General features: G+C 34.7%; 10 protein-coding genes and 1 long non-coding RNA gene across 16 annotated transcripts; 3 read left to right on the forward strand and 8 right to left on the reverse strand.

Moving 5' to 3' along the window:
- Positions 1-5,560: 5,560 nt before the first annotated feature.
- O-fut1 (O-fucosyltransferase 1) lies at positions 5,561-8,632 on the reverse strand. The gene is made up of 2 exons (XM_070649645.1): positions 8,468-8,632; positions 5,561-7,973 (listed from the first exon to the last, which is right to left on the reverse strand). The coding sequence occupies exons 1-2, from the start codon at positions 8,580-8,582 to the stop codon at positions 6,892-6,894; spliced, it is 1,197 nt and encodes a 398-aa protein (XP_070505746.1). The 5' UTR covers positions 8,583-8,632; the 3' UTR covers positions 5,561-6,891.
- Positions 8,633-8,846: 214 nt separating this feature from the next.
- LOC139098176 (collagenase-like) lies at positions 8,847-11,423 on the reverse strand. The gene is made up of 3 exons (XM_070650338.1): positions 11,188-11,423; positions 9,451-11,125; positions 8,847-9,014 (listed from the first exon to the last, which is right to left on the reverse strand). Exons 2-3 carry the CDS (start codon positions 10,161-10,163, stop codon positions 8,849-8,851), a joined length of 879 nt encoding a protein of 292 aa, XP_070506439.1. The 5' UTR covers positions 10,164-11,125; positions 11,188-11,423; the 3' UTR covers positions 8,847-8,848.
- Positions 11,424-14,519: 3,096 nt separating this feature from the next.
- LOC139097866 (solute carrier family 35 member B1 homolog) lies at positions 14,520-17,376 on the reverse strand. Its single transcript, XM_070649859.1, has 4 exons — positions 17,340-17,376; positions 15,921-16,181; positions 15,665-15,852; positions 14,520-15,228 (listed from the first exon to the last, which is right to left on the reverse strand). The coding sequence occupies exons 2-4, from the start codon at positions 16,144-16,146 to the stop codon at positions 14,539-14,541; spliced, it is 1,104 nt and encodes a 367-aa protein (XP_070505960.1). The 5' UTR covers positions 16,147-16,181; positions 17,340-17,376; the 3' UTR covers positions 14,520-14,538.
- Positions 17,377-22,839: 5,463 nt separating this feature from the next.
- Positions 22,840-28,440, reverse strand: LOC139097763 (solute carrier family 35 member B1 homolog). Its single transcript, XM_070649758.1, has 5 exons — positions 28,278-28,440; positions 27,548-27,683; positions 24,458-24,914; positions 23,909-24,096; positions 22,840-23,542 (listed from the first exon to the last, which is right to left on the reverse strand). The coding sequence occupies exons 3-5, from the start codon at positions 24,690-24,692 to the stop codon at positions 22,853-22,855; spliced, it is 1,113 nt and encodes a 370-aa protein (XP_070505859.1). The 5' UTR covers positions 24,693-24,914; positions 27,548-27,683; positions 28,278-28,440; the 3' UTR covers positions 22,840-22,852.
- A 9,240-nt stretch (positions 28,441-37,680) lies between these two features.
- kn (EBF transcription factor knot) lies at positions 37,681-50,276 on the forward strand. 4 transcript variants are annotated; one of them, XM_070647377.1, is made up of 11 exons: positions 37,681-38,152; positions 39,341-39,494; positions 40,579-40,642; positions 43,652-43,707; positions 43,859-44,001; positions 47,192-47,273; positions 47,611-47,794; positions 48,362-48,643; positions 48,999-49,238; positions 49,463-49,684; positions 49,995-50,276. In XM_070647377.1, the coding sequence occupies exons 1-11, from the start codon at positions 38,040-38,042 to the stop codon at positions 50,006-50,008; spliced, it is 1,554 nt and encodes a 517-aa protein (XP_070503478.1). In that variant the 5' UTR covers positions 37,681-38,039; the 3' UTR covers positions 50,009-50,276. The 4 variants fall into 4 exon arrangements, with proteins under 4 accessions (XP_070503478.1, XP_070503558.1, XP_070503641.1 ...); XM_070647457.1 differs by having other exon boundaries at positions 49,463-49,678; XM_070647540.1 differs by having other exon boundaries at positions 47,611-47,782.
- A 4,738-nt stretch (positions 50,277-55,014) lies between these two features.
- LOC139085880 (uncharacterized) lies at positions 55,015-87,704 on the reverse strand. Its single transcript, XM_070634100.1, has 15 exons — positions 87,001-87,704; positions 84,481-84,803; positions 84,076-84,426; positions 81,282-83,961; positions 80,716-80,859; positions 79,955-80,661; positions 79,411-79,885; positions 63,191-63,364; positions 61,948-62,498; positions 60,947-61,312; positions 59,509-60,832; positions 57,517-58,869; positions 56,949-57,140; positions 56,197-56,888; positions 55,015-56,130 (listed from the first exon to the last, which is right to left on the reverse strand). The coding sequence occupies exons 1-15, from the start codon at positions 87,068-87,070 to the stop codon at positions 55,654-55,656; spliced, it is 9,879 nt and encodes a 3,292-aa protein (XP_070490201.1). The 5' UTR covers positions 87,071-87,704; the 3' UTR covers positions 55,015-55,653.
- On the forward strand, positions 63,947-72,000 carry LOC139093552 (phospholipid-transporting ATPase ABCA3-like). Of its 2 annotated transcripts, none has more exons than XM_070644335.1 (7): positions 63,947-64,792; positions 65,696-66,003; positions 66,090-66,452; positions 66,546-69,228; positions 69,290-69,433; positions 69,495-70,156; positions 70,228-72,000. In XM_070644335.1, the coding sequence occupies exons 1-7, from the start codon at positions 64,714-64,716 to the stop codon at positions 71,122-71,124; spliced, it is 5,136 nt and encodes a 1,711-aa protein (XP_070500436.1). In that variant the 5' UTR covers positions 63,947-64,713; the 3' UTR covers positions 71,125-72,000. The 2 variants fall into 2 exon arrangements, with proteins under 2 accessions (XP_070500436.1, XP_070500510.1); XM_070644409.1 differs by lacking the exon at positions 63,947-64,792 and adding an exon at positions 64,910-64,937.
- On the forward strand, positions 72,804-79,084 carry LOC139093692 (phospholipid-transporting ATPase ABCA3-like). Its single transcript, XM_070644530.1, has 7 exons — positions 72,804-72,909; positions 73,264-73,565; positions 73,625-73,990; positions 74,063-76,697; positions 76,759-76,902; positions 76,964-77,625; positions 77,699-79,084. The coding sequence occupies exons 1-7, from the start codon at positions 72,822-72,824 to the stop codon at positions 78,599-78,601; spliced, it is 5,100 nt and encodes a 1,699-aa protein (XP_070500631.1). The 5' UTR covers positions 72,804-72,821; the 3' UTR covers positions 78,602-79,084.
- Positions 87,705-88,828: 1,124 nt separating the features above from the next.
- Positions 88,829-96,170, reverse strand: LOC139093402 (phospholipid-transporting ATPase ABCA3-like). 2 transcript variants are annotated; one of them, XM_070644223.1, is made up of 8 exons: positions 95,917-96,170; positions 95,207-95,502; positions 94,782-95,147; positions 92,011-94,645; positions 91,806-91,949; positions 91,083-91,744; positions 90,302-91,016; positions 88,829-90,241 (listed from the first exon to the last, which is right to left on the reverse strand). In XM_070644223.1, exons 1-8 carry the CDS (start codon positions 96,002-96,004, stop codon positions 89,967-89,969), a joined length of 5,181 nt encoding a protein of 1,726 aa, XP_070500324.1. In that variant the 5' UTR covers positions 96,005-96,170; the 3' UTR covers positions 88,829-89,966. The 2 variants fall into 2 exon arrangements, with proteins under 2 accessions (XP_070500324.1, XP_070500255.1); XM_070644154.1 differs by having other exon boundaries at positions 95,207-95,737.
- Positions 96,171-102,493: 6,323 nt separating this feature from the next.
- LOC139099038 (uncharacterized) lies at positions 102,494-108,270 on the reverse strand. Its single transcript, XR_011545267.1, has 2 exons — positions 103,745-108,270; positions 102,494-102,690 (listed from the first exon to the last, which is right to left on the reverse strand). It is a non-coding gene; the product is annotated as an uncharacterized lncRNA (long non-coding RNA).
- Positions 108,271-117,274: 9,004 nt separating this feature from the next.
- LOC139085953 (neprilysin-2-like) lies at positions 117,275-119,206 on the reverse strand. The gene is made up of 2 exons (XM_070634229.1): positions 118,765-119,206; positions 117,275-118,314 (listed from the first exon to the last, which is right to left on the reverse strand). The coding sequence occupies exons 1-2, from the start codon at positions 119,204-119,206 to the stop codon at positions 117,275-117,277; spliced, it is 1,482 nt and encodes a 493-aa protein (XP_070490330.1).
- Positions 119,207-120,329: the final 1,123 nt, after the last annotated feature.

Here is a 120,329-nt window from a genome sequence, read left to right on the forward strand (position 1 = left end):
AATCGTAATGAAACAGCTTCAAGTAATCCAACTTAAGAAGCACATGTGGTCATAAAATTGAGTTTTTTGCTGGAATTTTGAATTGTTTCGTGTTCTTAAAGGTGGATAGGATTGGATGTTGGGGTGTATGAGGTAGGGGGTGGGGTGGGGAAGGGGGTATTGGGTGGTTAACCCTTTATTCTCATTTTCCATCAAATTCTTCATTTTGCAAGAGTTTTTCGAGTCAAAATTGCAAATAAGTTGCTCCCCACCCCCTTATTTAGTCATGACAGCATAAATATTGAATGTATCCTACAAATTTGTAGATATTAAGTTCCAATACCCACAAATAAACTCATATTGACATTGCCATTTTGTTAATCAATTCAGCCCCATTTTCCTCCAACTTTTCCATCCATTTTCAGTCACAAAACTTAAATTCTCAATCTCCATCATGTCAGCACATCCACAATCAGTCATAACATCCATCAAGCCCCTCATCATAGCCACCCAACTCACAGCATTCACATTATTCACAATTAACACAAAAATCTGGAAAGCTGAAATCAAAAAGTTGAATTTTTTTATTGGACTTCTTTTAATTTGCTTAATTTCGACACTTCATGTCATTTTTTGGTCATCAACAATTCGATTCCCATCGCATGGAACTGAAATGACTAAGAATATTATGCCATTGCTGATTTACTGCAATATTGTGATTTATACAGTCATTAAAGTTTGGAATCTTATTAATCGACAGAAAATTGTGGACTTTTTGAGGCAAATTAATGAGATTGATGAGAAGTTTAAGGTAAGGCTGAGTGGATGTTGAGTAGCAAGTTGGGTAAATTGATCGAAAATCAGGTCACAGGCTAGTTTGGCTATAGATTGGTGTCTGATTCGGTTCATATGCATGACCAGGGTAGCTTGGCACTGAATTCGGCTCAAAAACGACACCAGGCAGACTTGATGTCCGATTTTGTTTAAATTTGATGCAAAAATTGCCGAAATTCATAGAATCATACTTCAAAGGTCTCCAGACTCAACGGAATCTTGTCAATTCTGTCCGACACCATGCCACAGTCACCCCAGCCTTCTCCCAGATTCCTGATCGATTAACCGACTTCTTCAATTTTCGGATATAATTCAAAAAAATTGACATAAATTTCCATCCAATTTCAGATTTTAGGCATTCACTTCAACTACAGAAATGACTCCAACACCATCACTAAAATCATAATCGGAATGTTTGGCTTAATAATTGTTGGATTTGTGGTCAGCCTGTGCATTAACATTGGATTCTTTAAATTTCGTGGATTTTCTATGACATGCTTTAACTTGTATGTGTTTTCGTGCAAATCGATGCTGATTTTTCAGCTTATTGCAGCAATGATTGGAATTAGACGCAGATATAATGCTGTAAATTGCTTTCTGATGATCAAACCTAACCTAGAAATTGCAGAAATTGAAATTTTATCAAAAATTCATTTAATGACAACGGAATCAATTGAAATGTTCAATTCAGTCTACGGACCAGCAATTATCCTGTTCATATCACTTGGATTTGGATGGTTCTGCATGTTCATCTTCACTATTGGGATGTTCCCAATAATTTTATGGCGTAAATTCATTTTTGTGTCACTTTACAATGTTATTGTCAACATCATATCCTTCCTAATACTTGCAAGTCTATTTTATTACGGTGAATGGACTAAGAAGGAAGCCAGGCAGACTATTAAGTTGCTGTATAAGATCATCGATTCCGCTGATTGTGAAAAAATTGAGAGAAAAATGATGAAAATGATTTCACAAATTTCAGACACAAAAGTTGAATTTTCATGTGGATTGGTGGACTTTAATTGGAAGTTCTTTTTTAAGGTGAGTTGTGGCATGAGGAAGGATAAGTTTTGGGGTTAGTGGAATCGATATGAGGGTCATAAGACATAGATTGAGTGTCTAGATTCTGAATGTTGAGGTTTTGAAGCTGATTGCCTTGGTTGAACTCAATTTTGGAGTGCTCTGGTAGATTTCAGGCTCTATTGAAGTCAGACAGCACTAAACTCAGCCTTTGGACCCCAATTGGAGCCCATTAAAGTCAAACTCCCTGAATCCTTCCAACTCAGACCCAAATTATGCCTAAAAAACTGACAAAAATGACTAAAATTTGCTGTTTTTTACTAATTTACTTCCAGTTTGTGACAGCAGCCATCATGTACTTTGTCATTTTGGTGCAATTTGAATCGTCAATTGGTCAAAAGGATGTCAATCGTAATGAAACAGCTTCAATCAATCCAACATAAGGAGCAGATGTGGCAAAATGTTGATGGGGTAGCTGGGGATGTGTGTTAGAGACACAATAGCTAAAATGATCAAAATTGATGTCAATGATATGTAATGACAATGCTGAGGAGTCGTTAAGCATTAAATTATGGATAAAGCATTCAAAATTATCAGAAAAAATGTTGTTAATTTTATTGAATTTTTTTACATTTTCATGGGTTCAACTAGGACAAAAAGATGCACCAGGATTCATGTCTGGATGTATTTTAATTTCCATTTCCGACCAGTTGGACAGCAGATGTTCAGATGGACAGCATTTTGAAGGATCTTAAACTTCAAGCCGGAGGATGTCCTTAAACTTTAATTCTTAGTTTTATCAAACGACGATTCAAATTGTATCAAAATTACAAAGTACATGACAGCTGCCGTTAGGAACTGAAAATTCAAAAATTTCAAAAATTGGCATCAAAAATTTGGTTCCAAAAAAATCCTCACCTGGAACAAGAACTTCCAATTAAAGTCAACTAATCCGCATGAAAATTCAACATTTGTGTCTATAATTTGTGATATTAAGCTATGAATCCTGTCCCTCATTAATCCACAATCAGTCATACTCAAGTTCCTGTACAGCACCTTAACAGTCGTCGTGCCTTCATGCTTAGCTGATTCACAATAATAAATAGCAATTACAGTCGTCGAAAACATAACAAAATGCATTAAAATATGAAAAATGCACAGCCATGCAAAGTTCATCCACATGACGGTCGACATCATGACAATTAGGAATGCTGTTATGCAATGCCATCCAAATACTAAAATCATGCACATGCCATTGACTGGTCCATAAATTTTGTTAAAAATCTCAAAAATGTCAACAATTAAAAATTGAATTTCCGTTAAAATTTGAAAATTTGAAATATTTTTGGTTAATTTTGAGGTTAGGAAATTATTGATAGCTGAACGTCGTCTCCTAATTCCGACCATAGCGATGATGATTTGATATGTGATGAGGAACTGACTTGTATTGCCAAAAAATATAAAAATTGACATGGATACGTCAATATTGACTGGATGCCTTAAATGTATGCCGAATGCTATTAACGATATTATCGGAATTAAGGCACAGACCAGCATCAAAGTTTGTAAAATTATCTTTTTGTCACTTTTGTAGTCAAAATGGATATCCAGTTCCTTAAATTTCTCGTCAATTTCATGAAATTTTTGTAAAAATTTAACGATTTTTTGTCGATTTAAAAAATTGAAAATTTTACCCAAAAAATAGACAAAAACGCAACTGTAAACGAGTTTTGGAAGTGCTGATCGGGCTATTTCCGTACCTTGGACATCAAAGTCAAAGAATGAGATCCAAAAGAGATAATGAAGGAACAAATTTGTTAAAATTGTGACAATTCCGGATAAAATGTTGAAAATTTTAATCTCTGCTGTCCATGTTGTTGGATTGACTGTGAATATTGCATATCCGGTGACTTGTAGGACGAGAATTAGTGGCTGAATAACTGATAGAATTGAATCTGGTGCTGCTGAATTTGCTGTTGCGTCTAATTTTGGAGTTGAACTTAGATTCATGCTGATTGCCTTGATTTTGTCATTTTTGTGGATATTTGATGGACTTGACATGGCTTAAATCGACTTTATGGACGAGATTCTGAATTAAGACTGACTTGTTGGTATAGAGGAACTGAAATAGAACTGGAATTGCATACTAAGCAAATAGATAAAGAAGCTGACATGTTAAGGGGGGGTATGCTTAGTATGTGACGTGATAAATTGACAGTCTGACACTTTCATGCCTCCTTTGGAATTTGATCATCTAGGAACTAAAGTCACAACACTGTCTAATCAACCTACACATCAGTTACTATTTGAACATATTTTATTTTATTGGATATTTGATACAGTCATTAAACTTAACTTGTGTTGCATTTTCCACATTTTTGGTCATTATACGACGACTCAAATTGAACGAGAATGATAAAGTACATCACGGCTGCTGTCAGGAACTGGAAAAAATTGTGAAAAAATATTGGAACAAATTTATTTAATTTTGTAGAATTTTTTGATGAAAAAACCCCTAAAAACCCCAATTTGAAGCTAAAATTCCCTCAATTTCTCCTTCATGTGTCTTCCTGGCACTTCCTGCTCTTCCTGGGTCCAAAATTCCCCAAAAAACTTCAACTCACCTGAAACAAAAACTTCCAATTAAAGTCCACCAATCCACATGAAAATTCAACATTTGTGTCTGAAATTTGATTAATCCAACTCTGTATCTTGTCCATCACTTTTTCACAATCAGTTCCATTAAGCTTCATATACAGCAACTTGATTGTCTTCCTACCTTCACTCATAGCCAGTTCCGCATAGTATATTACAGTCACAGCTGTCGATATCATCACCGAATGCATAAAAATGTGAAATAAGCTGACCATTGTGTATTTAGTCCACATGACTGATGACATCATGACTGTCATAAATGATATGATGCAATGCCATGCAAATACAATTGTCATGCACATCATTATGGCTGGTCCATAAATTGAATTAAACATTTCAATCAGTTCCATTGCCATAAAATGAATTTCGGTCAAAATTTTCAATTCCTGAATTTTAAAATCATTTTTTGAGGTTAGAAACTTGTTGACAGACTCAAATTTAAGCTTAATACCAATCATGGCAATGACAACTTGATAGCATATCAGGAATCCGCATGTATTTCCATAAATATTGAACAGTGACGCGGACATGTCGACACCGGACGTGAAACTCGTTTGGACGCAAAATCCAAGGACTGACATGACCAGCACTAAGGCACAGACTAGACTTAAAGTTTGACAAATTTTCGACTTTTCCAATTTATAGTCATAGTGGACATCCAACAGCACAAATTTTTCATCAATTTTATGAAATTTTTTTAAAAATTTTCCAATTTTTTGACGATTTAAAAAATTTAAGACTTTAATTGAGGAATAGACGATGATGCTGGAATAGACGAGCTTTGGAATTGCATTTTTGGCTATTTCCGTTCCTTGGACGGCAATGTCAAAGTACGAGAACCAAAAAATATAATGTAAAAATAAATTAAATAAAATTGCTAAAATTCCTGATAAAATGTGGCCAAAATTGACATTAATTTTGTAATTTTTTGGATTTATTGTGAATAGGGCGAATCCAGTGAACTGCAGAACCACAATTAGTGGACGAACTGATGTCAAAATTGACATTCTGAACTAATTTCATCAAAATTTTGAAATAAACTGAAATAAAATGAGAAAAAAATTGAAAATTTTATTCTAATTGACAACTTATTAATATTTATTTAGAGATACTTGATACTTCCGTGCATACATACATACACAATCATTATCACACGGTTAATTGCCCTTATTTTGCAAAGTCTATAACACTAACTACCCGTTATGTTGAGTGAGTTTACTGAGAAAAATTGTTGAGTTTTTATAGAAATTGAATTGGAATTTTGATGCCTTATGTAGAGGAAGTAGGTGTGAATTTTGGAAGATGACCACCTGCTCCTCTCAGCCATTCCCTCCCATTGTCCCTGATCCCACTCTTACTCCTCTCCTCCCTTCAACCCTTTCCCTGGAAAATTTACTTGTATTCTTAGTCTTAGTCTCGAAAAGGCGTCAAAATCTTGACTTTTGGAAGTATTATCCCGAGCCACCCTATCTGCTTGCCAACCTACCCTCTTGCCAGCCAACTTTCTTGCCAGCCTACCCCTTGACCCATGCTATTTTTCCCTATTAGCAACCTACCCCATGCCACCTTAACTTCTTGTCAGATTGGCCACCCTACACCCTGCTTCTTGCCTCCTGTCACTTAGCTAGCCTGCCCTAATGCTAGTCTGTCCCCTTGTCACCCTCTCCCCTTGTCATCCTCGCATCATGCCAGCCTGTCCTCTTGTCACTCTTTTCCCTTGCTAGCCTGATTCATCCTACTTTACCATCTTGTTAACCTACTCTATGCCACTCTACCTATTTCCAGAATGCCCCTTGTCAGCCTACTCCCATGCCAGCCTGTCCTATGGCATCCTACCACCTTGCCAGCCTGTCCCCTTACTTCTCTATCCCCTTGTCAGTCTGCTCTCTTGCCACCCTTGTCTCTTGTCACCTTGCCACCCTGTCTTTTTGCCAGCCCAATCCCTTGCCAGAATGCTTCCTTGTTTTCTCACCCTCATTCCAGTCTGTCCCTTTGGGACCCTATTGCCTTGCCACCCTGCCCAATGCTACTTTACCCCCCTTGCCAGCCTATCCCCTTGTCAGGTTACCCAACGTCAGCCTGTCCGCTTGCTTTCCTACCCTCTTGCTAGTCTCCACTTTTGTCAGCATGTCCTCTTGCCAGCCTGTCCTATTATCACCCTACCTTCTTGTTAGCCTTCCTCCTTGCCACCCTTCCCCAGTTACCTCCCTGACCCCCACACCTATTCGTTCTGAATTCACCTCACTACTCCACCTAAATACACCCCTTTGACCCCCAAATTTAAACCTAATTCATTTGATCAATTAACCAATTTGTTCTATTTTTGAGTCTCAGGATTCATGACACAGTAAATTGTACATCATATTCACCATGTCAGAATATTGCCCCTCACACTCACATCTACAATTCCTCATGTCTCGCACTACTCTTCTGCGCCTTCTCATTTGGATATCCAAAAAATTCCGATGGAAATCCCCTCGCATCCCTCTCACGCTTAACAAAAGCCGAAAATGATGACACACAATTTCCAATAAAATAATTAGCCCGTCCCAAAATGGCCAAATCAACATGTGGATTATTCTCAGGCAGCCTAAAAGCCTTAATCTTCATCCTCCTAAGATGCTCATTGAGATACTCAATCATATGATTGTTATCGGACGCGACATAAATTGACTTAATTTCATTATTTTTGTGAATTTCTTTAAATTTTTTAACGACTCTTTTGATCTTCCTGATAAGCTGTTCCTGCGATGGCAGACATATGTCCATCGATAACGCACCCTTTTCATTATTATAGCCAAGACATTGTGCCGATGCAAACAACTGCTTAACATCCTTAATATGATCACATGCTCGTATCCAGTCGATTCCATTTCGTAGATGAATTCCAATAAATGAGCCTTTTGGAAGGAAATTTTTGATGAACTTGTCAGCCTTGCTGTCGATTTCTGGTGACCATTTAAGGTATTTATGGAGATGGACATTTTCAGCTTGTACAGGAAATGCTGCCGGTGCACCGGTAAATGCCAGGACTGGATACTTATCTGGACTGTATTTCTCATTCCATATCACGTCCATACCACGATGTATGACGTCATAAGTCAGCAGTGGACCAAAAAATTCGGATTTATCAAAGTCGATGCCAAAACCATCCCAAAATGAGAAAAATGGATTTCCATCCTTTGCATTACAACTTCCACTGGACGTGCCGTCGAGTTTCCTCCGTTCACTGTAACAAAATGAGATTCTATGTCCAGTTGGCCATACTTTGTCACTCAGTTGATCCATAAAGTCCTCCATTGGAATTACTTTGGTGAATTCTTGAAGTGACTTGACTTTAAAGTATGTCTTGAATGGAACTTGAACGGATTTTGATTCACCTTTACGGTATTCAACCCATGGTGGGAGGATGAGGGTACGATTTAAGGCATGACTAAAGGATAATGCACCCAAAAAGTGATCGGCTTGGTTGCCAAAACGACCTGAAAAATTGAAATTGTTATTATTTGTCATTGCTAGGGTGGGTTAGGGGTGGGGTGAGATTTGTGGGGTGGGGTGAGGCATACAGGGTGGGTTGGCATGGGTATGCACTGCTGTATGGTAATTTTGATGGTTTTGTCGATATTTTTGGTGCTTATGAATTTTTATTGGGAATTTATTGATATTTTGAGGGTGTTGAGGGGGTTTTGAGGATGTTTTGGGGGTATTTGGGTAGATTTGGGTCCGAATTCCAAGAAATTCGTCAAAATTGGCACAAAATTCATCAAAATTGGCACAAAATTCATCGAAATTGGCACAAAATCCATCAAAATTGGCACAAAATCCTTCAAAATTGGCACAAAATCCTCAAAATTGGCTCAAAATCCCTCAAAATTGCCACAAAATCCTCCAAAATTTCCACCTCAACTTCCAAATTTTTCTGCCAATTTCCACTTCAAAATCCCCAAAATTCCATCAAATTCCTTCAAATACTCACCCATACACGGACAGTAAGCCACATATCCATTCACATCTATCTCATAATTCTCAGCATTTATGGCTATTAAGGTATTAAAAATGAGAAAATAAATAATATTGACGACACTTGACATCCTAGGCGGCTGATTTGTTATTGTTTACTTTATGAATCTGTGCCTGAAATGTTCGTTTTTGTTGTTGTTGTACGAATATTCGAAATTGTTTGAAAAGTTTTTACGTTTGAGTTTTTAAAAGACGTTAGGAAAAATTTTGAAATATTTTTTTTTATTTTTTTGAGAATTTTTTATTTAAGGATTTTTGGATGTTGTGAACAGATTTGGGAGTCTGGAGTACATTGGACCCCTGTCAACTCTATTATAGAACCTAACCTCATTTTTTTCTAATTTATTAATCCAGTTTTCCCCTTAATCCAATCAAGATGACTTGAAACTCTTGTAAAGACAGCTGGTATACCCAATTCACATCCATAGGCTGATCCAAAGCTCACAATTCCAACTAAGACTTGACGGGAACTAATGGTGACTGAGAGTGGTCCACCTGAATCACTGGAGGGAAAATGAAATTTCAAGTTTTAACGGTTTTTTAAGATTTTTTAAAAATTCAAAGTTGTAACGGTCTTTAAAAATTTAAATTTATCGGTTTTTAAAAATTCTAATTTTGATATTTTCAAAATTCCTAATTTTAAAGATTTTCAAAAATTCAAATTTTAAAGGTTTTCGACAATTCAAATTTTTCTTTTTTTAAAATTCCAAATTTTAACGGCTTTCAAAAATTCAAATTCTGTGTTTTTCAAAATTCCAAATTGTAACGATTGTCAAAAATTTAAATTTTCCTATTTTCAAAGTTTAAAATTTTAACGGTTTTTGAAAATTCAAATTTAGTTATTTTCGAAAATTCAAATTTCAACGGTTTTAAAAAATTCAAATTTAATCATTTTCAAAATTCAAATTTTAACGGTTCTCAAAAATTCAAATTTCTCACCCATTACAAGTCGACCGTCCAGTCCTAGTGTCCAAACAGACATGTGAATCCTTAACATTATCAGTTCCAAAATAGCCAACACACATAAAGTTATCGACAATCGGACCTTGTGCATATTGAAGATCCTGAGCAGCCAGTCCTATATAGCTCGTCACACCCCATCCACTTATGTCCCCAAGTCGTCTAATCAGTGACGTCACAGCATCCTTTACAGTCGGTATTGATATTTTCTGGACATAAGGACCAAAAGTGATGTTGACAGCACCAACAAGTCCAATGTCATTGAGTGTCGAGTCTGGACTGTAAAGTTCATGTGGAACTAGCTGCGATTTTGAGATTGATGCTGTCCATTCAGCAGGTCCTAAAATTCGATCAATGATTCCAGCATAGACAGTTGCATTTGACATTTTATAGATGCAATGTGCAGCTGTAAGGATCCAATTTGATGATATAATGGAACCGCCACAAAGGTACGTGTGGCTTGATGCTTCTTCCGTCGTGTACAGCAGAACTTGATGTGGAATTTGACCAAGTTTTGCTGTTTTACCGCGTGTTATTCTGGCATGTCTGTTGATTCCTGGAATTTTGGAGGTTATGTCCTTATAGATTGTGGATGTTAATGGTGATTGTGCTGATATCCAGTCATCGGGTATGAATGATTCACAAAATATTGTTGGAATTAGATAAATTAAGGCAATTGTGTAGATTTTCATGACTTGATTGATACTTTAGAGTCAGGCGCAGAACTGAGAGCTTCATTGACAGTTTTGATGCATTTATACTTAATGACTTATCAATGAATTTGTTGAATCAGACAATTTTATCAGCACAAGTTGCTTTGCACTTGACACTTGATCAACACTTGACTTTGATATTCAAGAGAAGCACTCGAAATTGACTGAAATCAGTGCAAATGTGTTGATATAGAAGGCTTTGGTTAATCGGTCTGTTGTTGTTGTGTCTTCGGTTTTCTTCGTGGTTTTCGGGTCTTCGTTGTCTTCGTGTCTTTGTTGTTCCGGTCTTCGTTGTCTTCGTGTTTTGGGAATCTTCGGAATCAGCTTCGGTCTTCGGTTTTTCGGGTCTTCGTGTCATCATGTCTTCGTTTATCTTCTGTCTTCGGTATTAGTTCATCTTCGATCTTCGATTTTCGATCTTTGGGTTTTCGGGTTTTGAGTTTTCGGGTCTTCGTGTTTTAAGCTCTTCGGTGTTCGGATTTGGCTAAGTCTGTATTCCGTTTTCAGGTCTTAAGCTCTTCGGTCTTCGGGTTCGGTTCGGTCTGTCTTCGGTATCTTCGGTCTTCGATCGTCTTCGGTATTCGGTTTTTGGTCTTCTTTGTTGTCTTCGGTATCTTCGACTCTTCAGTTCTGTAGTTCTTTGGTCATTCAAAATAAGTCTCAGTGATTTAAAACAACTCATAAAAATTCGTGTGTTCAAAAATATAAAAAAAATTAATTTTATTAAAAAATTTCGTCCTTAATTCTAAAGTTTCGCTTTATAAAAATTTAATAGAAAAAAAAATGTACAAAAAAAGAGCAGAAAAGGATATTTTATCATAAAATGCAGACGTGTCGCTTGTATTCCATTTGAATTTTGAGGAACTCTCCTTGGAAGGCTCGAACAGCTCAAGCTGGGTGTCAAGTCTCAACTCTAAAATATGAATCTGATGGATTTGGAACTGGAATTAAATTGAATAAAAAATGAAAAAATTGAAATAATTTGGATTTTTTGAAAATTTACATGAAATTCATGCTTGATGTCACTTGAGATGATTGATGGCTGTGGAAATTCCAGTTATTCAGCCATAATTTCATCAGACATCAATAAGGCATGTGAGCAAAATTGCTGTAAATTTCAGGTTCTTGAACTTGTTCTGAAGTTGTTTTTATGTTGACTTAATCCATCTTATGTGTATTGTGTTGGATGCTAGGGATGCTGCTTATGTCCTGTAAAATTATTTTGGAATTTAACAAGAATTAAAATTTTGATTTTTTTAGTAGTTTTTTTTAAATTGTTTTAATCAATTTTAGAATTTTTATTTTGGATTTATTCTAAACATAAATTTGAATTTTTTTTAATTATTTGAAATTATTAATTTCATTTTTTTAAATTTTATTTGAATTTTCAAATCTTAAAATTAAAAAAAAATTGAAAATATTTAATTTTTAAATTTTTTTAAAATTTAATTTTTAAATTTTTTAAAATTTAATTTTTAAATTTTTTTAAAATTTAATTTTTAAATTTTTTAAAATTTAATTTTTAAATTTAACTTTCAATCTCTTTCCACTTCCACTTACCATATCAGCGCTCATCCCAGAACTTAATCTTTTTTCATCCAATTTCCATGAAAAATTTTCTCATTTTTAACTAATTTTCCTTCACATTTTAACTTAATTATGTTGAGCAAACAATTTGAAATAATTTTTGTATCGAGTTGAGACTTTTGCTGATCGAGCCTTCCTGCCTGGATGTGTTGTTAGTCTGGTAAATTCAATAGAATGACTAAAAAACTCAACTTTTCTGCCTTTTTTATACAAAAATTTCATTTCCCGCCTTTTTTTCGTGTCTTTTATGTCCACACAATAAGACAAGCTTGTCTTTGTGTCCCAAAAATTGTTGCGCAATAAGTTTGCAGATGTTGCTTCTTTGTGACATGTTCGTGCATGTTTACCATAGCATTCTTTAGTTCCTTTACATTGTTCATGTCACCATTCAGGTATGTTCTGTATGTATTTCATACCTGTTCCTTTTTTATGGCTGAATATTAAGAACACCATTAATAGAAAGTCGTCAATTTTCTAAAAAGAAAAGTATATCCAAAATTACAGGTATTTGCAGGTTATCATCTGTTCCAGTGCTGTACAACCTTTATTTATGGTACAGCACACAATTTGGTGGTAAGCCACAACCAAAACCACACACAACGGTTTATGGTAATTCTGAGACAAATAGGTTGGTCACCACTGCTTCGACTACTCATACCCTTTCTACTTCATCCTGCTTTCTCTACCCTATCCATCCTCAACTCTACCCCACCCATCCCTCCACTCCTGACTACTTTGAAATTTATTATTTTTTTTTTTTATTATTTATTTATTTATTTTATTTTTGATAATTGAATTAACAGGACTTCGGGAGGCTCCACAGAGTAACTAAACCGCTCCCTTTTGGTTTCAGTACAGAAACACGTCAGTGTCAAAACATCTTGGTGATAAGGAGACATATTGGGTATATCAGGGATTCTAAACCTTTTATTTTGTTTCTCAATGCACACCTTGGTAGAAAGGCTGAACCGACACCACACGTGACCAAAGATTCATGGCATTTCAAAGAATTTTTGACAGAACACTAGCATACCACGCCACACAGGTTGTCCACAACTTGGTCTATATCATCTAAGTTAGGGGAGGAGTTGCGGGGGGTAGAGGGAAAAATGTGTTGGGTAGAGGGGAGAAGGGTAAGGAAGAAGAGGGATGGAGTAGAGGAGGGGATTGGGTAAGGTAGATTACGGGCCTTTTTTGAGGTAGAGTTATGCGATGGGTGGGATAGAGTGGAGCGTTAGGAAAAGTAGAGGAGTGAAGAGGTCAAGTAAAGGGAGGGTTGGTTAGAGAGGGCAGTTGGGGTTCAAATCAATACAATCTAATTCCTTATTATCACAATATTCTTTATTAATTCAATATATCTTAATTTTTTCTAGTACAAAATCTCCTTAATTACCTAAAAATCCTTAAAAATATCACCAAAACAAATTCATTCAAATCCCGTCTGCTTCCTCAACATTTTAATCTCCTCCACACCATCGACTCCTTTATCGGCAATAATTTTATTTTCCAAATTTTCAATAATTGCCTTCAGCCACTTCTCCTGCTGACTCATCAGTTCATTATCATCCTCATCATAGTCAACCGAATACTGTAAAATGTGTTGCTGGAACTTTTTCCTCTGCCTTGATCTCCGACTTGCTATATTATTCTTAGTACGTCCTTCAGCAATTGCTGGATTTCCATAATTTGTCCGGATCCGTGACTTGTTTGGATTATAATCATAATTAATTGGCATTTCCTTATGAATTTTTTTAATCACTTCCATTTTCATTGTGTGACTTGCCTTCAGCATCCTGTCGTACTCGACCATAACAACTTCTGGCATATTATGGTATATAGTCTCGCCACACCATTCAGTGATTTTCTCAGAATATAGCAACTTCCTGATACTTTCGGGATTATCATGGTCAATGGCCAAATAGTCCTCATTTGCATCCTCAATATCATGAATTATGTCCGGTGTCAAGTCAATGTTTTCAGGCACAACATAATTAAAGGTGACTTTTGGTTCCGGTATATCCTTGACTTTTGTTGCTGCTGGTCCTGGTGTTGAGGTTGTCATTAAGTTGGCCTTAAATGACTCAGCAGTCGGTGATGATGGAACGGCTGATTTTGCCGGTTCCGGTGGCGGTGTTAAGGCTGCATACTGATGACTGTTCCTCATTTGATGATCAAATATCATTTGTTGTAGATTAATTGGATCGACTGACTGCTTATTGATCTCGAACATGAGACGTAGCAGGTCCATTTCGCCAAATGTTGGCGGTTGAAGCTGTAGCTGACTCATTGTGCTAAGTTGATATGAAATCAAACCTTTAAATGTTGATGATTCTGTGGATTAAAATTTCTGTTGTTGTTTCCTCCTTGAATCTGGAATGTCCAATGTTGATTGATAACGGAATCGCTAATTTGTGACTTTTTATACCAAAAACAGGTCAATATTTTGATTGTAAAAAAAAAAGTTTGAGAATTTGGGAAACTTTTGGGGACCTGAACAATAAATTGAGTACAACGGGGACCATTCACTAATTACGTAACGTTCTTTAGGGGGATCAAGGGGGTGGTTGCAAGTGGATTATGTGGGTTTGACCCTTGAGGGTTGTGGATTTGTGGGGTTGATCCAGAAAACTGTCAATTTTGATCATTTTCTGCAGCAAATGATGTCTTATACCATCCATAAAATCACAAAGACTGCAAAATACCTAATTTTCAAATGACATCATTTATGAACAAACCCCAAAAACACAATTCAACATTTTTAAAATTTTTATTCTTTTTCATCATCTTTGTTATTTTCATTATTATTAGAATTAAGAGTCTGTAGCTCCGTTGCATTGGCTAGTTCCACCTCACCATCATCCTTATGATGCTCACAGAACTTTTGATCACCAAGTATCAAGTCCGACACCAATCCAACCATCAAAATTCCAAATCCAATCCATTTAACATTATTCATTTGATCATCAACAGTCAGGATTGATCCATCGATTATTTTCTCATTTATAGTCACAAAGACATCACGTGCTGCATATAAAATAACAGCAGTAAGGACACCGTACTCAACGACAATTAGGTATGATATAAAGGTCATGATAAAGCCATAAAGAGCCATGATTGCGATGTCGAAGTAAACATCAAGATTCTCGACAGACAGCACAAAAAAATCGAATGACTCGTCATAAATTATTATCGGAATGACGTAAATTGGACCTGCAAATAGATTAATCCACATGATGTAGTTTAATGTTGATGGACTTTTGGACATTCGGACACGTTCGGTGAGACCTTGGGTGGCACCAAATATGAGGACGGAGAGGATCATGTAGACGACACCGAGGACATTTCCTGATCCTGACTTGTAGTCGTTGAGGTGCCAAAATAGTCCAAAAATTATTGACATTACTATAAAGTATTTTTGGACTTCGTAGATCTTTTTGGATAGGATTAGGCAGCTGATCTGGAAGATTAAAAAAAAAGAATTTAACGGTTTTTTTAAATTCAAATTTTAACGGTTTTCAAAAATTCAAAAACATAAGATTCTAAATTTAACATTTAACAAATTCAAAAATTCAAAAATTCAAAAATTCAAAAATTCAAAAATTCAAAAATTCAAAAATTCAAAAATTCAAAAATTCAAAAATTCAAAAATTCAAAAATTCAAAAATTCAAAAATTCAAAAATTCAAAAATTCAAAAATTCAAAAATTCAAAAATTCAAAAATTCAAAAATTCAAAAATTCAAAAATTCAAAAATTCAAAAATTCAAAAATTCAAAAATTCAAAAATTCAAAAATTCAAAAATTCAAAAATTCAAAAATTCAAAATTTAACGGTTATCAAAAATTCAAAATTTAACGGCCCTGAAAAATTTAAAATAAAGTCAATTTTCTCTTACCAAAACAATCAATGGCAATGAAGATGTAAATGCTGTAAATATTGAGTAAGTCGTCTGCTCTTTACCCAATTGTGAGAATGTCAATGAGAGCACAATGCCGGTTCCAATAAACCAAAATAAAAGTTTTGGCGGTTTACTCTCAATTTTATTCTCAATATTAGGCATCTGGTCCATTATCATCATAATTGCTGAAGTATTAAAGGTTAAGTTGTTGCTGCTTATTATTTGAGGTCATTCACATTAAGTTACGACTCACCTTTAGCTACTGCTACATACGTGAATGCTAAGCACATGTGCATCACATTATCCTGCTTAAATTTATGTCCACGACATTCATTTCTTATAATTTCGCCATAACAATGTGTATGGATTAACTTATTGTAATGTCTTGAAAGATGTGCTATAGCTATGTAAATTAGGGCTAGAAGGACCAGGCGTGGTCGTGAAGATGGCGTCAGGTTGTCGGTTATAAAGTTCTTCATTGTGTGATTAATGGCCAAATTTGGGAGGGAATTGACTGAAAAAATTTTAAAAAAAAAATTAAAAAATATTTTAAAACAATTTGAAAAACTTAAAAAAAAATTGAGAGAAAATTTAAAAATTTAAAAACTTAAAACTTAAGAAATTTAAAAAAAAAATAAAATAGAATTAAAAAAAAACTCAAAAAATTTAAAAAAATATAAAAAAGTTTTAATAAATTTTAAAAATACAAATTAAAAAAAAAAATTTAAAAAAATTGAAAAAAAAATTATAAAAAAAATTCGCAAATTTTAAATTTAAAAAATTAAAATAATTTAATTAACTTAGAAAAAATTCGGAAATTTAAAAAAAAATTGAAAAAATTAAAAGTTTGAAAAATTTAAAAATTTTTTTAATAATATTAAATAAAAAATTTAAAAGTATAAAAAAAAATTAAAAATATAAAAAATTAAAAAAACACTTATAAAAATTTTAAGAAATAAATAAATTTTAACGAATGTAAAAACATTTAAAAAAATTAAAAAAAAATAAAAAAATTGCAAAAAAAAAGAAATTGCAAAATTAAAAAATTATAAAAGTTTTAAAAAATTAAAATTTTAATTCAAATTTGTGCAGTATTTTTTAGTTGTTAAATTTGAATTTTAAATTTGTTCAGTTTTATTTTAATTTTTAAATTGGAATTTTTCAATAGTTTTTATTTATTTTATCAATTTTAAAAACCACTTCCGTGCATCACCAAATATACCAAAATCTATCAACAAACTTGACCTTGAACTTATTTTATTTTGAAATATATTTTGTGTGACTTTTTTTTGTCATTCTTTCTTGAATCAACCGATTTAAAATTTGCATAGCGGAATTTCTACTTTGTTATTTTTGTTCCTATATTTATTTTATATAATATTCTCATAATTCGCAAAGAATTTTTGAGGTTTTTGCTGATTTTTAAACAGTTTAGATTATTTTTTAAGATTTTTATTTTTTTATAATTTTCCATTATTTTTATTATTAATTTAATTTTAAAATGATTTTGAATCTTAATTTTAAATAATTTTTCAAAAAAATTAATTTAAAATCCTTCAAAATACTAAAAATTCCAGAACATAACCTCAAAATTCACCACTTTTTTATCTCAATTAATTAATTAATTAATTATAAATTTTAAATTCAATTCCAATTCAATTTCCTACCTTACATTCGAATTTTTGTGCTTCGTGAGATGCTGCTGGCCAACTACTAATCAGAATAACAACAAAATCACCTGTTGATTATGAAAAACTTGTTCAAATTCTCTCCGATTTTTCATTCGCTCAGCAATATTTTTTGGATGTAAAAAAATCTCTCAAAAATGATCAAATAAAAAAGTGTGAAGATCAAAATTGACACTCAGTAGCATCTCCGTTAGATTCAATAATGTCGTAAGCATGTCTTAGTCCGTCTTCATTTGTTTCGGTTAGTCTCGGCTCATTCCGGCTCATCTCGGCTCAGTTCGGCTAGTTTCGGTTCATCTCGGCTCAGTTCGGCTCATCTCGGTTCCGTCTTGGTTTCGTCTCGGTTTCGTCTCGGTTCCGTCTTGGTTTCGCCTCAGTTCCGTCTCAGTTCCGTCTCAGTTCCGTCTCAGTTCCGTCTCAGTTCCGTCTCAGTTTCGTCTCAGTTCCGTCTCAGTTCCGTCTCAGTTCCGTCTCAGTTCCGTCTCAGTTCCGTCTCAGTTCCGTCTCAGTTCCGTCTCAGTTCCGTCTCGATTCCGTCTCAGTTCCGTCTCAGTTCCGTCTCAGTTCCGTCTCAGTTCCGTCTCAGTTCCGTCTCAGTTCCGTCTCAGTTCCGTCTCAGTTCCGTCTCAGTTCCGTCTCAGTTCCGTCTCAGTTCCGTCTCAGTTCCGTCTCAGTTCCGTCTCAGTTCCGTCTCAGTTCCGTCTCAGTTCCGTCTCAGTTCCGTCTCAGTTCCGTCTCAGTTCCGTCTCAGTTCCGTCTCAGTTCCGTCTCAGTTCCGTCTCAGTTCCGTCTCAGTTCCGTCTCAGTTCCGTCTCAGTTCCGTCTCAGTTCCGTCTCAGTTCCGTCTCAGTTCCGTCTCAGTTCCGTCTCAGTTCCGTCTCAGTTCCGTCTCAGTTCCGTCTCAGTTCCGTCTCAGTTCCGTCTGAGTTCCGTCTCAGTTCCGTCTGAGTTCCGTCTCAGTTCCGTCTCGGTTCCGTCTCGGTTCCGTCTCGGTTCTGTCTCGGTTCCGTCATAAAATGCGCTTCTGCAGGTCACGAGTGATCAAATCTTAACTAGTTTATCTCCTGAAATAATTAAGATTCTCAAAAACTACTCAATTTTAATTAAAACTTCTTTATTTTAATTTATTCCCATTTTTACATTCAAAAAATCATCAAAATTGTCATTTTTTCTCAAATAATTTCAAGCATTTGTGACCATTTCTATTTCATTTACCCTATTAAGTGGACGACTTTGTGGCCTATTGTCTCTTAACAGTCCACCCAACAAGTCACGATCAAAAGTGGCTACATAACATCCCAAAGCTGCAACAATAGTTCCAAATCCAATAAAATCACCAAACTCAAGTGTATCACCCATATTGAGTTCCCAGATTTTAATTGAAAATAAAAAACTCAAATTCAAAATAATTGCATACGTTAGAGCATCATAGTTGATTAGAATCCAATTTATGATATACAGCATAAGAATCTTAGCCACAATTGCCATATGACTTTCCATGTCAAAAAGTTCCAATTTTAAAAATTTAATTATATTGTCCGGTTTCGTTGTGATGAATGCAGTGACTAGTTCAGCAACTAAATTTGAGATAGAAATCAAAAATGTGAAGCTGAACAGCGATGGACTTGAAGTCAGTCGAATCTTTTCCAAAGATCCATAATTAAGACTTGTGAGAATTATGTAACAAATATTGAAAATGAAATTTATTTCCACATTTTTGTAAAAAGCTATAAGTTCCCCTAATATGATGAATCCAACGAATCCAAGCTTATGCATTTCTAGTTGCTTTTGGCGCAGAAAGTAGCAGAGCATCTAAAATAAAAATATCAATATTAATAATAGACTGAAGATAAAAGACAAGAAGAAACGAAGAGTCGAAGGCCCGAAGACAACGAAGAACCGAAGAACCGAAGAACCGAAGAACCGAAGAACCGAAGAACCGAAGAACCGAAGAACCGAAGAACCGAAGAACCGAAGAACCGAAGAACCGAAGAACCGAAGAACCGAAGAACCGAAGAACCGAAGAACCGAAGAACCGAAGACTGAACAACCGAAGACCGAAGAACCGAAGACAGAAGACACGAAGAACCAAAAACCGAAGACCGAAGAACCGAAGACCGAAGACACGAAGACCGAAGAACCGAAGAACCGATGAACCGATGAACCGATGAACCGATGAAAAGAACCGAAGAACCGAAGAACCGAAGAACCGAAGACCGAAGAACCGAAGAACCGAAGAACCGAAGAACCGAAGACACGAAGACCGAAGACCGAAAAACCGAAGACCGAAGAACCGAAGAACCGAAGAACCGAAGACCGAAGACCGAAGAACCGAAGACCGAAGAACCAAAGACCGAAGAACCGAAGAACCGAAGAACCGAAGAACCGAAGAACCGAAGAACCGAAGAACCGAAGAACCGAAGAACCGAAGAACCGAAGACCGAAGACCGAAGACCGAAGAACCGAAGAACCGAAGAACCGAAGAACCGAAGAACCGAAGAACCGAAGAACCGAAGACCGAAGAACCGAAGAACCGAAGAACCGAAGAACCGAAGAACCGAAGAACCGAAGACACGAAGACCGAAGACCGAAAAACCGAAGACCGAAGAACCGAAGAACCGAAGAACCGAAGAACCGAAGAACCGAAGAACCGAAGAACCGAAGAACCGAAGACCGAAGAACCGAAGAACCGAAGAACCGAAGAACCGAAGAACCGAAGACACGAAGACCGAAGACCGAAAAACCGAAGACCGAAGAACCGAAGAACCGAAGAACCGAAGAACCGAAGAACCGAAGAACCGAAGACCGAAGAACCGAAGATCGAAGAACCGAAGACCGAAGACCGAAGACCGAAGAACTGAAGACCGAAGAACTGAAGACCGAAGACACGAAGATCGAAGAACCGAAGACCGAAGACCGAAGAACCGAAGACCGAAGACACGAAGACCGAAGAACCGAAGAACCGATGAACCGATGAACCGATGAACCGATGAAAAGAACCGAAGAACCGAAGAACCGAAGAACCGAAGACCGAAGAACCGAAGAACCGAAGAACCGAAGAACCGAAGACACGAAGACCGAAGACCGAAAAACCGAAGACCGAAGAACCGAAGAACCGAAGAACCGAAGAACCGAAGAACCGAAGAACCGAAGACCGAAGAACCGAAGATCGAAGAACCGAAGACCGAAGACCGAATAACCGAAGACCGAAGACACGAAGAACCAAAAACCGAAGACCGAAGAACCGAAGAACCGAAGACCGAAGACCGAAGAACTGAAGACCGAAGAACTGAAGACCGAAGACACGAAGATCGAAGAACCGAAGACCGAAGACCGAATAACCGAAGACCGAAGACACGAAGAACCAAAAACCGAAGACCGAAGAACCGAAGAACCGAAGAACCGAAGACCGAAGACCGAAGAACTGAAGACCGAAGAACTGAAGACCGAAGACACGAAGATCGAAGAACCGAAGACCGAAGACCGAATAACCGAAGACCGAAGACACGAAGAACCAAAAACCGAAGACCGAAGAACCGAAGAACCGAAGAACCGAAGACCGAAGACCGAAGAACCGAAGAACCGAAGACCGAAGACCGAAGACCGAAGAACCGAAGAACCGAAGAACCGAAGACCGAAGACCAAAGAACTGAAGACCGAAGATCAAAGACCCGAAGTGAATGAAGACAAAAGACAAATAAAATAAAATAATACTTACAAAGGTAGCAAATAATGAGAAGGAGAATCCCAACATGATATCTTGCGGAAAATTTATCGAAATGTAGTAATTACCAATTAATTCTATTCCATAAAAAATAGTGTATCCGATGTACAGCAATACAGGAGGTTTTTTGTCACTTTTTTCGCCATATCCGATTCTGGCGACGAGCATCACAACTGAAAAAGTTCAAAATTAATTCCAGTGCAATTTAATTAATTTTAATGGCTTACCGCCGGATATTATAACGGAATAAATCGATTCAAATATGGCTTGACTTGTGTTAAGTTGTAAGATTTGTTCTCTGTCGCATCCATGATTACAATGATGGGAATTTGGCTTATAATGCTCAACACAAACTATGTAGCTAATTATACTAAGTCCTAGAAGAATTCTTTTGTCTATCATTTCTGAAAAAAATAAAATCAAATTTTGATCAGAAATATTTTTTGACCGTTACTTTTAATTTTCATCGTAACGTAAATTTTTATTTTAATAGAAGTTGAGTTCGAAATGTTAGAATTTTTCGACAGTCTAATATTTTGATTTGAGACGGCCACACTCTGGTTTAACCAATGATAGCACTTAGCAGACCTACAGCAGAGTTGGCAGAACATCAAAGGCAAATCCTTATAAATGCTTGATAATTTGTATTGTATTTTTTCTTACAAATCCGAACAATTTATCAAGCATTTGTACGGTTTTTGTCTGTCACATGTGCCTGTTTTGCAACTCTGTATGGAGCTGCAACTGGCAGAATCATGTAATCAAAACACTGTGAAGTCTTACGCGGACGTCAACTCGGAACTCATGAATCATAGACAAAATATGACTGAAGTGACTTTTAATTGCTTTTATTACTATAAAGGTTATCGAATTATAGTTGACATTTGTGTGATTATCAAAATACTGAACGAATATTAATGTATAAAATTTATGAACAATTGTAACATTAAGTCTTAATCATAAAAATTGTATTGTATGTAAATTGTAAACTATCTCAAAAATCACATGTCGGTTAATCAATCCGAAATCATGCTGCTCTCTATACCGTGGGGGAAAATGGGGTTCTAATCCTCGGATGGACACCGGTGTCCCTTTATCCTTTTTAATGTTTTGATAGTTTTCAAGTCTGGATAATAAACTCAGATTGTACATGACAATTAAGGCTTCTTGACAAAATCTCGACACTGAGACTACCCGAGAAGTCTCGATTTCGGTCTAACTGGCATTAGGGACACTTAGCTGTAGTGACCCTGGCATGTTGTTGGATTTAAAGCGAATCGATTCCCAATTCGGAGTCACGTCGGAATAATAAGGATTAATTGATTAACTTTTTTTTTAGATATTCGGTAATGAAGATTGTTAGGACTAAAGATTCCTGATTCCGATACTTTATTGGTAGGCTTGACCTCGAGAATTTATCAAAACAGAGAATTTGGTAAGCCTTAGATGTCATGAGCAATCTGAGTTTATTGCTTAGGCATGAAAACCATCAAAATATAGGGGATAAAGGAACATCACCCGGTCCTTCCGAAGATTAGAACCCCCTCCCCATGGACTACACCCTGACATATACAGCGTAGAGACTCCACTACCAGACATCCTTAAATTTTTTATTAATAAATAATTAATTTAAATTCACTTACCAAAGAATTATGTTCTTATCACACTGAAATATAAACTATTAATGACAAACTGATTATTAGTCTCTAATCTATAATCTCATCCATAAAGGCTTAATTGAGAATTACTCAAAAAATAAATTTTTTTGGTCACTCAAACTTGTTCTTTATTTTGATTTAATTTTTCAATTTCTTCCAATTTAACATTTGTAAATTCAAAATCATTTGTTGTTGACACAACCTGTACATCCTCACCTTTACGTCTAAATATCTTCTTATTACCAAACAGTGCGTCAGCCAGCAGTGCTGTAAATACAATTCCAGTTGCAATCCATTGACGCGGAATCAACGAATTTCCAAATAGAAAAACTGAAATTAAAACATTAAAGAACTTCCTTGTTGTTGTTGCAATTGAGCACGGAAGTGACCCAAAGCCGGCAATCATGAGAAATATGAAAATCTGCCCGAGTGACCCAATCAGCGATGCTGAAACAATTTTCATTAAAACTTCGGGAAATTCCATAACGAATTCATAAAATTTGAATATTTCCATTGTTGCGATGACGGACACGATGAGGATGATTGATGCCCAGAAGTTTAAGGCAAACATGATGCTTAATGCTGATGGATTTGTACGGTTTCGGATACGATCTTCGATGCCGCCGAGGACACCGTCAGCTAATAGGCTCATTCCAATCAATGCTAGACCAAGCCATGAGTTTTCTTCACCGGGTTTGGCTTTGCCTTCTTTGTAGACAAACAGGGAGACACCGACGACAATCTGGAGGACAAAAAAGTACTTTTGGATTGTGTAGCGCTTTTGGGCGAGGAAAACGCCGAGAATCTGGAAGAAATTTGGAGATTTTTAGGTTAGGTTTTTAATTGGAATTGCCCTTAAGATGCCCTCCAGAATACCCTTCAGATGCCCTCCAGAATACCCTTCAGATGCCCTCCAGAATACCCTTCAGATGCCCCCAGAATACCCTTCAGATACCCCCAGAATACCCTCCACAATACCCTTTAGATGCCCTTCAGAATACCCTTCAGATGCCCTCCAGAATACCCTTCAGATGCCCTCAAGGATGTCCTTCGGATGCCCTCCAGAATACCCTTCAGATGCCCTCCAGAATACCCTTTAGATACCCTCCATAATACCCTTCAGATGCCCTCCAGAGTACCCCTCCATACCCTTTCCTAACACAATCCTTACCATCACAGGAATCGGCTTCGATGACTTAGTGATGACTTGTGTTGGATAATTGATCCATCTTAAGGCCATTGTACTGCATACCATGGCTGAGAGGTAGCAAAAGGCAACGGCGATATACCAGCCGACAAAGGTCTTGTCTTCTCTTAGATTTTCTACGAATGGGATGCGATTGTTGGCGTACATGAGGACTAAAATGAGAGAAAATTTTGATTTTGAGGTTCGAATTTTTTTTTTGAGGTTAGGAACCAATATTTGAGGTTGGGAACCAAATTTAAGATTAGGAACCAATTTTGAGGTTAAGAACCAAGTTTGAGGTTAGGAACCAATTTTGAGGTTAGAAACTAATGTTGAGGTTAGGAAATAAGGTTTAGGGTTAGGAACCAATTTTAAGGTTAGGATTTTTTTGAGGTTAGGAACTAACTTTGAGGTTAGGAACCAAATTTAAGGTTAGGAATCAATTTTAAGGTTCGGAACTAGTTTTGAGGTTAGGACCCAATTTTGAGGTAAGGAATCAATTTTGAGGTTAGAAACCCCAAAATTCATACTCACTCTTCGAGAATATCGAATACCAAATGCAATAAATCAGCACCAACGTCAATTCAAATTCAAATTTCTTTCCGTTACAGACGCCGTCCACAAATTCACCGCCATAGCAGACACGCATGATCTTTTCTTGCAGCATTCCATACATGGAGAAGCAGACGATGATGCCAACAGCAAACGTCACCATTCGGAGGGTATCGTTGGCCCAACATCCTTTAACAGAGTCCATACACTTTCCCATTTTGGTGATTATTTTTTGAGGTTAGGTAAGTTGTGTGACTTAGGAATGTAACACGTATGTAGATGTAGATGGATATGAAGCTATATGCACGATGAGATGATTAGTCGAGATTTGTTGGGTATAAAAATATGAAAAGATGACTTTGATGCTATCTACGATTTTGTATAAAATTTCACAGCTTTGATTATGTTGATGATATTGATGACTTTGGTCCAGTTGTTACTGTAAAGCAGAGATTGAGAGAGAAAGTAAAGTTAGCGATTAAGGTCAAATTAGGGTTAATTAGCAGCTTAGAAGGGGGAGTTGGTAGGGCTTTGGGAGTCTGGAGTACATAAGTCGACAAAAAGTCGACTCTACTGGAGACCAGATTTTAATGGAGTCGACTTTACTTCGGATTCCTGCCAAATCTGACTTAAAGAGCGAATTAGCAGGGGCAATTTAAAATTACGTAGCGCATTGTGATGAGAGGGTTCGGAAATCTTGTAGCGCATGGGGATGGGAAGACGTTCAGGTCAAAAATTACAAAGCGGACGTGGGGAGCGATCCTCAAAAAGGGGGTGAGTTGGGATTCAAGAGTGACCTTGAATAAGACTATATTTCTAACAAATGCTCTAGTTCCGGAAGGCAGAAAACGTAGAAATTGCAAGAAAGTCAAGCACAAGGCTGAATTGAAGTCCGACTTAACAGGTGCGATTTTAGCTTTTTTATCCGAGATGCTTTTTGGGAATGTTAGCTATAGTAGCTTGAGTAGCCGGCCTACATTCCCTGGATTCTCTCCCTGTCGACCTCCTTTCTCCTCCATCCCTCTTCTTCTCCCATCTTACCCTTGCTTCCCCCTCCTCCTTTTTGTTTCCTCCTCCTTCCCCCCATACCACCCAGACACTACTGACATCCAATACACATTGAGAATGCCAACATCACATTTTAATTAATTCTCTACAATTTTCCACATCTGCAACTCTTTTTTTTTCATACTAATAATAAATTCCAGAGCATTGCGACCTTGAAACTGAATATGTAGCACCATACATATGCTTGAAGTATATGAATTATTACGCATTAACACATTAATTTTGAAAAAAAAGATTTTAGAAATTTAATCCGATTATTTATTTTCTCAAGTCAAAGGTCAAGTGGATAGAATTATCTCCAAAAATATTCAATGATTCAATGTCAATGCTTGGTACTTGAAATATTGTGGAAAATTGATTTAAATCTTGACATGGTCAATTTGAGTTTATGGATGGGTAAGTGACCTCATAAGATGAGTATATGAGTGATATGAGTGGATGATTATAGGATGATCCGAAAGTCTTGGGTTTAGATGAATTATTAAAAGCAAGACAGAGAGTCAGGCACCAAGACAGGGACCGAGGTTGATGTATCTCGAGACCAAGTCTGGGATGCCTTGATCTGGATATCGAGAACCCTAAATATGCGTTCTTAGATATAGTGATGGAGCGGTTAAAAAGGTAAAGGCACATCTGTAAAGTCTGACCTCAAGTAAGACACATATCAGCCTTGTTACTGACTTTTTGACATTTTTCAAAAGATGATTAAAGAAGCCATCCCGAAAGGCACACGACGAAGAAAAACCAAAAATGTTGCCTCATGTCAGCGTGAGTTGGGATTGTGACTGGATCAGACATCATGTTAGAGTCATACCTGCATCGAACCACATTTTTTGCCAGTTCTGCCTGCGTGTGTCTTTCATATAACCTTCCTGATCCATAATCCACCAATTTACCCCAATACCCCAACCCCATTATCAATTTAATTCCATTAAAAAACATCCTCAAATCCCAACTTTTTGCGCGTAAATAAATCAAATGAGAGTCAAAAAAGTTCTCTCAAAAAATTGAAGTAAAATTCTTGTTTATTTACTCGACAACAGAAGCGAGACGATCGAATTTTCTTCTTGATTCTGTTTTTTTTTTCATTTCATTTGATCATCCGCACAGCATGACTCATGCCACTTTGTAATTCATTCATTTAGACATTTAAAAATTTAGAAACGAAATTGATTCTTTTGTATTTAAATTATACAAAATGTAATTTGAATTTGGACATTTGTAGATCAGTTGATTAGTAGATCAGATTGATGATGAGTCAGTTGATGGTGGTTGGGTGAGGCATGGATGAGGTTTTGGCGTGTTTTTGAGATCAAGACTGAGATCGTAGACAGAGTAATGAAAGATTGAGAACCAATGCCGAAAATCAAAAACGAAGACCAAAAAGCGAGAACCGAAGATGACATAAGACAACCGAAGCCGACCGAAGACAACCGAAGATGAACCGAATACGAACGAAGATGACCGAAGAAGTCCGAAGACGACCGAAGATGACCGAAGATGAACCAAAGACGACCGAATATTACCGAAGCCGACCGAAGCCGACCGAAGACGACCGAAGATGATCGAAGACGACCGAAGATGAACCGAAGACGACCGAAGATGATCGAAGATGACCGAAGACGACCGAAGATGAACCGAAAACGACCGAAGATGATCGAAGATGACCGAAGACGTTCGAAAATGATCGAAGACAACCGAAGACGACCAAAAACAACCGAAGACCAAGAATCAGAAATTTCCAATAAGAAATCGAACTAAGTCCCAATATTGGACAATTTCAAAACACAGAGGGTGATTGATCCCTCTAATAAGAATCACATTTATCTAAAATCACCAATAACATCGAACGCAACATAAAGGTATAAATTTTGGGGGAAAAAGTATCGACAGATGCGCACCGTATCGCGTCTAATTGCAGTGTATGTGTTTGGAATGATCAAAAATTTAAGAGAATCTTTAAAAACTGTTAATGTTACGTAATTTATTCACCCATTGTCTTACCTTCATGCTAGCTACTTGATTGAATTTTAAATATCCACGAGTAAAATTCGGTAGTTCATAAATTATTTTTGTTTTTTATGCTTTTTTGTAGTTATTGGTTTTGTTTTGATTCCTTGGTTCGCTTTTTTGGTTGTTGCTGTTTTGAGAGATTTTTGAGGTAATTTTAATGAATTTTTTAATAATTTTTTTGAGATTGTTTGAATTTTTTTAAAGGGATTTTGAGACATTTTTGGATGTTTTAAATGGAATTTTGGTAAATTTTGGAATTTTTCGTAATTTTTGAAACAATTTTGAACATCAAAATTGGTTTTTTTGTAAAAATTTTCAAGAATTTCTGACTAAATTTGAGATATTTCAGCTATTTTTGGCTAAAAAGGTCAATTTTAGCAAAAAATGGCTAAACTCTAGCCTGAATTTGTTGAATTTATCTAGAATTTGCTGAATTTTTATCCAGAATTTGCTAAATTTCAGCCAGATTTTGCTGAATTTTAGCCAGATTTTGCTGAATTTCAGCCAATATTAGCTGAATTTCAAAACTTCCTGATATTTTCAGATATTTTTGTGATGTTTACACAAAATTTGCCAAATCTTAAACAAAACCACAAAAACACCACTTCAATATGCAATAAAATTTCAATATTTTCTCAATTTTTCAACAAAATTCTCCACTTTTTACCACCAAAATTCCACTTCAAACTCCAAATTTCCACCTAAATTCTCAAAATTTCACCTCAATTCACATTTCTGGACTTTCCAAAAACTCCAAATTTTAATTTTTCCACAATTTTTCTCAACTTTTCCACTCCCTTTTTCCACTTTCACAACAAAATACAGCAAAAAACTCTAAAAACTCTTTCCCAACTTTACTCAACCGAGTTGAAAGAAGAGAGAAACTGAACTGTATATCCAACACAGAAATAAAGTCGTAAAAAAGCAATGCCGGTAAAATTCTCTCAAATTTTTTTTTACTCTCCAAATTTGTATCGAGTCATTAAATTCTCACTGTTTTTTTGGATGTTGTTGAGCATCTGTTGATTCTTATAAGATATGCGGTCATGCAGGTGAGCTGGATATGCCACTGTGATTTCAATTAACGGATTTTTGATGAAAAATTCAAATAAAATTAGCAATAAGGCATGCATGTGTGGATTTATTGTCGGATGATGCAAATTTTTGGATATAATGAGACTTTTATGGACATGACGAGTTATGAGGAATGAGCAAGATTACTAAATATAAACAAATGAATGAGTCAAGCTGAAAATAAGACACGACAAATGAGAATTTGGTGACTTTTTTGTTTTGTGGTGCCTTATCTCATGCAATTTATGCCCGAGTAGCACAATTGTGAGGATGGCTGTCATTTGGAGTTGATGTGGAACTGTCCAAAATTGTCACGAAGCTACTTGAATCCAGAGTTGCAAAACAGGCACTTGTGACAGGCAAAAACCTTACAAATTCTTGATAATTTATATGGTTTTGTAAGTAAAACCTTACAAATTATCAAGAATTTGTAGGGTTTTTGACTGTCACAGATGCCTGTTTTGCACTTCTGCTTGAATCCAATTAACCTTCCTTACTGGACTCCTGGACGTACAAATCAATTGGGATTCATGGCATCCCTCAGATTCCATCTCAATCTGGCTCTATAGCTGGTTTCCGTCTACCAATTACCAATATTAAGCGCAATATTGTCTCTAATGACAGCTTCTGTCAGGCCGACTAGACTATGTACTGATTGAACCACAATTGATCTGCTCAGCCATCGAAGTAAGTAAAGTAATGTGCTGATCGGGCATGTATTACCGAAATTTGAAGTACACAACAATGTTATCTGGAATATGTCAGATTACGTCAGTAAACAAAACTGATAAATTTGCTTTGTTCTATTTTAGGATTTCCTGAACGTGACCTAATGTGAAATTTATTGTACTATAATTTGGGATTTTGAGTTTCGTGACTTCATTGGTATGATGGCTTTAAAACAGAACTCATTTAAATCTTTCTGTAGTTCATCATTGTCACATTTTATCCTAGTTACTTTTGTGCATTGGCTAAATGGTTGTGACCTGAACTAACAGCACCAAATTTGGTCGACCCATAGATGTCATTAGACTTATTTTATGAACTTACAACTTTGACTCATAGTTGGCAAGTTGGTTTCTAAAGAAATCCTCAGCACATTTTAGAAATACCGTAAAACTGACTTATAGATGGCGTTAGTCTTAATTTTTAAAAATCTTGTGATTTGTTAGGATGTAATTCAGTATGGAACACAAACAATCGGAAGGTGATTTTTTGATATTTTTGAAGAGTTTTATCTGACCTAAGATTTATCAAGAACGAGACCAAAATTGAGAGTCCCGATTTTCAATGTTCTGCCAACTCTGACTGAGGTCAAGACTTCTTAATCTCAAGAGATTCTGAAAAATTTTCCTTGTAGTCTCAGTCTCCATCTTGGTCTCGAAATTGATTTATATCCTACCCCTATATAGATGCACCGCTGTTGCTTGATCATCTTCAACCAAACCTTTAAAACTGAATACAGCAATTCTAATTTGCTTGACAAATGCCTTCTTTGACCTGCGACTCTTAAACAATCCTATCTGAGTCTGATTATTGTGCTATGAATATAGTCGAGATTCATATTCCACAATTGTAATGTTAATATTGAATCCTTAATAAAAATAAATTGAGTCTAGGCTAAAAAATGTCAAATTTTGTAGAATTTGAATTTTGATGATTGTTGTCAAGGATTTACACGGAAGCGAATAAATAAATTGTGCACATGCAATCATTCTAGCAGTTTTGGATATTTTCATAAATTGACAGTCAGATGTCTTCCAGGATAATGGTAAATTTGTATTCTATGACAATGCTACCTGACATTTTACGTTAATGTTAATGTTAATTATTCATGTCGTGGATAGGAATAGGAATATGATATCATTAAGGATGTAATTTTGTCAATTTTAGAGTTGATAGTTTGAGTCCCCTAGTCCGGCCAATTCTGTACTAAGTATCATCTATGATGAACCATACGGTTCCCAACTAATGAACTTCATAGAATAGCAATCTTGGCAATAAACAAAAATCTGTTTAGCCGCTTTAAGAACGCCTTAAGAGACTGAATCCAGTCTCAAAACAGAATTACGTCGGCCTATAGTCGTATTTTTGGAATTGTGTCGAATTGTGAGCTTACAGGCAATGACATAAGCAGAGCTCGGAGTCGATTCAATTTTGATATCCATTCGACTCGACTTCGAGCTCTGAATATAACTCCAAATCTAGTCTATTAAGTTCTGAGATTGAACTTTTGTTCCATAAATTCAAAAACCGAAGATAATATCTATCAAAATTCTTATGATTAATGATCAAAATGCTCAATGCCTTCAATAATTTACCATTAAAAATATCAATTCCATGCCCAAAAATCTTCAAAATTCTCAGAAAAATCCACAAAAGAAAGTCACAAAAAAATTCAAAAACTGCCAAAATATTTTTATGACAAATTATGAATGTTTAATGACTCAGCAACTTCAAAAATACCTTTAAAGTGTCAAAATCCTCATCATCGTTCAGAAGCAGCATCAAGGAACAAAAACAACAACAACAACAAAATTCGCATTAAAAAGTCAAAAAGGTAGCAACAGTGGGTGAGCAGAGCTGAGAAGGATTTCATGACCAATTATTTGTTTGTTTGTTGTTTTTTGTGTGTATTCTGTGCGTATCATTGACATTTATGACAATCGGGTATAGAGGAACAACAATAAGGGAATGAGAAGGTAGAAAGGGAAATAAGACAAACAATTGTTGGGCGATTATTAGCCTCAAAACAATATTTACTCACATACGGTGTATTAAAAATAATCATGAAAAGGAAGGCACAAGTTGGGATGATTTGTTGGGTATTGAGGTGGTTAGAGCGTATTTTTGTTTGGGAAGTGTGGTTGAATTTTGAAGGAATTATTTTGAATTGAAGCAATGATTCAGATTTTGAGCAATGTTTGAAAATATAGACTGAAGTAAAGCTTCATTTTAAAGTGTAGCTTTATGTTAAAATTTAGCGTCATAAGAAAATGTTGCTTCATATTAAAGTGCAGCCATAGATTAATATTGAAGCATTGATTCAAACTAAACCATTGATTAAATACTTTGATTTCTACTTTGGCATTGATTTCTTTTGAAGCATTGATTTAATTTCAAAGCATGGCTTTATATGGAAGCAATAATTTAATACCTAAGCCTTGATTTATATTGAGGGTTGATTTAACAGTAAAGCATTGAAATATTGATTTAACATTGAAGCATAGCTTTAATATTGTAGTATTGATTTGATATTGAGGCATTGATTTAGGATTTGAGCAATGCTTGAGAATATAAATTAAAGCGATTAGCAAATAGATTAAAGTGTAGCTTTATTTTGAATCTTAGCCTTTTAATAAAGGGAAGATTCAAATTGAGTTGCAATATCTGTTTATTGCAGCACTGCTTTATATTGAAACATTGATTCAATTTAAGACATTGATTTATTCAAACAATAATTTAATATTGAAGCATTGATTTAATATTAAAGCATTGAATCAGAATTGAAGCATTGATTTAATATTAAAGCATTGAATCAGAATTGAAGCATTGATATAAAATTGAAGCACTGATTTATATTAAATTATTGTGATATTAGATTGTTTATATTAGATTATTAATGACGTTTAGCTTTATTTTGAAGTGCAGGTTTATATTGAAGCATTGCTTTAATTTGAAGTGAAGCTTCACATTATAGCGTAGCTTTATATTGAAGCGTTGCTTTATATTGAAGCATATTTTTACATCAAAACCTTAATTTTAATCAAAAATTTCACATCATCATAGTAGAGCCTAACTTCAAGTCTAAAGAACAAGATCCACACCATTCCTTAACCAATCAAAGCACCGCTTCAGACTCTACTTCCAATTCAATACTAATGCATCTCAATATTTCAATAATCCAGCTAACCATGAATCTCTCCTTCCTATTCTTGTGATATCACAAAACTAGAAAAAAAATAAAAACAATAAAAGTGAGTAAGCAAACATTAAGCAATGCCAACAACAAAACAGCAAGTAAACAGATAAACAGTCAAAAAAGTTAAACAAAAGGAATATTTTCCAGCATGTAAATAAAGACAGTAAGGCATAATAATCAATAAAAGAGGTGAAATGATGACGGAACAGTAAACAGGCACAAATGTCACATGAAGTTCTTCTTCTTACTTCTTAGTTCCTTCATTCTTCTAAAGAAATTTTCATGTCTGTTGACATTTTTATGAGGAAAAAAAAAGAACGGCAATTGTCAATGCAATAAACCCTTCTGGGAATGACACAGTGTGAGTTGTGCATTGAAATTTTTGTGTATTTTTTTGGCTTTTTTTGATCGTTTAGGAACTGAACTGCCTTTAACCGCAATGTGATGGCAATAACTCTTTTATGGTGTTTAAGGGATAGGAAATTTTTGGATGTGATTTGGAAGATGATCGAGTGCAGGGGTGTAGCGGGGTAGGAAGAGAGAGAAGGCAGGGGATTTTGGGAGGGTATGGACCTCCTTTTGAGGTCTCACCTCTGGGACTGACTCCAGCAAAATTTACAGGCTTCACTCTAGGTTTATTTAAGAATTGTGAGAATTTAGTGTTAATTTGATGGATACTCAACTGATTATTGGCTGAATAACGTGATAATTGGCTTGTACCTTTTCTGCTGTGCATCTTGGCTTAGGTGTGCCTTAGTAAAGGCTCACTATTGCAGGAATGCACATTAACAAAGGTGAAATTAGCCTGAAGTGAATCTTATTTGGAGTTCACAATGGTTGGGGTGTTCCTTGGTTGTAGTGTACCTTGACTAGGATACACCATAGCTGTGGTGTACCTTAGCTAGGGTGCAATTTGGGTAGATTGCTTCTTTACCGAGATGAACCTTGATTATCGCCCATCTTGTCAAAAATGCATCTAAATTAAGGTGAACCTTGGTTGTAGTAAACCTTGGCTGGGGTGTAAATTGCAAGGGGTGAACAATGGAGTGCGTAACCATTATTTAGGGCGTACCTTAGTTGAAGTATACTTTGGCTGGAGGTGAAATAGCCTGGAATACACCTTAGATAGTTTGTAACTTGAGTAGTTTAGAGTTTGTCGTGGAATGAATCTTGACGGGATGTGCTTAGGTTTGAGTGCATTTTGACTGGAATATAGCTTGACTTTGGTGCACCTTGGTTAGGAATATACAATGGTTGGGGTGCAATTGGGTTAGAATACACCTTGACTGGCGTACGGCATGCCTGAAATGCATATTGTCTGATGTACAGGTTTGTTAAGGTGCACTTTGGGTTGTTAGAAGGATATTCATCTGATTCTTGGCTGTTAAGGGTTTTGCCAGGGATGTAGTTGAGTAGAATGCATCCTGGCAGAGGTTTAACTTATCAGAAGCCTGGAATACACCAATATAGAGCTGCAAATAGCCTAACATTCACCTTAACTGATTGCCATGAGTCAATAACGACTGAATTCAGCTATATCAATCAAAACCTAAGCCACAATCTTCATTTTTGACTCCAAATGCCTCAAAATCACCAATCAAGCCCCTCCAACGCATTTCCATCATTCAACCAAACTCCATCCATGCCACACAACTCAGTCCAACCTCCCATATCCCATAAATTCCCAATTTTAAAAACTCAACGCGTGTAAAAATGCATCAAAAGGAATAAAAATTCTTTACGAGCTGCTTATTGTCAATCCGTTTACATTCTCAAATTCCCATGTTAATAAGACCCAAAAAAATACACAACAAGACGTAGATAATCAAACGAGATGTCTGAGCAACTGCTAATGATTGTTAATGACTTAATGGATTGAAAAATGAAGAATAAAAAAAATTAAAAATGGAATTGAAATGAGGTTTCATTTTTGTGTGATTCAGTTTTTATGTGCGTGTGTGGGGTCTCGGAGCGAATCGAGACTGAAAGAAGATTTTTTTTTGTATTTTTTTTTTATTTATTCTGTTTTGTGGTGATGATTTCTTGAGAAAAAAATGGAGATTTTTTAAGCAAATGTGATGAATTGAGGGAATTACTTGGTTTGGTTCTGATGAGATTGGAGGATGGACTGTGTTGTGTCATAGTTACAGGGTTTGTTTGATTATCTAGGGCAGTGGAGGGCATTTTTTGATGGTAAACGGTCGATTGATTAACGGTTTGCTGTTCACTACTATGTTACGGCAAACAGGCTGTTAACTACTCACTGATGTAGAGCATTGACAAACAAACTTGGTGCCACGGTACATTAGTGTCCATTTAATCAATCTCAGGTGAAACGCGATAAATTTAGCACATCTTAAAATTTTTACTAAATCAGTTTAATAAATGCATCAATTTTTTAAATATGTCTAGCCGTATTTTTATTATTTTGAACTAATGCTAATGGATTTCATTCTGATTCAAATCAATACTGAGCATTTTTCCTTTTTTTATGTGCCGAAAACTATAGTTTGCAAAACTAAGGGAATCGTAGTCTTCTAGACTCTAAATGGACTCAATAATTAAATTTTTTTGACTTCGCCGTTAAATATTTTTGTTAGTAAATGTGGTGCCGTGGTCCCTAAAAACTCAAAATTTGTTAGAAAATGATTGAAAATTGAACAAAATGTTTTTAAAATAGGTGAAATATATGAAAATTATTGCTGTTTTTTTTCACAATATTCATCATAATAAAATAGTAAAGTTCGTTAAAAAAAATACAGAATTGTCTTCAAAGACACAGCGGCAATTTACAAATAAAACTTGAAATCTTCAATTTCTATATTTTTTAACAATGTCAAAAATTGTAGAAAATTGCCATCTTTTAGCATAAATATCGAAATGCTTACTTTTATGTTCTAATTTGAAAACGTTAAAAGTTCGGATATAAAAAATGAAGATGTAGTAATTCAAATTTAAATTGTTGTGGTAAAGACTGAAAAGAATGTTTCAAATGATTTTTAAGTAAAAATTGTTAATTTTTTAAGATTTTAGAATCTGAAAAAAATGTAAAAGTCATAAAAATCCACAATTTTTACGATTTTTTAGTTTTTTTTAAATATTTCTACTTTTCTTCAATTTAAAAAAATCTTGAATTAGTTTTATTTATTTTGACCATAAATTTCAATTTATTCTCGACTTTATGATTAAAATTCACAATTTATCCGTAGTTTTTTTCATCATTAAAAATGTCTTTGACCTCAAAAAATATCAATTTTTCATTTTTTAATCCCACTCGAAAATTCTTTCAACCTCTTTTTTTATCAAAATCTTTTAAAATTCACAATTCGACCCGATTTTTCAGGTCTTTGTTTATCCGTACTTCAGTTCTTCGTCGAATCCGAACTCCAAGCATTGCCACTCCAAATTGCCGCCCCACCAACTCCAATCTCTACTCTAATTCCACCTTAATTTCCAATCCCCATCAGCACCTCAATCCCCAACATTATACAATCCATAATATTCCCTTAAAAGCATTCACATGTCATGTTTTCCCTTTTACGAATCCCCAAACAGCCAAAAAAAGTCGAACATTGAACATTTTTTACAACTTTTATCCCAAATCAGCCGTTCCTCCACAGCACAACAGTCAACATGCATAGAAATTTTTGTTATCAATTGTCACACTCGTGTGCCTTAACTCCGCCCATAATATCAAGTCCATCCCATCATCTGCTATATCATCATCGTGTCTACATGAAATATACAGCTATGACTGTATGTGTGCATCTATCGTACATTCGTTATGGGACGTGTTAATCTCCGTGTAAAGGCACACGCAATGCGCATCGGAAGCAATAATCGATCGTATGGATAGGAGAGATGGCAAAAGTGCCTCACAGTTGAAATGTGAGTTGTTCAGTTGGGTATTCAACGTCACTCGGGAACGCCGCAGCTCTCTCATCTGCCTCAAAAAAAAAATATATATCTCTTGTGACTTCACACTGTCTGCCAAGAAATCATCATCACACATTTTATTTTTTTGTGTGCTGTATATTGTTCCTTATTTTCCCGATCTGGTGATTTTTTTTTATCGGGAATTGAACTTTTTGGGTACGGAAAAGTTAGTTAATGACACATTTGTGACGTGTGGTCTCGTGTGTGAATCTCATGCTGTTTTGGGCATTCTTGGAAGATTCGAAAGACTTGAGTGAATCTATGTGAAGTTTTGATGGATTTAGAGACCATAATAGTGAAATTAGATAAGATTCTGGTGACTAAGGAGGCTATGAATTAAAATTAGTCAAAATTGAATGAAATTCAATCAGAAAATGTGAAAAAGTGAAGAAAAAATTGAACACTAAGCTGCAAAATATTCAAAATTGAAAGAAATTGTAGAAAAAAATTCAAAAATTCAAAAAATCCTTAGAAAAAGTCGAAATTTTGCTGAAATAAATGAATTTAAATTCAAAATAGTTGAAAAAATCAAAAAATTGAAATTCTCAAAATATTCAAATATCTACAAGTCACATAATCATCACCAAAAAAGGAAGCATATCCCTCAAAAAATAAATACATAATTGATGAATACGAATCCAACATATCAAATAAATATCAATCATCGTTAGCCAAAAAAAATTGAAGAAAATTGAACATAAAAAAAAAAATTTTGAAGTGAAAGGAAAAAAAGTTGAAAATTGTGTAAAAGAAAATATCAAAATAATTAAAATTGACAGTTTGAAAATTGAGAAGAATTTAAAAGTGACAAAAAAGACTTTTAAAAGATTTGAAGAAAATTGAAAAAAATTGTAAAATTTAAAAAAGAATTCATTTTTAAAAAAAGGTTTTTAAATTTGAAAAAAGACTTTTAAATTCAAATTAAATCTTTAAAATCCACAAAATAATAGAAAAAAGTGAAATTGAAATTTGAAATTTATAAAAGAATTTTTGAAATCATTTAAAAGGTCGGAAAAATTGAAATTTTGAATTTTAAAAATCATATAAACGTTTAAAAATATCAAAAATTGTTGAAATTAATTTAAAAATACAAATAAAAAAAAATTAAACAAAATTTCAATAATTCTAAAAACTAAAAAAAGTTTAAAAAAGATTAAAAATTGAAAAATATTAAAAAATTGATAAAAAAAAACTAAAAGTTGAACAAATAAGTGACAATATTAAACCAAATCAAATGAATCAGTGCTCAATAATTGCCAACAATTCAATAAAAAAAACTAAAATTTAAGTGAAAAATTTTAAAAAAATTCATTAAAATTCACCAAACTTTTTAACTTCAAAAATATACAAAAATCAGTGAAAAAACCACAAAAAACCCCAAACACAAATTTTCTCCTCGCAACCCGTTCCCCGTAAGGCTCAAAAATCGTTTTCACACTGCGTTCAGACGAGCCAGTGCCGGGCTTCAGCTCGGCCTCACCATGGCCAACACTGGAGCTCGAGTGGGGTCGCAAATTGTACCCCACAAGCGGCACACGCGGTAGTAGTTTAATGTTTGGATTACCGCCAGGCGGTGACCTTAATCAGCCACGTGGACCTGTGACGAGCCTCAAAGAGGAGCCATTAGGTGCCAGGGCATGGATGCAGCAACCGGATCAGAGCAAGTGAGTTGACATATTTTTGGGGATTTTTAGGGATTCTGAGGGAGTTTTTAAGGATTTTGAAGGGAAATTCGAAGATATTGATTGAAAATTCTTGAAAATTTTGGAAATTTTAGTAAAAATTTAATAAAAATTGATCAAGCAAAATTTAAAGATTTAATTTGAATTTTTTTTATATTGTAACATTTTCAAACATTTTTACACAATTTTGTCAAAAAATGAACAAAAAATTACAAAAAAAAAAATTTACAAAATTTCAATTAAAATTGCAAAAAATCATTAAAAATTCGCTAAATTTTCACAATATTTTTTCTAAAATCCCACAAAATTTTCAAATTTTATCTCCGACCCTTCAACAAAAAAATCCTTTTTTTAAAGCAACATTCAACATAGTTGCAAGCATGGGAGAATCCCTCAATTACCTCGCGGCAATTTTTCTCCTTTTTTGCTGGTAAAATATGTGAAATTGATACGTTCGTGCATTCTGTTAACATTTTATTTCATATTTTACTTTTTTTTATTTTTTTTTTGTGTAAATATGTTTCACTTTTGTTGAATTTGTGGGCGATTAACTTGATTTTTTCAAGTGCGAATAATTTTTTAAATAATTGTTAAAGTTTTGAATTGTGAATTAAAAATTATAGAAATTTACCTTTTTTTGAAAAATAGTTTTTGAAAATTTATTATTTCGTGTAATTTAATTCTAATTTTGTGAATTATTTGATCAATAGATTTAATAAATTTCTTAAATCCATTAAAATTGAATTATAAACACAATTTTAAATTTGAACAAATTTTAAAAACTGAAAACATTTTCAAATGATTTTTTAAATTTTAAACCTTATTTTCAAAAATCAAAAACTTTATGAAAATTTGATAGAAACTTAAAAAATATCAAAATTTTTAAAAATTAAATAATAAAACTTAATTTCTAAACATTATTAAAAATAAATATTTGAATTTTTAGTGAAAATGTTTTAAAAATTTATAAAAAATTAAATTTCACTATTCAAATTTATTTAATATGTTCAATCTATAACAATCTTTACCAAAATTCAAATATTAAAAATTCTTAAAAATTCCATCAATTTAAAAAACAAAATTCTTTTAAATCAACAATTTTTAACTAATTTCTCTTACAATTTTTTTTCTATCTTTTCATATTCAACTCTTCAAAAATCATCATCTTAGTCTTGGAATAGGCCGAGCACATTTCGAGAAGCAGCCACCATCAAATTTAAGGAAATCAAATTTCTTTCACTTTGTTATTGCACTTTATGATCGAAACGGTCAACCAATTGAAATTGAACGAACAGCTTTTATTGGATTTATTGAAAAAGATCAGGTAAGAATTTAAAAATTTTAAATTTTAGTTAATTTCAATTTTATGAAATTTAAAATTTGAAAAGTTTTATGTTTATAAAATTTAATTTAAATTGATTTGAATTTTACTCAATTTTAAAAATTAAAAATTCCAATTTTTGCGTAAAATTAAGATTGTTTTAAATTTTTATTTTATAAAAAATTGAAAATTTAAAATTGAATAAATTTTGATTTTGAGAATTTATAAATTTCTTAACTAATATTAAAAATCAAAATTCAAATAAAGTTTAACATTTTAAATTTAAATTCAAATTTTTGAAAACTTTAAATTTAGTTAAAATTTTATTTTAAACGAATTTAAAAAATTTTAAATTCTAAAATAATCATAAAAATTTTATAAATTTAAACTATTAAAATTAAAAATTTCAATTTTTATCCTAAAATTCACTAATTTTTGAATAACAGTTTAATTTTTTTATATTTAAAACAATATTTTAAATTCAAATTTCACAAAAAAAAATCAAAGTTAAAAAAATAAATTAAAACTTCTTAAAAATTCCAATTTAAAAATTCAAAAACAAAAAATTCTTTTTAAAAAATTCAAAAAAGAAAAAATTAAAATTTGTTGAAAATTGAAAAATTTATATCTTAAAATTCAAAAAAATTTTAAAAATTGAAAAATATTAAAAAATGATAAAAAAAAAACAAATATTTAACAAATCTAATTTTAATCTTTTGGCGCCCTCAAAAAAGGCCATAAATTACCCAAAAAAACCATCGAAAATTTCACACTCAATTTACATCCTACAAGTCAGTTCTAATTCCAGTTCCTTCCTTCCTTACATCCTCAAAAATATCTCATAATTTACTTCCGACAACAATTTCAATAAATATCAATAATGTCCAATATTATGACCACAAATATCATGTCTTGTAAATCCACACATGAACATCCTCGACCATAAATATCAACATTTCCTTAAGGCACACAAGATTCTCGGAATTCCCAGCTGTGCTTCATCTATTCCTTCATGCTGTCCTTCTTAACTTGACCCCAAATGACCTTTTTTTAAAGATTCTTTTTTTGTGATTTTTTTTAACAACAGGAAATCGATGGACAGAAAACAAATAACGGAATTCATTATCGACTTCAGTTGCTCTACACAAATGGTGAGTTATAAAATATTATTTTGAGGGATTTTAAGGGATTTTAATTCTGTACTAAATGACTGATTTGATGACTGACTTATTGGATTATTGATTGGAAGTCAATCAAAGCAACTGACTTCTAGGTGACTTCCTAGCTGTCTTGATAGAAGGTTTAGTAGATAATGGACAGTCTTACTGCATATTTAATCCAAATTTAAGGGCATTATGTGTGATGATACGTGCAATTGCACAATATAATGAATCTAAGGCTATATGATCCAAATTGCTGCTTTAAAGTCGCATTTAGAGGCGTATTCTGCAGAAATAAGGATTTGGGACAGAATTGGCAAGACTCCATTTGACTTAAGAGTTGACTCGGAATTTAGAGCTGCTAACTCAAAGGCTTTGCACGTATCATCACTTACCTCGTCCTTATTTAACTATTAAATATGCAGGAAGACAGCTCATTACCCAGCAAACTTATCATCAAGATACCTAGAGAGTCAACCACAAGTTAGTAGTCATAATTGACTGTTGGAACCTCTGCTTTAGCAAGCACTCCTGATTGCATTTCATTATTTTTGACAAGTTTTTGTCATTTTTTTGATAATTTATAATCAGTTCTACATCTTTGGACAAAGCTGCTCTACCTTAAAGCTATATGATTATGAATCAGTATTGTTGTAATGTAACAACAACAAATCATAAGCAGCATATAGATTCGGTTCAAGATTGCAGAAAAATCCAATAATTTGAATAATTTCTCTTTAAAACTTCTAAAATTTCTTTCCACCTTAAAATGTTCCACAACATTTAACATCCACTCTTCTCCTTTACTTCTTTATTCTATTCGATAAGATTCAATCCTTTATTCCTACATATATTTCACATTATAGACTAGATTTCTGCATTATAAAACTCATCCAATTGAGCAAAAATTTTCATAGACAAAAAAAAGTGTAAAAAATTATGTTTGAAGGTAAAAATTCACATAAATCATTTTAAATTGGCAGAAATAGATTTTCATCCTTTCTTTTGGGATGAAATGATGGAAGTAGCCCAACTTTGGGGGTTAAAAAGTGCAATAAAATGTGAATCTGGATAGGATTTTATGGGATTTAAAATTGATAATTTATTAATTTTTGAGAAAAAAATCATTAAAAAATTGGTGAAATTTAAATTGAAAATTGAAAAAATTCAAATTTTATTTTTTAGTGTTTTTAAAATTTGCACATTTTTTTTTTGATTGTTTTTTGAAATTTTCAAAATTTTTACTAATTTTTCAAATATTTCTGAAATTTTTCAAAACTTTTAATTAATTTTTTTTTTAAATTTCTTTAAATTTTTAACAATTTTTAAAGATTTTTTTAAAATTTAAATTTTTTTTTCTAAAATTAAATTTCAAATTCTTTAATCTTCAATTTTTCTCTCAATTTCAACCAAAAATTGACCCAAAAATAGAACCTGTCGATACATTTTATAATCCAATTAAACCAAAACTTCACTTCCCATAGACAAAAAAAGCAGAAATTTTTAAGAAGATTTTCCCATCGTTCCTCCATTCCATCCCTCCTATTGTCTATCCACAACTCTCCCACCATCCACTTCTTATTCCTATTCTTCCTTACAACCATCAATTCCCCAAACTCAGTCGGCGAATGTTGAAAAGAAAAAAAGTAGAAAAAAATAGCAAAATTATTGACCAATTTTTCAATATGAACACACTTACCATCGATGATATTGAAGGAGATTCTTAATCCCACTGGGGGGAATTTTCATTTCCAATAGAGAATTCTATTCTGTGCTGTGTGTGCGGCGCGGTCACTAATTGGATTATTATCTCGCACAACAGAAATAGAAATAGAAATTGATCTTGTGGGTATTTAAAAAAGTTGAGATTTTATGGAGAGGAAGTAGAGTAAGGTTGGGAAATTTTAGGGACAGGGAGCGGGACAGAGGCTGAAAATCGAGGACGGAGATCGAGACTGGGGACTGAGTATACTCGAGAGTACTCGGGCATACCCGAAAATAACCGAAAATGCTCGAAATCATCCGAAGTTACCCGAAAAAGTCTTGGTCTCGGTCTCGACTTGGCCCAAAGTAAGCGGGACTCCAAAGTACCACTCCAACTTATTCCGACTCCAATAGAGTCCAGATTCCACTTTTCATTAAATTACTGCTCCAAAATCGAGTCCAGTCCCTCCAAAACCCCCCAACCATTAACCATTAAAATTTCATCACTCAACAATATTTTCCCTATATCAATATGCAGCATAAATCAAGCTATAACAACTTTCATGATTTATTACACAAGTCTCAGCTCAGTTCAACAACTTTACTCAATCACGTCATTAATTTTATTTCTAATTTTTTACTCGTTTTGACTTCTGTAAATGGAAAATTTAAAAGATTGGATTTATTAGAGGTATCGATGACGTCATAATCATCTTAATTAAATGAAAAATGATATAAAATGTGGAATGCAATGGAAAAAAATTTTAATTATGAATTGAGATAAGGGGAACAGTTTGGGAGGTTGTTTAAGACACCAGAGGGGGAAGATGGGTATAGGGGTATAGCACTGGGAGTTGTTGAATGCATCAAGGGGCAGGGAGAGCACGGGGGGATTGAGGGGCACGAGGGTCAATCGAACAAATGTAGGATACAACGGGACAATAAGAAAACGAACAAGGGGAGAAGGGGGCAAGCCTGGATGTGGCTGTAAACATCCCACTTTTACTGTTCTCTAACTTCCAAACAATCCCTAAAATTCAAGAAAAATTGAAGAAAATTGTACAAAATAATAATGATTTTAATACTGATTAATACTCAATGAAATGAGCGACTGCATGCTAAACAATTCACGACCAATTCAAACTTAAAAATTCTCCGACGTAAAAAAATTAATTTACGGAATTAAAAAATTGTTCTTGTTTAAAGAGGATTTTCTGGGGGATCTTAGTAGTCATTAAATTAATTAATGAAATTTTTATCTGAATTTTCATGGAATTTTTTGTGCTTATTTTGCAGGTGCTCGACAGGAGCAGGACATATTCGTGAGGCTTATCGACTCAGTTACCAAACAGGTGAGTTTTTTGGATGCAAAAATTGGAGAAATTTGACAAATTTTCCAACTTTTTTGTCGAATTTTTTCAAATTTTCTCAATTTTTTCCCCAATTTACCCCAAAAATACCCCAAATTTTGACTAATTTCCCTCCAAATTCCCCTAATTCCAGGCAATTATGTATGAAGGACAAGACAAGAATCCAGAAATGTGTCGAGTACTCCTTACACACGAGGTCATGTGCAGTCGGTGTTGTGACAAAAAAAGTTGCGGTAATCGTAACGAAACACCATCAGATCCTGTTATCATTGATAGGTGAGCGTTTGTATGTGAAATTCCGAAATTGCTTGATGTGTAGCAAAATTTACAAGCTTGTAATGGGAGGGAAGGTGGAGTGAGTGAGGGTTTTTGGAGGGGTTGAAGAGTGAATCTGAGGAGTTTTGGAGGTTAATTTATAAATATGTTTTTTTTGTGAATTTTCTTTACATAATATTGGGTACAGTTGGTTTAATGATATGTAATTCAGGGAGCCCAATCAGAAATTGCAATAAAAAACAAGTAAGAAAGTCATTTTTGGGTTAATGTATAAAGCGCATTTTTGCTCCAAATGTTCTGAATTCTAGAGATTCATGTTGGGAATGAGAATATCAATCAAATATTGACACTAAAAATCGTTTAGGATCATGAATACAGAAAAAATGAAGATAAAATGAGAAAAACTTAATTTTGCAGCCAATTTTTGGTTCCCTTTCGGACCCTGGCCTCCTAAAACCTCTAAATTCTGCTTTAAGAATCTCAAAATAGACAATTTTTTATGAAGAATCCAAAAATCAAAGTAAAAAATTCCAAAATTATAATCAGCACCTGCAAAACCGCCTAATTTAACATCAACACCCCTTTACACCTGGAAGTTCATCCCGAAAAATCATCCCATAAGTCCATAAGTCTCACAAATCATTCCAACAACAAAAACTGTCTTCAAAATCACAAAAGAATCTCACAATTTTTTCTGTGTCAACAAAAATTCATCAAAAATTTATGAAATTCATTTTAAAAAATTTAAAAAAATGCGTAACAAGAAATAAAACAAAAGACAAAAAAAAAGAGACATTTAATCACACACAACAAAAAAGAGCAAACAGAAAAAAAATTTGTAATTCCAATTCGACCTTCGCCTTTTCCGTAATTTTTCTTACAAAAGAGAATCGACTCGCGGAGGTCCAGCAGAAGCAGAAAGAGTTGAAAAAATTGATTTTTTTTTTATTTTTCTTTAGAATGAGAAAGAAAAAGTAAACAAAATGAACCGCATTTGGCGGTAGTTCCTTGAAATTAAATTTATATAAAATCGACAGCAGCAACAAGAGATGCAAGAAGAAGTTTGCAATTACGAGAAACAGAAAAAAATGATGACAAGTGAGAAAGTCACTTTTGGGTTCGTGGAAATAAGGCGCATATTTTGCTAAAATGTACTAGAATTGTAAGTTTTTATTTAAATTGTACTTACATAATTTAAATTTAGTCTTCAGGGCTTCAGGGCTTCAATAAATCAGTAAATTTAGTACATTAGTAAAAGAATTACAAAAATCTAGTACTTCAATATTGAATCTAGTATCAAATCTAGCAATTAATGTAATAAATTTCCAAAAATTTAGTCAAAAATACCAAAACTTTTAGTCAAAAATTACTAGAATCTCACAAAAAAAAAATCTAGTCCAAAAGCACTAAAATCTGAAAATAATCTAGTCCAGAAAGAACTGAAATCTTCTAAAAATCGTGTCCAAAATTACCAAAATCTAGTCCAAAAGCATTAGAATGTCAAAAAAATCTAGTCCAAAAAATTCTAGAATTTCAACAAAAATCTAGTCCAAAAAGTACTAGAATCTTAACAAAAATCTAGTCCAAAAGTATCACAATTCTAAAAAATCTAGTCCAAAAGTACTATAATCTTCAAGATAAAATCTAGTACATAATTACTTAAATTTTAAAAAATCTAGTCCATAAAGTACTAGATTTTCTGAAAATTCTAGTCCAGAATTTACTAGATCTTAACCCAAATGTACTAGAATTTTAAAAATCTAGTCTAAGAGTACTTGAATCTTCACAACATCTAGTCCAAAAGTACTAGAATCTCAACAAAAATCTAGTCCAAAAAGTACTAGAATCCCATCAAAAATCTAGTACAAAAAGTCCTAAAATATAAAAAAATCTAGTCCAAAATTACTTAAATCTGAAAATAATCTAGTCCAGAAAGTACTAGAATGTTTAAAATCGAGTCCAAAAGTAATAAAATCTTAATAAAAATCTAGTCCAAAAAGTACAAGAATTTTCTAAAAATCTAGTCCAATAATATTAAAATGTCAAAAGAATCTAGTCCAAAAGTACTAGTTTCTTCAAAAAAATTTAGTCCAAATTTATTTAAATTTTGAATATTCTAGTCCCGAAGGTACCAAATTTTAATCCAAAAGTACTAGAATTTTATGAATCTAGTCCAAAAATCTAGTACTTCATTCCTAGATTCGAACTACCTGGACATTCCGACACTACCTTACCACATCACATCCACACATTACCATTGCCATCGCCATCGATACAAAGAAGGACAAAAATTGACAAACAAGATGTCATAAAAGATTCATCAAGTAACCGTCAACGATGCTTACAAGTGATTGTGGTACGGATTTGGGATTTTTAGTGTACAGCTTTAGGATGGGATAATACATGATGAATTATATTCACGTGCCCGAGCCTCACTGACGCTGTCTCTCAACAACAAAACGACTTAAAATGGATTTTAATTGGATTTCATTGCGCGAAACTTTTTTTGTTGCTGTTGCTGTTGCTGCTTTTGCTACCGCATCGCCAATTTTTGATGTCTATAAATGGATTTTTACTGGTTTTTACCTTTTTGCCATCCAATCTACCCCACACACATGATGATGATGATGATGCACATACATTGATTCTGATTTGTGGGTATGAGAGAACTAAATCATGTGTTGGCCATAAATGGATGGAAATGAGCGCGAAATGGCTTGGTGGGAATAATTTGAGGTTAAAATTGGGTGGCTGGGACTGATTAAGGCATGATTATTTGGTTCCTAACCTCAAAATGATCTAGTTCCTAACCTCAAAATGATCCAGTTCCTAACCTCAAATTAACCAGTTTCTAACCTTAAAAATTCTCAATTTTCTAACCTCAAAACAGAAAATGCGCTTTATTCACCAACTCTAAAGTGACTTTCTTACTTGTCGTCTCTTGCCGCGAGGTAATTTTGAACTAGTTTTATTGTAGCTCTTGTTCATTTGCCGCTCATCAGCATAAACTTTTTTTTTGTGTTAGAATTTTTCCACAATTCCAGGTGTTGATGAAGTTTAAGCAATGAGAAAGTTTTTGGCGGGAAAAAATTATTAATTGAGAATATCTCTAATGAATAGTTGTGGATGGGGGTTTTTTGGGGATTTTAAGGCATAACTTTTTACTAATTTTTTCTCTTTTTTTTTGCAGATTTTTCTTGAAATTTTTCTTAAAGTGCAATCAAAATTGTTTGAAAAACGCTGGAAATCCGAGGGATATGAGAAGGTTTCAGGTATGTCGATTTTCGTTGCTTATGAAAATAACCTCAAAGTTCAAATTTTGAACCTATTTTAACCTCAAAGTTCAAATTTTGAACCTATTTTAACCTCAAAGTTCAAAATTTGAACCTAAAGTAACCTCAAAGTTCAAATTTTGAACCTAAATTACCTCAAAGTTCAAATTTTGAACCTGAAATAACCTCAAAGTTCAAATTTAGAACCTAAAGTGATCTCAAAGTTCAATTTTTGAACTTAACCTCAAAGTTCAATTTTTGAACCTAACCTCAAAAAAAAAATCAAAATTCACAAATTTAATCTGAACAATTTTGCTCCAAATCAATTCCACTGCAGGTCGTCATCTCAACCCAAGTGAGCGTCGAGGGTCCACTATTAGCCATCTCAGACAACATGTTTGTTCACAACAACAGCAAGCATGGACGACGTGCCAAACGACTCGATCCGGATGGAGGCGCCACCGCTGGTAATTCTCCGTTGTTATCAGCTCATGCATTGGCCCCGGACAGTACGTACGACGGTCCGTTTCCAAGTGAATCTCAATTTTTTTTTTTATTTTTTGAATTTTTTTTTTGGTTTGAAAATTTTTTTGTTGATTTTTTGCGTTTTTTTGAGAAAAAAAATGAAATTTAGGAAGTGAAAAATTGCTCGTCGTTCGTACAAATCCACCGCACAGATCCATAAATCAGACTTGATTTTTTCTTATTTTGTGTGAATTTTTTTGTTGTTGTTTTTTGTCATTCAAATTTCACAAAGCACGAAAAGTCTTGGAATCTTTGTGGAAAATTTATCAGAAAATTGAGAATTTAAGCTCAAAATTTGAGCAACTTAACCTCAAAATTGAGCAACTTAATATCAAAATTGAGCAACTTAACCTCAAAATTGAGCAACCTAACCTCAAATTCAGCAAAATAACCTTTAAAATTGGGCAACTTAACCTCAAAATTGCCAAACTTAACTTCAAAAATTCCCCAACCTAACCTCAAAAAAATCTGATGAAATTTCCACAAGGACATGCTTTAAACTGTTCATACCGCCCTTATATCCAAGACAATTTACTCATTTGTCAACATTCCTTCCATTACAGGCATTTATCCACCACTTCCAATGGCAACGCCATGCATCAAGGCAGTCTCACCATCCGAGGGATGGACAAAAGGCGGCGATTCAGTCATCATAATTGGCGATAATTTCTTTGATGGATTACAAGTCATTTTTGGCACAATGTTGGTGTGGAGTGAGTTGATTACCCAACATGCTATACGTGTCCATACACCGCCCCGACACATACCCGGTGTGGTTGAAGTCACATTAAGCTATAAGAGTAAGCAGTTCTGCAAGGGATCACCTGGACGATTTGTTTATATTTGTAAGTATTTTTTGGGGATTTTGTGGGGATTATTGGGGATTATTGGAGATTATTGGGAATTTTGTAGGGATTATTATGGCATTTGTAGAAAATTATTGGGCATTTATGGGTAATTATTGGACATTTATGGGTAATTATTGGGCATTTGTGGGTAATTATTGGGCATTTGTGGGAAATTATTGGGCATTAATGGGGATTTATTGGGCATTTGTGGGTAATTATTGGGCATTTGTGGGTAATTATTGGACATTTTGTGGGTAATTATTGGACTTTTATGGGGAATTATTGGGTATTTTGTGGGCATTCTCTGGGCATTTTCCTGATAATTTTTGACTAATTTCCCAAATCTTTACAGCACTTAGTGAGCCAACAATCGACTACGGATTCCAGCGACTTCAGAAGCTTATACCAAGACATCCAGGTGATCCGGACAAGTTACCAAAGGAAATCATCCTCAAACGAGCTGCAGACATTGCTGAAGCACTTTATTCAATGCCACGATCACCGTCGGGTGGTGGTGGGTCGGGATTTAATTCGTATACGGGACAGTTAGCCGTTAGTGTTCAACCAGATGGCAGTTCACAGTGGGCTGAAGGTAGGCATTGCTTTTGACATAACCTCAAATTTTTGGACATAACCTCAAACTTTTTGACAATTTTTGACATAACCTCAAATTTTTCTGACATAACCTCAAAATTTTTCTAACATAACCTAAAATTACATCAACATAACCTCAAAATCATACAATTTAACCTCAAATCGACACTTCCAAAAACTCAAAATTTTTTAACAAAAAAGAATTCTTTTCAATTCATGTAGCCGATGAGTACAGTCGGGCACAGAGTAGCAGCGTAAGTCCGCGTGGCGGCGGTGGATATTGTTCAAGTGCATCAACACCACACTCATCTACCGGCGGATCAGCATCTTATGGTACAACATTAACAAATGGCTATGGACCACCAGCACCAATACAAATGACTGGATTGTCAACATCGTCACCGGCATCGTCGGCAAATGTTTTTAATTCAACATCTAGTGAGTGTAAATAAATTTTTGGATACTTTTTATTGATGTTTGTAGACTTAGGATTGTAACCTCAAAATTTAGGAACATAACCTCAAAATTTGGGAACATAACCTCAAAATTTGGGAACATAACCTCAAAATTTGGGAACATAACCTCAAAATTTGGGAACATAACCTCAAAATTTGGGAACATAACCTCAAAATTTGCGGACATAACCTCAAAATTTGGGAACATAACCTCAAAATTTGGGAACATAACCTTAAAATTAATCAAAATAACCTCAAAATGTGGAACTAATTTCGAACTTTTCTTAATCTATTTCCAGTTTACTACCGTTAAGCATCACAACATCATCAAAATTTATCAAATAAATACTCAACAAATCAACACAATTTAACCTAGACTAGATCAAGTAAATCCCAAAGTTCACGCTTGTAAATGGATGAAAAAAAGTTAAAAAAATAATCAATTAAAAATCAAATTTTTGGCCATATCATAAGGAATAGAGGAAGAAGGCACAACATATCTGTGGAACTGCACATCATCATTATTAATTTCGAAAGTTATATTCGAATTTTGACAGTGGACATTCGAATTTCGAAGTTGTAAATTCGAATTTCGATAATGTAAATTCGAATTTCGATATTGTAAATTCGAATTTTGAAAGTTTACATTCGAATTTACACATTCGAAATTCGAAAGTGTAAATTCGAAAGTTTACAATCGAATTTCGAAAATGTAAATTCGAATTTCGAAAGTGTAAATTCGAACTTCGAAAGTGTAAATTCGAATTTCAAAAACTAAATTTCAATTTCGAAACTTAAATTTTAATTTCGAAAGTGAAAAATTCGAACTTCGAAAATATTTTAGGATCAAAATAATAAAATTCAAAAAAAAATTTAACGCATTCATAATCGTAAAAAATAGTAATAAAAATAATAAAAAATAAATAAAAATCCTCACTTTTTGTCTCAAAAAATTAAAAAATATTCACACATATGAGAAAAAAATAAAAATTATTCTGTGGTGCTTCTTTTAAGTATTTTTACGACCTTTTTAAAAATGCTCTAATTTTTGAATATTTTTTTCTTGTACAAATCTGATGAAAAAATGAGCAAAATGATGTCTTTTGTGAGAAATTTCAAAATTTGGCAGTTAAATTTTCACAATTTTGGGGTTATTATGGCTTTTTGAGAATTTAACCCCAAAATCAGAAATTTATAATCAAATTTTAAAATTCTAACCTCAAAAATTGGAATTTTAACCTGAAATTTGAAATTCTAACCTCAAAATTTAGAATTCTAACCTCAAAAATTTGTCAACATAACCTCAAAATTGTGAAAATTTTTGCCAAATTGAGTCTCACAAGTTAATTAAAATTGTATTTATTTAGTCATTATTAGACAAGGGTTGCTTCTCAAGTTAGGTCACCTCCCATATGGAGAACAGACCCCCAACAACCCAATATTTATGTACAAATTTATGTTTTTTTTGTTTGTTTTTATTCACAAAATTTGTAATTTAATTAAATTAATTCATATTTAACATAATCTGTAAGTGTTTTTTAAGGAGGCTTTAAAACAACTTAAAAATTAATTAAATTAAAATTATCAAAAAAATTCTTAACAATTTTCAAAAATATTTCTAATCGATAATCCCAGTGACATTGATGTAATTAATTATTTAAAACTTAGAATAATCTATAACAACAACAACAACAATTGTAAACTTTTACTGCCGGGAAAACTGGCGGGAAAAGATAATTTATGCAAATTTAAAACAAATTTAAAATATGAAAAATAAAAAAAATTATTAAAATTTAAAAAAATCTGTTTTTTGTTACATAACCTCAAAAATTTCAGCAACATAATCTCAAAAAATTCTTAAATTTTGGAACTTAACCTCAAACAAAACACAATTTCAGCTACTTAGCCTACATCAAATGACAAATTTAGCCACTTAACCTCAAAAAATTCAATTTACCCTCAAAAAATCAACAATTTTGGCCAAATAACCTCCAAAAATTCAACATAACCTCAAAAAATTCAACATAGCCTCAAAAAATTCAACATAACCTCAAAAAAATTCAACATAACCTCAAAAAATTCAACATAACCTCAAAAAGTTCAACATAACCTCAAAAAATCCACAATTTCAGCAACATAACCTCAAAAAATTCACAACTTTAACAACATAATCTCAAAAATCTACAATTTCAGCAACTTAACCTCAAAAAATCCACAATTTCAGCAACTTAACCTCATAAAATCCACAATTTCAGCAACATAGCCTCAAAAAATCCTTAATTTCAGCAACATAACCTCAAATTATCCACAAGTTCAGCAACATAACCTCAAAAAATTCACATTGTTCGCAACATAACCTCAAAAAATTCACATTGTTCGCAACATAACCTCAAAAAATTCACATTGTTCGCAACATAACCTCAAAAAATCCTAAATTTCAGCAACATAACCTCAAATTATCCACACGTTCAGCAACATAACCTCAAATTATCCACAAGTTCAGCAACATTACCTCAAAAAATCCATAATTTCAGCAACATAACCTCAAAAAAGTCAACATAACCTCAAAAAATTCAACATAACCTCAAAAAAATCCACACAGCACATTGACCTACATACCCAAAAATCTCACAACAATCAGCTGATGCCACAGATCTCAAATATCAAGCATAAAGTGCCTAAAACCATCAACATAAAAACGTAAACACTGTCTAGCCAGCATCATGCCAAGCTTGTATATTGATGCCATTTAAGACTCCGCTGAGAATAACAAAAAACCCCGGCAAATCGAACATCCCAAAGTCCCAACAGCATGAGTATCATCAGACCTTGGAGGGGAATTGCCGTCACTTCCTCATTTTCTGTTCTGTTCTGTGACTTTAAATGTCCAATTTTTGTGCGTGTTCAGCCTTTTTCGTCCGAATGTGGAGGTTGCCCATTTTTACGATTTATATCCATTGGATGTGGATATGTGATGGTTGGATAGGTCAAAAAACGCATATTCAGTGCCAGGGATGGACAACCTTTGGTCCGCGGTCCACAAAGAATCCTTAAAATTCCATCAACCGTATGCTGTGCACAGTTTTCATCCAAATTATCCCAAAGCATCCCAAAACCCAAAAAAGGTTGTGCACCCCTGCATTCGATATCTAATTTTACCCTTCTGATTACATCCTTTGTGTCTTTTTAGTGGGGATGTAGATGCTGGATAAATACATAAGAAATTTTTTAATCTCATCTGTTATGGACTTTATTTGTTTTGGAACTACTTTTGAATTGGATGTTTTGTTTGAGGTTGAATGTGGAATTGTGGATATGGAAGATAGGAGGAATAGAGGTAGGAAGGAAGGGTGACTTTGGAGTGTGTTTGGATAGATTTTGATGATACTTTATTGATCTAATCTGATTCTTAGATTCTATTATTGAAATTTAATACCCCTTTTTTAAAGTTGAATATCCCTTTTTTGAAAGTTGAGTACCCCTTTTTTGAAAGTTGAATACCCCTTTTTTGAAAGTTGAATACCCCTTTTTTGAAAATTGCACACCCTTCTTTTTGAAAGTTGAATGTCCTTTTTTTAAAATTGAGTACCCCTTTTTGTAGTTGGATACCCCTTAATAACGTTGGATAACCCTTTTTGTAGTTGGATACCCCTTAATAAAGATGCATACCCCTTTAATAATCTCAAAAATCATCAAGAATCCATCCGAAAATTATCAACCATCTTCAATCAATCTCCTCCATATCTCACATCCATTTTGCACAATAATTGTTTCCCATTTTTACTTTAAATTGCATACGCAAAAAAAATAAAAAAAAAAGTATAAAAATCAACATACGCATCCCGGTGACCATGACAACAGAAATGAATAAAAATTTTATCCTTCGGGTATTGCCAGTCGTCGCCGACGACAATGAAAATTTTTTGTGTATTCCTCTCGAGGGTATTTGATTCTTACACACATATATACAAATATAGAACTCAGAAATAGATGAAACTAAAGATGAAGCAAGTCACTTGGGAATATTGAAGGCACAAGTCGTGAAGGGTGAAAAAAACAACAACAAAAAGCATCAAGACATCCTTAAAGTGATGCGTAACATAAAAATAAAGTTATTGGGAAATTCTTTTCCTTTTTCCTCCTTATTTTTATTTGTTGACTTTAAGATGGCCTCGTATGTGTCAGATGGACATACATGCTTGATTGTATGACAACCGATTTAACAATGTTTTATTGAGTTTATGACTTTGAAAATAAATTTGAGTCTTTTATGAGGGAGGATTTTAATTGGACTTGATAGCTACTTTGCTGGAATTCTACTTGAGTGAACCACTTGATTGAGCCACTTGATTAAACCACTTGACTTGATTGAACCACTTGACTTTAATTCTACTTTATTTAACCACTTGACTAAAATTCTACTTGACTGGAACCACTTGAATAGAAATCTACTTGATTGAACCACTTGACAGGAATTTTACTTGATTAAACCACTTGACTTGAATTCTACTTGATTTTGGACCACTTGATTGGTATTCTACTTGATTTTGAATCACTTGACTGAAATTCTACTTGATTTTGAACCACTTGACTTGAAATTCTACTTGATTTTGAACCACTTGACTGAAATTCTACTTGATTTTGAACCACTTGACTTGAAATTCTACTATATTAGACCACTTGACTAAAATTTTAATTGATTCAAACACTTGACTGGAATTTTACTTAATCAAGCTCCTCACTTGACTAGAATTCTACTTGATCAAGCTCCTTACTTGACTAGATTTCTATTTGATCAAGCTCCTTACTTGACTAGATTTCTATTTGATCAAGTTACTTACTTGATTTGAATTTTACTTGCTCAAGTCACTTGACTAAATTTTTACTTGATGAATATATTAACTTGACTAAAATTCGCCTTTATTGAGCAACTTGACTTGAACTCAATTTGAATGCTTAAGTTACTTGATTTAACCAGAAAAAATGCGCTTTATCCCCTTTATTCCCCAAAAAAACTCTTCCTTACTTGATCATCACAATAAATAATTCCTTACCATTCTCCAACTATCCTCATCAAGAATAGTAAATAGCGTGATGACTTGATATTGTAACATATAATTAGACCAAATTAGTGCAAAATTATTGACATAAATAAATTCGATTACTGAGTTGAATGCATGACATTGACAGTTTTAATGCTTAATATTCATGTGTATGTGGGTGGATGGGAGGCTTAATTAAGATGTAAATAATGTCGTCAAATATTAAAGTCTACATGCTGAACATTTTTTTTGGGTAATTTTTTACTTTATTTTTTCAAAAAAATAATTTTAACAATTTTTGAAGCTATTTGTACTGTTTAAAGCTGTAGATTATTGAATATTGGTACGGATGAGATGCTTAGTGCATTATTGTATAACTCTTACTTATATGAAGACATAGATCAGCAACATTCGGCACATTATTGGAATTGACATAAATATTTAGACAGTCAACAAAGCTTAATATAATTTAGGTCTACATTCTATCCTATTTTTGGACTTTAAGTCCATATTCCAGTGCTGTTCAACCTTTTTTGTGTCATGGCACATTAGAGCAACATTTTCTGTCCCCTGGCACACCTTAATATTCAACCACGATCAAAAGTACATACCCGTTTACACCTGGAAGTTTGTCAAAATTCCCAAAAACCGTATGTTGTGTGCGGTTTTGGTCGAAGCTTGCCACCAAGGTGTGTTATGACACAATAATTCTCTATGGCACTTTGGCACCATAGACACCAAAGTACAAAAGTCCTTCCATTAAAGGCTCTAAAGCGCTTTTTCTGAGAACAATGGATAATGACTCAGCATTTTTTAAAGTGCTGTAGCTGCTAAACGGAAAGGACTTAAGAGATGGTATAAAGGTTGGACAGCACTGGCATAATAATTAGCTACTCTACAATGCCTACCTAGCCTACTAATGCTCACTAATATTCAAAAAGACTTGTTCCAATGACATTTGTGTCAATGCATAGTCCTTAATCCCCAGTTCCTCCTTAATGTCTGCCAACTTCCTGAATACCTTTGAATACTTCAAGTCCACGTTCTTTAAATGGAATGTCAGGATGTCCAAATAATTTTCTTTTAGTTCCGCATTTTTGAATTTTTTGAAAATTCTTGACTTGACTTTTTCTGTCAAATTTTCATCCGTAAATCCAGTTTTGACTGTCAAGACAAATCCTTTTGAGAATTTATTCTTTAAATGTTGAACAGGTCCAAGACATTGGAACTGACCGTTGACCATGATGCCAATTCTTGTACATAAAGCTTCACATTCGTCCATGGAATGTGATGTGATGACAATTGAGGATGAAAGTCGATGATTGTCGCGGATTCGCTTGATTGCATTCCAAATTTGACGACGAGCTTGTGGATCGACACCTGTTGTGCATTCCTGTTGGATATAAAAAAAAGCAGGATTTAGAATTAAGAATTTTGAGGTTAGGAAGTTTGAACTTACATCCAAAAAAATTAATTCTGGATTTCCAAGAAGTGCCAAAGCAGTCGACAACTTTCGTCTATTTCCACCACTGTAAGCTCTGACTTGTTTGTCCAAATGCTGCTTAAAGTCAAGTTCACTTGACATTTGATTGACCAACTCATTAATTTGATCCATTTTGATGCCACGAATTAATGCAAAGATCTTCAAAGTTTCACGTCCAGTCAATTCCGGTATGCAGTTGTCAAACTGTGGACAGTAACCGATGAACTTGTGAGCATCAAGTAGTTGAGTCTTTAGACACTTTCCTTTAATCCAAATGTCACCAGATGTAATCAATTCATCTCCAGTCATCATCTTGAATGTTGTTGTCTTTCCAGCTCCATTTATACCAAGTAGACCAAAGCATTCATGCTTATTGACATTTAGTGACAGTTGACGTACAGCTGAGAAATCTTTAAATTTTTTAGTTAAATTCTTAAGGACTAAATTGGAACCGAGGACATCCTTGTCGGACATTGAGTTGACACCTTGTGATTCCATCAGGACATCATCGTCCACAATTAGTGACGAGAGATTTGGGTCAATTGGATGTGATTTGAATATTTTATAGTAAAAGTAGGCAAAGATGTTGTAGTCAATGAGTAGAACAACTGTAAAGTACAGGCAGCCAGACACAAAACTCATCATTATAAAGTCGTTGAGTCTGTCCACTGAAAAGCATAAATCCATCAATTTTGGTACCGAATATCTATCCAAAGACTCTAACATACCATTTTGAGTCGAAAATGCTGTCAATTTCTTAGATTCAATCTCCGATGCCCTAAACGAAAGGTCAAACACACTTACTATGTACCAACTTAATGCTCCTGTCACAGAATACATCCCAAACATCATGCTAGTCCAGTAAACAAGCTTAGACTTCATTGTTTGCATTGGAAAGTATGTGGTGTACATTATAGGAACTAAAAAGAGATTTGAATTAATAGTTGTGTTCGGATTATCTATTATATTAGGATTATCGTTCGGATAAAGTTTAATCGGACAATCAATATTATTTCAATTAAAATTCGTATAATTAATGTTTGGATAATATATTTTGTTCGGATTACCGTTCGGATAATGTATGTTCGGATTATCTATAATGACCGAATCATTGTTCTAATAATGTTTAATCGGACTATCAATATTGTTCCAATTATAATTCAGTTAATTAATGTTCGGATAATGCATTTGTTCGGATTACCGTTCGGATTATATGTTCGGATTATCTGTTTCGTTTGAATTCTCGTTAATACACAACTTACAATAATCTACAATATCTAAACTTTAAATACTTACGTATAATACACAAAAACTGCATCATAACCTCTCCACTTAATGGCTTACTAAACAAATACGAATACAAATAGATGAAAGGTATGATTCCAAATCCATGCACAACAGCTATAGTCATCAAAGACTTAAACTCTTCAAACAGATAGTCATGACTATGAAGTCCATACACAAAAGTCCCAAACAGAACCAAAAGGATGGAAGTCAACAAAATGTAGTCAATAATGAAGTTTGTGAACCAAAAGACCATCCGGTTAGTTCCGCAAATGAATTGAAGGAACTTAAATCTCATCGCACGTTCCTTAATATGAATCCTTACAAATATCATTGGCCATAACATAATTATGAAAAAGACAGTAAGGAAGTCAAAAACTACTCGTTCCTCAACTCCCGTACGATCAAATCCTGTCGTCTTTAAGTACGGTGCATTAGTGACTGTTATGTCATAGTCATGTCCAGCTACAGACTTAAGTATCGCTCGATTAATGGTATTGACTGTCAATGGTGTCGTATGGTATGGCTGTGAATTGAACCAGGCAGTGACTTCATATGACTTAATGGTTGCAGCTATAAGATTCTTATGGTTGACGGTACCAAGTGACTTACTGTACTTCCTGAGGATCGTCGCTTCCAATGTCTCATTGTATGCCTTACTGACCTCAATGACTGTATCCTTACCACTAAATAGACTCATATAAGCCACAGACAAGTCCGTACTTTCATCAATTTCAATCAATGTCTCAGTGTCCTCATATGTATCAAAGGATATCCTCAATTCAGGCATACTTGATGCCATGTCTGTCATCAATTCTGGTAACACAAACATGACTAAGCCTGACATTATACCAAAATACATAAATGTCTTCCAAATACTACGGAATATCCACAACTTTTTGAGGATCATGGCATAAATTTGGTAGCAAGTCATGGAACTGTCTACATCCTTCTCGAAGACCTTCAATCCTTCAACTTCAACAGCCTGTGACTCATTGTCATCAAATGTCCCGTACCCGAGCTTCAAAAAGACATCCTCAAGTGATGTAAAATTACATCCAAAACTTGATATATTCAGCATGTCTGCATTATCCTCAAGACTTTTGAAGATTTCATCAAAAAATGGCAATCGATCATTGGAGATGACAATGACTGCTTCCGTCTTGCCTTCACTTTCGATAAAGGCTTCCGGTGCGTGTTCCTCGAGGACATCCAACACGGCATGTGCATCGAAGCCATTTTGTTTGACTAAAGTTAGTCGATATCCAGTTCCGAATCGCTTTTTGAGGAAGAATGAGGAACCGACTGTACGGAGTTGACCTTCAGACATGATGGCTATGCGGTCACCGAGGACATCGGCTTCGTCTGGAAAAGAGAGAGGAGAAAATGTGGTCAAAATCGTGTACAGGGTGCGACTATTGACAGTTAATTAAGTGTAATGTATGACAATTGGGTTATAGTCGTTTGTAGTATACGACTTTTGACCATAACTATGTACAACATATTGTATACGGCTATAGACCCATTATGATTTGCAACATACGATTATTGACCCAAAATGGTGTGCAAAATACGACTGTTGACACATAATCATATGCTACACACGATCATTGACTCAAAACCGTGTACAATCTACGACTTTAGACAAAAACAGTCAACAATGTACAATTATTGACCAACATAGAGTGTTTTGTACGACTCATGGTCCATAACCGTATTGAATGTGCGATTATTGACCATACCATTAAGTAATACACTACCATTGACCATAATAGTCTTCAATACATGACTATTGACCAATAATAGTGTCCAATGTACGACTATTGGCCATAATAGTGTCCAATGTACGACAATTGGTCAATAATCGTGTACATTGTGCAATTTTCGATTCAAAACCGTGTACTGTGTATTATTATTGACCATATTAGCTTGTATGGTACGACTAATGACCAAAAATCGCATACAACACACGACTATTGACCCAAAAAATATCCAGCAACTTACCCATAAAATGAGTACTAATCAGTATCGTCTTATCCTTCTTCTCGGATATCAGTAAGTTCCACAAGTCTCTCCGTGATGATGGATCCATACCAGATGTAGCCTCGTCCATAATGACATACTTTGGATTCCCACACAGTGCCAGTGCTATTGACAATCTCCTCTTCTGTCCACCACTAAGGTTCTTGCTTTGTTCCTTTAATTTATCCACAATACCCAACATATTTGTGTATTTATCGACCTGATTCTCAACTTGTGTCTCGTCCACAAGTCCTTTAAGGCTGCAGAAGAACTGCAAGTGTTCCTCGACTGTCAGTTCCTCAAAAAGTATGTCATGTTGTGGACAGAACCCAAAAGACCGTCGAGCATCCTCAATTTCAGTTCTTATGTCATATCCATTGATTATTGCAGTTCCAGCAGTCGGTGCCAAAAGTCCAGTCAGCATTGACATTGCTGTTGTCTTTCCAGCACCGTTGTGGCCCAACAGAACTGTGATTTGGTTCTCAAAGAGGTTCAATGACAAGTTCTTGACTGCAAATTTGTTGTCAAATTTTTTTGATAAATTTTTGATTTGAATGCCGACTCTGAGGTTGATTGGTTCCTCTTCCTGATCAGCAGGTCTGCATAGGAACTGACTGGCATCAGATACTTCAGAATCATCAAAATTATATCGTGACTTATTGTTAAAGGATCTGTAAAGTGACCTTATTGGATAGTACCAAGGTTTAGGTATGCCGGTGTCACCAGGAAAGACCTTCTCAATATAGACAGTCGCGATCATCTGTAGAGCACTTCCAATATTGATAAAAATGAGCAATTCACCAAATGAGAAGTTGATGTCGAGAGATTTTTTAAATAAATTACCAAATCCAATTCCATTTTGATTAATTTCAGCCATAAGAATCATTTTGATGCCTTGTGCCATATTTGTGTTAGTGAGCATGCAGAACAAGACTTTTAATCCATAAGTGAATCTATAAAAGTTATCATGATACATCATGTAAGGCAAAACAGTCACAATAAAGACAATTGATCCAATAATTCCAGCACGTGATGACTTTTTGAAGATGACACTGACAAGGAAGCAGAATGTGATCATGGATGTGATGTATGAGATGAAAAAGATCCAAATGATGAATGAATTGCTGTTGATAAACATTGGAACATCTGATATGATGCTTGTGACTGTCAAAATGACATTAATTGTGAAGGATATGACAAGAATGATGAAACTTCGCATGAACCATGATGACCAGTACAAGGCACTTGATAATCCCATTAATTTCATTGATTCTGTTAGACCTGATTCACGTTCAATTGTTATGTTCTGGAATTGGGGATAGTAACAGTGACATAACCTCAAAGTTTGCAATTTAACCTCAAAATTCATCAACATAACCTCAAAATCATGAGACATAACCTCAAAATAAGCAATTCCTACCTTAATCAGCACCTTAGCCGAGAGTAATGTGCAAAGCACAAACAAAATTGGAATTCCATAAGCAGCATCTTCTAAAAAGTAGCTTCTAATTCGTTCCGGATATGGAAAATACTTCAAATTTTCCAACTTAATAAAGTCCACGTCAGGTCTAACAGTCTTCATGAATGCCTGATCAATTTCATTTTGTAGCATGAGAAAACAAGTCGGATGATATGGAGGAAATTTAGCAAAATTTTCGCCTGCATCTCTCATTCTGGAAGATAATTTGAACTCATAAAGCATGTCTGTGTCCCATCGATAATATTGGCTTGGTTTTTCTGGTACAAGGATTTTATAGTTGAGATGTTTTGGTGGATATGTTGGTGACTAAAAGGAAAAAGGAAATTGAATGTTAATTGTCCACAAACTGAACTTGTCCCCAAACTGAACTTGTCCCTAAACTGAACTTGTCCTTAAACTAAATTTGTCCTCAAACTAAATTTGTCCTCAAACTGAACTTGTCCTTAAACTAAACTTGTCCTCAAACTGAACTTGTTCTTATACTGAACTTGTCCTTAAACTAAATTTGTCCTCAAACTGAACTTGTCCTTATACTGAACTTGTTCTCAAACTGGTCTTGTCCTGAAACTAAAATTGTCCTTAAACTAAATTTGTCCTCAAACTGAACTTGTCGTCAAACTGAACTTTTCCTCAAACTAAACTTGTCTTCATACTGAACTTGCCCTGAAACTGAACTTGTCCTTAAATTGAACTTTTGCGATAACTGAACTTGTCCTCAAACTGGTCTTGTCTTGAAACTAAAATTGTCTTTAAACTAAACTTGTCCTTAAACTGAACTTGTCCTCAAACTGAACTTATCCTTAAACTAAACTTGTTTTCAAACTGAGCTTGTCCTCATACTGAATTTGTCCTTAAACTGAACTTGTCTTTCACATACTGGTAGTTTTTTTTAAATTGAACTTAACCCTAGACTGAACTTATCCTCAGGCAAAAGTACTAACCTCATCAAATACAATCCCAAAGGTTGTCGACATTTGCTTCCGAATCCAAACATTCAATCCTTCTTTGTCCTTAAATTCAACAAATTTAAATGTTTCATTTCTTTTCAATCCATAATCATAATCCTTTGTTGTGTCGTAGTCTGTTTCGTTATATGCTGCATCGTAGTGTGTGTCGTTACTTGCTCTATCATTGTCTGTTGCGATACTTGAGGTATCGTAGTCTGTTGCGATACTTGCTGTGTCGTAGTCTGTTGCGATACTTGAGGTATCGTAGTCTGTATCGTCAATTATTGCTGTTGATGTTGGAACAACATGAACTGGAAATGTTGAATTAAACTGGACATAAACCATGTCCATCAAATTTCGATAATAAGAGTTGTTCGGCGTATATCCAAATTTTGAAGTAAATTCAGAAAAGCTAAATTTACATTCTTCTGGATTTATTTTGAATTCCTTTGCCTCAATTGATGAATGGTGAAAGGTATCAGAATCATTCTTGATCCATGTGAAGAAGATGATAACGAGAATCGGGAAGATTATCTCGAATGTCACTAAAATTGAATAAAAAAGAAGATAGACATAAAGTCTGGAGATGGCATGACCTTGATTTGTGCGAAAATGATGAAAATGAGTTCATGACCTTGTGGATTAATGTTGGATTTTGGAGAAATGATGGTGAAATTCAAATAATGTTGCAAAAATGGTGAAATTCGATGGATTTTTATCTCAAATTTTAGTCAAAAATTCCTGATTTTTTTAAAGATTTTATTAAAAATTGGCAAATTTTAGCAATTTTGAGGTTAAATTCGACAAAATTATTGCAAAATCTCACAAAATTTCCCATCAATTCGTACAAAGTCCTCAAATATCCTCCTAAAATTCCCAAAAATCCCCAAAAATCCCCCAAAATTTCCTTAAAATTTCCTTAAAATTTCCCCAAAATTTCCCTAAAATTCCCTCAAAATTTCCCCCAAAATTCCCTCAAAATTTCCCCAAAATCCCCAAAAATTCCCCAAAAATCCCCCAAAATTTCCTTAAAATTCCCCCAAAATTTCCTTAAAATTCCCTCAAAATTTCCCCAAAATTCCCTCAAAATTTCCCCAAAATTTCCTCAAAATTTCCTCAAAATTTCCTCAAAATTTCCCCAAAATTTCCCCAAAATTTCTCTAAAATTTCCCCTAATTTCCCCAAATACCCTTCAATATCCCCCAAATCCCCTCAATCCCCCCCACTAATTCCTTACCAGCAATCGGATGTCTTTTAACCAAAATCCAATTCTTCCACAACAGCAACTTAAACTTATGCAGCCACATTGCTTGACAATCCACTGAGAACTGAACAGCATGCGAATAACTGAATATAAAAAGTGTTCCATTGCTGGCGCCACTAAGGTTGGACTGATGGTACTCAGCAGCCGCTTACTGCACATGTTCGGAAATGAAAAGAAAAACAAATTGGGACACAATTTTTATTGTGTTGTGATGAAGGTTGGATATGATGAGAGTTAATCGAGTGTGGATGTGGATATGAATTGGGTTGGAAATGTCAATTTTGGTTACAGCTGACAGCTGAGTTGTTCGTCCTTGGGTTTCCCGATGTCTTAGGCTTGAAAAATTCACAAGATTGTGACAGTGACAATAACACAAAGACAGTGACACAGTGACAGTGACACAGTTGCAGAGACAGAGAAACAGTTGCAGTGACAGAGACAGAGACACAGTTGCAGAGACAGAGAAACAGTTGCAGTGACAGTCACAGAAACATTGTGACGAAAATTCAGTTCATACAGCATATAAACAGTCATATTTATCAATAATCTACGTCATAATGAGTCATATGTGCTACGTCAGACCGGCATAATGAACACAAATCAGCTCAAATTCTCAGAGAATGTTAAGACCTTGAAACAATTGATGCTCATTTTCTCTCTGTTTACAATTTTTTGATGATATTTTTGCGCATATTTTGTATTCATTTGTGAGCTTTTTCCACTATAATGAGTCGGAAGTCGTACTTTGTGTGGATTGTATGTTATACTCAGTGTTATATCTTGTTATCTGAGCTAGCAGTCAATTCGGGTCAAATTATCCATACAAAATTAAAGTTATTTTTGAGTTACTCTTGCTTTATCTGAACGTTATAAGCTATTTGATGAATAAATTGCCAAATATCATCAAAATATTTATACTGATGTGTGTTAGGTGAATATTTGCGATCTGTGACTTATTTATACGAACCAATACACTGAAATAATGTTGTCTACACATCGCGATATTCTTAGAATACTAAATTAGTGTATTGGGGCAATCCATGATCGCTGACCGAAATTGATCAGAGTTGGATCAAATTTAGTTACTTACTTCTCTGGCCGTAAAGGTCAAGTGTGATCCATGGTCTACCTCAGATGACGCCTAAAACTGGTTCTTTTGCTGGCTTCTGCCTGAAAAATTCAATACTGTCAAGAGTTGGATCAGTGATGTGTAATTTAAGTGATGGACAATCTTGTTGGAAAGCCATGGATTGAAAAGGTTGACTAGCTTAGCTCCATCTCTGTTCTGCAATATTCACAAAATACAGAAAACTTTGTGCTTGTGAATGAAAATTATCATTTTTTTCGTAGAAATAATTTTAAGGCTGTGCGTAAGATCAGAGTATAACTTGTTCTTAAAACTCTTGCGAAGTTATATCCAAAAAATGTGATGAAAAATTGCAAAATTTATTTTAAAATTGGTGTTTTTATGTAAATAATATTGTAAATAATCCAAAATGTTCGAAATGCATATTAAAAAGTTTAAATTGTTGTGTTGGAAGAATTGTATTTTAATTAAGCGACGTCCAAATGCTGGTAATTATTTAAACTAATTAGCATATTTATAGAGTTGTGAATATTATGAAGCACAAAACTAATACACAGAAAAAACAGAGAATTCACTGAACAAATGTTATTCGTATGTTCGCTGATCAGGGAACCGGGGAAATGTCTCTAACAGGTACAGATACGGTTTTTAAGTATTGTAGTGGCTTTCTGTATCATAAGAGGATATTCTCTACCTGTTTAAGTTTGTAGAATTTGAGAAAAAAAAATCGGGACATGGAAAGACATTTGAAATTTAACGGTTATTTTTGGACAGCGAAGAAAATTGACTTTTCCAGCATCTAGGTCAGCATCTGATCTACTTCATTGGTCGTACAGATCAGTTGTGATCCAATACCTCCCACAGGAGTTGCCTGAAGCTGTCTTGCACCCTCTAATCTCCAATACCAAGAGCAATATCGACAGCTTCCTTCCAAGAGTTCTTTAGACGTCCACGAGCTCTTCTACTGTCCAGAAAGTCAGCTTAAGCATCTGATCCATATGGGACACATTCCTATATTACGTAATGCTATGATGGAGTGGATGGGAGTGAATAAAGGGGAATGGAAGGAGAATATTCATGATTTTTATCAATTTTGTAAAGGATTCTGGATGAGGTTCGATAAGGGCTACGTAATAAGTGGACAAACCTTATGATTAGGGCGGCCATAAGCTGTTTTTATGCCGGAATGTAGCTGTGTCCCTAAAAAGCCTCGAAATGTCGCGACAAGCTCTCAAATTGTCCCAATAAGCCCTCAAAATATCCTGATTATTTACCAAAAATGTCGCAATATTTCCCCAAAAATCCTCTAGTCATCCTCCATATAATACAATACATCCAAATATCCATAAAGTCACGCTCATTTGACTCACATTTCTTATTAATTTTTTCAGCAATTGTCGAGTTGATTTTTCCAATTTTGATCATTCTTTCCTCATTAATCATCAAATATTCTATAAAAATTGACAAAATTGAAGCCCGTCCAAGTCAAGAGTTCAGCATAAATCCAATGCTGTGCATATATCAGTCAGTCGAGATCACCAAAATTGTTTATGCGCCAAAATCTGAATTTTATGATAAATTTATGGGTGATGTTGCTAAAAACTTTAATGTTGACTTGATTCCATTTGTGGATGCAACAATGATGGACAGCTGGATCCGAAATCAAACGGAACCGATTGTTGGAGTTGAATTTGAGGAGGTTAGTTGACTGTGGCTTGCTGCCATGGCTGGACAGCACCAGAACTGATGATTATTAAGGCAAGCATTTTTTTGTAATTTTTACAGTCCGATGCAGTTCCGCCAAAGCATCTTAGGTACAGCATTATTCTACCCGACAACAAAACAGCCTCAACAAGCTGGAATATTGATAAATTAAACTATATTGGATTGTCAATAAAACAGGCACAATCCAGCACATCTTACCATGACTTCCAGTACTATTCAACATGCTTCCTGAAGCTTCAAAATGAGATCGATCATGAATTCATTAAAAGAGTCAGTAGTGGAACAAATGTTGAGAAATTGAAGACTTTGAAGACTTTTCCGTATCCGGAAGTGACTGATGGAGATTCTGCTGTATATGCTGCATATTGGCTTCCAATGGTGATGATTCTGTCATTGATGTTCTCGGTTTATTTGCTGATTAAGGTAAGAATTGATTATTTTGAGGTTATGTCGACTAATTTTGAGGTTAAATTGTCAAATTTTGAGGTTATGTCACTGTCTCTTCCTCCATTCCAGAATATAACAATGGAACGTGAATCAGGTCTAACAGAATCAATGAAATTAATGGGATTATCAAGTGCCTTGTACTGGTCATCATGGTTCATGCGAAGTTTCATCATTCTTGTCATTTCCTTCACAATTAATGTCATTTTGACAGTCACAAGCATCATATCAGATGTTCCAATGTTTATCAACAGCAATTCATTCATCATTTGGATCTTTTTCATCTCATACATCACATCCATGATCACATTCTGCTTCCTTGTCAGTGTCATCTTCAAAAAGTCATCACGTGCTGGAATTATTGGATCAATTGTCTTTATTGTGACTGTTTTGCCTTTCATGATGTATCATGATAACTTTTATAGATTCACTTATGGATTAAAAGTCTTGTTCTGCATGCTCACTAACACAAATATGGCACAAGGTATCAAAATGATTCTTATGGCTGAAATTAATCAAAATGGAATTGGATTTGGTAATTTATTTAAAAAATCTCTCGACATCAACTTCTCATTTGGTGAATTGCTCATTTTTATCAATATTGGAAGTGCTCTGCAGATGATCGCGACTGTCTACATTGAGAAGGTCTTAATTGACGGCTTAAAAGTCGGCGAATGTTGGAAAAGCTTAATTAATTGGATGAACAAGAAATTGATCCACAAATCAATTGACAACACATTGGATATCATACAGCACAACTCACAGAACAGTCCAAATGACGTTGAAATGGTACAGCTGAATCCAAGCATTGACAATATTAAGGATTCAAAGGAAAATGTCAGTAAAATAGCCATAAAGGACCTTTGTAAGAAGATCAATAATAATTATATAGTTCAAAACTTCTCATTGGAACTGCCTAAAAACCACATAACAGTACTGTTGGATCTAACTGGAACTGGAAAGACAGCACTCCTATCAATGTTATCCGGTCAATGCATACCGACATCGGGAACAGCAATCATCAATGGATATGACATAAAGACACATGCTGATGAAGCTAGAAGGTCAATGGGAGTTTATATGCAGCATGATGTCTATTTTGAGGAACTGACTGTTAAGGAAAATTTGGAATTCTTCTGTAAATTGAAAGGAATGACTGTGGACAGCACAATACATAGGAACATCCAAAGATATACCGAAATGCTTGGTATTGCTGATATATCAGATAATTGTAAGGCACTGAGTAAGGAACAAAAGAGGAAATTGTCAATTGCCATTGCACTGTGCGGTGATTCAAAGTTCATCATTATGGACGAGCCTGCAGCAGGCATGGATCCATCATCACGTCGGTACATACAAGACTTGCTGATTGTTGAGAAGCACAAACGGACAATTTTAATCACAACGCAATTTTGGGATGAAGCTGAAGATTTTGGTGACCGGATAGCTATCATGTCTGAAGGTCAACTCAGAATGGTCGGTTCCTTATCGGAACTCAATACAAAATTCAATATTGGACATCGACTCACATGTGTTAAGAGGCCTGACTGTTTTACTAATTTTCTGTACAAGGAGATTCAAAAATTGGAACCAAAATCGTCTTTAATTAGTGATTCAGAAATGGAAGCAGTTTTTGTGATTCGTAAAGTCAGTCAAATTCATAGAATCTGTAAACGACTTGAGAGTCTGGATATCATGTGCACTGATAATATAAAGTGTAGCTACTTCTCATTGGAAGATGCTGTTCATCGCTCGATTCGTGATGATTTTCAAAATGATATTCAGGATGTTGAGGAACATGAATCTCAAACTACAGATTCGGCTACTGATTGCATAGTAGCAGTTGATGACTTGTGTCCAGGTTCTGAAAAATGTGACCAAAGATTCTTAATTTTTCAACAATTTTACGCAATGTTTTTGAAGAAATTTCATGTTTTTTGTCAATCCTGGAAGCTGTTCCTGATTCTCATCATAATATCAGTCATTGCTATCTTCCTGATTCCAAACATGCTGTATATTGAGTCCATAAAGATCACTAAGCTTCAAATTTCATTAAATTCTTATGAAGGAACTGAAACTTTAGTCGAAAGTGACCAAAATTCAGACATATTTCGAGCATATTCAAGTCTATTCACTGGAAAGGACATAATAGTCATCAGTTCCACAAATATTGAGGATGAAATTGTCAAAAAAGACAGAAAAGTCAATCATATGAATCTTATAGCTGCAACATTCAAAACTAACTCAATTATTGCTTGGTTCAATACTCAGCTATACCACACAATGCCATTGACTATAAACACAGTCAATCGTGCTATTTTAAAGTCTGTGGTTGGCAATGACTATGACATAACTGTGACTAATCATCCTTATACTTATACTCAACATTCAGCACAAAATTCAAGTCCAATTTTACTCATTCTTTCCTTCCTGATCATCTGGCCGTTGATTTATATTGGACATAACATTAAGGAACGTGTCATGAAGTTCAAGTTCCAATTGTTCATCTCCGGAACTAACCGACTTGTCTATTGGATCACAAACTTAATCTTTGACTACTTATTGTTCATTCTCATCTGTTTGGTGCTGTTTGGATGCATTGCTGTGTCTAATTTTGATAATAATCAATTTAGGATGTTAATGACTGTTGGCAGTTCCTATGGATTCTCATGGATATGCTTCATCTATGCATTCTCATATTTATTCACTAAATCATCAACTGGAAGGTCTATGCTGCTTCTTATGTCGATTATATGTGAGTATAGCTGACTATAGACTTATATCCTTAATACATCTACTTCCTGTTCCTTCCTCAGTGCTTATCTTATCAATTATTGGCAATAAACTTGAACTATTGTCCATAAATCAGTATTGGATGATTGCTGTCAACATTTGTGACTGGATTCTGATGATATTTGCACCATTTACTTTACCTAAGATGTTAGATGATGTCTATTCTGGTAATTTATGTCCTTTAACTGCTGTTCCTGAATATTTCATGTCAATTCTGTCATTTTACAGGAAGTAGACCAGATATTATAGGAAGCACTATGATGAACATTATGTCAGGCTGTATCTTCTTCCTGATTGTCATCTTGCATGATTACAACTTCTATGCCTTAATTTATTACAAATTGAAGTCACGTCCTGGACATTTGGTACAAGAACCTCAATCACTTGACTTAGATGTCCATAATGAGTCACTGGAATCGAACCTTGTCCTTAAGAATTTAACAAAATTATATAAAGGCACAGCAGCTGTAAATCAATTGTCATTAAATGTTAAGCAGCATGAATGCTTTGGTCTACTTGGTATAAATGGAGCTGGAAAGACAACAACATTCAAGATGATGACTGGAGATGAATTGATTACATCTGGTGACATTTGGATTAAAGGAAAGTGTCTAAAGACTCAACTACTTGATGCTCACAAGTTCATCGGTTACTGTCCACAGTTTGACAACTGCATACCGGAATTGACTGGACGTGAAACTTTGAAGATCTTTGCATTAATTCGTGGCATCAAAATGGATCAAATTAATGAGTTGGTCAATCAAATGTCAAGTGAACTTGACTTTAAGCAGCATTTGGACAAACAAGTCAGAGCTTACAGTGGTGGAAATAGACGAAAGTTGTCGACTGCTTTGGCACTTGTTGGAAATCCAGAATTAATCTTTTTGGATGTAAGTTCAAACTTCCTAACCTCAAAATTCTTAATTCTAAATCCTGATTTTTTTATATCCATATCCAACAGGAATGCACAACAGGTGTCGATCCACAAGCTCGTCGTCAAATTTGGAATGCAATCAAGCGAATCCGCGACAATCATCGACTTTCATCCTCAATTGTCATCACATCACATTCCATGGACGAATGTGAAGCTTTATGTACAAGAATTGGCATCATGGTCGACGGTCAGTTCCAATGTCTTGGACCTGTTCAACATTTAAAGAATAAATTCTCAAAAGATTTCGTCTTGACAGTCAAAACTGGATTTACGGATGAGGAAATGATGACAAATTTGAGAGAATTAATTGTGAGGAAGTTCCTGGATGTTGAACTTAAAAGAAGGCACAATGACTGTCTGGAGTTCCATTTGACAAATGTTGAGATGAAATATTCAGAAATATTCATGAAATTGGAAGAAATTAAGGAAGAAATGGGAATTGAGGACTACAAATTGACACAAATGTCATTGGAACAAGTCTTCTTAAATGACTGCAAACAAGGAACTCCATTTAGTCCAGAAGAAGTCCATCAAATTAGAAAACAAGAAGCAATTTGGCGAAAATCAGAATTGCATGAAAGAGAAATTATGATAAGAAAAGATGAGGAACTAGCTTTGGAAATTGAGAAAAGAAAAGATGAGGAACTGAAAAAGCGAAAAGAGGAGTCAGAAAAAATTGTAAAACTGCAAAGCATTATAGATGAAAAGAATAAGAAAAAAGGAATATACAATAAAGTCAAAAAAATCTTTAATTCAGCTACATCCAGTAATGCTAACAAAGATAAAGGAACCGATCAAAAAGCTAAAAGACACAAAAAATTTCATGAATCGAGACCAATTACAACGAATGATTTTGATGACTCCTTTAATGCCAGTATAAGTAACATCCCAATGACATCAATTCAGGAACGTGGCCAAGAATAAGGTTGGCTACAATCTTTGTTATAACTCGAGACTAAGAGTACCGAGTTATAGATATTAATGAATAGATTATAGTAAATACTAGAGTATCGGGAGCGCCCGTGGCGCCCATCTTCAGAATTTTCAGCTTCACATAGCTTCATGTGGCATCACATTACACCCCCATACCCCCTGATACCCCTCAAATTTTAGGCTTCACATGGCTTCACAAAATGGCTTCACATAGCTTCCGTTCTTGTATCAGCAAAGGAATTGGATGTTTTTAATATAGATAATACTAATTCAGCAGTGATGGACAACCTTTAAAATTTATGCGGCACACCTAGGTGATGTGGAAGGTCATCGATCCCAATTGATCTGTATATAATAGAATATAATGCAAGATTTGCTTATAGCAACGGTACTGCGATCGATGAACTGTTGTACCATCCCAAATTCTCTACAAAATGCCTTGATTAAACCAACAATGTCCCAGCAAAGTCCGTTTCAAAGTTAAACACTTTGGATACGTAAAGACATGCATCTGTACGACTAACGAAGAAGAAGAAGAAGGAACAACTTGAAGGTAATCCTCGACCGAAACCTTACACTATATACGGTTCTAGCATTAAGACTAAGATGCCGCAGCACAAATGTTGTCCATCATATGCTCCACTTCCATAACATACAATCATATGCTTAATGAGCATCTTTCGGTTCCAATGAGTATGCTCACTAAGGACTAAGCATACATGTTGGTACCATAAGATATTCATTGAGCATATGACTGTATATTAGGGCTTATTACTCGATGTTATTTTTCAATTTTTTACTAGAATTAAGTTTTATGTATTTTATATCAAAAATTAAAGTTAATAAAAGCAGTCACTACCTCTCTCATTTTCTGAATAATTTTATTAAATAGGCAATAATAAATTTAGGTTTAAAATTCGATCGTGTTGATTGACATTGCGGAATTGGCTGGAATTAGTTGATCTTATAGTCCAATAGGATTCGGAGTATAACCAAGAGCCGGCTCTATCCTTCGAGAATATCTATCAATTCGGAATATAGTATAACATTGATAGCCTTAACCATTTATGTTACATATAACACATATAGCACACATAACACACACATTGATATCACTTAGTGATCTCTGCATCATCTCTTAATACTTTTCGTTATATGACAATACAGAATAGATTAAGGCAGGATGACCATCTGCTGAATTATACAGCAGGAATGTTAGTTGTGTCCCAAAGCCATTAAATATCCCAAAATTCTCTGGTCATCCTATATGAGATGTACAGTGGTGGACAACCTGCGTGACACGGCACACAAATCATTGTAATGCCATGAATCGTATGCTGTGTGCGGTTTTGGTCAAGGATTATCTTAGTAGATGTGCCGTGAATAATTTAAGGTTGTCCATCACTGGATTAATGGGGGAATATTAATTAATTTAAAGGATAGATTTTAAAGGATAGAGCTGTCCTTAGACATTCCATACACTCAGTAATGATCCCTCGTGAGTCCCAGTCAAGGAACTAAGTAAGTATTGCATTCTATTTGACACTGTTGCTGTGTCTGTTTCATCATTTGACTGTCTTAGAGAGAATTTCCACATTAATATTCTTTTATAACATTTTTAAAGCTGAGCGTCACGAATGTAAATTTAAAGCTAAGCTCAGTCTTGAAATTAAAATTGAGTGAAAATCATGTTAGAGCAGTTCAAAATGTGGATTTCAAAATTTATATTATTGTGCTGGAAAAATTGGACTTTAATTAGGCGACGTCCAATTGCTCGTGAGTTTTGGATTGATTTAATGGATTTTTAATTATTTTAAGCTTAAATTGTTAATTTATTGGAATTAAATATAATTATGAAATTCAGCGGATAACTTAGGTTATTGATGTTATCGAGCTATACTCTTTAGTGACTAGCTCACTTGTTATACGCATTAAATTGCATTTCTTGACCTTTTTATCCTCTTTTTGTAACATTTTACATTGTCCATTCATACTGTGCCCCTATTACCTACCAGAGTGACTCGAGACCCAAATAACCCAAGACAGAGCGACCGATTCACATCCACAAAATGCGCTTTAGTCTCCCAATTATTGAATAAATTTTTAACTTATTTTTCTTATTTTTTTTAGATACTTTTGAGTTGCTTCTTCCTACTGCCATTATTTTGGCTGTCTTATTGATCTCAAAGTTTAAGGATGAGGCTGTTAAATCAACTGAATTATTCAGCATAAATGTCCAAAATTGTGTCATCGACTCCAGACGCATGACCCAGCTTTACTATACACCAATAACTAAGGAAACGGAAGTAATTATGGATCAGACATCCGAAAGGTTAAGTTTAAGTTTTAAGGGTTTTGCGACAGAAAAGGAACTTTATGAACGTCTGGACATGGACAGGTCGGATGATGTTGTAGTTGTTGTATTTGATGCTGTGAGTTGCTCAATAGCTGACAAGTCTGACCTCAAATAATACAATTCCTTTCGTTTTAGACAACATCAAGTGACACAAAGCATCTTAAATATACAATTCGAATGCCAGACTGTACATCAAGTCACAATAATTGGAAAATTATTAAAATGGACATTTTGGAAATGCCAACAGAACTGAGACTTAACAGCTTATCACATCCTGATTCCATTTATTTCTCGTCATGCTTTTTGATGCTACAAAATGAAATTGATCATGCATTTATTAAATCTGTTAGTGATGGAACTGCCAGAATTGATAAATTGAAGCAATTGGGAGCATTTTTATATCCAACAGGACATGCTGACGTTTCTATAGTAACTGCTGTCTATTTGTTTCCAATTTTGTTCGTTCTGTCAGTGATATTCTTGGTTTGGGTGCTGATTAAGGTAAGAATTGGTTATTTTGAGGTTATGTTGACTAATTTTGAGGTTAAGTCACTGTTTCTTCCTTAATTCCAGAACATAACAATGGAACGTGAATCAGGTCTAACAGAATCAATGAAATTAATGGGATTATCAAGTGCCTTGTACTGGTCATCATGGTTCATGCGAAGTTTCATCATTCTTGTCATTTCCTTCACAATTAATGTCATTTTGACAGTCACAAGCATCATATCAGATGTTCCAATGTTTATCAACAGCAATTCATTCATCATTTTGATCTTTTTCATCTCATACATCACATCCATGATCACATTCTGCTTCCTTGTCAGTGTCATCTTCAAAAAGTCATCACGTGCTGGAATTATTGGATCAATTGTCTTTATTGTGACTGTTTTGCCTTACATGATGTATCATGATAACTTTTATAGATTCACTTATGGATTAAAAGTCTTGTTCTGCATGCTCACTAACACAAATATGGCACAAGGCATCAAAATGATTCTTATGGCTGAAATTAATCAAAATGGAATTGGATTTGGTAATTTATTTAAAAAATCTCTCGACATCAACTTCTCATTTGGTGAATTGCTCATTTTTATCAATATTGGAAGTGCTCTGCAGATGCTGGCAACGATATACATTGAGAAGGTCTTTCCTGGTGACTATGGCATACCCAAACCTTGGTACTATCCACTTAAGTATATTTATAGTCGATTTACAAAAAAGTCTATTGACATCCATGAAGCCAATCATCAAAATGGAATAGAAATGGATCCGCTGTGCTTACCATCTGATCAAGAACAAGTTCCAGAAGGGCTACATGCTGGAATTGAACTGAAAAATTTATCAATACAATTTTATAATAATCAAGCAGTTCAAAACTTATCATTGGAACTGCCTAAAAACCAAATCACAACTTTGTTGGATCTAACTGGAACTGGAAAGACAGCACTCATATCAATGTTATCCGGTCAATGCAAACCGACATCAGGAACAGCAATAATCAATGGATATGACATAAAGACACATGCTGATGAAGCTAGAAGGTCAATGGGAGTTTATATGCAGCATGATGTCTATTTTGAGGAACTGACTGTTAAGGAAAATTTGGAATTCTTCTGTAAATTGAAAGGAATGACTGTGGACAGCACAATACAGAACAACATCCAAAGATATACCGAAATGCTTGGTATTGCTGATATATCAGATAATTGTAAGGAACTGAGTAAGGAACAAAAGAGGAAATTGTCAATTGCCATTGCACTGTGCGGTGATTCAAAGTTCATCATTATGGACGAGCCAGCAGCAGGCATGGATCCATCATCACGTCGTCATCTGTGGGACTTGCTGATTGTTGAGAAGCACAAACGGACAATTTTAATCACAACGCAATTTTGGGACGAAGCTGAAGACTTTAGTGACCGGATAGCAATCATGTCTGAAGGTCAACTTAGGACGGTCGGTTCCTCATCAGAACTACATACGAAATTCAATACTGGATATCGACTTACTTGTGTTAAGAGGCCTGGCTTTTTTACTAATTTTATGTGTACAGAGATTCAAAAATTGGAACCAAAATCGTCTTTAATTAGTGATTCAGAAATGGAAGCAGTTTTTGTGATTCCAAAAGTCAGTCAAATTCATAAAATCAGTAAACGAATTGAGGGTCTGGATATCATGTGCACTGATAATATAAGGTGTAGCTACTTCACATTGGAAGATGCTGTTCATCGCTCAATTTGTGATGATTTTCAAAATGATATTCAGGATGTTGAGGCTACTGATTGCATAGTAGCAGTTGATGACTTGTGGCCAGGTCCTGAAAAATGTGACCAAAGATTCTTAATTTTTCAGCAATTTTACGCAATGTTTTTGAAGAAATTTCATGTTTTTTGTCAATCGTGGAAGCTGTTCCTGATTCTCATCATAATATCAGTCATTGCCATCTTCCTGATTCCAAACATGCTGTATATTGAGTCCATAAAGATCACTAAGCTTCAAATTACATTAAATTCTTATGAAGGAACTGAAACTTTAGTCGAAAGTGACCAAAATTCAGACATATTTCGAGCATATTCGAGTCTATTGACTGGAAAGGACATAATAGTCATCAGTTCCACAAATATTGAGGATGAAATTGTCAAAAAAGACAGAAAAGTCAATCATATGAATCTTATAGCTGCAACATTCAAAACTAACTCAATTATTGCTTGGTTCAATACTCAGCTATACCACACAATGCCATTGACTATAAACACAGTCAATCGTGCTATTTTAAAGTCTGTGGTTGGCAATGACTATGACATAACTGTGACTAATCATCCTTATACTTATACTCAACATTCAGCACAAAATTCAAGTCCAATTTTACTCATTCTTTCCTTCCTGATCATCTGGCCGTTGATTTATATTGGACATAACATTAAGGAACGTGTCATGAAGTTCAAGTTCCAATTGTTCATCTCCGGAACTAACCGACTTGTCTATTGGATCACAAACTTAATCTTTGACTACTTATTGTTCATTCTCATCTGTTTGGTGCTGTTTGGATGCATTGCTGTGTCTAATTTTGATAATAATCAATTTAGGATGTTAATGACTGTTGGCAGTTCCTATGGATTCTCATGGATATGCTTCATCTATGCATTCTCATATTTATTCACTAAATCATCAACTGGAAGGTCTATGCTGCTTCTTATGTCAATTATATGTGAGTATAGCTGACTATAGACTTATATCCTTAATACATTTACTTCCTGTTCCTTCCTTAGTGCTTATCTTATCAATTATTGGCAATAAACTTGAACTATTGTCCATAAATCAGTATTGGATGATTGCTGTCAACATTTGTGACTGGATTCTGTTGATATTTGCACCATTTACTTTACCTAAGATGTTAGATGATGTCTATTCTGGTAATTTATGTCCTTTAACTGCTGTTCCTGAATATTTAATGTCAATTCTGTCATTTTATAGGAAGTAGACTAGATATTATAGGAAGTACTATGATGAACATTATGTCAGGCTGTATCTTCTTCCTGATTGTCATCTTGCATGATTACAACTTCTATGCCTTAATTTATTACAAATTTAAATCACGTCCTGGACATTTGGTACAAGAATCTCAATCACTTGACTTAGATGTCCATAATGAGTCACTGGAATCGAACCTTGTCGTTAAGAATTTAATAAAATTATATAAAGGCACAGCAGCTGTAAATCAATTGTCCTTAAATGTCAATAAGCATGAATGCTTTGGTCTACTTGGTATAAATGGAGCTGGAAAGACAACAACATTCAAGATGATGACTGGAGATGAATTGATTACATCTGGTGACATTTGGATTAAAGGAAAGTGTCTAAAGACTCAACTACTTGATGCTCACAAGTTCATCGGTTACTGTCCACAGTTTGACAACTGCATACCGGAATTGACTGGACGTGAAACTTTGAAGATCTTTGCATTAATTCGTGGCATCAAAATGGATCAAATTAATGAGTTGGTCAATCAAATGTCAAGTGAACTTGACTTTAAGCAGCATTTGGACAAACAAGTCAGAGCTTACAGTGGTGGAAATAGACGAAAGTTGTCGACTGCTTTGGCACTTCTTGGAAATCCAGAATTAATCTTTTTGGATGTAAGTTCAAACTTCCTAACCTCAAAATTCTTAATTCTAAATCCTGGTTTTTTTTTATATCCATATCCAACAGGAATGCACAACAGGTGTCGATCCACAAGCTCGTCGTCAAATTTGGAATGCAATCAAGCGAATCCGCGACAATCATCGACTTTCATCCTCAATTGTCATCACATCACATTCCATGGATGAATGTGAAGCTTTATGTACAAGAATTGGCATCATGGTCGACGGTCAGTTCCAATGTCTTGGACCAGTTCAACATTTAAAGAATAAATTCTCAAAAGACTTTGTCTTGACCATCAAAACTGGATTTATGGATGAGGAAATGATGACAAATTTGAGAGAATTAATTGTGAGGAAGTTCCTGGATGTTGAACTTAAGAGAAGGCATAATGACTGTCTGGAGTTCCATTTGACAAATGTTGAGATGAAATATTCAGAAATATTCATGAAATTGAAAGAAATTAAGGAAGAAATGGGAATTGAGGACTACAAATTGACACAAATGTCATTGGACCAAGTTTACCTAAATGACTGCAAACAAGGAACTCCATTAAGTCCAGAAGAAGTCCATCAAATTAGAATACAAGAATCAATTTGGCGAAAATCGGAAATTAAGAAAAGAAATGAGGAACTAGCTATTGAAATTGAGAAAAGAAAAGATGAGGAACTGAAAAAGCGAAAAGAGGAAACGGAAAAAATTGTAAAACTGCAAAGCATCATAGACGATAAGAATAAGAATAAGAAAAAAGGAATAGTCAAAAAAATTGGAGATTCTATATCAAAAGTCATGAATTCAGCTACATCCAGTAATGCTTACGAAGACAGAGATAAAAGAACCGATCAAAAAGCCAGAAGACACAAAAAATTTCATGAATCGAGACCAATTACAACGAAAGATTTTGATGACTCCTTTAATGCCAGTAAAAGTAACATCCAAATGACATCAAGTCAGGAGCGTGGCCAAGAATAAGTTACAACACCATTATCTATGTTATATCTTGAGACCTATAATTTGAAGATTTATCTTAGAGCAGTGATGGACAACCTTTAAATTTTCCGCGACACACCCAGTTGGTGGGGAGGGTCATCGATCACAATTGAACTGTACGACTAAAGAAGAAGAAGAAGGAATAACTTGGTGGTAATCCTCGAACGAAACCTTACACGGCATACGATCCCGCGGCACAAATGTTGTCCATCACTGCTCTACTTCCATAACATACAATCATATGCTCAATGATCATCTTATGGTACCAATGAGTATGCTTACTAAGAACTAAGTACTAATTTCATTAATCAGCATACTCATTAGGACCCTAAGATGTTCATTGAGCATATAACTGTATGTTAAGGCTTATTACTCAATGTTATTCTTTAATCGTTTACTAGAATTAAGTTTCATGTATTTTATATCCAAAATTAAAGTTAATAAAAGTTATCTCTGTCTCTGTCACTGTCTCTGTCACTGTCTCTGTCACTGTCTCTGTCACTGTCTCTGTCACTGTCTCTGTCACTGTCTCTGTCACTGTCTCTGTCACTGTCTCTGTCACTGTCTCTCAGTCACTGTGTCTCTGACATGAACATGAATTAAAGGCATGAATATAGAGTTTAGATCCATAATAGATGAATAATTTTATTAAATATGCTTAAAATTCGATTGTGTTGATTGACATAGTGGAATTGGCAGGGATTAGTTGATCTTATAGTCTAGACATAGGATTAGGATTATTTCATGAATTTCTTAAGCTGCATTTTGTAAATTATAAGCCAGGTCAGCCTAATCTTGACTAATATTCAAAAAGACTTGTTCCAATGACATTTGTGTCAATGCATAGTCCTTAATTCCAAATTCATCCTTAATATCTGCCAACTTCCTGAATACTTCCGAATATTTTAATTCGACATTCTTCAAGTGGAACGTCAGAATGTCCAAATAATTTTCTTTTAGTTCCGCATTTTTAAATTTTTCAAAAATCCTTGCCTTGACTTTTTCGGTCAAATTTTCATCCGTAAATCCAGTTTTGACTGTCAAAACGAATCCTTTTGAGAATTTATTCTTTAAATGTTGAACAGGTCCAAGACATTGGAACTGACCGTCGACCATGATGCCAATTCTTGTACATAAAGCTTCACATTCGTCCATGGAATGTGATGTGATGACAATTGAGGATGAAAGTCGATGATTGTCGCGGATTCGCTTGATTGCATTCCAAATTTGACGACGAGCTTGTGGATCGACACCTGTTGTGCATTCCTGTTGGATATAAAAAAAAACCAGGATTTAGAATTATTAGAATTTTGAGGTTAGGAAGTTTGAACTTACATCCAAAAAGATTAATTCTGGATTTCCAAGAAGTGCCAAAGCAGTCGACAACTTTCGTCTATTTCCACCACTGTAAGCTCTGACTTGTTTGTCCAAATGCTGCTTAAAGTCAAGTTCACTTGACATTTGATTGACCAACTCATTAATTTGATCCATTTTGATGCCACGAATTAATGCAAAGATCTTCAAAGTTTCACGTCCAGTCAATTCCGGTATGCAGTTGTCAAACTGTGGACAGTAACCGATGAACTTGTGAGCATCAAGTAGTTGAGTCTTTAGACACTTTCCTTTAATCCAAATGTCACCAGATGTAATCAATTCATCTCCAGTCATCATCTTGAATGTTGTTGTCTTTCCAGCTCCATTTATACCAAGTAGACCAAAGCATTCATGCTGCTTAACATTCAACGATAAATCACGTACAGCCGAGAAGCTTTTGAAGGTCTTGATTATATTCTTAAGGACCAAGTTGGACACTTTGATGTCTTCATTGGACATAGCATTGACAACTTGATTCTCATTCTGCACATCATCATCAAGATACTGTATTGTGCCATTTGAGCTTTTTGGAGCTATTTTAGGTGATTTATAGTAAATGTAGGCAAAGAAGTTGTAGTCATTAAGGAGGACAATCAGTAGGAAGAAGCAGCCAGACACAATATTCATTATTATGTACGTTTGGATCTCCGAGTACTGAAATGGACTCGCTGAAATAATTGGACATAAAAATTATTGCTCCTACATATACAGGAAGTACTTACAAAAATTGACTTCATAGTTCATCTTAACCAATGTAAATGGTGCCAACATCATTCCAATCCAGTGATAAATGTTACCCAAGAGTTTATAGACGGGATTCTCAAGTCCATATGCAAGGGCATAGTCAATTGCTGATAGGATGCATACTGGAAATGGAAAGGTTATCTATAATTTGTGGTAAAAGCTGTCAATTGGTCAGGTTCTAGTCCCTGACGGTCTGTTCTAGTCCTTGACGGTCTGTTCTAGTCCCTGACAGTCTGTTCTAGTCACTGACCGTCTGTTCTAGTCCCTGACAGTCTGTTCTAGTCCCTGACAGTCTTTTCTAGTCCCTGACAGTCTGTTCTAGTCTCTGACAGTCTGTTCTAGTCCCTGACGGTCTGTTCTAGTCCCTGACAGTCAGTTCCAGTCCCTGACAGTCTGTTCTAGTCCCTGACAGTCTGTTCTAGTCCCTGACAGTCTGTTCTAGTCACTGACCGTCTGTTCTAGTCCCTGACAGTCTGTTCTAGTCCCTGACAGTCTGTCCGTCAGTTCCTCTGTCACAATATCCATCACATCAGTCCATACTCACAAACAATCGATGAAAATAGCAGCATAACTTCACCAGTTGATGGTTTAGTGAATAAATATGAGAATGCATAGATGAAGCATATCCATGAGAATCCATAGGAACTGCCAACAGTCATTAACATCCTAAATTGATTATTATCAAAATTAGACACAGCAATGCATCCAAACAGCACCAAACAGATGAGAATGAACAATAAGTAGTCAAAGATTAAGTTTGTGATCCAATAGACAAGTCGGTTAGTTCCGCAAATAAATTGAAGGAACTTGAACCTCATGTCACGTTCCTTGATGTAATTTCCAATATAAATCATCGGCCAGATGATCATCAGGAATAAAACAATAATATAATTAAGTATAAAGTCACCCATCGATCCTATCTGTTCCTGTATAATTTCAGTGTCATTATTAAACATTTTATAAGGCTTATTAGTGACTGTTATGTCATATCCACTGCCAGCAACAGATTTAAGGATTGCTCGATTGACGGTATTGACAGTCAATGGCATCGTATGGTATGGCTGAGTGTTGAACCAGGCAATGACTTTATTGTTGTCAATGGACATAGCAATAAGGTTGTCATGATTGACTGTACCAAGTGATTCGTTGGACTTCCTTAAGATGAAGCTTTCAAGGTCTTCTGATACTTTGGTGCTCTTGTCCTTTCCATGGAACAGACTTGCATATGCAGTCACTAGTTCCGATTCCTGTCTAATGTCAATCAAAGTTTCAGTTTTTTCATAAGTATCAAATGATATTTTCAGTTCCGTTGGTTCATTTGGCTTAATTTCCAGCATTTTTGGTACCAAAAATATAGTCACAAATGACAATAGTCCAAGAATCAGGATCATCATCCAATACCGTCGCAGGACATGAATCTTCTTGTAAATTATTGCATGAATTTGGTATAAAATTCCCAAAAATCCGTCAATCTTTTGAAAGTCTTTGTGATTCTCAACATCAATGACTGCTGATTCCGTCCGATTGCATGACATTGATGGACTTCCAACGTCGCTATGTGCTAACCTTAAGAAGACATCCTCAAGTGACGTAAAACTGCATCCAAAGCTGGAAATCCTCAATTTTTCTGAATTATCTTCGAGATTCTTAAAGACTTGATCAAAAATTGGCAATTTATCCTTTTCAAGCACAAACGTAGCTTCCGTGTCTCCTTCACATTCTACATATGCAGTCGGTATGTCCTGCTTAATTACATCCAACACATTTTCAGCATTAAATCCATCTTGCTTAACACATGTCAGCCTATATCCAGTTCCAAATCTCTTTTTAAGGAAGAATGAGGAACCGACCGTCCTAAGTTGACCTTCAGACATGATTGCTATCCGGTCACCAAGCACATCAGCTTCGTCCATAAAATGTGTTGTAATTAAAATTGTTCGACTTTTCTTTTCAGCAATAAGCAAGTCCCACAGGTGTCGACGTGATGATGGATCCATGCCGGATGTAGCCTCGTCCATAATGACAAATTTGGAATCGCCGCACAGTGCAATGGCAATTGATAATCGTCGCTTCTGTCCACCGCTGAGTGTCCGACTTTCACATTTTAACTTTTCGTATATTCCTAATAAATTTGTGTATCTGTGGATGTCTGCCTGGATGTTGATTTTGTCAGTCATGCCTTTTAATTTGCAGAAGAACTGCAAGTGCTCGTCGACTGTCAGTTCCTCAAAAAGGATGTCATGTTGTGGACAGAATCCAAAAGACCTTCGAGCTTCCTCAATATTTGTTCTTATGTCATATCCATTGATGATTGCTGTACCTGATGTTGGTTGATACAGTCCAGTCAGCATTGACATTGCTGTTGTCTTACCGGCACCGTTGTGACCCAACAGAACTGTGATTTGGTTCTCATAAAGGTTCAATGAGAAGTTCTTGACAGCAAATTTGTTGCCGAACTTTTTACTCAGCTTCTTGATCTCAATTCCAGCATTTAAATTTGATGGCTCTTCTTCCTGATCATTCAAGTCAAACTCCTCAGATTCTGAGCCTGAATCGGAGTCTCGTAGACCAAATTTCTTATTGAAATAATTAATAGCATCACTGATTGGAAAGTGCCAAGGTTTGGACAGTCCATAGTCACCAGGAAAGACCTTCTCAATGTAGACAGTCGCGATCATCTGCAGAGCACTTCCAATATTGATAAAAATGAGCAATTCACCAAATGAGAAGTTGATGTCGAGAGATTTTTTAAATAAATTACCAAATCCAATTCCATTTTGATTAATTTCAGCCATAAGAATCATTTTGATGCCTTGTGCCATATTTGTGTTAGTCAGCATGCAGAACAAGACTTTTAATCCATAAGTGAATCTATAAAAGTTATCATGATACATCATGTAAGGCAAAACAGTCACAATAAAGACAATTGATCCAATAATTCCAGCACGTGATGACTTTTTGAAGATGACACTGACAAGGAAGCAGAATGTGATCATGGATGTGATGTATGAGATGAAAAAGATCCAAATGATGAATGAATTGCTGTTGATAAACATTGGAACATCTGATATGATGCTTGTGACTGTCAAAATGACATTAATTGTGAAGGAAATGACAAGAATGATGAAACTTCGCATGAACCATGATGACCAGTACAAGGCACTTGATAATCCCATTAATTTCATTGATTCTGTTAGACCTGATTCACGTTCCATTGTTATATTCTGGAATGGAGGAAGAGACAGTGACATAACCTCAAAATTAGTTGACATAACCTCAAAATCATGAGACATAACCTCAAAATTTGTCAACATAACCTCAAAATAATCAATTCCTACCTTAATCAGCACCTTAGCCGAGAATATCATTGACAGAACGAACAAAATTGGAAATCCATAAGCAGCAAAATTGACAAAAATATCAATTTCCATTTCTGGATATGGAAATGTCTTGATTGTATCCAATTTATCCACTTCCTGTCCATTATTGAGTGTCCTAATGAATGCCTGATCAATTTCATTTTGTAGCTTTAAAAAGCACGTTGAATAGTAAAGTGATGATTTAATGTTTTGGCTATAATATCTCGGTTCCAGTGACAATCCAACATAATAAAGCTTGTCTGTATTCCATTGGGTATCGCCAGGCATTTTAATTGTGTATTTTAGATGCTTTGGTCCACTTGAGTTGGTCTAGAAATAAATTTTTGAGGTTATAAGCCTTAATATTGTCAAATTTATACTTACGTCCTCAAATGAAACACCAGCAACAGCCTTACCATGCTTATGTGTCCATTTGTCCAATTCTGTCTCATTTTTAAAGCCAATCGGTTCCATTTTGACATTTTTGGCAACATTTTCCATTAAATTTGTGTAGTAAGTGCTGTTCGGGGCATATCCAAGGTATGTGATTTTATGTTCAATAAAATAATTAAGCGAGAAGGAACAACCTGAGTCCTTAATGTTAAATTCTTGACTTGGTATGCCTGGTGCGACTCCTTTTTCAATCAGGTTTCGTATCCATGCGAACAGCATAATCACAAGAATTGGAAAAAGAAGCTCAAAAATAGCTGAAATCAGAGAGAAAAAATTGAAAATTATTTTAGTTATGATAATCTTAGGAACAGGCTGTAAACCAGGCCCTGGGTCAAGAAATAAACCCGACCTCGAACCCGACCTTAAACCATATCCTATACCAGACCCTAGATCAAGCACTAGGCTATATCCTAAGCCATGCCCTAGACCAGACCCTAGACCAGACCCTAGCCCAGACCCTAGACCAGACCCTAGACCAGACCCTAGACCAGACCCTAGACCAGACCCTAGACCAGACCCTAGACCAGATCCTAGACCAGACCCTAGACCAGACCCTAGACCAGACCTATAACCAGACCCTAGTGTAGACCCTAGACCAGGCCATAAACCTAACTCTAGACCAGTCTAATCACATTCAAAATTTCGTTATTAAGTGCTTACGACAGATCTGTTACATCTACTGCCTAAACATAATTAGTAACAATGAGTTGTATGGCAGAAGGAAGAGTTGTGGGAGGACATCGATCTAACCCGGTTGCTGACCAAACATCAAATGTTTCACCTTCACGTGGTACTGCCTGTTTTCACTAAGAGCACCGCTAGAGACCGAAAAGCAGTGCCGGGATAAGTACTTTAAAGAAAAGCCTTAACAAACTACGTGTCTGTAGGGTGACAGCCCCACAAACAGGTTAGGTATAGTAAGTTTACAATATACGATATTCGAGACTTAACTGAACAAAGAAGATTTCGAGAGCATGGCAGAAGGAAGTGGGGATGTATGGGTCAAACTCTAAGGAAACAAAAAATAGACATTGCGGCAGTGCTGACAGAAGGAAAATCACTTAACGTACAACCATAGAGAAACAGACAGAGCAACAACACAAGACACTAGCAGAAGTAGCCGTGCAGATCCACAACGTTCAGGTATTATTAACGTCCTATGATGCATAGTGGATCAACAGGAACTAATTATCATCATCTAGACAATTTTTGGCCAATCACTTTCTGTGCCACGACACACCCTGGTTGTAAGCTTCGACCGAAACCGCACAGTCCGAGATGCTCAAAATCTGCCAATTTTCTACGTGACATAATATCCAAATAACCCCATAGCAGAATTTAAAAATGAAAAAAATATCCATTCATAAACAAATCATTATCTAGAAGTTTGAATTCCCGAGTATTAATAGCTGAGTGACCTTGAAATTTCTCATATGGCTGGCATATTTTCATGGAGAATGTGTCATAAATTGTAATATATTTTTTTGAATCACTAGAGTCGAGCTTCCATGAAAATTTCTAATTTTTCAAATGTGACTTGAAATTGGATTTTGTTAAGGTTAATAGATAAGGGAGCCGTTGACTTATTAGGTGACGGTCTTAGAGAGGAAAGGATGGATTTGGGTACGCTAGACCTCTGGATTGACTAATGGGATCCCTAGAGTTAATTATTGGATCGGAAGCACTTTTTTGATGACATTGCTGCCTGTAGCCATAAGAAATTAAGGAACATCAAGTCTGCCTGAATGTCAAGTGTATGCCATCTCATATTATTCCCTGATATCGCTAAATACACTGCTGGTAACCTTGCTCTATGTCGAGATAACAACATTAAATGATATAGCAGTGATGAGCAACCTAACCTCGATGATAAGTCAATCTTGGTAATAGTGTGCCGCGGCATGCAAGTTGCCCACAACTGGGATAAAGTAAAAGCCTATCCAAAATACCTTGTCTGAACGGGACAGCTCCATAGTCAAACTAGGGATAGTAAGGCTTAAAACCTACCATTTCGGAAGTAAAATTGTACAAAAAAAGGTCAACAGGACTGGATTGCCTGTACCCTACAAGATACGACTGGGGAAGACTTTCAAAAATAAATTATTGGCTGTTCCGCTTGTTCTATAAGCTCCTACATCATGCATGTCTCATCATGCATCTACATTTTTCCGGGAATTCCAGTTCCCGAAGGTCATTCACGTTCCCGTTCCCGATTTCCGAAATTCCTAGAATTCTGGAATCTATAGTACTGTATGAACATGGTCTTGGCTTGTTAGAGGACCTTATAGCTTAATAGAAGATTAGTTGTGGGCAACCTGTGTGTCGCGGCACATCAAATGTCGCCAAATAATGTCGGAAATTGCCATGAACTGTATGTCGTGTATTGCATTAGATGTGCAGCATTAGAATGTACTGCATTACCCTGTATTTCATGACATGATTAATACTTACCGGCTATAGGATGCCGCTTGACTAGAATAAAGTTCTTCCATAATAATAAATTAAATTTGGTCATCAACATGCTGAATATGCTTGGGTAAGTTCGATTAAGGAAGGAACTTGTTTTTAGTATGACTTGATAGATTTTAGGAATGATTCACTGATTGATTGTGATACATTGGTGATGACTAGTCATCAATTGTTCCAATTTATTGTGTATTAAGGCACAGCTTTCACTTTAAAGGTTGTGGATTAGATCATCAAAATGTGTAAAATTTGACAAAAATTGTCGATTTTTTTGTGAATTTTTTGATGATTTTTTGATGATTTTTTTGTGGATTTTTGTCAATGTTTACTATGAATTTTGACAGATTTTTCACCGTTTTTATCAAATTTTGTCCAATTTCACACCAACTTGTTGATTCTAAGCTGCATCCAGCACTAAACAGCCTCAAAATTTCACTTATTTCCTCCAATTTCACACCTTAATATCGATTTAATGTCTAATTAACAATTTTTTAATTAAAATTCACTAAATTTAATTAAAAATCCACAAAATCCGCCCATTTTAACGAATATCAGCAGCACGTCTAGCTAAGGATACAGCCTGCTTAATCATCACACACTAAACTTAAAATTGACTTAAAATTTTTAAAATTCTAGCAAAAAAATTACTCATAACAATCACACACACTAATGACTTCTAATGTCACGAACTGACTGAATTTGAGATATGTGACTTGATGTATATGAGTATAAACAGCTGATCGGTAAATTTACATGTGTCGGTGATGAGCAAATTTTTTTACCTATTTTTATTTTCTCTTTTTTCTTTGGTGAGTAAATCAGTGGTGGACAACCTTTTGTTGTATGTGGCACACCTTGGTGGTATGTGTGGCGTGAAATCGCACACGGGATGCGATTCATGACATTCTCATCAATTTTAGGTTCTTGCACACTGAGGACCGCGACACACAGGTTGCTTACCACTCTAACAGTCTTATTGTAATTACCTAGACATCACTTACGATTGCCCCAAACTGCGCGTACACTTACACAATCTAGTACCGCGTCACACAGGTTGCTCACCACTACAACAATCTCATTCTAACCACCAAGGCATCACTTACGATTGCCCCCAAACTACACACTTATAAAATCACACACTAGTATGTCGCGGCACACAGGTTGTCCACCACTGGTGTAGATTGTCGGTTAGAGAATTTCAAATTTATATTATAAACACTCAATTCCTTTGCTGATACAAGAACGGAAGCCATGTAAAGGCATTTTGTGAAGCTGAATATTGAGGGGTATTAGGGGGAATGTGGGTGTAATGTGATGCCACATGGAGCTATGTGAAGCTGAAAATTCTGAAGTTGGGCGCCACGGGCGCTTCCGATACTCTAGTATTAAATATCAACAGTTGTTTTTTTGTAAAAATAAATGATGTTTATTTTATTTGAGTATTTTATTAGAGTACTGAGGAGTCGTTCACATATTGATGCTCATTTGATGGAGAGGAGGGCAATTAAGGGGGGACAGGGGTGTAGACAGAAATTTTGGAAGGGGAGATTTTTGGGTCCTAAAATCCTAGTAAATTGATGAGTTATTTTCCAAATAAGAATAAGAGTAGCTTTTTCAAGATCTCGACCCTCCATCCCCCTCTCCTCCTCTCTCTACCTCCTTTCACCCTCCCCCGCTCTTCCTCGTCATAGAGTTCCTCCTCCTCTTCATACCACGACATGAAGTGTCCGATTGTTCGGTTATCAGAATTAAGTACCATATTGTGTCCATTTCATACCGTGGTGCTTCAGTCACACTATGTGAACGGCCCCTATAATTTTAGGCAATAATATTTTATTTTATTCAACAATAAGTTATTAATACTTATCAACTAGAATAAACCCCACCAAGCATGATGGGCTACTGCATTAATTCAAATAATGCTAAGGTTAAATGGTAAATATACAGTTCAAATTTATGAATAAATATATGAAAACGAATCACTAACCAGAGAGAATGAGGGCAGGTAGGTAGGAGGGAAGGGGTAAATAAGTAGGAAGGGAGAGATGTAGGTCGGAGGGATAGGGGTAGGTTGAAGAGATTATAGGGATGGGTAGGAAGGGTAGGAAGGGTAGGAAGGGGAGATAGGTGGGTAGAAGTGGAGGTCGTAGGAAGGAAAAAAGAACAGTAAGTAAGAGGGAAGATAGGAGGTGGGTGGTAGACTGTCAAGGCTATCGGAAGTAGGTAGGTGGGTGTGGGGTTAGGTAAGGGTATGTAAGAGCGAAACGGTGTGTATGAACTAGAATGAAAAGTGTTACGGACGGAGGGCTGAAGGCTCAAAGAAGCTAATGAAATGAGGCAAAATGTTGTTCAGGCACAGAGAGTCAATGGAAGTAGTTTAATCAATTATGAACGGAGTTTCTGTCTGTTTCTGTCTGTTTCTGTCTGTTTCTGTCTGTTTCTGTCTGTTTCTGTCTGTTTCTGTCTGTTTCTGTCTGTTTCTGTCTGTTTCTGTCTGTTTCTGTCTGTTTCTGTCTGTTTCTGTCTGTTTCTGTCTGTTTCTGTCTGTTTCTGTCTGTTTCTGTCTGTTTCTGTCTGTTTCTGTCTGTTTCTGTCTGTTTCTGTCTGTTTCTGTCTGTTTCTGTCTGTTTCTGTCTGTTTCTGTCTGTTTGTGTCTGTTTGTGTCTGTTTGTGTCTGTTTCTGTCTGTTTCTGTCTGTTTCTGTCTGTTTCTGTCTGTTTCTGTCTGTTTCTGTCTGTTTCTGTCTGTTTCTGTCTGTTTCTGTCTGTTTCTGTCTGTTTCTGTCTGTTTCTGTCTGTTTCTGTCTGTTTCTGTCTGTTTCTGTCTGTTTCTGTCTGTTTCTGTCTGTTTCTGTCTGTTTCTGTCTGTTTCTGTCTGTTTCTGTCTGTTTCTGTCTGTTTCTGTCTGTTTCTGTCTGTTTCTTTTGAGTCTGTTTCTGTCTGTACTTAAGATTATTCTAGTTCAATAAGAATCTCATAATTTTCAATGGGAATTTCCCTGCCACCATAGGGTATGTAAAGTAATTTTTTTGACGGTTGAATTTTTCCACATGTTAAGCAGTCCTGCCATCTAGCACGTCCAATGTACAATTTCTCTCCATTTGCTGCATGTCCACCAACAACAGCATTTGGATGATGTGATCCGTGACTACTTGGTACCCATTTTGTATTAACACCGCATAGGATTTTGAATTCTTTTTTAACAATGGCACTGCCGTCGTTGGTCACTAGAATGGAAATTGAGGTTAGTTCCTGCCTTTTTAGGCATTTAAGTCAATTTTTCTTACCAATAGCTACCATTTTGTTAGGTATAACTGTTGCTGGAAGTGAATGTCCTTTATGATTGCATTTACCGACATAAATTATATCTCCATCGGCATCACTTCCTGCACAGATTGGATTTACTGGTAAATGTTCAAAAGAGTCTTTCCATATCCAATTTAATTGACTTAATTCCGATTCTTCTTTTCGCCAAATTGCTTCTTGTTTTCTAATTTGATGGACTTCTCCTGGACTAAATGGAGTTCCTTGTTTGCAGTTATTTAGGTAAACTTGTTCCAATGACATTTGTGTCAATTTGTAGTCCTCAATTCCCATTTCTACCTTAATTTCTTCCAATTTCATGAATATTTCTGAATATTTCATCTCAACATTTGTCAAATGGAACTCCAGACAGTCATTATGCCTTCTCTTAAGTTCAACATCCAGGAACTTCCTCACAATTAATTCTCGCAAATTTGTCATCATTTCCTCATCCGTAAATCCAGTTTTGACAGTCAAGACGAAGCCTTTTGAGAATTTGTTCTTTAAATGTTGAACAGGTCCAAGACATTGGAACTGACCGTCGACCATGATGCCAATTCTTGTACATAAAGCTTCACATTCGTCCATGGAATGTGATGTGATGACAATTGAGGATGAAAGTCGATGATTGTCGCGGATTCGCTTGATTGCATTCCAAATTTGACGACGAGCTTGTGGATCGACACCTGTTGTGCATTCCTGTTGGATATAAAAAAAACCAGGATTTAGAATTAAGAATTTTGAGGTTAGGAAGTTTGAACTTACATCCAAAAAGATTAATTCTGGATTTCCAAGAAGTGCCAAAGCAGTCGACAACTTTCGTCTATTTCCACCACTGTAAGCTCTGACTTGTTTGTCCAAATGCTGCTTAAAGTCAAGTTCACTTGACATTTGATTGACCAACTCATTAATTTGATCCATTTTGATGCCACGAATTAATGCAAAGATCTTCAAAGTTTCACGTCCAGTCAATTCCGGTATGCAGTTGTCAAACTGTGGACAGTAACCGATGAACTTGTGAGCATCAAGTAGTTGAGTCTTTAGACACTTTCCTTTAATCCAAATGTCACCAGATGTAATCAATTCATCTCCAGTCATCATCTTGAATGTTGTTGTCTTTCCAGCTCCATTTATACCAAGTAGACCAAAGCATTCATGCTGCTTAACATTTAATGACAATTGATTTACAGCTGCTGTGCCTTTATATAATTTTGTTAAATTCTTAAGGACAAGGTTCGATTCCAGTGACTCATTATGGACATCTAAGTCAAGTGATTGAGATTCTTGTACCAAATGTCCAGGACTTGACTTAAATTTGTAATAAATTAAGGCATAGAAGTTGTAATCATGCAAGATGACAATCAGGAAGAAGATACAGCCTGACATAATGTTCATCATAGTACTTCCTATAATATCTGGTCTAGTTCCTGTAAAATGACAGAATTGACATGAAATATTCAGGAACAGCAGTTAAAGGACATAAATTACCAGAATAGACATCATCTAACATCTTAGGTAAAGTAAATGGTGCAAATATCATCAGAATCCAGTCACAAATGTTGACAGCAATCATCCAATACTGATTTATGGACAATAGTTCAAGTTTATTGCCAACAATAGATAAAATAAGCACTGAGGAAGGAACAGGAAGTAGATGTATTAAGGATATAAGTCTATAGTCAGCTATACTCACATATAATGGACATAAGAAGCAGCATAGACCTTCCAGTTGATGATTTAGTGAATAAATATGAGAATGCATAGATGAAGCATATCCATGAGAATCCATAGGAACTGCCAACAGTCATTAACATCCTAAATTGATTATTATCAAAATTAGACACAGCAATGCATCCAAACAGCACCAAACAGATGAGAACGAACAATAAGTAGTCAAAGATTAAGTTTGTGATCCAATAGACAAGTCGGTTAGTTCCGGAGATGAACAATTGGAACTTGAACTTCATGACACGTTCCTTAATGTTATGTCCAATATAAATCAACGGCCAGATGATCAGGAAGGAAAGAATGAGTAAAATTGGACTTGAATTTTGTGCTGAATGTTGAGTATAAGTATAAGGATGATTAGTCACAGTTATGTCATAGTCATTGCCAACCACAGACTTTAAAATAGCACGATTGACTGTGTTTATAGTCAATGGCATTGTGTGGTATAGCTGAGTATTGAACCAAGCAATAATTGAGTTAGTTTTGAATGTTGCAGCTATAAGATTCATATGATTGACTTTTCTGTCTTTTTTGACAATTTCATCCTCAATATTTGTGGAACTGATGACTATTATGTCCTTTCCAGTCAATAGACTTGAATATGCTCGAAATATGTCTGAATTTTGGTCACTTTCGACTAAAGTTTCAGTTCCTTCATAAGAATTTAATGTAATTTGAAGCTTAGTGATCTTTATGGACTCAATATACAGCATGTTTGGAATCAGGAAGATGGCAATGACTGATATTATGATGAGAATCAGGAACAGCTTCCACGATTGACAAAAAACATGAAATTTCTTCAAAAACATTGCGTAAAATTGCTGAAAAATTAAGAATCTTTGGTCACATTTTTCAGGACCTGGCCACAAGTCATCAACTGCTACTATGCAATCAGTAGCCTCAACATCCTGAATATCATTTTGAAAATCATCACAAATTGAGCGATGAACAGCATCTTCCAATGTGAAGTAGCTACACCTTATATTATCAGTGCACATGATATCCAGACCCTCAATTCGTTTACTGATTTTATGAATTTGACTGACTTTTGGAATCACAAAAACTGCTTCCATTTCTGAATCACTAATTAAAGACGATTTTGGTTCCAATTTTTGAATCTCTGTACACATAAAATTAGTAAAAAAGCCAGGCCTCTTAACACAAGTAAGTCGATATCCAGTATTGAATTTCGTATGTAGTTCTGATGAGGAACCGACCGTCCTAAGTTGACCTTCAGACATGATTGCTATCCGGTCACTAAAGTCTTCAGCTTCGTCCCAAAATTGCGTTGTGATTAAAATTGTCCGTTTGTGCTTCTCAACAATCAGCAAGTCCCACAGATGACGACGTGATGATGGATCCATGCCTGCTGCTGGCTCGTCCATAATGATGAACTTTGAATCACCGCACAGTGCAATGGCAATTGACAATTTCCTCTTTTGTTCCTTACTCAGTTCCTTACAATTATCTGATATATCAGCAATACCAAGCATTTCGGTATATCTTTGGATGTTGTTCTGTATTGTGCTGTCCACAGTCATTCCTTTCAATTTACAGAAGAATTCCAAATTTTCCTTAACAGTCAGTTCCTCAAAATAGACATCATGCTGCATATAAACTCCCATTGACCTTCTAGCTTCATCAGCATGTGTCTTTATGTCATATCCATTGATGATTGCTGTTCCCGATGTCGGTATGCATTGACCGGATAACATTGATATGAGTGCTGTCTTTCCAGTTCCAGTTATATCCAACAAAGTTGTGATTTGGTTCTGATATATATTTAATGATAAGTTTTGAACTGCTTGATTATTATCAAATTGTATTGATAAATTTTTCAGTTCAATTCCAGCATATAGCCCTTTTGGAACTTGTTCTTGATCAGATGGTAAGCACAGCAGGTCCATTTCTATTCCATTTTGATGATTGGCTTCATGGATGTCAATAGATTCTTTTATAAATCGACTATAAATATACTTAAGTGGATAGTAATAAGGTTTGGATATGCCATAGTCACCAGGAAAGACCTTCTCAATGTAGACAGTCGCGATCATCTGCAAAGCACTTCCAATATTGATAAAAATGAGCAATTCACCAAATGAGAAGTTGATGTCGAGAGATTTTTTAAATAAATTACCAAATCCAATTCCATTTTGATTAATTTCAGCCATAAGAATCATTTTGATGCCTTGTGCCATATTTGTGTTAGTGAGCATGCAGAACAAGACTTTTAATCCATAAGTGAATCTATAAAAGTTATCATGATACATCATGTAAGGCAAAACAGTCACAATAAAGACAATTGATCCAATAATTCCAGCACGTGATGACTTTTTGAAGATGACACTGACAAGGAAGCAGAATGTGATCATGGATGTGATGTATGAGATGAAAAAGATCCAAATGATGAATGAATTGCTGTTGATAAACATTGGAACATCTGATATGATGCTTGTGACTGTCAAAATGATATTAATTGTGAAGGAAATGACAAGAATGATGAAACTTCGCATGAACCATGATGACCAGTACAAGGCACTTGATAATCCCATTAATTTCATTGATTCTGTTAGACCTGATTCACGTTCCATTGTTATGTTCTGGAATTGGAGGAAGGAACAGTGACTTAACCTCAAAATCAGTCGACATAACCTCAAAATTAGTCAACATAACCTCAAAATCATGAGACATAACCTCAAAATAATGAGATATAACCTCAAAATAAGCAATTCTTACCTTAATCAGCTCATAAATCGGGAATATCACTGACAGAACGAACAAAATTGGAAACAAATAGACAGCAGTTACTATAGAAATATCAGCATGTCCTGTTGGATATAAAAATGCTCCCAAAGTCTTCAATTTATCAATTCTAGCAGTTCCATCACTAACAGATTTAATAAATGCATGATCAATTTCATTTTGTAGCATCAAAAAGCATGACGAGAAATAAATGGAATCTGGATGTGATAAGCTGTTAGGTCTCAGTTCTGTTGACATTTCCAAAAAGTCCATTTTAATAATTTTCCAATTATTGTGACTTGATGTACAGTCTGGCATTCGAATTGTATATTTAAGATGCTTTGTGTCACTTGATGTCGTCTAAAACGAAAGGAATTGAATTATTTGAGGTCAGACTTGTCAGCTATTGAGCAACTCACAGCATCAAATACAACAACAACAACATCATCCGACCTGTCCATGTCCAGACGTTCATAAAGTTCCTTTTCAGTCGCAAAACCCTTAAAACTTAAACTTAATCTTTCGGATGTCTGATCCATTATTACTTCCGTTTCCTTAGTTATTGGTGTATAGTAAAGCTGGGTCATGCGTCTGGAGTCTATGACACAATTTTGGACATTTATGCTGAATAATTCAGTTGATTTAACATATGTAAGCTTTGTGGTCAATAAGACAGCCAAGAATATGGCAGTAGGAAGAAGCAACTCAAAAATACCTAAAAAAAATAAGAAAAAATAAGTTAAAAATTTATTTAATAATTGGGTGACTAAAGCGCATTTTGTGGATGTGAATAGGTCACTCTGTCTCGAGCCATTCGGGTGTCGAGTCATTCGGGTGTCGAGCCATTCGGGTGTCGAGCCATTCGGGCCTCGAGCCATTCGGGTGTCGAGTCATTCGGGTGTTGAGTCATTCGGGTCTCGAGTCATTCGGGTGTCTTGGGTTATATGGGCCTCGAATCAAAAAATACAATTTACAGCATATAACAAGTAAGCTAGTCACTAAAGAGTATAGCTCGATAACATCAATAACATAAGTTATCCGCTGAATTTCATAATTATATTTAATTCCAATAAATTAACAATTTATGCTTAAAATAATTAAAAATTCATTAAATCAATCCAAAACTCACAAGCAATTGGACGTCGCTTAAATAAAGTCCAATTTTTCCAGCACAATAATATAAATTTTGAAATCGACATTTTGAGCTGCTCTAACATGATTTTCACTCAATTTTAATTTCAAGACTCTGCACAGCCTTAACTTTCATAAATTTTGTGACTTTTTGATGTTAAAAATTTGAATTTTTTGATAAATTTAATCCAAAAATCTGATCACGAATGAAGAATCACTTCCGACGTTTAATAAGACGCACATCTTTAAGATATTATAACAGAATATTAACATGGATATCATCTCTCTCTAAGACAGTCAAATGATGAGACAGACACAGCAACAGATTCAAATGGAATGCACAGAGGCGTAGCCAGAAACCGTTATTTTTTGAATTATTTTTTTTTAATTTAAAAATAAAAAATTCGTTAGGAAATAAACGATTTTCCAATTCTCTTAGGGGAAGTTCATGCCCCACATGATCCCTCTTGGCTTCGACTCTTCGCACGAGGGACCATTGCTGCACGTATGGTATGTCTAAAAACAGTTCAATCCTTTGAAACCATCTGCCAGTTCAGGGTCAATAACCAGTAATTAATTTTATCCCCCAGTCATCCAGTGATGGACAACCTTAAATTTTTCACGGCACATCAACTAAAATAATCCTTGACACAAAACCGCACACAGCATACGATTCATGGCATTACCATGATTTGTGTGCCGTGCCACACAGGTTGTCCACCACTGTACATCTCATCTAGGATGACAAGAGAATTTTGGGGAAATTTAATGGCTTTGAGACACAACAGCATTTCTGCTGTATAATACAGCAGATGGTCATCCATACCTTAATCTATTCTGTGTTGTGATACAACGAAAAGTATTAAGAGATGATGCAGAGATCACAAAGTGATATCAATGTGTGTGTTATATGTGTTATATGTTGAAGGTTATCAATGTTATACTGTATTCCGAATTGATAGGTGTTCTCGAATGATAGATCCGGCTTAAGACGGTCTATCCGAACTTCCCATGTGAGCCGCTGTATACGTCATCGACGGAAGGCGCATTTTGTATGACTTCAAATATTATGATTATTCTCATTTACAAATTAAAGTCATAATTAATCATTATTAATACACTTAATCACTATTTTTATATGAATCTAGTTTGTAAAAGGGAGGGGGAAGCAGACAACGCAGATGACAAATGACATTGAAAGTGACAAAAATGCGTATACATGCGAAAGAGTGCGAATACATGCGGATAATGCGAATTCATGCGGATGAGTTTTCAAGCTCCAGATTCTCAAAAGAATAGAAATTCTTCACAAATGCGGGTACATGCGAATCGATGCGAATCCATACGGATGAATTTTCAAGTTCCGGACTCTCAAAAGAAATGGAATTTGTTCATAAATGCGGGTACATGCGGATGCATGAGAATAAATTCGGATGAGTTTTCAAGCTCCGGACTTTGAAAAGGAACTGAACTATGTACATGCGGATGCATGAGAATACATACAAATACATGCGAATAAATTCGAATAAATTTTCAAGTTCCGTTCCCGTTGGTTAAAGTGACAAACATTATCACCTAAGTTGTCCATCCTCCAACTCTTACAATCCTAATAAAAATGCGCCTTATCCACCTCAACTTCAATAATTTTCTTACTTGTTCTCCTCTTCCATCTTCGATATCTTCTTATTATTTTCCATGAATTAAATTGTAATTCATTTCACGTGAAAATAAAAACATCGACGATTGATGATAAACACAAAAAAAAAAAAAAAAATGAAAATGTTGCAGGAACAAGAAATGCAACAGAAGCAGCAACAACAACAACAACAACAAAAAAAAGAACCTCGCGGCAACCTGTGTTAAAATTAATTAAATTAATCGGATTCCTCAATCTTGATGTTATTAAGTCATTTTAAACGAATACACTGAATTGATAGCGATGCAGCAACAGTTTTTTATGTGCCTGTAATCATAAGTCTCACGAGTGTGTAGGCAGATGGTCAACGGACTACATCTGGATGGAGATTCTCATACGGTTAAGATGGGTCTCATGGGGAAATTCAATGATGATAATATCTGATGACCATGTGCTATTTTTGGGACTTTTTTTTTGGTGTTCATGTCTGTATGGCCTCTACACCGTCTCTTGAGTGTGCTACGGCTTTGTTGCATGAACTGTGGACATTTTTGTTGAAATATTTATTTGTGGGTTAGTTGGATGGAGAGTTAAAGTGTCAATGTTATGGTCTTTAAAGGAGTTAAGGAAGTCAATTTTGGGTAATTTTAATTCGACTTGCAATCAACTTGATTGGAAAATTTAGTCAACTTGAGTGGAAAACTCAGTCAACTTGAGTGGAAAATTAAGTTAATTTCAATGGGAAATCAATTCAACTTGAATGGAAAATTCAATCAACTTGATTGGAAAATTCAGTCAACTTGAGAAGAAAATTCAGTTAACTTGATTGGAAAATTCATCCAACATGACAAAATTCAGTCTTGTCAAATTGAGTGAAAAATTTTGTCAACTTGAATAGAAAACTCAGTCAACTTGAGAGGAAAATTCACTCAACTTGAACGGAAAATTCACTTGACTTGATTGGAAAATTCATTTACCTTGAGTGGAAAATTCAGTAAAATTGATTGGAAAATTCACTAAAATTGATTGGAAAATTTACTTAACTTGAGTGGAAAATTTACTTAACTTGAGTGGAACATTCACTCAACTTGAGTGGAAAATTTAGTCAACTTGATTGGAAAATTCCGTCAACTTAAGTGGAAAATTAAGTCAACTTGAGAGGAAAATCCAGTTAACTTGATTGGAAAATTCATCCAACTTGACAAAATTCAGTCAACTTGATTGGAAAATTCCTTCAATTTGAATAGTAAACCCAGTGAACTTGACTGGAAAATTCCGTCAACTTGATTGGAAAATTCCTTCAATTCGAATAGAAAACTCAGTCAACTTGATTGGAAAATTCAGTCAACTTGAGTGGAAAATTCGCTCAACTTGAGTGGAAAATTTATTGCTTCTACTTCTTATTCAGTCATCAAATTTACCTTACCAAGCAAAAAAATTTTTCCCATTTTCCGTCTCAACTTTTCCTCTCATTTTCACAACAAAAAAAAAAAATTTCCACAATAAATTTTTCCACATTCACATGTTATAATTAATGCATGAATGAAAGCAATTAGTTCCGTTAATCCACTCCCCATTTTTACATCCAACTATCGACCGATGTCGTTATGTCTTTAAAGAGCTGTTCGTGGAAGTTCCTTTAATAGTTTTGTTCATTACTAAGAAGCATGCATTTGTAGACGCCATCAATCTTGATACGAGGAAATTTTTATTTTCTGTTCTTTCTCAACTTTTAGATTCTCTCAATGCTGTATGCTGTAATTATCACGTGACAAAGACAATGAACTTAACATTTATTTTATTTGTTGATATTTTGTGTGTCTTGTTGGAATTGTTGATGATTGTTGGTAATTAATTGACGTTTTTGATGGGTTTATTGGGGCTAGGGGTGGACACTACTTAAATATAACATATGCGTCATATTCAGGAGAGACAGTAAACTAGTTCCCAAAATATTGCACACGGCAACTTCTAAAAAGTCAAAATTCTTTAAAATTCCTGAAAAAAATCAAACGTGTGTCATATTTAGGTGAGACAGTAAACTAGTTCCCAAAATATGGCGCACGGCAAATTTTAAAAGGTTAAAATTCCTGAAAAATCATTGAAAAATTCAAACGTGCGTCATATTCAGGAGAGACAGTAAACTAGCTCCTAAAATATGGCGCACGGCAAATTTTAAAAAGTTAAAATTCCTGAAAAATCATTGAAAAATTCATATTCAGGAGAGACAGTAAACTAGTTCCTAAAATATGGCGCACGGCAAATTTTAAAAAGTTAAAATTACTGAAAAATCATTGAAAAATTCAAACGTGCGTCATATTCAGCAGAGACAGTAAACTAGTTCCCAAAATATTGCGCACAGCAAATTTAAAAAAGTCAAAATTCCCGAAAAATTATGAAAAATATCAAATGTGCGTCATATTTAGTAGAAACAGTAAATTAGTTCCCAGAATATGGCGCACGGCAACTTCTTAAAAGTCAAAATTATTCAAAAATCATTGAAAAAATATCAAATGTGCGTCATATTCAGTAGAGACAGTAAACTGGTTCCCAAAATATTGCGCACGGCAAATTTTAAAAAGTCAAAATTTCGGGAGACACAACTGCCTATCCCTTGCCCCAAAAGCAACGACAAGAACTCCAACAATTTTTACAAGAATCAATTCCGCACAAAAATGTAAAATTCAATTGAAAAACATAAAAAATAAAAAAAATATCGCTCGTGTAGGTCTCCCGCTGGCATCTTTAACATTTCCTAATAATTCATCATTTTCATGCATTCGTAAGTTGACAGAAGTTGGCAAACAGCAAAAAATTTGTTTGACTTTATATGTTTTCATGTCCAAAAACAGATTGACGATTCGGAATTCCGAATGGATGTGGATATAAAAAAAAAGGAGGTAAGAAAATGAGAATAAAACAAGCAATTGAATAACGTAAAAGATCAAAAGGAACGAACAATGAGATGAGAAAAAATAAGAAAAAAAAGGTTGAAGACAATTGCCGGATAAGATGTCATAAAATATTCATTAACTACTGTTTTTGTACCTTCTTGTCTGTTTTTCGTGTTCTGTTATTGGAATTAAATGTTGATGCACTTTCTGTGCTTGTTTTTATGGTTTTGATGAGTTTAACGGCAGATTTGGATTTAATGTGTAATGACACAGACACAGACACAGACACAGAGACACAGGGACACAAAGACACAGAGACACAGAGACACAGAGACACAGAGACACAGAGACACAAAAGACAAAGAGACACAGAGACACAGAGACACAATTATTGCATCTAGTCACTGACTGTCGACTGTAAAAAGACAAAAAAATGACTAAAGTCAGTCAATTGCCAATTCTGGACAAATATGAGCAACAATAAGAATCACAGTGACTGTATGCAGTGACTTAATAAGCCAAAACTTGAATCATGCCGGACTAGGACCGAATTTTAGACCGATTAATCGAAATACATCCACAACAACCTGAAATATCTGCAAAAAAAAAAAATTGAAAAAAATTAAACAAAAAATTTCATTAATTTTCATAATTTTTATTCCACACATGAATAAAAAAAAAAGAAATCCCTGCCTAAAGTATCGAATGCAGCATAATCCATTGATACATTAACCACATGTGAACTTACACCATACAAATTATACTGTTGATTCATTTCGGCTTACACATATGAGGCTGAATACAGGAGAAAATAATATTAAAAAAATGTTTAAAATACTTGAGTGACTAAAGCGCATTTTTTTTTGTTCAGCTATCAGCTTTCGGTATGAAAAGTATATGCAAATCAGTAGAATTCAAGATAAAAATTGCATGAAAAAAATAACGGACGATTTTTATTTTTTGAAATTTAACGGTCAAAAAATATTCAAATTATAGCTCATGAAACACATTGGGTAATTCAATTATATGCTTCTTATAGCTAGTCATCTATTTAGTTGTCCAGTTAGTCATTCAGCTACTTAGTCAGCCATCCAGTCACTCAGTCACACAATCAGCCAGTTAATCACCCAGTCCATCAGCCAGTCACCCAGTAACCCTGTGAGTCAGTCAGCCTCCCAGTCAGTCGACTAGCTAGACAGCGATTCAGCCACCAATCCACCTAGCAACTCAGCCAGTCGGACAGTCAGATAGTCAGCCTGAGATTTAGTCACCCAACCATGCAACCCAGCTGACAATCAAGACACCCAGCAACCCAGCCAGCCTGTCAACTAGTCATTCAGAATATTAATCATTCAGACAATCAGCCATCATCCTAGTCATCCAGCCAGCCTGGCACTCACGTATCCAGTTAACCAGCAAACCATCCACCCAGCCACTCACCCAGCTAATCCGCAAACCAGTCATCCTGCCATGCAAACCAGCTGACCAGCCAGTCAGCTATCCAGCCAGTCACCCAGTTAGTCAACCATCCAGCCATGCAATCAACCAGTCACCAAGTTACCCAGCGAGCCGTTCAGTCAACCAGCAACTAAATTGGTCAACCTGGCATCCAGTCAGTCACCAAGTCAACCATCCAGCAACCCAGCTACTCAGCCAGTTATCCAGTCACCCAGCCATGCAACCCAGCTGATCATCCAGACAACCAGTCACCCAGTTAGTCACTCAGTCAGTCGACCAGTCACCAATCCACCTAGTAACTCAGTCACCCTGTCTGGGTCTACCTCCCAGCCAGTCAACTACTTAGTCAGCCATTCAGTCATCCAATCACCCAGCGAGTCATCCAGTCACTCAATCAGCCAGTCAGTCTTATACCCAGTCACCCAGCCAATCAAAATGAAATTACCAAAAAAGTCATTTTTTCCAACAAAAAAAAATCACATTAAAAAGTTGTGATGATCCTGAAACTGTATGTATCTATGTGCTGCAAATGGATGTTAGGGATGGCATCGAATAAATACCAAAAAAAAAAAAAGTAAAGTTGCGACTTTAACTCCATGATAATGATTTATTTATCTTATAGTATTAGTGTTGTGGTTTAACATAACAAATTACATACAAAAAAAAAGTCGGTTCCAATGCCGAATAGGATTTTATGTGACTTTACGGGTAAGATTTAGATGGAATTTTTTTTGTTGTTCTTTGCTGCAGACTTTTGTTGCTTAATGGATTTTTTTGTGTAAATCTGTGGATGAAATTTGTTCTTTGTGCTGCATATGTGGATTGTTGCTGCTTATTTTGATGATTTTAAGGAATTAAGGAAGTGGAATTGAGGGTCAACCAAATGCGCCTATCCAACATCCTTGACTCAACCCCATGCGCATATCCAACATCCTTGAGTCAACCCCATGCGCATATCCAACATTCTTGACTCAACCCCATGCGCCTATCCAACATCCTTGACTCAACCCCATGCGCCTTTCCAATTTCCTTGACTCAACCCCATGCGCCTATCCAACATCCTTGACTCAACCCCATGCGCCTATTCAACATCCTTGACTCAACCCCATGCGCCTATCCAACATACTTGACTCAACCCCATGCGCCTATCCAACATCCTTGAGTCAACCCCATGCGCCTATCCAACATCCTTGACTCAACCCCATGCGCCTATCCAACTTCCTTGACTCAACCCCATGCGCATATCCAACATCCTTGAGTCAACCCCATGCGCATATCCAACATTCTTGACTCAACCCCATGCGCCTATCCAACATCCTTGACTCAACCCCATGCGCCTTTCCAATTTCCTTGACTCAACCCCATGCGCCTATCCAACATCCTTGACTCAACCCCATGCGCCTATTCAACATCCTTGACTCAACCCCATGCGCCTATCCAACATACTTGACTCAACCCCATCCGCCTATCCAACATCCTTGAGTCAACCCCATGCGCCTATCCAACATCCTTGAGTCAACCCCATGCGCCTATCCAACATCCTTGAGTCAACCCCATGCGCATATCCAACATTCTTGACTCAACCCCATGCGCCTATCCAACATCCTTGACTCAACCCCATGCGCCTATCCAACATCCTTGACTCAACCCCATTCCAGCTTTAGACCGACCTGATTCAGACATTGACCTGGATTTGGTGCTTAAATCCGACACCATGCTAGAGTCACACCAGCCTGGTGCCAGATTTGAGATTGATCTCAGCATCCACAATCCATAATCGCCCAATGAAACCAATTCAAGCATCAAATAACAATAAAAAAATATCCATTATTTGCTACCTTTAGTGGATGTCCAATATGCATACTGAAAATCAACAAAAAAAATTGTCGTTTGTGACTAAAGCTTACTGTCGTCTATTTTGACATTGTCAGCATAAATGACATCACATTGGAGACATCATCGTACGTGCATGTATGAATAGTAGAGATTATATGGAAAAAGTCAGCAGAATGTCTATGGATGGAGTTATTGGGTATCTTGAGTGATGAACCCGGATCATCATGTCCTGTACCTCTGTGTCGTCCAATATTGAAGACATGCAGCCTTGAACGGACTGTATCTGGCCATAGTATGGATCAATTGTATGACGGAGTGTCACGGCACACAGGTTAGGCAACCCTGGACTAGTCCATTCAGTCTGAATGGCTCAATTTTGGAGTCCAGACTCCATGTTCCTTTTGGATGCCTGTCTATTCCAGTTCCTCTAAGTCAGACGAACCTTGAGTCATCAAAATTCACATGACCTAACACAATTTACAGTAATCTATTTGCCAAGATATTATCAAATTTAGCACAAGTAAAGGCCCTTACTCAATATTGTATTAATTAAATTCAACATGTGAAGCATGAAATGAACAACATTACAAGTTGAAAGGGATGGAAACATTTAGGATGAGTTTCATTGTTGCTGGTTAAATTTGGGAATACTGGTGAGTGTCTTGGTGTCTTTGTGTCTTTGTGTCTTTGTGACTTTGTGTCTTTGTGTCTTAGTGTCTTTGTGACTTGGTGTCTTGTTGTCTTTATGTCTATGTGGCTTGGTGTCTTGGTATCTTGGTGTCTTGGTGTCTTTGTGTCATGGTGTCTTGGTGTCTTTATGTCTATGTGGCTTGGTGTCTTGGTATCTTGGTGTCTTGGTGTCTTTGTGTCATGGTGTCTTGGTGTCTTTGTGTCATGGTGTCTTGGTGTCTTTGTGACTTGGTGTCTTTGTGACTTGGTGTCTTTGTGACTTGGTGTCTTTATGTCTCTGTGATTCTGTGTCTCTGTGTCTCTGTGGCTTGGTGTCTTGGTGTCTTTGTGACTTGGTGTCTTGGTGTCTTGGTGTCTTTGTGACTTGGTGTCATGGTGTCTTTGTGTCATGGTGACTTGGTGTCTCTGTGTCTTGGTGTCTTAGTGTCTTTGTGACTTGGCATAAAATACACAACTTACTCCAGCAACAATACAACAAGTAACTTGGATTTCAATTAAGAACAAACATCCAGCAACAACAATGAAGTACACAGTAAATAAATAAATAAATAAATAAAATAATAGCAATGCACACACACACACATGCACACATGCCATATGAGAAAGAGTAAATTATGCAGTAGAAAAAAATAAAAAACAATTTTTATCCCGCCATCGAACATTAAACCCGGCAAACAATAAAAGAAGTGAAAAAGGAGGAACAAAAAATCATGAAAAATGCAAGACAAACATATAAAAATGTTAACATAAATGCAATTTACAGGAACAACAGTGTATAATGAAGCAAATGCAAACATTTAATGTACGACCGGCAACGGCAGCGGCAACAGCAAAAAAAATTAAATGGGGGAGATGGAAATAAAGACATGAAAAATCATAAATACAAACAGATCGACACGTGGTTTTCATAATGTTTACCTAACTGTGTAATATAATAGGAAATAATAATAAGGATGGATGTTGTCGGGACGGGTGGATGTAATGAAGAATTTCTTGAGGAAGATTAGCATTAAATGTGCTTTGTGATGGGAAAAAATTGAGGAACATAACCTTAAAGTTGGGAATTATAACCTCAAAATTTAGGAACATAACCTTAAAATTCTGGAATTTAACCTCAAAATACAGGAACTTAACCTCAAAATTTAAAAATTTAACCTTAAAATTCAGGAACATAACCTCAAAAATCAGGAAGTTAACCTCAAAATTCAGGAACTTAACCTCAAAATTCAGGAACATAACCTCAAAATTTAGGAACTTAACCTCAAAATTCTGGATCTTAACCACAAAAATCAGGAACTTAACCTCAAAATACAGGAACTTAACCTCAAAATTTCCTTTATAACCTCAAAATTCTCATTAAGTTCCAACTATGCAGCTCTAGTTCTTCGAATGAGCATTCTAACCTAATTTACATCCTCATTCCCCTAAATTGTTCATCAATTTCCTTTTCCTATATTTTTTTAATTTCAATCAAGTGCAAATAAAAGGCACAAACAGTAAGGCTGAATGTCACGACACGTGGCATTTAACAATTGAATGTGCAAATCTCATTTAAATGGGCATTAAAAGTGGAATTGATAATAATCAGATTTTTTGTTGTTTGATGATTAGACTGAAGGATTAAGATAATAAAATTTTGATATGAATTAATGATGAATGAAGGCTGAGGAGTGAGCAAGTGTAGGGGTATGGAGGGTATAGTGCAGCTTATATGGTCAAATGTGAGAGTAAATTGGATTCAACGATTGAGTTTGGAACTGGAATAAGGGAAATAATTGTAGAAATAATTCAATTATTGGACAGTAAAAGAACCAGAATTTTGAGGTTAAATTCCTGAATTTTAAGGTTAAATTCCTGAATTTTGAGGTTAATTTCCTAAATTTTGAGGTTAAGTTCCTGAATTTAGAGGTTGAGTTACTCAATTTTGAGGTTAAATTCCTGAATTTTGAGGTTAAATTCATGAATTTTGAGGTTAAGTTCCTAAATTTTGAGGTTAAGTTCCTCAATTTTGAGGTTAAGTTCCTGAATTTTGAGGTTAATTTCCTGAATTTTGAGGTTATATTCCTAAATTTTGAGGTTAAGTTCCTCAATTTTGAGGTTAAGTTCCTCAATTTTAAGGTTAATTTCCTGAATTTTGAGGTTATTTTCCTAACTTTTGAGGTTAAGTTCCTCAATTTTGAGGTTGAGTTCCTCAATTTTGAGGTTAACTTCCTGAATTTTGAGGTTAAGTTCCTGAATTTTGAGGTTAAATTCCTGAATTTTGAGGTTATTTTCCTAAATTTTGAGGTTAAGTTCCTCAATTTTGAGGTTAAGTTCCTCAATTTTAAGGTTAATTTCCTGAATTTTGAGGTTATTTTCCTAAATTTTGAGGTTAAGTTCCTCAATTTTGAGGTTAAGTTCCTCAATTTTAAGGTTAATTTCCTGAATTTTGAGGTTATTTTCCTAACTTTTGAGGTTAAGTTCCTCAATTTTGAGGTTGAGTTCCTCAATTTTGAGGTTAACTTCCTGAATTTTGAGGTTAAGTTCCTGAATTTTAAGGTTAATTTCCTGAATTTTGAGGTTATTTTCCTAAATTTTGAGGTTAAGTTCCTCAATTTTGAGGTTAAGTTCCTCAATTTTAAGGTTAATTTCCTGAATTTTGAGGTTATTTTCCTAAATTTTGAGGTTAAGTTCCTCAATTTTGAGGTTAAGTTCCTCAATTTTAAGGTTAATTTCCTGAATTTTGAGGTTATTTTCCTAACTTTTGAGGTTAAGTTCCTCAATTTTGAGGTTGAGTTCCTCAATTTTGAGGTTAACTTCCTGAATTTTGAGGTTAAGTTCCTGAATTTTGAGGTTAAATTCCTGAATTTTGAGGTTATGTTGCCCAATTTTGAGGTAAACATTCAATTCCATTAAAAAATGAAAAATCATCTACATGACAACTTAACAGTTCTCATATCCCTTCTCAATTCACCCGTAATTACCAGCAGTTCCGCTTATCTAACAATCCAAATCTCACGTCCACAACTCCTCATTATCCACGAACCAAAAAATTACTTAATTATGTCAACAAGCCTCCTAACATTTTATGTTAATTTCAATTTGTGTCAGAAATGTTATAAAATTGTAATTAAATTTATGGTCAGTATGAAGGAACATTTTGAGGCTTCTTATCAGCACATTTATGCTAATTGTTCATATGACGGTTGTCTTTTGGTGTTAATTTATGCCTCTTTGGGCACGGCTTGCGTTTATGGTTTGTTTTGATGATGAAAATAAAGCAATTTAATAAAGTGCATCGACAAATTTACGGCTGTGAGGATAGTTGTGACTTTTAGGGACAATTTTGAGGTTAAGTTGGAAAATTTTGAGGTTAGGTTGTCTATTTTGAGATTATTTTGTCAATTTTAGAGATTAGGTTGCCAAATTTTGAGGTCATGTTGTTAATTTTGAGGTTATTTTTTCCAAATTTGAGGTTAAATTGTTAATTTTTGAGGTTAAGTTGCCAAAGTTTGAGGTTTAGTTCCCACTTTTGAGGTTAGTTGCGAAATTTTGAGGTTATGTTGTAATTTTTTAGGTTAGGTTTCCAAATTTTGAGGTTATGCTATTCAATTTTGAGGTTAATTTGACTATATTTGATGTTATGATGCACATTTTGAGGTTATTTTGTCAATTTTGAGGTTATTTTGTCCAATTTTGAGGTTAAAATGTCAAATTTTGAGGTTAAGTTACCAAATCTTGAGGTTATATTGCCAATTTTAAGGTTAAATTGCTGAATTTTGAGGTTAAATTACTGCCATGCATCATATTCGAAGAAGACATTAATGTGTTCCCAAAATATGACGCACAAGCTGAATTTTTTTCACTAATCCTAACCATTTCTAATGTACATCCTCATTTACTATCAAAATATTTCATTATCCTTTGTAAATATAGCATTAAAATGCATCAAAAAGCTAGTCAAGCACTTCAGAATATAGTTCCTTTAATTAGATATCAATTATGCACCCCTCATGTCTATCTATTTCCATTGTTAGCTTCTCATCCCTTCCCTAACAATTTTCAAATTTCTTTTTTATTACAATTGCATATGCAGTAATTTTTCCTATTGCTGCCTTAATTGAAACTTGACACCGAAGCAGTTTGCTACTTGGCTATAAATCGTGACTTTCTGTGACTCATTTTTCATAATTTTTTATCTCTTTTAAAGCTTCTCATATTGCGCTGATTACATCAGATCATGTGAATAATTATGACTACTTTTGGAACTACCCAATGAGTTTCAGCTGATTGCTAATTTATGACAAATTTGAGAATTTTTGAGGTTCAGGTGCCTTCACACTAGAAATTTGAGGTTCAGGTGCCTTCACAATAGAATTTTTGAGGTTCAGGTGCCTTCACACTAGAATTTTTGAGGTTCAGGTGCCTCCACACTAAAATTTTTGAGGTTCAGGTGCCTTGACACTAGAATTATTGAGGTTCAGGTGCCTTCACACTAGAATTATTGAGGTTCAGGTGCCTTCACACTAGAATTATTGAGGTTCAGGTGCCTTCACACTAGAATTATTGAGGTTCAGGTGCCTTCACACTGGAATTATTGAGGTTCAGGTTCCTTCACACTAGAAATTTGAGGTTCAGGTGCCTTCACACAAGAATTTTTGAGGTTCAGGTGCCTTCACACTAGAATTTTTGAGGTTCAGGTGCCTTCACACTAGAATTATTGAGGTTCAGGTGCCTTCACACTAGAAATTTTGAGGTTCAGGTGCCTTCACATAAGATAATTCGATTTTCATCCCTAATAAATCCATACTTACATCCAGCATGTATATGCAGCATATAAGTAGCACATTAAAGTAACAAAAAGGGTCGACGCATCATATGAAGGAACAACAAATGCTACATTTGTGACCTTTTTGTTATTTAAAGGGATCGACGTCACATAAATGCCGACAATAAAGGAGAAGTGAGCATCGACAGACACGTGAACACATAATCGGATCAGGTTTGTGTGATGCAAGTGATTTTTTATGACTGATTGTGAGTCTGAATCAGGCAAGGACGAATTACTGATGGATGTCCATCGATAAGATAATGAGGAAGGATGGCATTGACTGGTTCATGTCTGAATATTCAGGCACAGCAACTTTAAAATTTTCATAAAAATTTTTTTTCCCATAATTTGTGCGAAAAACAGCTCCGGAAGCTATAATGATTCCGCTTATCGCGTTTAGTCCATCTTTATGTGAATGCATCAATAATGTGAAGCTGCGATGAATAGACGGACAATAGCATCGATTCCAATTGTGTTGTGTTTTGTGCTGTGTTGTGGAGATGAACGGAAAATGACTTTTTTTTGGATGTGGAAATAGTTTTGGGTTTTTTTTTGGGGGATGGACAGTGAGGAAGTGTGGAGTTTTTCATTGAGTTTTCCATGCATTTTCCATGCATTTTCCATGCATTAACCGGGTTTATCGACAATTTTTCTTAAATTTTCATTAAATTTCGTAATATTTTCCTGAATATTCATATGATTCTCATAAATATGTTTAAGATATTCCGTATTTTTCCGAAGTTTTCCGGGTTTTTCCAAAAATTTTCAAAGTATTTTCTAAATAATTCTAGATATTTTTAAATTTTAAAATTTTTTTTTTTGATTTTTCCGAAGTTTTCCATACATTTTCCGAGTTTTTCGTCAAATTTTCCGAAATTTTCATCAATTTTCTTCGATTTTTCCGAGTTTTTTGTTAAATTTCCTCAATTTTTAGCGAATTTTTGAAATTTTTTTCAAAAAGGTAGCTTATTCAAGCACTTTGTTCGGCTGGGTATCGAGATCTCGAAAACCAGACATCGTAGAGATCTTTGGTTTGTTTTATTAGCTCCGTACTGTTGTTTTATTGCGGGCAAATGCATTTAAAAGTTTCAAATCAACGCATAAATACTATTATTAACAGTTTTTCATTTTCATATACAACAACAACAAAAACATCAACACGTTTTTTCATTGTTTTACAGTGTTTTTCAATGTTTGTCGATGTTTTTACAGTGTTTACTGAACAATGTTTGAATTTTTTTTGACCGTTATGAGGTTTGAATTATGAAAATCCGTTAAATGATGAAGTTCTTAAATTTGTGTAAGTTTTATATGGATCTTGGTTTTTAGGTCTGAAAGTGACCTGGATCTTACTGGATCTTGTGTTTTAGGTCTGGAAGTGACCTGGATCTTACTGGATCTTGTTTTTGAGCTTAAGTCACTTCTTATTAATCAATTACTGATCGCTGGAACAAAAATGCGCTTAAGTCCCTCGATCAATAACGCGAGGACTTTTGTAATTTTTTTAATAAAGCCTTGCTGAATTTTTTATGAATTTCATAGAAAAGTTCCGAATTTTCCAAAATTTTCCAGATTTTTCCAGAATTTTCCTAAATTTTCCAAAAAAAATCTAGAAATTTTGTAAATTTTCCCTAAATTTTTTTAAAAATTTGCAAATTTTTTTTCTAAATTTTTCCAGATTTTTCCCGATTTTTCCTCAAGTTTTTCCGAATTTTCCACCACCTGAACCCCCATCCACATCCATCGACTAGTCATCCTCATTTCACTCATTGTTCAATAAAACGATTTAAAAATATGAAAATTTTCCATTCATTTTCCAGCACAACAACAAAAAAAGAAAAATGAAAATTCACAGGACGAGGAAAAATTTTGCGGCAGCTGTAAAAGTAGCTCACGGCAATAATGTCATTGATGCTGATAATTTGGCCAAAAATATGGGACGTGAAGTATGTAGGCTGTGAAGTTCTAGAATTTCAATGCCATATGGAATGATTATTATCGAATTAAGGTTTATTGTTCGTGGTGGTGCTGTGTGCTTAGGATGAGACTGGAGACTGGGATGGTTGGATGTTGAGGATGGAATGGAAGTTGAATGGAATTTGAATTTTTTTGAGTTTTTTATTCAAATTTTAATTGTTTTTGATTGAATTTTTATAAATTATCGGAAAAAAATTTTGAGTTTTTTACAAATTTTTTTTTTTTATATTAAAAATTTAAAAGTTAAAATAAAAATTTCAAAAAAAATTAAAATTTAAAAAAAAAATCAAATTTTAAAAAAATGCAAAAGAATTTTAAAAATTTAAAATATTTTTTCTTTAAAAATTTTAAAAAATTTTACATTTATACAAAAAATTAAATTTTAGAAATTTATTTTTAAAAATTTAACAAAATACAATAAATTTAATAATAATTTCTTGAAATTAAAATTATTAAAACTTTTTGAATTTTTAAATTTTTCAAATAAAAAAATAAAATTGAAATCAATTTTTAATAGAATTTATTAATTTGTATTTTAAAAAACTCGATAATAATTTTGAAACTAAATTTTAAATTTTTAAATTTTTATTTTTTTTGAATTTTTTGGAAATTTTTTTAATTTGTTTTCAATTTGTTTTTTAAATTAATTTCAACTATTTTAAAATTGATTCCAAATTTTTTTAAATTCCTTTGAATTTTTTAAACTTTATTTCAAATTTTTCAAAAATTTTTTTAAAATTTATTTCAAATTTATTTCAATTTTTTTTTAAATTTTTAATCATTTTTTAAATTTAAAAAAAAATTAAAATTTTCAATTTAATTATTTAAAATTCCTTAAACTAATTGAAATATGATTCAATTTGAAATTTCAAATCCAAATTAAATTAAATTCAATTCCTAAATTCCATCCACAAATCCTTATTTCCTTCCAATTCCTTCACAAATCCACAACAAAAACCTCAAAATTTCGCACATTTTCCATCCAAAAAAAGTCACAAAAAAAAACAAAAAAAAAAACTTTTATTCACTTCCAAAAGTGCATCGCAACTGTTTTTCGGTCCACAAACAAGTCATCGCGGATATCCCAAAAATAAAATCACGAAATTTCTTCTTATTTGTTATCAATTTTTGTGTGTCAAGTCATGTCCATATGTCCACAGAATGCACACGTATGCCTTAATATTGTTGAATCGTATTAAATTTGTGATTGTGTTAGTGTGCAGCATAGATACATGTCATGTATAGCACGTAAATACAGTGTAAAGTGAAATGCAGCAACAGCCAATCGGAACTGCTGCTTTTTGGGTCGATAAAGCAGATTTTTTGTGATTTTTGAAGACTTCCGCCTTAATTTTGTGACTGATTTCAATCCCAATTTTGACATCCACACGATTTAGGTCTGCACATCAACCCCACCTCCTTACAGCCTCAATTTGAGGTGTTGAAAAATGAAAATCTCACGTAAGTCGTGCTGGGAATTGACAAGAAGCACAAGACAGATCCTTTTAATTATTAAAATATGAATTAAAATGCTTTTAAATGAGTTTAATGACTAGTTGGGTGATAGAAGGGGATGCATTTGGAGGTTAGGGACTGTTTTTGAGGTTATGTTGTTAGATTGTTTGTTGGATTGTGAAATTTTGAGGTTAAATTGAGAATTTTGAGGTTATGTCGTGAATTTTTGAGGTTAAATCATAAAATTTTGATGTTAAGTCATGAAATTTTGAGGTTAAGTCATGAAATTTTGAGGTTAAGTCATGAAATTTTGAGGTTAAGTCATGAAATTTTGAGGTTAAATCATCAAATTTTGAGGTTAAGTCATGAATTTTTGAGGTTAAGTCATGAATTTTGAGGTTAAATCATGAATTTTGAGGTTAAATCATCAAATTTTGAGGTTAAGTCATGAAATTTTGAGGTTAAGTCATGAAATTTTGAGGTTAAATCATGAATTTTGAGGTTAAATCATAAAATTTTGATTTCAAATTACGAATTTTGAGGCTAAATTTTAAAATTTTGAGGTTGGATTTGATTTTTGAGGTTATATTTTGAATTTTGAGGTTGTATGATGAAATCTTGAAGTTAAATTGTGAAATTTTAAGGTTAAGATACGAATTTTGAAGTTATATGAAGAATTTTTGAGGTTAGATCATCATTTATTGCAATTAAATAATCAAACGCTCTCCAATAGTCATTAAAATCCTCACAGATGATCCCAAACAATTCAGTAAATAAAATTATGACAGTAAAAATTAATTTTCAAAAACCCAAACGAGTTCCATTCATGAAAACAACAATAAACATTATCAGCATAAATTTGAATCATCACCGATTTTCAAGTATCGAAACAGGTCATTCATCCCTCTCAATTATCAATTCCATTCTTCCATTCAAGGCATAATAGACAGGACATTAAGCAAGTATTTCTTGTGCCAAAATGTCATAAAAATTTTTCAATTGAATTTTTGAGTAAATTAATTATCATTGAGAAATGGTACAAATGAAAATAATTTTTTATTATTATTATATTCACCCTTGGTGATGGCAACAAAATAAAAAAAGTGAGAGGGATTAAGTTGGGGAGGCACTTGGAGTTGAGTTCATGGTGGCTAAGGCGCATTTTTTGAATTTTTGATTAAGTTTGATTTGATTGGACTAGATTTTTGCGACAAAATGTACTCAATGAAACCAAATTTTTTTAATAAATTGGACTAGATTTTGTACTAGATTGAATCAGATTGGACTAGATTTTGTTCTAAATTGGACTAGATTTGAGACCAGATTTTGTACTAAATTTTGGACCAGGTTGGACAGATTGGATTAAACTTTTGTTCTAGATTGGACTAGATTTTTGTACTAAATTGGACTAGATTTTTTTACTATATTTTGGACTAGATTGACCAGAATGAACTGAATTTTTGATTTGATTGGACTAGAATTTGCATTAAATTTTGGACTAGATTTTGTAGTAGATTGAACCAGATTGGACTAGATTTAATTCAGATTTATATTAGATTTTGTACTAAAACGGACTAGATTGTATCGTAATGTACTAGATTTTGTCCTATATTAGAAAAATTTTGGACTAGATTTTTGTATTAAATTTTGAACTAGATTCAATACTAAATCAACCTATTTTAACAAAAACCCTCCTCAAAGTCCCATCCAACATCCAAACTAAGACAATCTGCAACACAATCCCAACAACATATCAATTCCCATCCCTAACCCAGCATGTCTCTAATTTCTGCGTGCATATAAGTTGCAACCTCTCAATTACACTTGATGCTCCTTATCCGACTTGTTAGAAAAACAAGCACAGCATGATCATAAAAATAGAAGCTCGAAAGGGCAAAAAAAGTATAAAAATTGCACCAGATGTAATGACACTTTATCCAGCACTGCTGACTATTTGCTTATCCTCTCGTTATTCAATAATAATAACAAAAAATAACAACAAAAACTGCCTCTTGAAAGTTTTTTTGAGCAATGATGTATCGTTTATGTGAGTGTGTGAGTGAGTTGATGTCCTTAATATGAGGCAGGGGTGGTCAACCTGTGTGATGCGGTACGTGATGAATTTTTACAGATGTCATGAGCCGTATGACGTTTACGGGCTTAGGAACCGATGTGCTAAAGGGGACCGAAACATAAAAAAGGTTGTGCAGACCTGGCCGTACCATAATAATAGCAACATATAGCACAACAATCAAAATACCAAATGTAAGCAAACAAGATAATAAATGAATTTTGATTCCTCATCCCCTAATCGCATATATAGACTAGTCGTACCCTTGTCTCACCCCTCTTAATAACCATTTTTTTTTTGTGTGTCGATTCTTATATAAACTAACTCGTACTCGAATATGTCGAAATAATTAACTATCCATATGGATGGATGATGTAGTAAAATACTTCCACATATAGTTATGTAATATGTCAAGAAATTAAATTACTTTTTTTTGTTGCTTGGATCGTCCTATTATACAGCGGGTTGAGTGCCTTGTGTATGATATTATATTCATAACATATTTTTATTTTACTTGATGTGGATGGGGTTGAGGATTTGAGGGATGTGAGGTAGAAATTGTGGCAGTTTGGGTGAATTTTTTTTGAATTTTTTGGTGAAAAATGCGCTTTAATCATATTTAGAAAGTGACTTTCTTACTTGAAAAATTCTTGAAATTTTGTGTTTTTGTTTAATTTTTAAATACCAGAAAATTTACAAAAATTTGAAAAATAAACAAAAAAAAGCAAAAAATGCGCTTTAGTCACATTTTAAAAGTGACTTTCATACTTAAAATTTACTAAAATTTCAAATTTTGTTACAGTTTGAAAAACTGAGAGTAAAAACTACAAGTTATTGGAAAAAATTCAAAAAAAAAAGTTCAAAAAATGCGCTTTATTCACTACTATTAGTGGGTTTTTTACTTGTTTAATTAACTTATTTTCAAAAAAAATGCAAAATTCATTCCACAATTTGTCTAAAAATTGCAAACCTAAAAATTAAAAAATGCGCCTTATCCACCTCAACCCAAAAGTCCTTCCTAACTTGTTCATCCTCATTCAATCTCATCTTCTCACCCATTTCAAGTCATAGAGAAGGGACACACGAAGCAACAAAATTTATTGCGGACGGATAATCATTCAAACGGAGGTTTTTTTTTTGCGCTGCGATTCTTCTTTTGATATATGAGCCTTCCATTGTTTACATTTGCTATCATTTACTCACTTACTTCTTTATTTCGCATCTGACAACGTATTTGGATGGGTAATGTGCAGGGAGAGAGAAATTGAAACATAATGCGAATATTTGTTTCGAGTGGTTTTTCATTATTTTCAAGTGTTTTTGTGTATTTAAATTTATTTGTTGTTGTTTTTTTTCTGTTTTGTGATTGAGTTTGTGATTTTTAAGGCTAATTTATCTAATTAGAAGAGATTGAGTGGCAATTAGCAGAGCTTGAAGTCAAGTCTAGTCTTAGTCTAATTGAATCAAGTCCGCTTAAGCCAAGCTAGCTTGAATAACGTCTATTTGAGTCCAATCTACTTGAAGCAAGCTAACTTGATTAAATTCTATTTGAGTCAAGCTAACTTGAATCAAGTATACTTGAGTCAAGTCTACTTGAGTCCAGTCTATTTGAGTCCAATCTACTTTAGTTAAATTTACTTGAGTCAAATCTATTTGAGTCTAATCTACTTGAGTCAAGTCTACTTTAATTAATTCTCCTTGAGTCAAGACTACCTGAGTTTTTTTTTACTTGAGTAACATCTATTTGATTCAAATCAATTTAAGTCAAGTCTACTTTTGTGAAGCCTACTTGCGTCAAGTCTTCTTGAATTAAGTTTTTTTTAAGTCAAGTCTACTTGAGTCAAATAAACTTAAGTCAAATCTACTTTAGTCAAGTATACATGGGTAAAGTCAACTTGAGACAAGTATACTTGAGTCAAGTTAACTTGAGATAAGTATACTTGAGTCAAGTTTTCTTAAGTCAAATCTGCTCAAGTCAAATTTACTAGAGTCTAGTCTACTTGAGTCCAATTTACTTGAGTCTAATCTACTTGAGTCCAATCTACTTGAACCAAGTTTACTTGAGTCAAGTCCACTTAAGTCAAGTTTTCTTAAATCTAATCTGCTTAGGTCAAATCATTTTTGAGTCCATTCTACTTGAGTGCAATCTACTTGAGTCAAGTTTTCTTAAGTAAAATCTGCTTAAGTCAAATCTACTTGAGTTTATTGTACTTGATTCAAATCGCCTTGAATCAAGTTTTATTTAGTCAAATCTACTTTTGAATTATTTATTTGCGTCAAGCCATCTTGAGTCAAGTTGACTTTAGTCAAGTCTACTTGTTCCAATCTGCTCGAATCAATTGTACTTGTCCAATCTACTTTAATAAGCTAATTTGGTTCAAGTCAACTTGAGTCAAGCCAACTTGAGTCAAGTCAACTTGAGCCAAGTTCACTAATGAAGTAAATTTCTTAAGATTTCAAATTTTATTCAGTATTTTTCAATTTACAGACAATTTTAACAATTTTTAATATTTAGACATCATTAATTATTTACCAAATCTTACACTTGTTCTGCCTATTCATTCCTGATCCAACTGGACACTGAAAGTCATCACCAAATTCTTTCAAATTTCCCAAAGTTCCAATAACTCGAAATCTTCCCGGTGCATGTGAATCGCTTTTAATTAGAGTTTCCATATATTTATAGTCATAATTACTGCAATAGGAGTGAGCCTTTGATATCCAAAAGAGCTGATTTGGTGTAAACTCAACATTTGGTAAAATTGTGTCAATTTTATGTTCCTTTTGGTATGTCTTATAAGCCAACAAAGTTCCACCATTATCAGCAATATTTTCACCCAATGTCAACTGTCCATTGACATTCAATCCAGTCTTCGGTTCCACATACCGTCCATATTGATCCACAAAACATTTTGATTTTTCTATAAACTTAATTTCGTCTTCCTTTACCCACCAATTTCTACGCTGTCCATTTTCATCATATTTCCTGCCTTCGTTGTCATATCCATGCATTATTTCATGTCCAACGACAGCACCAAGTATGCCATAATTCATCGATTTTGGACGGTCGATTGAGAACAATTGACTTTGTATGAAGCCAGCACAGATCAAGAAAGTGTTAAAATATGGCGTATACAGTGCATTTACTTGAGGTATGGAACCTGCAGTCTGTTTCAAAAAGAGAAGATCCTTGATCAAGTCACTGACATCACCAAGCAGCTTCCTTTCAACTTCACATTTGTGGATATGAATTTGACGGTAAATTTCGACCAAGGAACGCTCTGTTGTGTCTAAATCTTTATAGTATGTCGACAGGAAGTTCTCATCCAGCAACATGTCTGGATATCCAACATAGAACTTCATGGCTGACAACTTCTTTTTGGCTGCTTCCTTTGTCTTGCTGTCCAGCCAATCTTGTGCCTCAAAAGTGTCAAAAAGTTGACTTTTGGTGGCATTTATTATGTCTGCAATTTCCATCTTGACTGTCTCGTCCACAGCATGTCTAGCATAGACAGCAGCAACAGCTATGTCCAATTTATCCTTCATCTTACATAGACAGGTTGTGCAGCCTGAATATTTATTGGATTTGGAACTAAAAAATGAAATTTCAGTTGGTTCCTCATCACTTCCTTCATATAAAGTCGCCAGGTATGCTGACTCAATGTGTCGGTAGATTAAGTAGTTCAGGATGTCATCAGGTGTGGATTTGGACAGAAAGTCGTCAATTTTGGTCAAAATTTTGTCATTTTTGACACCTAACCTAAAATTCCCGTCTATAAAGTCACTTCCGTTGAAGAAATTTGTCATAAAATTGGTCCAATTTATGAATTTAAAGACATTTTGGAGTTCCGCGATGGACTTAACCTCAATTTCAGGTTCTGACTCAAAATCCACAAGTTCCAACAAATTATCCTCAAATTTGAATGCTTTAGTCAGCATGTCCTCAATGTCAGGTCGGGTAAAGTTATCGCTGACCAAAAAATTTGTCAAATTTCTATAAAGTTCCTGTACATCCTCACTGTTCCTGTCCAAAAATCCAGCTTTTGTCTCAAATGTTGGCTGATCGACGACCAACCGGACATGATCATCAAAATATTCCATCCGGATGCTGAACAGGTAGGCATCAGAATTTTGATAAAATTGTAGATCGTGAATGACTTCCTCCCATGTAAAGTCATGCTTATGTTCAGCACTTGGATCGATTCTTCTACGAAGGTCAATTCCGTCCTCGATAAAATCATTTAAGGAACCGACATTGTTCTTACATGATTGATAAAATATTTTCATTAATTTAACTAATTTATCGTCTTTGTCAGTGACTGGTTCCATTGCAAGCTTCTCAATCCAGTCGTTGATTTCGTTCTGCATCTCATGCAATGGACTTCCAACATCACGGTAACCGCCGCATGCAAATTCATAAAAGTTATCGCATGGATTGACTGACTTGTTAATTTTGGCCATAAATGATTTGGACTGGCTTTGACATTCGTCGGAATTGCAAGTTTGGTGAGTTTTTGGATATGCTGTGGTGAATTTTAAGTGAATTAGGTGAATTATGGTGAAAATGGTGAGAATCTTCATGATTTTTTTTATTATTGGGTTGTGGTTGTAAACTTTGGATATTGAGACTTGATACTTTGAGAATATTTCAAGTAAACTGATACAAAAGACACTGAAATTATTGACTTATATAGCACAAAAGTGATGATTAGGAAGTGATTTAGATACGAACAATTGATCATAAATATTGGACATTTAGTTGAGGAAATTATCGATGGCAGTGCTAATTACTTATTGTAGTTTAGAAGTGAATTTCAAGGTCTTATGATAAATTGCTTGATTCTAGTGTTGGAACTTAAGCTTTAGCATTGATATGTAACGACTTATTTACTGTTGTTCCAAGTCATATAGATCCAGACCGACACATGACCATTACCATGACCATCATGAGCATTTAATGACGTTGTGACACTTTTTGGTCTACTTACTCACTTACTTTACAAATAGTCGGTTATAATTCTTACCATCTAGTCTGACTGATGGGTCTGCTACCCTTTAGACACAGTGTTTTGGACAGACTTGTACCATATCCTTTAATGTTACTTATACCGGCAAATAGGTCGGTCGGAATATGACAAATGTCAAGCTTTCTGCTTACTAGCTTTCTTTCTGTCCATATGACTTCCTTTTTCAGGTCACAGCTTTTGATCGAGTGCCCCTTCTAGTGACTGCCACATATGGAACTTCCATTGATTGTTCGTTCCACAGATTAACCCAGCAAGTAAAAGTTACTGGCAAAATTAGCCATTGAAGCAAAGTGGCATCGTCTGAATGGTTGACCCTGCAGATGAGACCACCAGACCCGGAAGCAGTTTAGTCTTCGTGCCATTTCCAATTACATCTACCTACATTACTTCCTTGGCGAATGCGCACGGAGGTCCACATCCGCATTTAGAATCCGTCGAAAGCTGGATTTGTCTTTAGATAATTTCTGTCAGTTTCTAATTCCCAGAACTTTTGCATCGTTGCTCACACAGCAATCCCATCTACCTACATGTCCAACTCTACACATGAACTCATAATC

This window comes from Chironomus tepperi, unplaced genomic scaffold (genome assembly GCF_022539635.2).
Source record: "Chironomus tepperi strain 1889 unplaced genomic scaffold, CSIRO-AGI_Ctep_v1 contig_7, whole genome shotgun sequence".
Classification (NCBI taxonomy): domain Eukaryota; kingdom Metazoa; phylum Arthropoda; class Insecta; order Diptera; family Chironomidae; genus Chironomus; species Chironomus tepperi.

Coding starts and splice junctions, on each gene's coding strand:
- O-fut1 (XM_070649645.1), bottom strand. CDS start 8,582: ATGTCAAGTGTCGTCAATATTATTTATTTTCTCATTTTTAATACCTTA. Junction 7,974..8,467: donor GGCTTACTGTCCGTGTATGG/GTGAGTATTTGA, acceptor TCAATTTTTCAG/GTCGTTTTGGCAACCAAGCC.
- LOC139098176 (XM_070650338.1), bottom strand. CDS start 10,163: ATGAAAATCTACACAATTGCCTTAATTTATCTAATTCCAACAATATTT. Junction 9,015..9,450: donor GGACGGTCGACTTGTAATGG/GTGAGAAATTTG, acceptor TTTTCCCTCCAG/TGATTCAGGTGGACCACTCT.
- LOC139097866 (XM_070649859.1), bottom strand. CDS start 16,146: ATGAAGAACTTTATAACCGACAACCTGACGCCATCTTCACGACCACGC. Junction 15,853..15,920: donor GTATGTAGCAGTAGCTAAAG/GTGAGTCGTAAC, acceptor TTAATACTTCAG/CAATTATGATGATAATGGAC. Junction 15,229..15,664: donor CATTGCCATTGATTGTTTTG/GTAAGAGAAAAT, acceptor TTAATCTTCCAG/ATCAGCTGCCTAATCCTATC.
- LOC139097763 (XM_070649758.1), bottom strand. CDS start 24,692: ATGGGAAAGTGTATGGACTCTGTTAAAGGATGTTGGGCCAACGATACC. Junction 24,097..24,457: donor GTATTCGATATTCTCGAAGA/GTGAGTATGAAT, acceptor CTCTCATTTTAG/TCCTCATGTACGCCAACAAT. Junction 23,543..23,908: donor CGAAGCCGATTCCTGTGATG/GTAAGGATTGTG, acceptor AATTTCTTCCAG/ATTCTCGGCGTTTTCCTCGC.
- kn (XM_070647377.1), top strand. CDS start 38,040: ATGTTTGGATTACCGCCAGGCGGTGACCTTAATCAGCCACGTGGACCT. Junction 39,495..40,578: donor GATTTATTGAAAAAGATCAG/GTAAGAATTTAA, acceptor TTTTAACAACAG/GAAATCGATGGACAGAAAAC. Junction 47,795..48,361: donor CCCGGACAGTACGTACGACG/GTCCGTTTCCAA, acceptor CTTCCATTACAG/GCATTTATCCACCACTTCCA.
- LOC139093552 (XM_070644335.1), top strand. CDS start 64,714: ATGTTCGAAATGCATATTAAAAAGTTTAAATTGTTGTGTTGGAAGAAT. Junction 66,004..66,089: donor TTGGAGTTGAATTTGAGGAG/GTTAGTTGACTG, acceptor TAATTTTTACAG/TCCGATGCAGTTCCGCCAAA. Junction 69,229..69,289: donor GCTTCTTATGTCGATTATAT/GTGAGTATAGCT, acceptor TTCCTTCCTCAG/TGCTTATCTTATCAATTATT.
- LOC139093692 (XM_070644530.1), top strand. CDS start 72,822: ATGTTAGAGCAGTTCAAAATGTGGATTTCAAAATTTATATTATTGTGC. Junction 73,991..74,062: donor TGGTTTGGGTGCTGATTAAG/GTAAGAATTGGT, acceptor CCTTAATTCCAG/AACATAACAATGGAACGTGA. Junction 76,698..76,758: donor GCTTCTTATGTCAATTATAT/GTGAGTATAGCT, acceptor TTCCTTCCTTAG/TGCTTATCTTATCAATTATT.
- LOC139085880 (XM_070634100.1), bottom strand. CDS start 87,070: ATGTTGATGACCAAATTTAATTTATTATTATGGAAGAACTTTATTCTA. Junction 58,870..59,508: donor GATTAGTACTCATTTTATGG/GTAAGTTGCTGG, acceptor TCTCTTTTCCAG/ACGAAGCCGATGTCCTCGGT. Junction 56,889..56,948: donor AGCATTTTCGACTCAAAATG/GTATGTTAGAGT, acceptor TATGCTTTTCAG/TGGACAGACTCAACGACTTT.
- LOC139093402 (XM_070644154.1), bottom strand. CDS start 95,665: ATGGCTCGAGGCCCGAATGGCTCGACACCCGAATGGCTCGACACCCGA. Junction 95,148..95,206: donor TTGTTGTTGTATTTGATGCT/GTGAGTTGCTCA, acceptor CTTTCGTTTTAG/ACGACATCAAGTGACACAAA. Junction 90,242..90,301: donor TAACAAAATGGTAGCTATTG/GTAAGAAAAATT, acceptor TTTCCATTCTAG/TGACCAACGACGGCAGTGCC.
- LOC139085953 (XM_070634229.1), bottom strand. CDS start 119,206: ATGGCCAAAATTAACAAGTCAGTCAATCCATGCGATAACTTTTATGAA. Junction 118,315..118,764: donor TGGATTTTTGGACAGGAACA/GTGAGGATGTAC, acceptor ATAAATATTCAG/GCTGCACAACCTGTCTATGT.